The 140,635-nt window shown below is 33.1% G+C and overlaps 16 protein-coding genes and 2 long non-coding RNA genes across 25 annotated transcripts in view; 7 read left to right on the forward strand and 11 right to left on the reverse strand.

Moving 5' to 3' along the window:
* The window catches only part of LOC129894110 (probable protein phosphatase 2C 8), a 7,228-nt gene extending 2,982 nt beyond the window's left edge, over positions 1-4,246 (reverse strand). For 3 of the 4 annotated variants that reach the window (XR_008767618.1, XM_055969635.1, XM_055969636.1), the window contains exons 1-6: positions 3,548-4,246; positions 2,688-2,796; positions 2,490-2,526; positions 2,312-2,356; positions 756-808; positions 84-245 (exon numbers count right to left, since the gene is read on the reverse strand). Coding sequence is in view for 3 of the 4 variants with exons in the window: in XM_055969635.1 (XP_055825610.1) it covers positions 84-245; positions 756-808; positions 2,312-2,356; positions 2,490-2,526; positions 2,688-2,796; positions 3,548-4,008 (867 nt within the window). In the remaining variant the exon portion in view is untranslated. The remainder of the gene's footprint in view (positions 1-83; positions 246-755; positions 809-2,311; positions 2,357-2,489; positions 2,527-2,687; positions 2,797-3,547) is intronic. The other variant, XM_055969634.1, reaches the window with a different exon arrangement.
* A 655-nt stretch (positions 4,247-4,901) lies between these two features.
* LOC129896851 (uncharacterized) lies at positions 4,902-12,502 on the forward strand. Of its 2 annotated transcripts, none has more exons than XR_008768060.1 (3): positions 4,902-5,047; positions 11,686-11,756; positions 12,216-12,502. It is a non-coding gene; the product is annotated as an uncharacterized LOC129896851 (long non-coding RNA). The 2 variants fall into 2 exon arrangements; XR_008768061.1 differs by lacking the exon at positions 4,902-5,047 and adding an exon at positions 10,144-11,564.
* Positions 12,407-14,826, reverse strand: LOC129896850 (uncharacterized). The gene is made up of 3 exons (XR_008768059.1): positions 14,239-14,826; positions 13,960-14,041; positions 12,407-12,481 (listed from the first exon to the last, which is right to left on the reverse strand). It is a non-coding gene; the product is annotated as an uncharacterized LOC129896850 (long non-coding RNA).
* A 13,585-nt stretch (positions 14,827-28,411) lies between these two features.
* Positions 28,412-31,268, forward strand: LOC129895573 (uncharacterized). Its single transcript, XM_055971297.1, has 2 exons — positions 28,412-29,631; positions 30,199-31,268. Exons 1-2 carry the CDS (start codon positions 28,412-28,414, stop codon positions 31,034-31,036), a joined length of 2,058 nt encoding a protein of 685 aa, XP_055827272.1. The 3' UTR covers positions 31,037-31,268.
* A 1,797-nt stretch (positions 31,269-33,065) lies between these two features.
* On the forward strand, positions 33,066-36,625 carry LOC129896502 (uncharacterized). Its single transcript, XM_055972420.1, has 5 exons — positions 33,066-33,368; positions 33,439-34,296; positions 34,488-34,596; positions 35,120-35,255; positions 36,434-36,625. The coding sequence occupies exons 1-5, from the start codon at positions 33,256-33,258 to the stop codon at positions 36,550-36,552; spliced, it is 1,335 nt and encodes a 444-aa protein (XP_055828395.1). The 5' UTR covers positions 33,066-33,255; the 3' UTR covers positions 36,553-36,625.
* Positions 36,626-37,085: 460 nt separating this feature from the next.
* On the forward strand, positions 37,086-42,551 carry LOC129893763 (uncharacterized). Of its 2 annotated transcripts, none has more exons than XR_008767587.1 (11): positions 37,086-37,499; positions 37,599-37,676; positions 38,701-38,815; positions 38,922-38,969; positions 39,098-39,321; positions 39,463-39,565; positions 40,011-40,111; positions 40,223-40,397; positions 41,681-41,846; positions 41,964-42,064; positions 42,152-42,551. XR_008767587.1 is itself a non-coding variant. In XM_055969145.1 (11 exons), the coding sequence occupies exons 1-11, from the start codon at positions 37,251-37,253 to the stop codon at positions 42,209-42,211; spliced, it is 1,425 nt and encodes a 474-aa protein (XP_055825120.1). In that variant the 5' UTR covers positions 37,086-37,250; the 3' UTR covers positions 42,212-42,551. The 2 variants fall into 2 exon arrangements, 1 of the variants encoding a protein (XP_055825120.1); XM_055969145.1 differs by having other exon boundaries at positions 41,681-41,851.
* A 1,365-nt stretch (positions 42,552-43,916) lies between these two features.
* On the reverse strand, positions 43,917-47,376 carry LOC129893764 (E3 ubiquitin-protein ligase MBR1). Its single transcript, XM_055969146.1, has 5 exons — positions 46,527-47,376; positions 45,659-45,814; positions 44,684-44,779; positions 44,449-44,601; positions 43,917-44,350 (listed from the first exon to the last, which is right to left on the reverse strand). Exons 1-5 carry the CDS (start codon positions 47,139-47,141, stop codon positions 44,216-44,218), a joined length of 1,155 nt encoding a protein of 384 aa, XP_055825121.1. The 5' UTR covers positions 47,142-47,376; the 3' UTR covers positions 43,917-44,215.
* A 6,393-nt stretch (positions 47,377-53,769) lies between these two features.
* LOC129896199 (uncharacterized) lies at positions 53,770-59,522 on the forward strand. 2 transcript variants are annotated; one of them, XM_055972053.1, is made up of 10 exons: positions 53,770-53,869; positions 53,962-54,031; positions 55,179-55,246; positions 55,694-55,755; positions 55,989-56,070; positions 56,245-56,478; positions 58,283-58,411; positions 58,487-58,548; positions 58,624-58,740; positions 59,236-59,522. In XM_055972053.1, exons 1-10 carry the CDS (start codon positions 53,831-53,833, stop codon positions 59,285-59,287), a joined length of 915 nt encoding a protein of 304 aa, XP_055828028.1. In that variant the 5' UTR covers positions 53,770-53,830; the 3' UTR covers positions 59,288-59,522. The 2 variants fall into 2 exon arrangements, with proteins under 2 accessions (XP_055828028.1, XP_055828029.1); XM_055972054.1 differs by having other exon boundaries at positions 59,242-59,522.
* A 424-nt stretch (positions 59,523-59,946) lies between these two features.
* Positions 59,947-66,146, reverse strand: LOC129894267 (golgin candidate 2). The gene is made up of 10 exons (XM_055969876.1): positions 65,906-66,146; positions 64,581-65,732; positions 63,091-63,201; positions 62,872-62,931; positions 62,153-62,210; positions 61,636-61,679; positions 61,431-61,523; positions 61,002-61,127; positions 60,647-60,694; positions 59,947-60,551 (listed from the first exon to the last, which is right to left on the reverse strand). Exons 1-10 carry the CDS (start codon positions 65,957-65,959, stop codon positions 60,189-60,191), a joined length of 2,109 nt encoding a protein of 702 aa, XP_055825851.1. The 5' UTR covers positions 65,960-66,146; the 3' UTR covers positions 59,947-60,188.
* A 2,130-nt stretch (positions 66,147-68,276) lies between these two features.
* LOC129893914 (secreted RxLR effector protein 161-like) lies at positions 68,277-68,909 on the reverse strand. Its single transcript, XM_055969349.1, has one exon. The coding sequence runs from the start codon at positions 68,907-68,909 to the stop codon at positions 68,277-68,279; it is 633 nt and encodes a 210-aa protein (XP_055825324.1).
* A 4,452-nt stretch (positions 68,910-73,361) lies between these two features.
* On the reverse strand, positions 73,362-75,793 carry LOC129896516 (ras-related protein RABA6a-like). The gene is made up of 2 exons (XM_055972442.1): positions 75,383-75,793; positions 73,362-73,891 (listed from the first exon to the last, which is right to left on the reverse strand). The coding sequence occupies exons 1-2, from the start codon at positions 75,604-75,606 to the stop codon at positions 73,435-73,437; spliced, it is 681 nt and encodes a 226-aa protein (XP_055828417.1). The 5' UTR covers positions 75,607-75,793; the 3' UTR covers positions 73,362-73,434.
* Positions 75,794-84,594: 8,801 nt separating this feature from the next.
* On the reverse strand, positions 84,595-85,417 carry LOC129896235 (calcium-binding allergen Ole e 8-like). Its single transcript, XM_055972091.1, has one exon. It carries the CDS (start codon positions 85,336-85,338, stop codon positions 84,835-84,837), a length of 504 nt encoding a protein of 167 aa, XP_055828066.1. The 5' UTR covers positions 85,339-85,417; the 3' UTR covers positions 84,595-84,834.
* Positions 85,418-88,514: 3,097 nt separating this feature from the next.
* Positions 88,515-93,729, reverse strand: LOC129894030 (uncharacterized). The gene is made up of 9 exons (XM_055969522.1): positions 93,525-93,729; positions 92,876-92,924; positions 92,591-92,679; positions 92,404-92,460; positions 92,247-92,309; positions 91,998-92,063; positions 90,446-90,532; positions 89,562-89,655; positions 88,515-89,214 (listed from the first exon to the last, which is right to left on the reverse strand). The coding sequence occupies exons 1-9, from the start codon at positions 93,627-93,629 to the stop codon at positions 88,733-88,735; spliced, it is 1,092 nt and encodes a 363-aa protein (XP_055825497.1). The 5' UTR covers positions 93,630-93,729; the 3' UTR covers positions 88,515-88,732.
* On the reverse strand, positions 93,635-97,829 carry LOC129894029 (pentatricopeptide repeat-containing protein At3g18020). 2 transcript variants are annotated; one of them, XM_055969521.1, is made up of 4 exons: positions 94,810-97,829; positions 94,447-94,542; positions 93,988-94,028; positions 93,635-93,668 (listed from the first exon to the last, which is right to left on the reverse strand). In XM_055969521.1, the coding sequence occupies exon 1, from the start codon at positions 97,537-97,539 to the stop codon at positions 95,440-95,442; it is 2,100 nt and encodes a 699-aa protein (XP_055825496.1). In that variant the 5' UTR covers positions 97,540-97,829; the 3' UTR covers positions 93,635-93,668; positions 93,988-94,028; positions 94,447-94,542; positions 94,810-95,439. The 2 variants fall into 2 exon arrangements, with proteins under 2 accessions (XP_055825496.1, XP_055825495.1); XM_055969520.1 differs by having other exon boundaries at positions 94,447-94,554; positions 94,665-97,829.
* A 2,048-nt stretch (positions 97,830-99,877) lies between these two features.
* Positions 99,878-101,477, reverse strand: LOC129894701 (thaumatin-like protein). Its single transcript, XM_055970360.1, has 3 exons — positions 101,240-101,477; positions 100,783-101,154; positions 99,878-100,400 (listed from the first exon to the last, which is right to left on the reverse strand). The coding sequence occupies exons 1-3, from the start codon at positions 101,307-101,309 to the stop codon at positions 100,099-100,101; spliced, it is 744 nt and encodes a 247-aa protein (XP_055826335.1). The 5' UTR covers positions 101,310-101,477; the 3' UTR covers positions 99,878-100,098.
* Positions 101,478-116,285: 14,808 nt separating this feature from the next.
* Positions 116,286-119,633, forward strand: LOC129895524 (WUSCHEL-related homeobox 1). The gene is made up of 4 exons (XM_055971246.1): positions 116,286-117,185; positions 117,387-117,725; positions 118,290-118,366; positions 118,913-119,633. The coding sequence occupies exons 1-4, from the start codon at positions 117,002-117,004 to the stop codon at positions 119,483-119,485; spliced, it is 1,173 nt and encodes a 390-aa protein (XP_055827221.1). The 5' UTR covers positions 116,286-117,001; the 3' UTR covers positions 119,486-119,633.
* Positions 119,634-126,907: 7,274 nt separating this feature from the next.
* Positions 126,908-129,442, forward strand: LOC129895280 (tubulin beta chain-like). The gene is made up of 3 exons (XM_055970970.1): positions 126,908-127,354; positions 127,908-128,177; positions 128,529-129,442. The coding sequence occupies exons 1-3, from the start codon at positions 126,961-126,963 to the stop codon at positions 129,194-129,196; spliced, it is 1,332 nt and encodes a 443-aa protein (XP_055826945.1). The 5' UTR covers positions 126,908-126,960; the 3' UTR covers positions 129,197-129,442.
* A 402-nt stretch (positions 129,443-129,844) lies between these two features.
* LOC129895281 (phosphomethylethanolamine N-methyltransferase-like) lies at positions 129,845-135,915 on the reverse strand. Its single transcript, XM_055970971.1, has 12 exons — positions 135,514-135,915; positions 135,311-135,426; positions 134,232-134,369; positions 134,008-134,145; positions 132,821-132,964; positions 132,145-132,255; positions 131,911-132,052; positions 131,115-131,395; positions 130,565-130,726; positions 130,414-130,467; positions 130,252-130,326; positions 129,845-130,146 (listed from the first exon to the last, which is right to left on the reverse strand). Exons 1-12 carry the CDS (start codon positions 135,527-135,529, stop codon positions 130,048-130,050), a joined length of 1,476 nt encoding a protein of 491 aa, XP_055826946.1. The 5' UTR covers positions 135,530-135,915; the 3' UTR covers positions 129,845-130,047.
* Positions 135,916-140,635: the final 4,720 nt, after the last annotated feature.

Raw genomic sequence — 140,635 nt, forward strand, 5'->3', positions numbered from 1 at the left:
AAAACGAGATTGATAATCCAGCACCACTACAAAAATGAGAAATTGTTTAAGCATTCAAAAGGCATTCATTGCTTAATGCTTACTTTTTGGATGCGTGCACGTTCTTGAGGATATATAGCCTTGTGTTCCCTGGTCAAGACTATTGCCTTTATGGGAGTTGATCCATCAGAAGTGTTGTTTGAACCATCAGTAGGAGATGACCGAGCTAAAATTGCTTTTGCATCTCCAATATTAGCAACAAACACCTAATCGGACATTGTACAAAGTTCATTAAATATTCAATGCAAATCCCTGGGAGTCAATATGAAACTGATAAGAAAGAAAATACATATTTGTGAGGCACTGCAGCTTATTTGGAGAGTAAGTTTTACACGAAGACAACTTAGATTAAAGGAAGTACTTTACCAAGATACTAATGGTACTTGGTTTAATGCTCAACATCCAAATGACTCTTTTGGGACTACACACTATGTCACAAAAGCTTAAGCACCAAGATTTGAAGTATCTTGAGATAAGTTTTCCCAGAAAGGGTTAGATATACACTTCTACATGTCTGTGTGTGAGAGAAAGAGTAAGCATACCAATCTAATATTGATGGACTCACACTTAAACTATGAGTGTTCCTCAAGCTGTATATGCTTCAGATGCCAAAACCATCATTCCAACAAGTTCAACGGTGTGGAAAGAGAATCATGGTAGAGCTCAAAAATCAATCACTAATTTGAGTACATACAAAATTATAAGATCAAACTTACTTTGGAGCCTAATACCCAGACACATACTGCAGTCGCTCCATCTTGCCAACAACCTGTCAATGCATCTAAAAACTGTAAGTAGGTTATCAACTTTTAAAAGAAACTAAGAAAATGGAAAGCTGTAGATCCTTGGCAAATACAAACACAGATTGAACATTGGAATATGAATCAAAGAAGTGATAACACTTTACAAGTCAGAGTTAAATACCAGAGAAGTGACAACATTTTACAATTCAGAGTAAAATACCAGATATGTGATATCAGAAAGAGCCTTTAACGCATTCAAACATGAAAGATACAAATAGGTGAATGCTTTCAAGAAATGAAGAAACGTACAGACTGGGCAGAAAAGCAAAATACATAAGAAGAGGTTAAACAAGGAGATAAAGAATGTCTTCCGGAGAAACAAAACCCTGAAAAGAAGTCAAGATTATTTAGCTCAGTATTCCAAAAGTGAAATCGAAAACCAGAAAGTCACCGTTGCTTCTTTTACGGCTTTACTTAGCTAGTAGCATCCTTATGTAAACCAAAAGTACTAAGCAGTAAAACCTTGTCAATCCACAATACAACCAGGTTGCCAATGAAATGTCTTGAACCATTGGCTTATAATTTTAGTATTGCATACAAAGCCTAGGCCCAACCCTTCCCCGGACCCTGCGCATAGCGGGAGCTTAGTACACCGAGCTGACTATTAAATTTTTTTTAAAAAAGTACAGAGTCTGGGTAGTGGCAATTCAAACAAATGATCAACTTTCACTAGCATTTCTGAAGGAAAATGAACCAATATCATTTTCTAATTATCTGATTGACCATCTAGCCAATCATTCTTTACCCTCCTAAACACAAGAAAACATGATAAATATGTAAATATTGTAATATATACTAATGCTTCATTTAAAAGTAATGGATTTAGATGTGAATGACACAGCAAATACAATGGATTGGAAAAATGAACAGTTTTTGCTGCTACTGAATTGATGCTAGTGTAGACCTCGAGGTTTCTAGTGCCACTAGCTAGACAGGCTAGCTGGAACAGAACAAAAACATCAAAAATGAAAGTAGCCACATCACTCAATTGAACCTTCCAGAAAGAGGTGAGATTGCCTCAAATCCAGCAATAACCCCAAATCCAATATATCACTGGTAGAAACAGTAATAACCCCAAATACGGCACTGATCGCAATGAATTCCAATCAACCAAATTTTCTCAAGGCAAAAGTCTTGTTTTTCAAAATCTTAATCACCAACATCATTACCACCAGGCCATCATGAGGAATATCAGAAACAGTTCAGGCCATCACCAACACCAAATACCACTGCCATGAAAACATATTGCCGCTTTTCCTTCTCAATGAAAATAAATGATACAGGGATCAAGCAGAATATCTTCGGAATATGAAATTTACAAATACCAAATACAAATCTTGAATGGGAGAACAAAAATCACAATTACATTCAATCATCTTGCTGTCAAATTAGATAAAAAGGACTTCCTGATGAAACTTTTAAGGAAACCAGGAATACAGAAAAAAGGTTTGAACTGAGAAAAAGGATACCTTTGGTGCTTTCCTGAAGAAGAGACTCGTCAGTTCTCCTAAATCCTGATAGATATGAAAAATGGAAAAGAGAATACATTAATCCACCATGAGTAATATCATAGTTGGATCAATTGAAACAGGCTAAGTAGCAAGAATATCAAGTTTTCATATCTTGCAAGGAAGCCCAGTACCATACCTTCGACTATGGAGTTTTTGGCTGCTTTAACATCCAACTGCAAATTCATTCAAAGAATGACAATGATTACATAGTACAGAGAACAGAAACAAAATAGAAAGTAAGCACTACTAGTAACAGAAACTATGCAACAAATGATGATTGACCAATGGTCACAACAAATATTAGACCAACACTAACAAGACTAAGCAAACACACCAACTCACGTGATAAGCCTGCAGATAGAACATTGGCATGCACATGCTTCCGGGCATACTCAGCAGCTAATCGACCTCCATGCCCATCATATATTGCAAAATGAGCACATCTATAAAGGAAATAACATGGTTAGGAAAATTTCAAAAATCCTAGCAGAGTATTAAATCAGATTTCAAAAAGTACATCATTTTCAAATTCATGTCAAATTTGTTTATTTCTCTTTTATATTTTTCATTAAACAATACATGACGCAACTTCAGCTTATTGAGGGCATGACCTTCGATAGAAGGTTATTAAGAATACAACTTAGGGTAGAAGGTTAGTAGGTAGTGTCATTTATCCTTCCATCCTAGTAGGCGTAATATTACTCTTATAGTTTTTTATTCTTCGATTTCTGTACTACTTATAGTTTCTTATACTTCTATTGTCATATTATTTTATTGCAGCTACTGTTCTTTTTCGAAATGATTTGCCATGGCTTCTTCATTTCCATTATTCCTTTCTCCGAACTGCTTTTCCTTGAGCTGGAGGTCTATCGGAAACAACCTCTGGTAAGGTCTGCATACACACTACCTCTCCTCCGACTCCACGTATGGGATTACACAGGATTGTTGTAGTTGTTGTCGTTGTTCTAAGCTAAAGCTATCAGTCCTATTAGATCTTCTAAAGAACAGGTAGAGAAAATAGCAAAATAGAAGGCCAAAACGAAAAGACTACTGCTTTCGTAAGACAACTCTTTCATCTCCCTCAACAAAATCAATTAACCAGCTCTGCAGAGTGACAAACAAACCCTATCTACATTAAGCTAATCGATATGTAAAATACAAAAATTTATTTGGAGACTAGGGTTAGTGAAAAACCTCAATTTCCCGGGAAATTCGAGGCCGGCATCAGGAAGAACAACGGAAGCGTCCTCCATGGTGTGCCTGGAACCCTTATCCTCAGCTGCATCAGCTTCTATTTCAAAATACAATTCAGTTCCATTTTTCGGGACAGTGATTTCAGCCTTTGGCTCCTCTTGAGTGTCGCTACTTCTCAACTTCTTGGTTACGAAATCGGAGCTATCAGAATGGGCTTCGCGCTTGTTATTTGCGGTGGTGTTGACACTCTCTTTATCAAGTGATATCGAATCGGAACTTTCAGCCATTTTCGAGATGAACAACGGCCGGAATCCAGTAAATCGGTAGCTCAACAGAGACTGAAACCTATAATGGTGTATGATAAAGTTTGAGGCAAAAACGGATAGTGCGACTGAAAGCAAGGACGATTCCAGAAAGAGGCAATTACATGAAACTTTGGTAGAATTTTTAACCAAATTCATCCCTCTTGTTTCAGCTCAACTTTCACTATACCCTTATACTATTCCACTTAACCGAAAATATCCTTTAATTTCCTAAAGTTAACCAAAAACGTCCTTCGTTAACATCGCTTCAATTACTACAATTTTCTCTCTCTCTAATATATATATATATATATATATATATTTAATCTTTTACCTGTTTTAGTTTTCCTATCATCAACCAGTCAAAACTCCTAATTTATTATTCCTACAATTAACTTTGGATTGATTTGAATCCCTTTTTCTGTGATGAGTAGAAAATAATACAGAATTTGGAAAATATATAGACAAATTCAACAAATGTGCAGATTTTGATGTGTAGAAATTGAAAAATGTGTGCAAAATAAAAGATGTGTCTATTTTTTTCCAATAAACACCTTCATCATGTTACCTCATAATTTGTTTCAAATGCAATGTCGGTGCATCATTTACAACTCAATTTGAAAAAATTAAATTCCAAAAAAAATTATATAAGAAAGATATAAAAAAATTTACTAGATTATGAGCTAGCACATTTCATATTCGAGAAACATATAAATATTAATATTTAAAAAAAAACTCATCAATTTTTTATATATCCTCATAAGTAATAGCTAATTCGCAAGATAGCTTTATCTTCATTTATAAATATTTGTACTTGTTTAATCTTTCAATTTTGTATACATGGCGCATGAAATATATTAGTTCACATGAAATAACATAATGCTGTTTTTTTTCCCGGGAAAAAAAAAGAAAGAAGAAAAAGTGAGCAAGTGGTTGGATAAAGCTCCACGTGTGAGTGGATATTGAGACGCGTTGGCCATGCGTTTCACTGAAATCCCTATAAACTCTGGTGTTGTCCACACAAATAGTACAAAAAACATTCCAACCTTCAAATCAATCTCTCACTTTGGGTTCCTTCTTAATTCAGCCTCCCCCATTGATGACGAATATAATTGCAAGTGACAAAAGAAGCAGAGCAAATATCCTTGTGCTAAATTATTGAGCCTCTTTAATTTCCAGATTCAATCCTTCTTTTCAGGTCAGAAAAATATTAATATTCCTTCCATTATATTCGTTGGATATATGCCGATTCTTAGTTATTCTTTTTAGTTTAAAATGGTAAAACCTTTTTCTTTTCCTTTTTTTTAAGTATAAAATATATAATGGCCTTCTCTGAATTAGCAACCACAAGATATTTATAGTCAAAAGAGTTGGGTCAAAATATACGGCATTTTTTCAATGACAGCTGCAAAAATCACTATCAAAGTTGTCGGATACCACCTACCTTTTGACACAACTGGAGACTGGAGTAGCTACGCGTTAGGAGGCTACTGTTTAACTAGTTTTGGACTAAGTGCTTGTTCAGCGGAAAGCTTACACCTTCTTATAACTCGTCAAAAAAAAATAAGTTTGAAGTAACTCCAACTTATTTTTTTTAATTTTATAAGTTATTTTCAATTTATAAATGCTTTTAGATAAGTAAGCTAAATAAATTTAATTATTTTTTGAGCGTATTTTAAGCATAAAATGATTTTACGTTGGTAGCCAATTCAAATGCGTTCTAAGAGCCTGTTTGGATTTTAATGATAAAAATAAATCAAGCTCTAAAATTGTAGGGGTCGTTTAACAGGTATATAACAATAGTGCTAATATGGTGTATTAATAATCTTGACACTACTAATATTGATATTAATTATACTGATATTTGTAGTGTTGAGAATAGTGTTTAGTTTGCTATATTAAAAATAATATGCATTTGTATAATTTCTAAAAAAAGATTTATAAAAATACCTTCCGTAAGTACAGGAAAGGATGTGGATTTTTTTTTCAGGGATTATTATATGCCTTTAACCATATTAATGTATGCAGTAAAACTTCTTGCATTTGCATTGATAATACTATAGTTTCTCATGTATTATTTAATCATTGAATAATACCAAAATAGATACTATAACATTAGTATATAGAAAAAGTGGATCAAATAAAGTATTAACAATACACAACATTAATGCATATGTTACTTTTTTTAATGCATTCTACCAAATGCTTTTTTTTTTCTAATGCATTCTAGCATTTTTTTCTAATGCATTCTACCAAACGACAAACGACATGCTAACTTTACTTAAAAGATAAGTTTTTGTTAAGAGTCAAGTCCATGTCACTTATTCTACGTTTTGGACCTTTAAGTTTGCACAGATTTGTATGTCACATAGAACTTTAAATGTGCCCATCATAAATTTGTGTTATGTCTTATAAGTGTCCTCTCACATTTTGATGTGTAATTTATTTCAAATATCATGTGTACCTCATTCTCATCTCAATATCTTGTCCGGCTCAAATTAAAGTGTGTTAGATCTACTTGACTTGCCCTCGTTAGATCTTGCCCGTCATTTTGGCCCCTCAGTTTTTTGAGCTATGTACGTGAGTTTGTGAACCAACTTTAAAGATGATTTCGAGTTAATGGTCGATAGAAGTAACAACATATTTTTAGTGGTTTGGTCAAATGACCCCTTTCTTTGTCATGTCATTAATTATTCTGCTTTCTTTTTAAGCTCAAATGTTAAAGAATCTTCCCCACTAAGAAGATGGTTGTTTATGCTAAATTTAGTAACATTAATGACCCCATCATCGTCCAATCAATACATACCCAGTTGTATATTCCTCCTTATCTCACAGTACACTGTTTTTTTCTCCAAACTTTCAGTGGAAAAATCTTTATTCAGTCAGACTAGTCGAAAGATACCTGTAACTGATATATATGACACTAATAGAGAGAAAATTATTTTGCGTAGTATAAGTCAAAAATCTTATAGGTCTTTGGTGTGTGAACAAGTTATACTAGCATTATAATACAAGGATTATAACACGGAATTAAATAATGACAAGATATTTATAGTTATAGGTAGATATTTGGTTTATCGGACTAAAAATGAATATACTATATAAATCACGTGTTTGTTTTTTCACCGTACTAGATAATCTTAAGTACGCTTTAATTTTCTACATTGAATAAGAATGTATTTGTGTCTCATCGGTAGACATTTGGTTTATTTTCTCTGTGAAATGGAACAAATTTGTTCCTCATTAATAATATAGTTGGGGTCAAATATATGTGTCCTAAAATGAGCTAAGTTTGCCCTTTTTCAAAGGGTAAAGTCATCATCCGGTGATATCAGGTGTCCTTCGATTAAGGATTTATTTTTAAAAATGGAGAGCAAATTTGGACCTTTTGCATAGCGCAGGAGCACGTTTAAACCTTCCACATAGTTCAGGGCAAATTTAACTGCTCTCCCTAATTTTATTTTTATTTTTTTCTATTCCTCCTTTCTCTCTCCGCCACTACCTTTTCCATTAATCACCTTTTATTCCTCCTTGTCTCTCCCCACCAACATTATCACCTTCACCTTTACCGTCACTGCACTTCTTGTTTTCTTTCTCTCTCCCTACCACCTCCACCACAAGAAGGGGATGCACTAAACAAATTGAACATACAATGTAAAATACATTTCAATGGGGATATATAACCCTCTATAGGGATCAAAGGAGAAAGGAGAATCAAAAGGTGTTTGGCAATAGAAGGGTCAAATTTGCCTTTAAATTATTTGAAAATTCAAATGTTCCCGTTGCTTAAAAAAATTAATCCTTAATTCGGGACACGTGGTATCATTGGGTGCTTAAACTTTCACTCTTTGAAAAGAAAGACAAACTTCACCCTAATTATTAACATAGAACAAATATGTTTCATTTTGTATGGTTTAAAGGTGAACTTAACATTTTCCGCTTTTATTTAAACATTGCTTTTCTTAAAAGACTGAGAGAAGGATTTTGGAAAAAGGATAAACATGTCAAGAAGTTGGTTTATTCTGTGATCAGTAATTTCAAAATTGTTATTTCATATTGTAGTATAAACATTAGAATTATATTGAATTTAAATTCGTAAATTAATTTAGACTATATTAAATTCAAGAAATTAGTCCAAATGAAGTGGCAATTCAAGTCAAATAAATGATCCACTAAAATGTCAAAGTTATGTGGCAATCTAAGTCAAATTAAATGAGTCACTAAAATCACACCACGTGTCAAAGTTATATGACAATCCAAGTCAAATTAAATGAGCCATTAGAATCATGTCATATGCCAAAATTATGTGGCAATCCAAATCAAATTAAATAAGCCACTAAAATCATGCCACGTGTTGAAGTTATATGGCAATCTAAGTCAAATTAAATGAGTCACTAGAATAATGCCACGTGTATATGTGACATGTTCTGACCAATCAAATTAAAGCTCTTCACCAAAGAAATCTGATTGGTCAGTTTAAACCAACCAATCAAATCACACCCTCATACCACTCCCTACAACTATAAATAGGGGTCCTCATTATTCTCAGAGGGGAGGTTTAAAAAGAACAAGAAGCAAGAAGAGAGCTCGTGGATCAAAGGCCACAAATTTTCTATAACGCTACAAAGTTCAAGTAATCAAATTTAAGCTCAAGTTCAAGATCAAGAACGAAGGAAAATATCAAAAAGTTCAAGATCAAGTTACTTGTTTATATTTATTATTTCATCATAACCATACAAATGTTCGTAACGAATAATTCAAATCCAAATTTAAAGACGAAGATTCAAGATCAAGCTATTCAAGCCCTTGACTCTAAATCAAATTCAAGTTCAACATATTCCATATTATTTGAAGAATCAGAGGATTATCATAGAGACACTACATTTTGAAATCAAATATTAATCTTTGTTACTCCAATTTTTCGATCTTGATTATTTATTTTTCTCGGCTCGAAAATTTGTTGTTTACAACTATGATTGTGATTATTTTTTTAAAAAAAAACAATGTCAAAATTGCCCATACCAGAATGAAAAGTTCAACCAAACATGAAAAATAATTATACATTTTATCCTCAAATAATTTTTTCTTTCCTTATTACCAAAAGATCCCTTGTTTAATACCTAAATCTTGCTGCATAAAACATCTAGCTAGGTAGGAGATCTTCCCACGAATGTAGATACTTATAAAGTACAAATTTTAAATTTATGATTGTTATAAGTGAAAATCATTCCTAGTATGAGCAAAAATAACATTCATGGATTTTTTTCATGGCATTTCATAGTAATGTACTTCCCTATAATGACCTTAAGGGTCATTTTCAGAAATTGGCGCGAAATTACCATTTTACCTCTATTATTAGTAATTTCGAGTATTATTTGTTTAGTTTGTATGGTTCAATGTGTTAAAAGTCTTAATAGATAGTGAAATGGGCAAATTCTTGAGTTCTATAGAGTTAAGTTGTGAAAAAGTGATTTTCGGGACCAAACGAAGCTACAAGTCTCGGAATGGGATTCCATCAGTTCCATCAGCTCCGAAATGTAAAAATTAGTCTAAGAGAGTCGTCGGAAACAAATTTGGGGTTAATATGTGAAATTGAGGTCTTAAGTTGGAAAGTTAGTTTTAAAAGAGTTAAGTTTGACTTTGGTCAACAAATCGAGTTCAGAGACTTGGATTGAAGATTCCAATGATTTCGGGGGTGATTCTAACGCTAGAAATGACTTCGTTGTAGTTTTTAGAGGTTCTAAGGGTATTTTGGGTATTTCTAGTGTCGAAACTAGTTTATTTGCAACTTAACGAATTTCGGGTCAAGGAGATCTCGATTTCAAATTCCAATAGTTCCATTGAGTCCGGAACGCCGAATTTAGTAAGAGTGCATATATGGTTTGTGTGTACGGGGATTTCGAACAAATTTCGAGGGTTCGTTTGGGGAATTTTCTCAAGTATTGGACTGCTATCTGGTGCAGTCACACTTTCTTCTCTGCGTTCACGGAGTGTGTTCGCATTTGCGGAGCACGATCTTTCCCTTTTTCGTGTTCGCAGTGTGCAGCTTTTCCCTTTTATGCTTTCGCGGAGTTAAATGTCCCCGTTCGCGGAGAACATTTTAGACCTGAAACAGTACAGGTCGGAAAACCCTCTATTTTTCACCATTTTGAGTTCTTAAAGCTTGGGGAGGCGATTTGAGAAGGTTTTTTCGAGGAAAAGTATTGGGTAAGTGAATTTTTGACCTTAAATCTTCTACTCTCGTTAATTATTGGGTGATTTCAACTCTTAAATCTTTAGTGTCAAACCCCAAATTTCTCCTTTGTTCTCTAACCCGAATTTAAGAAAAATAGTGATTTTTAACTCGTTTTGAACTCTATTTTTGTGGGTTTTTCAACTATTAGTTTCTAATTACTATTAGAGCATGATTTTTTAGCCCTTCCCCGGACCCTGCGCATAGCGGGAGCTTAAGTGCACCGGGCTGCCCTTTTTTTTATTAGAGCATGATTTTGCAAGAAATTTTCAGATTCGATCCTTTTTGAAATTATCAATTTTTGGAACTGTTTTACCCCCATTTTCGAAACTCATCAATATGAGTGTCATTAGACTCCTTATGACACGTATATTTCATTCAACCCATCAATATGGGTGTCATTGGATTCCTTATGACACGTATATTTCATTCTTGATAGTGGGTTGTCATTTTGGGCATTGAATTCGAGAGTTGATCATCCGGTGGAGGTGTTCGAGTGCGGTTTTGGCTATCGAGGTAGGTTTGGCTATCCTTCTTGGGGCTGAGTCAGGATAATTAGTCAAATTCTATTTTGTAGACTTTGGGATGAGTTCGTAGTGTAGTTTGGGACTGATAATTGATATTGTGATGTTCGTGTGGGGCTTATATGTGTTGTGTAGCCTGTGTGGGGGCCTTATGTGATATTTTATTTGTGATTGAGACTGTGTAACCCATGACTTAACTGTGTTAGAGATGTGAAGATGTTATTTGACTTGTAATGCCCGCTTGAGGGGTTGAGTTGGGGGATTTGAGCATGCCTGAGTATTGAAATATTGTTGAGTAAGGGATGAACACTTAATTTGAGACATTTCCTTCCCATTACCCTCTATTGAGGGTGAATATCATGCTTAGGTTAAGTTTTGAGAACTTTGAACCTTGTTTTACATATTAAGTTGTAAATTACCTCCATGCCTTATATGATGTGAATGCATTCATCCTTATTCATATTATCATCGATCATTGGGAAGTTGAGATCTGTAAAAATTCTTTTGAGAAAGAAATGTAACACCTTTAAATCCTTATATCTAGAGTCCCTGACCGAGGCAGTTTTGCGACACGGTAGTGGATACATTGTGATCCCTTGACCACGAGTAGGTGGCGAGTGAAAGAGATATTAGTATCACGAGTCCTTCGCCACAAGCTGGGTGGTGAGGTAGTTGATATATTTGAGATTGTGACAAGGTATATGGTCTTCGAGACCCCTATTGGTCCTGCTTAGTAGCACAACTTAGCAGGTGTATACGACAGGTTGTGCAACGGCCTTGATCCCACCATATCATCATATTACTGCATCATCATAGTGCAGTGCATTGCATTGATACATGTGATAATTGTTCTATCTGTTTAATTATGATATTAAGCTGTAATTATGTGTTTACTTTATTCTTGTCGTTCTATATAATTTGGCGGAAGCGTAGCCGGAGTGGGACTTTTCTGCGTGCAGGTAGAAGCGTTCCTTAGTTTATTTCATAATTTTTGATTAATTTCTTATACTTAGTCAGTTAAACCTACCGAGTACATGTAGATTGTATTCACCCCTACTTTTGTGTCCCTTTTTGATGCAGATCCTAGTCAGGGTATCCCGCGTGTCGGTTGATCTTCTTCTCTCGCAGATATTTTATCATTCAGATTAGTGGTGAGGTTTTGGAATTCGGACCGCCATTGTTTCTAGCTTTTATTTACAGTCTTTACTATTATTCGAAGACTTATGATGTATATCAGACTCGATCATTGTACTAGATGTTTTTTACACTTATGTCACCAAGTTTTGGGATATTTCATTTGTGTCTAGCTTTTATTTATTTTGTGGCATGACTTCTCCTTTGGGAGTATCGTATGGTTTTACTTTAAGGCTTACACATCGGGATGAAATTTGGGATGTGTGCCATCATAACCTCGGTTTTGAGTCGTGACATTCCCATCCAATTTTTTATGAAGTACAACAATAATATACCTGTTGTAATCCCACAAATAAGTTAGGAAAAGATAGGATGTATGCAGACTTTACCCCTATCTTTGTGAGGTAGAGATTGTTTCCAATAGACATATCTTTTTATAAAGTATATACTTTAATTCAACTTGCTACATTTTGAAGGATTGACTCGATTGCGGACCATGATGAGTGAACCTGGGATCACTATTTCAACAGGAACAAAGTATTGCATTGACAACAGAAATTGAAGATTCTTCTTGATAAATGAAGGTACTTAATTAGTCCAATCATTCTTGGATGTTGATTCCTCCAGTTTCTCCAGAATACACAACGCACCATCTTATCTATATGATGTCTTGTTGAAGCCTAATCTAAGATAGTTGCTTTTAGTTCTTCCATATATTCCCAGTGGTCAAGTTTTGGTGGCCCTAAAATGTGATAAAACTATTGCTGACAAGTATTGGTTACTGAAATCTTGAAAAACACGTTGACAAGTTGGAACAACTTTTATAACAAATTCCAGTAGAATCGTTTTAGTTATAGATAAGATGAACCAAATAGAATCAGTTAGCAATAGAGAATATCCTAAATTCTAGTTCTAATATAAGACATATATACCAAAAGACCATATCTTTAATTCTTGCATTTCATGAGTAGGAACTATTTTCGTGAGTTACTGCAGTTTTCATTGTAGATTACATTTGAGTTAAATCTTTAAATCTCCATCTACCACTGATATGTGTGAGACTCGAGGTCTAAAAACTAGGTCATGAGGTAAGAATTGTCCAAAATCATATATAAACCAAATCCCCATCTACCACTGATATGAGTCAAGACTCAAGAGGCTAAACGTACATTTGAGTTAATTTAAATTCCCATCTACCACTGATATGTGTCGAGACTCGAGGTCTAACAACCAGGTTATGAGGTGAAAATTGTCCAAAATCATATATGTAGGCTCAGCCTTTCTGTATATTTTGGTGTAGGTATCCCCCTCTAAATGTAACTTTTTGTTGGAATAGACATGATCGGGGTCGAGCCTAACCCACACACTAAAGGCTCACAACCTTTAGTGATGGTTCTTCGGGGGGGGGGGGGGGGGGGAAGTTGAGACTTGAGGTATAAAAATCAGGTCATAAGGTAAGAATTGGCCAAAATCATGTGGACCAAAACTCCATCTACCACGGGTATGAGTTAAGAAAAGGTCTAAAAACCAAGTCATGAGGTAAGAATTGCCCAAAATTATACGGACAAAATCCCCATCCACCATGGATATGAGAAATTGTCCTCCTCCTCTTTTAAGATTAATCCCACTTGTAAACAAAATCCATTCTTATCTCTCATGTTTCTTCTTCACATAATTAAACACACTTATGCATTAAGCTTGAGTAATGATCAGCTGAAATCTGCTCATTAACTGAATAGACTTATCTGTTTTGCTCATAGAAACTCCAAGACAAATAAGATCAACCCCGGCCTTTCATCTAGTTAGATGAACAATCATAACTAGAGTTTTGGATATATATATATATATATATATATATATATATATATATATATTATTGGATATCCAATAAGTCTTGAGGCCTAGATCTCATGTGTGAATTGAATGTAATAAGCTTCTTTGAAAATCAAATTTATTTGATCGTTTTAAGTATGCAACATTATATTGACCTTTTTCACGTCCTATATGGCCAGTTGTTCCAAGAATTACCAGCTTTAATTATTTCAAGCATCTATAAGTAGGATGAAATAATTTTGAACTCCAATTTAGTGAATAAATTATGGATTCAGTTGCAATTTTGTGAATTTTTATACATAAATTTATGTTCTAACATAAAGTAGGAAGTTTAAATTATCCGGTGCCGCAATGGTAATACATGAGAAAGAGAGAGAGAGAGATTACATTAATTAAAGGCACAAAATTGGTAGGTTCATAAACATCCCCTTCCAAAGACTTCCCTTCAAACGATCAGTTTCAAAAATAGCTGCAAATTAGATGCACAAAATTAAGATAAGAACATAGATTAATAACACTAAATTAACATTAAAGTTAAGATCATAGAAATTCAGAACTCTTCAAAGCATGTGTAAAGCGACAATTTGGACCTGATTTGTGGAAGGGAAATTCAGAAAGCAGTAAATATTAATTGCTAGAAACAAATTAATCAAAGAGAATATATACATAAAATAACAGTACTAATATAAATCAGATCAGTGCAGAGATCTAATTATGGGTGAATGATGAGGTAGCTATACCCCCACGCCTCTCCTTTTATTGAAGTTATATAAGGATTTACAAGAAAACCTAAAATTGAACAAGATGATTTAGGAGGAGGAGGAAAATTAGTAGGTTCAGGGGATGACGGAAGCATAGAGAGCACAAATGAAATGAAATGCTTTGTTGTTGGACTTGAGATTTAGCAGCAGCATGTCATCATATGTGCTCTCTATCTTCTGTCAACTCCATTTTCCCCTCTTCCTCCTCACACTATTCAAATACCCACATATATACACTGTTAATTAATACTAACAGCAAAAAATCTGCTGCAGGAGGGAAAAAAAATGAATTTTGAGTGGGTGAGTGTTTAATGCACAGAAAGAAGGCAAGTGGTAGTATAGGGCAAGTTTTGGGTTGGGCTGGGGAGGTTACAAGTATTAATTAATTTGTGGAGGGGGCCTATTTATAGAAATAAAAATATGAGAAGACTGAATCAATTCAGGGTGGGTGGGTACCCCCGGCCACTACCTGTCACTATTTACTCTCTATCCCTACTGTTATAGATAGATGTTTTTCACTGTAAATGCACCGTCACTTAATAACCCTAAATTCTCTTTCTTTCTGGTTAACAATGCATATTCACTGTGCCAAGGGGAGGAATGAATTATTAGGTGGAGAATTGAGTTCTTCGATAAGGTAATAGTTCAGGCGAAGACTTCTATGCCAGCCGGGAATAACGACTCTGTTATGAAAGAAAGCGACAGACAAACTAATTTGGCAGGTATTCCCCGATTGGAGATCCATGACGGTATCTCCCCATGGCCTTTCGCCTCTGAAAACGTCCTTCCTTTTCAATGGCCGGCATCCATCCAATGCACATCCTATTAATAATATTTATCATCTAATTAGTAATAACAATACCTAATCAATTAACTGAGCTATTAAGCTCTTAACTAATACAGTACTAAAATTACTACTAAGATGTTAAAATTAAGCTCAACCTGTTCAAAATTGAACGGGTTATTGACATGTCCATTTATTAGGTCTAATTTATTTCAGTCCATTAAGAATTGGGTCGATATGCAGCCGAATCAACTCATTAGAAATCTTGTTAAAATATTTTTGAAAAGACATTTTTTTTTATTTGATATGTTATATATAATCATTATAAAAAAAAAATTATTACATATTAAAATATTATAAGAGAACAAATAAAGCAATTAAACCCTAGTGAGAACTGAGTGGTTTGATTACTTTGAGAATTTTGCAAATGTTGCCCTTTCACTCTGAAGCGGCGTTTTATCCCCAAACGGGCCAAACCCGCATTCAATCTCTTTTGAAGAGTTGGATTTATAGCCTATTTTGATTAAATTAAAATCTGTTTATTTTGACAAGTTTTTTTGGTCAGAAGGTTTTTTCGGAAAAGTACATTTGGATAGTTTTAGGCTGTGTTTGACGAACTATTTTTAAAATATGCCAATGTTAGAGCAGTAATTTATGTTTGTCTTAGATTTCAAATATTGCTTAGACAGAGAAGTCTTTTTTCCAATTCTATTAAACACACCACCTATCTAAAAGAAAAAAAAGTCGAAAGCTTTGGCCAAACAGACTAGTAATGAAATCATTCCATGTTCGTGTTTCTCTTCTAATTTGGTTAACTCGCAGCTTAAGCCCATACATAACATATACTGTATTGCTTTTTCTTTGTTCAACAGATTACACAAATCTGTTCGTTAAGCTACACAATTATATATAGAGCCCGTTTGGATTGGCTTTAAGTTGGTCAAAACCAACTTAAAGCCCTTTTTTAGCTTTTAGACGTGTTTGTCTAATGCTGACTTTAAGCCATAAAGTTCTTAAAGTCAGTCAAAAATGAAAAGTTAGGATTCCTAACTTTTTTTTTCCAAAGTGCTTAAAGTCATTTTCTTTGACCATGAAAATTACTTTTATATCCCTTATATTTTAACTAAATTCTCAAACTATCTTTTTTTATTCTTTTAACCCTAAAATTCACATCATAAGCACTTTTATCCAAACACTCAACTGCTTATTTATAAAAATAACTTTCAGCAATTCAAAGTTTTAAAAGCACTTCATACATAAAAGTTACTTTTTTTAAGCTCATCCAAACGGGCTCATAGTCCAAAAGTGTGCGTAACATACGAACTTTCTCTCTCATCATATAGCACGTCACTTTTCTCTCTATGATAAGATGTGAGATTTGCTTTAAGGTGCCATAAGTATCCCATTTTGAAAGATTGTTGGTCTATCAATCCTTCATCTTGACAAGTAGTTTTTGTCAATAGCATCTAATTGTATTTAATATTTGATTTGTAATTGAAATCATTTATAATTCAATCCTCGTGTAAATTAATATATCAATTAATGTATTGTTTAATACAGCCGACAACATAGAAAGACTAATTAACCCACGTATGACTAATACATTGATAAATTATCAAAAAGATAAAACTAACTACTTTATTTATTGTTCTTTACTTTTATTTTTTTCTTTCCAATATGAGATTTACCTAAATCCTAGTGTATCATATTTCATAGCCATCATAGCTAGAATCTTAAGGCGTCGATATTAACCGCTCCCCTTCTGTTAGGGGGTGACAAAACTATATTCAAGAAGCTATAATGTACTTGTAGAATCTTTGTGCTTCTTTTTTCTTTCAAGTCTAAAATTATATAACCTTATCTTGTTTAATTTGATTATATCCTTTAAAGAAAGGGTAATAAAGTAATCTATCCACTACAAATATGGAAATCTTGGCCACATAAATAGGAACTATAAATAGTTATCCTGGCCTCATTGCCTGTCCCTGATATGGTCCTGCTGTTCAGATGGATGAATATAGACACATTTGTGGAATAAATGTCTAAACTACCATCATAACGAATTGTCGAATATTTGCGCACTTTCTCTTTATTTATGTGATGAGGAATTATTTGCATTTTAATGGAGCTGGGACGGATTGCATTAATTTCGAATCCCTTAAATAAAAACTAGATGTTGGCTCAGCCGTTTAAGGGTAATTAAGTGCAACATTTTTATTTTTCGTACCTTCTTAGTAAGCGTTTGGCCTCAAGTAATTTTTGAATTTTTTTTTGAAAACATTAATATGATTAACCAACACAATTAAATAAAATTTATCTATAAAAACATTTGATCCGTAGAAAAGAATACTACGACGCCTTAGTGAAAATTGCTATCGAGGGGCCATGCAAGTTAGAGAAAACTTCTACCTGCACATGCCTTTCTCCATCCAACCGAAACTTTTTTGTCAGCCAAAAATAAAGGCGTAAATGAAGCAGTGTGACAAGTGATAAATACTTGTCAAAACCCCTCAGCTTAATACATTAATTATGTTTGATCCCACTGTGGGGCTATATATATCTTCTTGATGCAGAAAAATAATTACTAGGTATGGCCCAGGATATTTATAGCTTTTATTTTGTGCGGATCAAGAATATTGGAATATGACCAAAGATTGGTTATGCCTCTGTAGTCTGTATGTCTGGTCTTCTTTAGATATATTTATTGATTCACGATAAAATACCGTTGATCTTCTAGTAGATATTGAATGGCGGTCTGATATGGGTATAATGATATTATCCTTCGTCTTTATAAGGAAGTTCCACTATAGAAGCACAATGGATATATGGGAATCTGATTCAATTTTACTTTCCATATAACTAGGTAAGTCGTGTTGGGATACGGACTGCAACAACTAATAATATTTCTCCATCCATTTTACTTTATCAGGTGTTTTTACGTTCTTTTAAAAAATATTAACTAAAATGGTAATTTGATTAATTTTTTATTTATTTATCATTCTTTGATCTTTATTTAGCACTACTTTTTTTCCCACTACATTTTTTTATTTATTTATCATATATTTACTGTAAGGGTATAGGTTAAAATTAATACTGTTAATTAAATCTTTGTTTTCTATGGTGACAATATTGATTTTTTCTTTTCATATTACTTGACTCATTTTGATATGATATATCCCTTAAAAAAATTAATTAGAGATAATATTTTACTAAATCATGAATGTGGTTAATGGTGTTTTGAAATTCTAAATTTGACTATCAGCTACTATTATATGTAGTTATTCAATATGTTCGATCAAATTAAGACATACAAATCAAAACAGATAAAGTAACGTGTAGGCATATGATGTTAAATAGTACTTATGAATGACTAAACATATTAATCCTTACTTTTATACATCACATCACACGTACTAATCCTAATAAAAATGACAAAACATAATAGACTTAAAATTTTAGGAGAAACGTCACTCAAAAACTTATAGCAACAATGGAAAAAACATGGGCTGTTTGGTGCTTGTCATGTTTAATCATTAAGGGAACGATTGATCTTGGTTTTAGAAGAACTTATTAATATCCACATGAAAATTATACCTTGTATTTATCCGTATCAATTAAATTATGAGCTCATATATCCAATATTAAGTTCAATATCCTATTAAATCAGTCAATATGTTTTTAAAAAAATTAGAAAAAAAAAGAAAAAGAAAACACTTCAAAGCATATTGACTGATTTAAAGTTTGATATCCTATTAAATCAGTCCATATGTTTTAAGTCCAATATCCTATTAAATCAGTCAATTTTACTAGGTTAAGGAGTGGTGCCAATTATTATGAGTTAATATTTTAAAACGTCATTAACTTTTAAATTTATCTAGCAAAGTCATTAAGCTTTGTTTTGTATCAATAAAATTGCTCAATTTAGACTTTTATATCAATAAAATTACCTAACTAAATTTATCATTACAAAAATTTTGTCATTACCAAATAAATTATTATTTATGTCATGTATAAATTAATGGAGTTTAGTTGTTAATGCATTTAATTAAGCAACAAATAAGGGCTCCTGGGTTGGATATATATCATGGGCAAAATGTTGGTTTAGTGTGTAAATCCTATTTAATTAAGCAATGCATTAATAATTAAGGCTGCCACATCACATTTCTAGTAGAAGTTTTATAATTAAACTTCATTAATGTATACATGGCATAAAAAATAATTTATCTTGTTATGTCCAAAAAAAATTAATGATAATTTTTGTTAAAGTGATGTTATTGATACAAAGGTCTAAGTTGAGTAATTTTGCTAGATAAATTCTTAAAATTGAGTGATCTTTTTTGAGATATTAACTCTAATTATTATGCAGTTATTATTCTTGTATTTTTTACTTTCGTTCTAAGAGTGGTGAAATTGCTTCCTCGAGGAAGCATAGTTTATAATGTTTATATCACACAGTGTTTATAAGGCTTGAGTAGTGTTGTTGATTGAATATGATATATTTTGTTTTCTTTAGATTAGGAATTTTCTCAATAATGGTGTTTGGATGGTACATATATTTGGATGATTGTAATGGGAAATGAAAAAAAGTATTAGTAAGATAAATTTACATGAATATTTTATTAATATGTTCATTTTTGTAAGAAGAAGAAATTCAACTTATAAACTCAAAATTCAAAATAACTAAATTGATTAATTTAAAATCAAGCTTTAAAAATCAATTAATTCGAACGAACGAAAGATTGAATTTGGATATTGGTTAGTTGAGTTTAAGAATCAAAAACTCAAATCGAAGTTTTCATATTCAATCCAGAACGTCCACCCTTGTCATCAAATTAAGTTAAAGGGTTTTGAGTTTTAAAACAAATGTATTTAGGGATGTCCATTACCACAACAATAATATCTTGTTCAACTGCCTACTCTTTTTTTAAAAGAATTTTTTTTCCTACAATCATTCATTAGATTCTAAGAAACCAAAATAATTGGAATAATCTGTTTCAACAGCAATATTATGATCCACACAACTTCTACACGTAATGCCATTTCTGTGGAGGAAATATTTTGGTGTTTGATCCCCATTTGCCTTTTTGGGGCTAAACCATATAAATCTTTATTGACATGACATTATTCTAAATTTTAAATCGACACTATTACATTATCAATTTAATTTTTTCTCTAAGAAGTAACTTTAATATTTTTATTTTCTTTGTTTCATCATTATTAGTAGTGCATAGCCCCGATCGAAAACATCTCGAAATAAGGGCCATTTATGTAATATTAGAGCGAATGAAATAGTCTTTCTCAATTTAATACATAGCACAAAAAACTTCTCGAGACAAGATATCTTTTTTTGTTTCAATTTAGTTATCTCGTTTTGAATTAACAGGGGTTTTAAAAAATAAGAAGATTTTTAAATCTTGAGTTTAAATAAATAATGTAGAATGTACTATTATAACATCCTTTAATTAATTTGTATTCATAATATGTCAGATAAAAAGTTGAAATCAAGAAATTATCAACAAAAAAATATTTTTATTAAAATTGACTAAAAACAAAGTAAGATATATAAATTGATAAATATCTACCTTTTTTTTATTTCAGGAAGTTATTTATTTATTTATTTTGAGATTTTTTGTTTGCTTGTTTTGAATTAGTATAGCATGATTTTGAATTTTGACCAAGGACCCAATATTATAGGAATCAGCTACGTCTTCAAATGGAATTGATTAGTAACTTATCCAACCATATTATATTTGTGTCGTCCAATCATGAAAATTGACCAGTCTTATTATACTACTCTTTTTATTCGATTCCACATTTGCATCAAAACTACGCTTTCATCATTCATCTCACTTCACTTTTTAAATATCAACATATCCTTTAATTTTATGGTATGAAATATGTCGTGAAAAATTAAAATTAAAGGTCGAATTGAAAAAAAAAAGGAATAAGATAATTTTTTTCAAAACAGAATAAGAAACTCTAATTCTTTCTTTCTTCTTCTTTTTATTTTTTATTCATATAATTTGCTGTGATTCGATTTATAACACGTAAATGGTTTCTTGAGGGAACAATCCCCACTTTCTTTTTTAATGGAATCGCATGTTGGCTAATATTTTTTTATTTTATTATTATGTTGTAGAATGTTTGGTTTCTATTCTGAAATAGGGGTTGCCACATTTCAACTTACTCTCCACTTGTTTTACGAGAAAAAGTTGCTACTTGCTTCCGAGATACTCTCTCCGTTTCATATTAATTGAATTTGTGAGACAATGCACACATATTAAGAAAAATATTTAAAAATATAATTTGAACCATACTTTTTACTATTGCCCTTTGTAAAATCATAAATATAACTTTTCAAGTAGTGTGATTTATTTCCTAGAAAATATAAAACCTCAATAAATGAAAAGGCAAATATGGAAAAAATTTCAAACATTCATTTTGAACTTTGAACAATTCAATTATTTTGAACAACGAATAATCTCTTAAAACTCAATTAATATAGAATAGAGGGAGTAACTGACCTAACAATAATAACACTTGCATGTCATTAACTCTCACACCAACAATAATGAAGTTCTTGCCTGGATTTTCCTATTTTGAGGTGATCTAGTTTTTGCCTAAAAAAGTAATAGTCTTTAATTAATTTTAGTCTTTATTGTTCATTTAATGAAAATTTGAAGGTCAAAATACCTTTACCTCTGATCTAATTTTTTCGGCCTAAATTTAAAGAATTTTTGCTTCGTCCGACATAAATTTTGTGAGATTTAAGTTATCTGGCAAAATTATGCAGTCTACATAAGTTGAGAAAACTTTCATCACGATTGGCATTAGCTCTATAGGAATAACTTATGCTTATTGCCACATAACTTATGGGTTTTAATTTGAAACTGAAACGTTGTCTCGCTTGATATAAGTTATATAGAAATTAAGTTATTTTTTTAATTAAATAAATTTGTGGGTTTTAAATTGAATTTTTTTCTTGATTGATATAAGTTGTGTAGAAATTAACCTACAGAAGTTATGTATTTTAAAACGTAACTTGTTGTATATCATGATATGAAAATGTAAATTTATGTGAAATAATTATTTTTTTGTTATTTGGGTGTCAAGTATTTTCAACGATTTATGTTCTTTTTGTTATTTCGGTGTCAAGTATTTTTGGCGACTTTTTTTTACTTATAATTTGAATAATAAAAATTAAAGACAATCAAAGACAAAAATGAAAAACCATCTAAGGTAGGAACATTTATGTGAATGATCCCTACAATAATCCATCAAATTCCCCTACAATAATCACAAAATAAATCCTAGGAAACTAGGTCCCAAAACCATATTCTGATCCAAAAATGAAAAACCATCTGGAGCATCGCTTGATTTGATTGGGCAATGGTGAGATATATGAGAAGTTGATTTTAAAACGATTAAACTTATAAAATTTTGATGTGACTTAATTGATAGTGGTCTCAAAAATAGCTATATGTGCACTTTACCCCAAAACCCAATACATTGGTAAGAGGTGCTTATATCACTTTGGGTTTTAGTTTCAAAGCAAATATCATAAAGCTTTTGTGAATTGCATATTTAATTTCACACTATTGTTTTATTCTTTCTAAACTTGTTAGTCTTCAGATCCGATTTCCTTTTCTTTTGTCTAGAAAACTAAATTTACTCCTTCGCCACTCAACTATTCGTTTTTCTTCATTTCATTATTAAAAAAACTTTCAAGTAAGTTTCTAATTATTGTTTTTGGTTAATTAATGTGCATTTAAATCATAGGAACTGACCATCGTTGATATGCTCATATTAATGACGTTTTGTTGTTGTGATTAAAAAAAGTACTAAATATGCCACTAGAAAAATTAGAAGTTGTTAAAGTTATAATTCTGTGTGCATTATAATTGTGCGTACTTGTAAAAAATTCAAACGTGACAACATGATGAAAGCATGATATGATGGCAATACTACAGTTGTTATTGATCTATAAGAAAATTCAAAAGAAACTTGAACTTAGGTATAATTGCTCATAAATCGAGATAATTAAATTTTACTAAAATAATTTTATTAGTTTCTGATATATCATAAAATGAAATTGTGATTTTTTTTTAGGGAAGTATTTGAAAGAAAGTTATTTGTAGATTGTCTCTCACATGTGTATTTTTTTTATTTTTTTTGGGTGAATATGATATGAATTATTATTTTTGACGGTAGCATTTATGCTCCCAAAGATTGATGAGATGTCATGGGCCGGGCCGGATAAATGAGTTAAACATACGGGCCGCTTTATTTGGAAACAAGTGGAGATTGCGTGGCTTGGGCTTCTTGCATGTGATGTTGTAAGTGGATCAACAAGGCCCATAGAAACTACTGCTACTATTACGGCAACCACCAAAAAAAAGCGCAAAATAAAAGGGAAATTTTACCTAAATCCCACAGTGATTCTTCTCAATTACACTCTATTTCTACAATTTTAAAAATTATCCAAAATCTTTTCTTTTTGGTGGAATCCGGATACATTACGTATGTTTTGATATATCACATAAAGTGATGTATCCGATCGATTCATCAAGTAAAGTGATGTATTTGACGCCCTGATACATCATGTAAATAATGTATCTGACCGATACATCGCGTAAAGTGATAAATTTTTTATCTTGATACATCACGTAAAGTGATATATCTGACCGATACATCACGTACAGTGATGTATCCGATCGATACATCGCGTATAGTGATATATCCGATCGATACATCGTGTACAGTGATATATCAGAGAATAGGAAAGAGTAGGAATTTTTGTAATTTTTTCAAATGGTAAGGAATTTTAGAGAATATGATAAAATAAGTTGTGTATTTATGTAATTTTTTCAAAAAAAAAGAGAGAGATTCATATGGGATGAGAGGGATAGTCCACAACTTTGGATAAATTTATGGAAATCTTATAGAAATCTCACTAATTACAAGTTAATTACTTAAATACACTTCTTTTTTTTTTTTTTGGATAAAATCCAAATGCCTAACATGAAGATTAGATATGATAAGGCCAACTTTTTTGTTAGCTAATTTGCCTAGAAAACTCTGAGAATGCTTAGCAAGTGAAGCTTAGTTTTTTTTTTTTTTTTTTTTTTTTTTTTTTGTTCTACTTTTGCTGGATTGTTTTTGTTAAGCAACCACTGATGTATATAGGGGGTTAAGGTCTAGTCCCCCCACCCCACAATCTTTTGTGTTTATCATACTTATATTATCAAATTTTGGTATATGTATCTCGAAATACATGAGGTCAAAATTAGGTGTAATTTGTTCTAAATATATTGTATCCAAGTGGATTCACATGTATCCGGATACATAATGAGTCTCGCTCACCTCCCTCTCATCTCGCTCGCTACTCTCATAAGTATTTGGTATCCTAGATACATATGAATCACACTATATATATATACAGATTCGTGTGTCTAGTGTGATTTGCATGTATCTGGGATACATGACTAGCTCGCCCCTCTACCTATTTTAGTGTATCTAATAGCAAAAAAACATATATTTAGGTGTATCTTCCTCAATATAAGATACAAAACTCTTAATTAATGGTAAGACACGTAACTATTTAAAAATATAGATAGAATTAGTATGAATGTATGTCTAATAAAGTAATTCCCTCTAAATTTATAGAGATATTCATCCAAATCTAATAGTAAAATGATAAATAGAAAAATAATATTTTAGTGCTATTCGTTCATCCAATTCAGCTATCAAATATTTATCATACATGGCATAAGTTTAAGATTTCCTTTTCATTCAAGCAAGAATCCTCATTTTCTATTTATGCGTCAATCATTCTCTCAATCACATATGAGCACTACAAGTAGTAATATACGCATGAGCACATGTACAAAGGGCATTAGAAATTAATATTACATGAACTTTCGCTTTTCTAAAAATAAAATAAAATAAAATACTTAAATAGTTTACGGTTTCTTTAATCGATGCCCACTTTATCTTCTTGTATATTATTGATTGCCCACAATTTAAATTCTAGTATTTCAAAGTGAGAACCAACTTCAATCTTACAACTCTTTATATTCAATATTTTCTTTAACTTAGCTTGAGAGAGATGAGTTGTTTTTGAGTGGGTTTTCCTTCTATCCTCTAGGCGCAAGGAGTTTATTTCTTTTGTTTTTATAAATACTTTGAGTTATTTATGAAAATGCATCCACTCATCAAAGTGGATAATTTATTTTTTTAAAAAAACCATCTAAAGAGTACATATATAGCTTCAATTTGGAGATGTGTAGAAAAAACTCGAAAATAGAATTGAAAGTTATTTGTTAGGAATATGCGCAATAATACTCGTGTTAGAGATAAAAAGTAAAGCTACTTTTCTCTAAGCAAGGATTTGCACATTGCTCGAGTAATACTTTAGTTAATGCCAAAATTGTTTAAGTTATATATATGATTGTGTAACAGTTACTAAAAGAATTAGATTTTTTTTTGAATCTTAATTCACAAAAAATTCAATGTGACTATTCGGACATTGAATGAGAAATAAAAAAAATCCAAAAAAAATACTACTGTCTACTTACCTTGATTGCTGTCACCTTTGTTGAAATAAAGCCTCTCCTTTTTGAGTTGAGTTAAGAGTTTCAAAAAATGAAGAAAGAATGCCTCAATCTCAAACAAATTTGAGTCATTGAGATCAGCTACATGAATAATGGATTATATCGCTCCATTTGTCTCGATTGTGCTCCAGCAAATAGGAAAAAGAGGGGGAAAATGAGGAAATTTGTGAGGAAAAATATTGGAGTTAATTCTAAGCTAATAGGTGAACTGTATGTCCTAATTATTTGTCTGAAACTACTCCATCCTTCCCAAATTATTTTTCGCATTTTTTTTGGAGTCAAACTACATAAATTTTGACCAACATTTAGATGTATTTTGTCATCATATTGACATTAGAAAAAAAATTAACTTATAGTGCTTCTTATATAATATTTGAATATCTAAGTTTTATTAAATTAATATTAATCAATTTAACTGAAAAAATTAGTGAAATTGACTTTCGATAAATTATTACTTCTTGCGACAATAACTTTTTTTTTTTGGGGGGGGGGGGGGGGGATCCTTGTTGATTATTGCTGAACTTAGGAACAATAGTTTTAGCTTTAGGTAACGTAGACGTGACATAGTTCACTACGCTTTGATTGATCAAGTCGACATGCACATGAATTTGACGTTTATAAAAATACTTTTGACCTAAGTTCAATAGGTAATACTTTTTTTGGGGTGTGTAATATTTAAGTTAATTCTTTTAATATTCATCAAGTATCCGATATTAAATGGGACATTGGTTCATTATTGGGGAAGATTCATGCACATACACCATGCTTTTACCAAGTATCGATCCATCAAGTATCAAGTTTGAAATGCTCTTATCAACATCGTCAAATCGTACTCTAAAGTCCAACCATTCTATAATCATCACTCTTTAATCTTTTCCATATTTTGGAGTGTTTGATATTACGAACTCAATTAAATTTAAATTTTAAAATGTATATCTAATTCTATTTATATTTTTCGAGCATATATAAAGTAATATTTGATCTCAAAATATTATAGTTTAACCTACGAGTTCATGATTGAATCCACCACTATTCAAACTTCATAAAACTCAATCATGAAAAATGTGATAAAAGTTATTTATGCATCATAATTTAGCCTCTAAGAAACCAAGACAATTTATTTATTTATTTTTTAAAAAGAAAAACTATTTATGGTGGTTTTTTGGATCTCCATGCCAAATGCCATTGGGTTTCCACACGGAGAGTACAAACTTCGCAAATCTTAAGGAAACATAAAGCTAAAGTTCTTATGGAAACTTGGATTGCTTTTAATATCCGCCACTAACCTCACTACTTCTCATGCATGTATTGCGCCACCCAAAAATAAAAAGAGATTATCTATGGTGAGTAAGATGGTTTAAAATATGAAAAAACAAAACAAACAAGGCCGGATGAACTCTTTACACCTATGCTCAGCAATCAGCATATAAGTATTTAATGGCGAATTCAGAATATAATTTATGAATTCAAATTAATCCATTAGCTTTTATTTAAAAATTGTTGTAATAATTCATAAACTTCAAATTACAAGTTGGTCTATATAAAATATCCTTCTATCTATAAAAAAAGATCTCGAATTTAAATATTTAAATTCAAAGAATAATATCATCTTTAATAGACAATATTTTACCTTTTATAGGAAATTTTCTCAATATAAATAAATCTAAATTGATCGTGCCCAAAATAGTTACTGGAAATGAGCCATGGATTGTAGTTTTTTTTTTTTTCTCTAAAAAGGAAATGGAAACCCAAACTTTAATCCGCGGTAACATCTCATGTGGCAAATAGCCTGAATGTTGTCCGACCACACGTGGATTCCCCCAAGTCTTAGCTCACCTTTGGTTTCTTCGATAAAATTCCCCATGTGATCCTGCAACTCTCTCCATAAACAGCCCCCCCCCCCCCCCCCACGGTTACTACAGAGAATTCATATCTGCCAAATATATATATATATATATATTATTAAATATGCTTTTGGTCATGAAGAGAATAATGGGGCTTGCTGTAATTATTTAATTTTTAGAGTGAATTCAAATATTAAATTCTTGAATCTTTTGAAATTGTATTTATATGCATTAAATGTTTACTAAGTAACAATTTGTTATACTTTAAAAATTCAATTTCATTTTTTTTTGTTGGAAAGTAAGTTTCTTACTTATTTGTTAGAATTCCAACCCGAATATTCATCATGAAAAACACGTGTTTTTCTAGTAACATAAATCAAGAACATAAATGAGTTTAGTTTTGATATCATATGAAAAATATAGACTTAAATCCCAACTCATTTTCACAAGGTAGTTCACGAGTTGAGGATTATACGAGGCTAATATGACAACAGTTCATTCTTTCAACCATTGTGGTAAACTTCGATACTCTCTTTGGAAAAATTATAGTGTCAAATATTGTATTACTATACTACATATCATGGACAACAAATAAAGTTCCATAGATAAATGGATCTCTCCATTCACTTCTTGATCACTTATTAGCTGTTGCCAGTAGGTTTTTGAACTCTGTTTACCTCTGTCTGTTTATATGCTAGCTGTAACCTTTGATGATATATATATAATAATACTACAAGTCTACAACTATTTTAAATTACTACTAGTGTTATACACTATTCTCCCAAAAATAAGCCTTCAGCAGTAGAGTTCTCATTAGTCCATTTTCATCTGAAATCAATGGATCCTCCACCTATTCCATCCCATATCACTGCCACTCCAATAGTTACCATTGCCCAACAAAACTATTCAGATTCTGCCAGCTCCTCCCCGCGCTCCCGGCAAAATGATACATGGGATCAGGAGTCTTTGGCTCAGGTCCCCGGTGCCAAACTCCGTCTCATATGCAGCTATGGGGGTCACATTATTCCCCGTCCTCATGATAAGTCCCTCTGCTATGTTGGTGGTGACACCCGCATTGTGGTTGCTGACCGTCAGTCCTCCCTCTCTGATCTTCAATCTCGCCTTTCCCATATTCTCCTCAACGGGCGCGGGTTTTCCCTAAAGTATCAGCTCCCTAATGAAGAACTTGATTCCCTTGTATCTGTCACAACTGATGAAGACTTGGATAACATGATTGAAGAATATGATCGTGCAATGTCAGCTTCCCCTTTGAAACCATCTCGTCTTCGTTTGTTCCTTTTTCTTGCCAAACCTGAAACTGCAGCCTCTATGGGTTGCCTCCTTGCTGATTCTAAATCCGAAACGTGGTTTGTTGATGCTCTTAACAATGCTAGCTTGCTTTCTAGAGGACTTTCTGATTCAGCTGCGGAGGGTAATTTTCTGGAGCTTGAAAGGATTCCCAAAAGTGATTCTGGTGTAAACCTGGATCAGGCTCAGAATGAGTCCTTGGCTACAAATAATCAGGAAATGGCAAAGAATGTAATCCAAGAAGTGCAATCCACTATGCCTGATTCACCAATGGTTGAAACGACCTCATCATTTGAATCCAGTGTTTCATCCCCATCTATGCCAAATTTGCCTCAAATTAAAGTTAGAGCTGAAGATGGTCAAATGAATGCAGGATTCCACGGTCAGATGCTCGTGTTAGACGAGCAGTTTTCACAGATGAATGTAGGTTCAAATGCACAAAATCTGGATGATGGTTACCTTCATTTGGCTGCACAAGCTGCAACGCCACCTCTTCCTACTGTAATTGGTGGTGCAGCCATTATGTCATCAGTTACAATGGTGAACACTGCACCGGCTACAGGGGAACATCATGGCCGGGTTATCTCTGATGATGAGAAATCAGATCATGGTGCTCCCTCTGGACGCCGAAAGCCTCCATTGCCTTTACAGCCTATTCAGCGGAAAGTTGGAGATGGTTATAGCTTGCCATCACCTGATTCAAAGCACGCTGGAGGTTACAACTTGCAATCACCTGATTCTGTAGCAAGGTATGATTCACTTCTGTGTTAGTTTCGTTGAAAACTAACATCATATCACTATGTCCAAGATCAATCAAAAATAGCATGACATCTAAGAAAAGATCACAACAATAATGTAACCCCCCTCTTCTATTTTCTTTTCAAAAGTGAAACCTCAGTAATTCCTTTTCTCCGTGCTAATGCATCAGTCATCATTATTTTTTTTTGAGCCAATGGTCTTTCAGAAACAACCTTTCTGCCTGACAAGGTCCCAGACCCCACTTATGGGACTATACTGGGTATGTTGTTATTGTTAATGTATCAATCATCACACAACTCTTCAATATTTTAAACTCAAGATTCCATTGTAGGGACCTATGCTCTTATTCAGAATTTCGGCAGCTAAAATCATAGCTTTAGATATATTATTTAGATCTAAACAACAAAAGAACTAGTAATAAACCACAGAGATAACATGACTTGAAGGTAATTGTTGCTCTTCAGTCTTCACTTTAAGCATGCTTTATCGTGCTTGGGATTAAAAACATCGAGAAGTTTTTACTTTCATCAACTAAAATACTTTTGGATGTTTTCCAGTGATAGCAGCATCGCGTCAGGTACATCCTTCTCTAAACACACGGTTTACCAAGATGCACCTCCAGCAACAGGTCGCGAAACCAGAGTGCATCCTGCTGTTATGGACTATAACTCTCAAATCCAGACGCAGCAAGTTCAAGATTCCGTAGTTATGCAAGTCCCACAGCAAAATCAGCAGCAGCAGCAGCAGTTCGTTCCTGCCAATGCGCATTACATCCAACATACTGCAACAGGCCCAGTGGCAATCCCGTCTTACTATCAAATGTACTCACCCTTAACCCAGCAACCACTTCATCAACAAATGGATCAGCAGTATCAAATGTATTATGTGCCAGTACCTCAGACTCAGCAGTATAATTTGACAGTGCAATCTAATATAGCTGATGCTAGTGCTGTTGCTTCAAGCCCGCAGCTAACAACGGCAAATCCAATCACAGTTTCATCCTCAGTAGCTTTTAAAGAAGCTCTCCCACCTATTTATCCAGCAAGGACAATCCAGTCCTCTAAGCCTGAAATGCCTGCCAATGTTTACAGAACAGCTACCCCAGCAAACCAAACAGTAGTTCAAGTTCCTTCAAGTCAATATCATCAACAGTATTATGGCCTCTCCCAGGTTCCTCCTCCATCACAGCAAATGGCTGCTGTTCCTAATGGTGCTGCTAATTACGGCAATGACTATTCTCATCCTATGCATGACCAGGTCTTCTATGCCCAACAAACAGCTCCAACACTTCCTTCTCAGTACCAAACTATGACCCCTAACACTGCAGTTTTACTATCACAGGCTACAGCACAGTTAGCTGCGGAGAATACCACAACTCAAAACAGAACTTCATAGCCTTTGCAAATAAAACAAAGCTGTTCAAAGATTTGATATCTAGTGTAATTTTTTTTACAGTTCGGAGTACATTATGGCAAAGAATAAGGGTATCATGGTATTCTTCATCCTACAACATGCTGCTGCTTTGATAGGGCTTAGAATATATTTGCATGTGGTGTCATAAGGCGAAATGAAAAACAATGTTGTAATTGCTTTCGATGTAGTTATTGCTCCCCATTTGGTCATATATTTTCTTAATAAACTGGTATTGGATAATAAAAAAACTATAGACTAATCCTTTGGTCAACAACGTTCATTTAATTTAAGCTTCTCTGGATTATGTCAAAAAGGAGAAGAACTGGTTTCCTCAGGTAACACGTTCTTGATATCTGCATCATTCAAGCTCAATAATATGTTGAAGCCTACTGCAGTTGTTTGATAGTGCCTTCTATTCAGAAATGTTTCATTTATGACTAAGAAAACTATGAAGCTCAGTCCAATGGAATGACACAATGAACTTTAGCTCAACCAAGTCAGAATTCAACACTTCCTGAACTTATAGAGAAACAAGAATTGCTATAGGCACTTCAATACAAAATTCAAGTGCAGTGTTACAAACAACACATAAGAAAAAAGGAATAGGATGATCTCTATAGCTAGTAACACAAATCATAAATCATTAACATGGCAAAGACCAGAGAAACAGTTAATTCAAAAACATGCTGAGTTGCCTATCGCTTTCCACTAAAACTAATCATTCTTTCATGATTCAGTTATAGCTACATGAATCAAATGAGCCAAACAAAATCTTTAACCAGGTCATCATCTTTTTTCCCTATACATTCAGCTATGTTTATGTCTCAACTTAACAGATAAGTAATTATGATTAACTCAATTAGCTAGCAGATCTAACATACTGCAGCACCAACACTGACAAGTAAGTCAACAGAATCATGTTCTCTGAATGTGGAGTTCCCATTGGATGTTCAATCAATAAAATGGTTTTGACTTCTAATTGGTAATCAGATTGAGAATTGTATTATAGGTGTGCAACTTACAAATGCAGCTAGCTGGCTTATTTTATCTCATACTACTATAGACTATAGTTGCTATTTCATTGTAACATGGCCTGTCTGACACCCCTTCCTTGAAAAAGGGAAAAACCCTCTGATTTTTTCACTTATATAAGAGCAGATATTGTCAGAAATGAAACTCATATGAATAATAATTAAAATGGGATTATAATTATGATAGTATCTACTAATTGCTTACTGTTTTCATGCTGCATACTGCTTTGCAAGCATGTAGTTTTCTACTTAAAACCCACATGCCGTCAAAACAAAGAGCATGTGCAAATTCATTTACCAGTTATAAAGACATATAAAATAAAATGATTTACAACAGATGAGTGTTTATAGTATCATAAACAAATGGCGACGAAATTTTGTATCAGTCAAGACTTTTTTCAAAGTCCAGTATGACTAAAGGAAAATTTGCTGTATGTAAAAACTAAAATGGAACAGAACTCAATGACCATAAAAACCATTAGATATTCTAAGAAGGCAGCTACAATGTCACAATGCCACTGTTAAAAGAAATTTCCAGGTGGTCATTGGCAAATACCCACGTAGTTGAGTTATTTCCACAATATTTTTGAATCAAGATCTTTTTTTTTGGGTCTTAAATTTAAGCCCTTAACTTATGACATATATATATGGTATGTAATATGTAACATATAGTACATTTGGCTTATATTACAGTAACTTTACGTAGTTTATTATTTGTTTCATTATCATGTACCAACTGGAAGATAAGTAAGTTAAAAATAAGATTTACACTCACCTCTGTGCCTCATTCATATTGTCTGCCTTCCAGACTTGAGTCCTCGTTGAGCGATAAATACTAAGACAGATCCATGAAAGAACAATGGAGATTGCGCACCTATTAAATCAAATGACAAAGAAGTTAGATAAAATTAAAGAACATAATGTTACAATCAGAAGACTCATTCAGATTTATAATTGAAAGAGACTTGCCTGGGACCTTTAGCACAGTAGGTTGGGAGTTGTGAAAACATTAATTATTGGACATAAAGCATGAACTCAAGATTATATTCATCTACCAACCTAATTTAAAATATTACTGTATAGGGAAAATCTAGTAAAGCTCGAATCTTTGAGCAGACAAATGTGTCCCCTGAATCTTGATTCTGCTTTCTTCATATTTCTTTGTTAATCATGTCAATTGCCATTAATTCACACTCTTCTCCGAGCTGCCGGTACTATAAAACAACCCAATTCTCTGTTCCCAAATCCTTACCTTTGGCTCTTTCCGTTCAACTTCAATCTAGGCAAGGCTCTATTTCTCTTATGTATAAACTATCACTTTTGTTTGTATCTAATGTGTATAAATTCTTTCAGGAATTTCAAGATCAGTAGCTGTCTCTCTCTCAACAAACCCAACAACCGAAGTACCAATGCATCCGGAGAAGCAGCAGCTGGAACTGACACCCTTCGAATCATATTGGCCGCAGGGGGCACCGGTGGCCATATTTATCCGGCGATTGCCATTGCTGATGACCTCAAAGTCCTTGACCCTAATGCCCAAATTCTCTTTATTGGACTTCAAACTGGAATGGAGAGCACTGCAGTACCAACAGCAGGATACTCTTTTGAACCGATTCCTGCTGCACCATTAGGCCGACCCTTTCTCTCTCTCTACAACTTATTCGTCCTCCCTTATGTTCTCGTCAAATCCCTAATTAAAAGTTCCCAAATACTTAAAGAATTCAAACCCCATATAGTGATTGGAACTGGCGGGTTTGTTTCATTTCCAATTTGCTTAGCTGCAAGTCTCAGAGGCATTAAACTCGCAATTCAAGAACAGAATTCAGTACCCGGAATAGCTAATCGGGTGCTTTCCTTGTTTGCCTACAATGTGTTTGTTGCATTTAATTCTAGTGTTGATTGTTTTTGGCAAAAGAGCAAATGTGTGGTGTGTGGAAATCCAGTGAGATTGTCTTTGAGGCAATATGCGTCTAAGGCCGTGGGAAGACGCCATTTCTTTTCAAATGCAGTGGTAGGGAAGGGGGATGGTAAGGTGGTATTGATTCTTGGAGGCTCATTGGGTGCTAATGCACTTAATGTTGCCATCTTGCATTTGTATTCAGAGATGTTAAACGAATGGAAAGACTTGTTTTTGATATGGCAAACTGGGGTCTTAGCATATGATGAGATGGAGAGCCTCGTGAAATTCCATCCCCGATTATACATTACCCCGTGAGTGTTGTTTCTTATTTAACAGTTTGATGTCTTTTTTCATTAAGATGAAGATGTTGTATATCCTGATTTAGACTAGACAATTGTGTATTACTGTATGGCAAATTTTGAGTTTCAGGCTTCTATGTTTTTGTTAAGAAAGAGATATCCTTTTCTCCGTTTTAAACTGATTTGATCTTAACTTGGTGAAGGTTCTTGCACTCCATGGATTTAGCGTATGCAGCTGCAGACCTGGTTGTATCTAGAGCTGGAGCAATGATCTGCACTGAGATCTTAACTACTGGGAAACCTAGTATTCTGGTAAGTAAACACATTCTATAGAGTACTAAGATTGCTTACAAATGACCTAGTTGATGAAAGATCACTAAGTATTGCTAAAGAAAATATTGGAGAATTGGAATGAACTAAATGAAACTTATAAATGTACAAGCAATTAAAAAACTGATAAAGGACAGTATGGAAAACGTAGATAATGTTCTTGTCTACTATGTACAACTTCAATTCTATTTGTAGACATTTAATTTGACTAGCTTTGGGCCTGCTCATCATGGCCTAGTATTATGGAAGTAGCTGTTAACTTTATCAGCTGATATTCCTTTCCCTTAGGATTTGCATCAGCTAACTGAATTGATTCATGTTTAGTTGATCATAATGGAAATGTAGCTTCTTTTTTCTACTGATTATCGGAAAGAAATCCATGTTTACCTATATGTAGATCCACCTATTTTTCCTCCTTGCTTTTATAACTTCAGGTTCCTTGAAATTTTAGTATATTAATCTTGGCAAAACACTTCTTTATAGCTTTTCCTTTAAATTCTTGCAGATACCTTCGCCGAATGTGGCTGAAGGACATCAATTTCACAATGCTTGTCTAATGGCTGATTTGGCTGGTTCAAGGATTATAACTGAAGATGAACTTGACTCTCTTACTCTTAAAAGTTCTATTGAAGAAATTTTAGGTATGGTGTCTGTCTTGTATGTGAAGAATTATTCTAATTATTGCAGTTAGTCAAAAAACAATCTAGACTCATTTTGCTTTCATGGTTTTGTTTCCTTTCTTTTTGTCATCATCTTAATATCAATGGTTTTGATTCTGAACGTGAAACTCTGCTATGTCCATGACGTGACTAATAATATGTAAAAGTAGAGGGGCTGGAGTTAGAGTATGGCATCAAGGCTATAAATGTACCTGGTGTTAGTAATTTGTTTGTCTGCAGCTAAGATCATATTCATTGAGCTTAGTACAAGAGATATGACAATTTTAGTCTTGTAACCTGAAATATCTCTAAAGCTATCCTCACATATAAGAAATCTGCTGAAAGAGAATGCAGTTACATTTACCAGGCTGCAATAAGTATGACGTTCTCCTAATGTCCTCTCAGATCAGTAATCACAGAAATTTTGGCACACTTAAGACCTTAGAGAGACAGAGGGAGGTTCAGGTTACCATTATTCAAGATGCGTAGTTGTGTGACTTTAGACTCATTGACATATATGTCAATTTTTAAGCTTTTATATGTGCCTGTCTTTAGTATCCCCATATAAACAAGAATTCACAGAAAGGTATAACCAATAGACATTAGAGCTAGGATGCCCTAGTCTCATAAGTGTCACTAGAAACAAGTAAGTGATCACACGCATTGCTTAATTCCTTTAAGTTGCTGAAGATAAGGTAAGGTGTATGTGCTCTTTTCACAAGTCATATTGAGTTTATCATCCCCTTATGGAATTAGTAGTACATAGTTTGTTTGTTTGTTTTTAATGGCCAACGTATGTTTTAGATAGAATGGCACATAGGAGGTGTTATACCAAACACCAAAATTTCAAAAAGGAACCAGGAGTCTTGCTGTAGATGTGTTCTACTCGTTCTAGTTGTATTTTCTTCAAATGGATAACATTTTTACCAGTCTTGTCATGGCCTAGTTTAACGGCTTTCTCCTTCTTAATTTTTTTGTGTCTAGAGTGGAGTTGCCTATCAGTTTTGCACTTAAGCATCCTCTTCTTTGGACCCTTTTGGTTGCTCTAGATGCATGTTTAAATTATTTCCTGAATCATGTTATTGTTCTGGTCAGTTCTGCTAACTATGTAAGAATTACTGAATCGATCCTCCTGATGCAACCTTTCTCGTGTATTGCAGATGATGAGAGATTGATGACGGAGATGTCTGAAAGAGCTCTCAAGACTGCGAAGCCAAATGCATCTGTTGAAATTGCTAAACACCTTCTTTCTCTTGTAAACTCGTCGATGAAATTCTGAATCATGCTTGCATTTATACCTTGAAAGATTAAAATCTTAGTTGCGAACTTCATTTTGGGGTATTCATTAATTACTCCCCCTCCTTGCTTATCAAACAACTACACCCTTAAAAGAAAAATCTCAATTTTGTGTACAAGTCAAAGTGAGATATTTACTTAACTGAATGGACACAATTTTGCATCTTTGTCCTCCACTTAAATATCCAAGTAATGACATTTTAATTGGACAGAATTTCTTGCACTAGTGAGAAGATTTTTGTGTTAGAATTCAAATATTTGTGTACGCATAAGGCAGTTCTCCCTTTCACGCATCATCCTTCCCAAAAAAATATGTTGTTACGTAATCTTCTCAATTGGTTCATAACAACGATAGCTATGTCTTTAGTCCCAAATAAATTAAGATTTATGTAGACAACTAATCATATTTTTTTTCATTTAAATTTATCTTAAATTAGCATTATTCAAAATGAAAGTATTACTAATTTCTATATTTTCTACTGAAAAAACTCCAACCGGACACGTAACATAAGTTGCATGCATATGAGATACGTGGCGTTGAAAACTGAAAGCAACAATATATAAATGAAAGGAAACTTTGGTATTCGGAAATTCAAAGCTTACGCATTAATGATTATACTGTTTAAATCAAATCAATGCATCTCACGCTAGTCGCTACAACAATTAAATTCAGTAATTAAAATGATTGCGTTTCCTCAATCGGATCTCCGTTGGGCGATTCATTCGGCGGCTGCCCTTCTTTCTTTCTCCGCCGCCAGTGCCGTTGGTAATCCGCCGCAGCTGCTGAGACGACTCTGCATCAGTGCTAGCGCCGGTGGTGGTAGAACGACCCCTAAGCCCTCTGTTTGTACGGCGGATGAGCTTCATTACGTTCCCCTTCCCAACAATGAATGGAAACTCGCCCTGTGGCGCTACTTGCCTTCTTCGCAGGTTCTCTACATTGGAATCAAACTCTGTATCTCTCTCTCTCTGTATATAGAAATCCAGAAAAGAAACTATGCATATATAATTATGAAAATGTGTGTGCAGCGGAGCCGCAGGAATCATCCTCTGTTATTATTGTCTGGAGTGGGCACTAATGCCATTGGCTATGATCTTGCTCCTGGTGTATGTCTCTGCTTTTTCCTCCTCCCCACCCATCTAACTATGTGCCTCTTGTTGATTGAGCAACTACTTATAATTTTATCCAAAATTTTGTACAATATTGGTTTTTAGTCTTCTTAAATCTTATGGTAATATGCATTAGCATAAATTCTTATGTATTAGTCCTTGGTTCTTAACAGCCAATAGACGATTGGAGGCCTGATGTTTCGTGAATTTGCCAAGTTTGTTTGTTAATTATTGGGCAGGCAAATGTTGTGGTCCAGAGAATGTTGTAGACTCATCTAAATTGTTTTAGCTCTTGTGGTGCATTTCAAGCTTTGAACTCGTTCAAATTCTCGTCTTCAACCAACTTCCAGCCGTGTTTCTTCCACAAGCACCATGCAATACATGGAGAAGTTGGTCTAAGTTCTAACACATATAAACCTTTTTGATTGGGAAAGTAAAGCATAAATGGAAATTAGGATTTAGAGCAATCGTAGAATGCTACCTTGCTTTGCTCCTGTAATTTTGGCTTTAACCTATCCACTTAAAATATGCTAACTTCCACCTCTTGTAGTCTTGGTATCTCTAAGACATTCTTATAACATCATTTTCTCACCTGGTGTCTTAAATTAGTGCAGAAGACCTTGAAGGTGGCACCACTGTTCTTTCACCTTGAATAATGGGATGGATGTTCCAGGATTAACATCTACTTATTTAAATGTCTAATAGCCGTGTGAAATCTTATGGAGATAGTTTCTCACACTTGATTATTGTATATGTACACAATATTGTACACTTTGTGCATGTCTTATTGCAAAATGCATTAAACTTGAGGGTGCAATGGTTTGTTTCCGTTGGCTTTCTTAGATTGATCTTGTGGCTTTCATCGATCTGTATTTCAAGATATAAGCATAAAATATATGTGTGAACAGATTTGTTCATTGAAGAACTTTATTCTGATTTTCCTCTGGTCTGTCTTTTGACTGTTAGATAGGCATCAGTTTTGTGGTTTAACTTTCAATCAAGAATTTTGGTTACTCTGCAGTCATCTTTTGCACGATATATGTCTGGGCAAGGATTTGATACTTGGATTCTTGAAGTTCGAGGAGCAGGCTTGAGTGCAAAAAATAGTCTAAAGGAACTAAAGGATCCTCACCAAGGTACTACAGATTCAAACGGTTCAACTGTGACTCATGAGGCAAATAATGGTTATCAATGAACATACTATCCAATCTGATGACTTGCAAATTTTGACAAATTTGTCAGGAAAATTTGAGGGTATATCTGAAGAGCTGCTTAGCTCAACTGATGAAGGTCAGAAACAATGGATAACTTATCGCTTAGCATACAAAATCAATCAGGAAAGAAATGATGAAACTGTAAAACTCTTTTTAAAAGGAAACTGCATAGTCATCACATTCATATTTGGATAAAAAATTCAGGTTTACGAGATGCAGCACAAGTTTCTTCCATCACTAGCCAACTAAGGGACTTTGGTGACAGACTTGGAGAAATTGTTGATGAAAGTCAACAGCCAATCACTCAGTTTACTGGTTTGCAAAACCGCTTTTCTATTACACTAGAAGATTTCTGGAAACAGCTTCATTTGATTGGGAAGTATAACTGGGACTTCGATCATTACTTGGAAGAAGATGTGCCTACAGCGGTGAGGTGACATCTTGCGGCATAGTATTTGAACAGATTGTTCTTTATCTCCTCGTGTATCATATTGTAGGAGCTTTCCTAAGATTATCGTATTTATGCACTCGATGTGCATTAGTTAGCGCTTCTGTTTTTGCTTATGTAGATGAACTACATAAGGAACCAAAGCAGACCAAAGGATGGAAAGTTGCTTGCTATTGGCCATTCCATGGGAGGTATCTTGCTGTATGCAATGCTTTCACAAGACGGTATGACGCCTTCTCATCTACCAAGACTTCTGTACTTCCTAGTCTTACTAATGGGAGAAAATGGTTGCCAAATTTAGTCAAATAACCTTCGGATTAATTTCATTGCAGTTGTTTCTACAGCAAAGAGTTATTCCTAGTAGTACATTTATTGTTAGAACAAAAAAACTCCTCTAGAGTCAATTTGACTAAATCTTAGGGTTAAAGTTGGAGTAGATTAATTCATCTTCAAATTCAGATATTTAAAAACTAAACAAAAAGTTTTGTAAGTTGCACTTCTCCTCATATCTAAATGGTGATATTAGGTCAAAGCTCACTTCGTTTGCTTCTTGAGAAGTGAAAAGTGCCACACGTTTTGGGAAATGGGAAAGAGGGACTACATCTGTATCTTCATGTAGAAAATACACATACATGTTTGTAAATGTGTATGGATAATTGGATATTCCAGGTTACAGAGGAAAGTGCACTGAGCTGGCTTCAGTCATCACTTTGGGTTCATCACTGGACTACACTACTTCACGGTCATCCCTGAAAAGGCTTATACCCTTAGTAAGTGAAATGAAACACTTCACATGCTGCACTTTATGGTTTCATAAAGACCACACTATGTTTATCTCTGATGTGATGAGAAGAGGATTTTAACTGTTAGTGGTTGCGCAGGTAGATCCTGCAAAAGCTGTAAATCTTCCAGTTGTTCCACTCGGAGCATTACTCGCAGCCATCTATCCTCTTGCATCCTTTCCTCCGTATCTCTTATCATGGTTAAATCCTCAGATATCTGCACAAAATATGATGCATCCGGAAATGTTTGAGAGGCTTGTCTTGAAAAACTTTTGTAAGTATGAGCTGGTTTTCTTCGTCAAAGATCATAATCATCACCAAAAAGAGATGCAAATCATGATTGATTTGTAGGGTGTGTTCGATATGATGAAAAATATATTCTTAGAAAATGTTTTCTAGGAAATTAGTGGGTTTCTTACTAATTTTCTTGTGTTTTGGTACACAAGCAAAAAATATTATCTTAAAAGTATTTATATATAATCTAGACAAATACTATGGGAGGTGAAGGTGGAGGGTAGGGTGTGGGGTTGTGGGGATGGGGACAACAGGGGGTGGGGATGAAGATGAGGTATATTGGAAGGTGAGAGGGCACTATCAATGTGGAATGTCACTTGTGTAACTTGTTTTTCATATTTTATCATTTTCCTCAAATTCAAGGAACTTATTTTCCGAGAGAGAACATTTTCCAAAATGTTTGACCAAACATGAGAAATTTCCTTAATGTTTTTGCAGTTACTTTATTGCTTCTTGCTTTTATGGTTAGTTGCATCCTAATAGTAAACGTATTGAAGAGAATTGATATAATTGGCTCCACCTTAGGTGAATTGTTGACTTGATGGAAGGGGATAACAAGTGCATGGAATCCTTAATAAGATTGGTATCATCAGATGGCATTACACAAGAACAGCAATATGCAATAGGCAGTCAAGTGTTTGCACACAGTTCAAGCTAATATAGGAGAATTTGCCTGTGATAGGTGTCATTATACTAGAAATCTTGTTTAATTTTCTTGGATATCCACGGTTGTTGATTATCATGGACTGCTATGTGATTGCACATTTGGATCTAACTTTGTACTTATCCAGTATTGGGTCTCATATTTTCTATCTGAGGTTGTTACCACATTTGAACTCAGATAGTTTATAATGTTCTTTTTTTTGTTACTCTGTATTGTACTTCATTCAAACTTTTTAACAACCTTAATCTTGGAAACACTCACATTTATTGTGGGAAAAATGACTTTGTAGTTTTTATTTCTGAAATCATAGTTTCTCAACCCAACTCTGTCAAGTAGATCCCTGTCCAAGCAGTATTTGATGAATAAATTGTGTGTGTGTGTCATATTGTGTTGCATAAACTGTCTTTGAGATCATTAGACCATTGCTAACGTGATACTTTGCACGCCTAACTTCTCTCTTAAACCTTCAATAGATTAAAATTTGCATCCTCTAAACTGCCCAACACTCCCCACTAAAAAAGAAAATAAGAAAAGAGACTGTTAAGAGTACTTTTGCTGCTATTATTCATGGGAGTACCACATCGTCACATTTTATGCAGGCACTATTCCTGCTAAACTTCTCTCGCAGCTATCAACAGCCTTCGAAAAGGGCGGCCTACGGAATAGAAGTGGAACTTTCTTTTACAAAGACCATCTTCACAAAAGCAATGTGCCTGTTTTAGCTCTTGCAGGAGACAGAGACCTTATTTGTCCTCCTGAAGCTGTGTATGGTAGAATATAAATTTGTGATTTGTTATCATGCTTACTCACATATTTACATTTTCCCAATCATTTCTTTAGTTAGCTGACTGCTAACTTTTTACTGTCATGTTAACGTACTAGAAACTGTCAAGCTAATTCCTGAGAACTTGGCTACTTATAAAGTTTTTGGTGAACCTCGAGGTCCACACTATGCCCATTATGATTTAGTCGGTGGACGAATGGTATGTGATATTGAAATAGTCATTGCAAAGAAATTGCCACACCACTAGTGTAAGTTATATTATAAATATGATGCAATGTAAATGCAGGCATACTATCAAGTATATCCACGTATAATTGAATTTCTCAGTCGACATGATATCTCTTGATGATCTCCAGAGTGTAGCATCCTCTGCATCCAGTTCCAGGTGAAGGTGTAACAGATTACTTGACCACCTCTACCACAGTGCAAGTATCATGTGACAGTGGGAGAAGCTGAACTGTTAATCCTACACCCGATGCGTGGGATCATAAGATGGATGTGAAAGGCCAGGAGACCATGCAAGCCATCTTAATAGGAAGTATACGTTCATTGAGATGAACCATTGTGGGCAAGGGCGGAGGAGCTACAACATTAGGTACAGATTCGGACAAATTCAATAGCTTTTGTATAGACCTTGTATTTATATTAGAAAATTCATTAAATGTGTATAAATATTTAATCGTGAACCCTTTGTCATTAAATGGTGGGTAAGAAATGTGTAATTGTGAAGCATCAGGAGTGCATTTCACTCGTAAAGCATCTGTATTTGAGGATTTTTTTTATTTTGGTGGTATAGGCATGGAGGAGTTTGCCTGTATTTGTTTTAATTTTTTTCTCATTTGATTTGACATCGTTCCTACTTGTATTCCTCAATATTGATCAGAGAATGAAGGAATCAATGTCCATTTATTTTGGTGAAACTGATTGGCTGGTAGTGACCCACTTTTAAAGCTATTGTCACTTAAAATGATAAGAAGGTCCACTCTTTATTAAATGAAATGTTCACATATGATGGTGTCAAGTTTTCTAGTGATTTGACCAAAATACCCGCCTCTGTAAAGATACATATACCATGTGCAACACTTGTCAATTTGAACTTCACATCTATCCTATAGTAGGGCCAGTACTGTACGAGAAAAAGAAGAAGAAAATAGAAAGATTAAGTAAAGAGGAAGAAAGGTTGGGGGAGACTAGATGAAGTTTTGGCCTTTTATGGATGTGGATTAGTGGACCTTCCGTCTTTCTTTTTGTTCCAATACATTATTTCCTTAGTTCACTTTTATTTATCATGTTTTGCTTTTTAATAGTCAAATTATATGGACTTTAAAAAGTATTTTTTCCATTATATTAATATGAGAAGAATTGTTTCTCTTTACTTATGTATTGCCTTTTTATGTGTCATTTGAGCCAAGGTCTTTCGGAAATAACTTTTCTACCTTCTTGAGGTAGGGATAAGGTTTACTTGTTATATACCTTCTTCAGACCTCACTTGTAGAATTACACCAACTCATTGAGTATGTCGTTGTAATATGAGAAGAATTGTAATTTATACTATTTTCTATATAGTTTTTAAATATTTAAATTTAAAATATAAATTCAACTAATTCAATTTAACTTCAAAAATTAATTAAATTGATTTTCGTAGACAATTAAATGGTAATAGAAGGACTATTTTTAAACGGCAAAATTTTATGAATAAAATTATTTGTGCTCTTGTAACAAAAAAACATTAAAAAGAAAACGAGATCAATGTAATGAATGAATCATCACACTAGAGAAGAGGTATTAAATTTGTTAACCCAGTCAAAATCTATATAGAAATAATTGACCTAAATATGAAGCTTTCAACCGTGAGCACAATGGGATCAAGTACCCTGTGCTTATATCAAATTATACTAATTTATCATGATTAATTCTTAAATTAAATCTTGTGATGTTGAACTAAAAATGTACGTAGTACACCAAAATGTCCTTCGAATCATATCACCCAATAATTTCCCCTCTAGCAATAAATTTGGGAATTGGGGTGCAGATAGGAACCAAACAGACGAACAAAAAAAAAATTATATTATGAAGCGCCAAATCAACCTTGACATAGAATAGGGAAACTTATAAATTTTGTACCATTCAATCACTGTACTCAAACCAGAAGCCTAATACTTTTGTGTACCACTCGTTTCAATCCATCCACATTGGATTGCCACTCAAACAACAGAACCATCACTTTCAGTAATCAAATAAGTAGAGGATAGAAACACCCTGTAAAGAATTTTCTTGCTTGTAATGATGACAGAAGAAGCTATACAAAATGACCAACAGGTTCATAAGGGGTGAAATTGTTTGTTGATGTCTAGCTATTAGACATAGCTGCAGATTTACAAACTGGGCAACTATTTTTTTGACTCAGCCACTGCTTTATGCAACGAATGTGATAGAAGTGTCCACAATCCAGCTTCCCCATCTCATCCTCAACCTCGTATTCCTCCTGTATTCCGAAAAGGACAAAGTGTAAACTGGTAGAACACCAAAAAAAGTTTTCAAGAAGTAACAAAAATGATGTCTAACGAATTATTAGAAATAAACCTGACAGATGGTGCATTGCCTTTCCAATTCTGTGCGGATAAGAGATAAATTACTCAAAAAGAAGGGCTTGGTTCTTCTAACACATCGAGCTATCTCGTCTTCTCTCAATCCTGTGTTGACATATCCAATTCTGTCACCAAGTTCCAGCAATTCCTGTTTGTTTAAAGGGTGGTCGTTAGTTATGAGATTATGGAATGGAAACAACGATGGCTGGATTGACAAGGGAATGACTTGCCTCATAGGACATGTTATCCACATCAAGTCTCCAGTTCCGGTATCGATCAAGACCATCTATTCTTCCTCCCATAAGACTATTTTGAAGCATCACAATCTGCAATCACACCCCACAAAGATCATGTATATTATATCCTTAAGATTGGTTCCCGTAGTTCCATGGAAGCCGCACACAATTCAGGAAATAACAGTGACAAAATATGGCAAACAATTAACAGATTTTCAAAATCCTAAGCAAATAGTGTCCCACAAAAACTCATGAAACTAGTTAGACAGAAATCAAATTAAGTAATTTGATGCTTTCTAGAAGAACAAAGGCTTATTGATTCTAGACTCTTAAAATTATGCCAACATCAAACTTTGACAGCCTTGAGTCAATGATGCTCAAGAGTATCAACTAAGTCATGTGATTTAAGGCGCTCGAGCATTTCCTTGGGCTAAGCATGACGTCTCATTTAATTTTATTTGGCACTCAAAACTAAGTGCTACGATCACAAGAAACTGCTGCATCTTCCTAGCTAACCAACATAAACAAGTCAATAAACAATATGCTGGGCATCTTCCTAGCTAACCAACATAAATAAGTCAATAAATGATATGCTGGGCCATCTTCCTAGCTAACCATACATATTTGAAACACTAAAGCAAAAAATGATAAGCAGGATGTATCAGCATGTAATACTGCCCAGGTTGCTGTTTTCCAGTAATAAACTGGACAAAAAGTTGTGCGAAAACCCATCTCCCTAACACTGTTTCCTTCTAAAGAAAATCACAACTATAAAATAAGAACATATTCTGAAGAACATTGACATGAAAGGTAATGGGTATCATGGGCTAGATGTTCACGAGCACCGAAAAACATACTTTTACTTGGACAGTCACATAGGAACGACAACTTCATAATTTACATGATAAACGACATTGAAGCAGCAAGAGATAACTAATCTACTTGGCAGTAAAGTATGTATATACTCACCTCAGCAAGCCCTTCTGAATAACCATGGCGAGAATGTCGATGATGCCTAGATGCAAACAACTCTATCTGGGAGCGTGGTAAACCAAGGCTGCTTTCTATATCCAGAAAAGGGTTGTCTTCTGGGCTCACCATTCTTCGTATAGGACATGCAGATCGCTGTAGAGAAAGGAAAGGAAACAACTGTTAGATGTGATAGAATTAACTCACATGTCAACCTTGTAATCAACTTTATCAAGAATAAATGTAAACCATGTATGTTCACCTACAGATCTATTTGAAATGAAGCAAACATGGACAAGAGCGAGATAAACAAGCAGAACCAACAATGAGAGATGGAGTGGAAGGATCACCAAGCAAGACTTTTTTTATTTGTAGAATGACCAAGACTGACTTACCAAATAACTTTGCAAATCAACAAGTTCAATTCTTTGATGGAAAGATGTAGTACGCAAGATTAGACACATTAGCAAATGACATGTCTAAAGGACATAAGCTACGGCAAAGCGAGGAGGGATGACATCCTAATCCATTGAGGGCAGCTTCTCTCCCTTTTGTCATCAACTATCGACTAAGATAAACATGCTAATGAATTATTTAGAGAACAATATTACTACTGAAACCTAACTTCAGGCTGAGAAATGGCTTGATCCTGAAATTGAACCTGGTGAAAAAGATGCTTCACCAAAAACCCAAGGGCAGATCCAAAGCTTAAATCTCAATAGGTAATTGTGACGTATGAAATCAAGATCAACAAGTAAATTCGAATAGTTAGCTAAATGACATAGAATTGGGTACAAGCAACAAACTTGGCATAGCAATTCTAATGCTAAATCAATCTAATTTAAGAAAAACAAAAAGTAAATAGTACCTCTCTGGGCGTAACCTTGTCACTTTCAATTCTTCCCCTTCCAGACACGGGTCTTCTTGAAACAACGCAATCAACAGAAGCAGCATCAGTAGTTAATCCAATTCCAGGACCACACCAAACATCAGGAACAGCCACACAGCTCGATGACAACGATAACGGTGCTGATGAAGACGACGATGCTGGGTTATTCTGGACGGCGTTATTGCAGCCAACGGCTACTCCTCCACCAACGTTACCAGACGAATTGAGGGATTTGTTCTTGTTGCTGTTCTGCTTTTTCTTCTTGACCCTTTTGGAATCCCAGTCAGCCGAAGTCCTAATCACAGCAGGAACCGACACTTGCGGAGACGCCGTACAACCCAGTCCCCTAAACGTGGCAAAGTTCTTCTTTTTAGTGGAAAAAACTGTAGAGGCACTGGGGGTATTTGAGTTTTCATGGGTGGGACTTGTAGGAGAAAATGGTGCTAAAAGTAGAGAGGAAATGGTGGGTTTAGTGGAGCGAGTAGAAGAAGAAATTGGATCCATATCTTGGGATTCTTGTTGGTTTTGAGTTCTGGGTTTTCTGTATCTAATTTGGTCTGAAACTGTTGAGCTTTCTGAAAATACCACAGACATGGTTGCTGTGCACAGTAAAAGATGAAGAAGACAACAATGAAGAAATTCAAGATTTTGGTTTGTAAAGAAATTAGATTTTGTAGAGAGAGAGAGAGAGAGAGAGAGAGAGGAGTATTAAAGAGAAGATATTGAAGATAAAAGGGATGAAATTGAGAGGGAGAGAATAAGGGGGGATTGTCAGAGACAGAGAAGAAACATTTTTAAGAAGAAGGAGAGAAACACAAGAATGATGAAGTGAGAGGTGAGGAAAAACCGAAAAAAGAATATACTCTACTCCACTCCCCTTACTACTTTTAAAATAAAAAATATGGAAAAAAGAAAATAAAAGAAAAAAATCACCCAACAAAATGGCTTAATGTTAATTGCATGTGAAATTTTATTTTTAAAATAATGCTGCAATTTATGATTTAAAATGAGTGCAAAAAAAAAAAAACTTCAATTGTTTTTTTTTTCATATTTAGATTCAATTCAACTTCTTTTTTCAACTTCTTAACCTTATCTAATCTCTTTTATGCTTTTATTGAGCCGAGGGTCTTTCGGAAACAGCCGTCCTATTTTAATAGAAGTAAGATCTACGTACACTTTACCCTCCCCAAATTCCACATTGTGAGATTTCACCGTTATTGTTGTTGTATTCAATTCAACTTCTTCGTCTTTTAATAATTATGGATTCTTAGAAATTTAGATCCGACAGAGTAGGATTTGAGATTGGTAAAGTATATGCAAATTATACTCTTATCTTAGAGGTAAGAGTAGTAGAACTAGATGATTTTTTTTTTTATAGATTCTTGACTCAATAAAAAACAACATATAGTAATAGAAAATATAAAATTAAATTATCGAAAAAAAATAAATTTGAATAGATCGAGTTATTTATGAATTGAATTTAGTATATCTCCATAGACTAATAAACCATTAATGCTCAATTAATTAAAATTTTACATATATCATCTCATAATTCTATTAAATGAATAGGTATTTTGAACCCCGAAAACTATGTTAAAAGGAATTAGGATCAAATTAAGCTATTTTCAATATTTTAAGGACATTATTTTGACACTTTGTCCTATAAAATATCATTCTAAGAAAAGAAACACTTTAAAAATATGTTTTTACACTGAAATAAACCATTAATGCTCAATTAATTAAAATTTTACATATATCATCTCATAATTCTATATTAAATGAATAGGTATTTTGAACCCCGAAAACTATGTTAAAAGGAATTAGGATCAAATTAAGTTATTTTCAATATTTTAAAGCCATTATTTTGACACTTTATCCTATATAATATGGAAGTAGATAACTTAATTCATTGCTAAGATTCTATCTTATCTGATACTTTGCTAATCTTTACTTTAATACAAAAAGAATTGCAAGGACAATTAATTTGTATTAATAGCACAAGCATGAAATGCTACTGTGCTAGATGCCAATTCACTTTTTTTTTTTCATTTGTTGTTTTTTTGAGGAAAAAGGTGAACCAGAAAATAAAATGGGGTTTAGTGGGGAGGAATTTTAGCATAGAAAGCATAATATTCCTAATTTCCTATTATCCACCTTTTTAGTCTCTTTTGCCTTTCTTAGAAGTACAGCATAGTAGAATTAGGGAAAACTTCAGTAACTTTTAAACCACATAAATATTACAATATGCAATTTAAATAGGATTAGGAACGACAATATATATGGAACAAGGTGGAGTGACCCCTATAGTAGACAAGACTAGGAAGCGAGATTGAGGTGATTTGGACATGTGAAAAGCAAAAGCACAAATGCTCCAATGAGGAGATGCGAGAGGTTGTCATTGATAGATCTACGGAGAGGTAAAAATTTTGGAGAGGTAATTATATAGAAAATGACACATTTTCAGCTCATCGAGGATATGATTCTATAGATAGAGAACATATATGAAGGTCAAGAATTAGGGTAAAAAGTTAGTAGATACGTAGTTGAGCAATATCTCTATCCTTTGGAGGAGAGCGTGGTTCTAGTTTAGAGCTCCTTATCATCTCCATCTTCGCTCCTTAGCGATATTATTATTATTATTGTTCTATCGCTATCTTATTCTTCAATGTTACTACTATTATCTTTTCTTTTACTGGGCTATATTCACCCTGCTATCAATGCTTTCTTTCGTTAGTTATATTCGTCACATCTTTTTACTTTTATATTTTTTTAAGACATTTTGTAAATCATTTTTCTTGAATCAAGGATTTATCAAAAACAACATTTCAACTCCGCAAAATCTGCGTATATACTCCAACATTGGGTTGTTGTGAATGCGTTATTGGTTAAGTTTGGTGCAAATGATTAGCATCATTTTGGGTTTGGTGGAGAATGCATCAATTTGTCTTCTATGTTAGCTGTGTGGCTGACTAATTAGCAGAGTTGCAATGAAAATGTTGAGCCCTCAAAATTTCCTTTTGCCTTTACTTTATTTTTATTGATAAAGTGAAATGAAAGGCTTTTCCCAAACAATTAGTGCCAACCAAAAGCAGAAAATCAAAAGAAAAAGGAACAACTTGTTTTTGCCATCTTAATTACTAGTGCGCTTTAGTCCGAAAGGAACATTTAACAAATGTAGAATTTGAATTAAATCCTAATCAAGGTTTTCATACACATTTATTTTGGCACTACCTGTTATCTGATTATTCTAATTTTGTTCAAGATTAAGCTATTTTGCTTCAATTATCCCAATTTAGATATACTTACCCTATTTTTCTAAAACTAGGCAAAAATATTTAGCTGCAACATACTTCTAACATATTGTACTGATCTAATTTGTGTGCTTAATGGTGAATCAAGTGAAAATTAAAATATCATATTCATGAGAATAGGTGTGGCACTTTAGAATAATTAGACTTGTTTCCAAACGATAGGTAACCAATCTTACACGTCAAAATTTGTAATTGCCAACTGTGAGGTGGAACCAACATTTCTCTTCTAATGCGATGTTAATATGCCTATAAAGGGCAGCCGGTACACTAAAGTTTTCGCTATGCATAGAGTTCGGGGAATGGTCTGACCATAAAGGTCTGTTGTATGCAGTCTTACCTTGCATTTCTGTCACAAAGGTCTAGATACTAAATACTTGGTGAAACCACGAGGCATCAATCAAGTCCAAACACACCTTACATTGTTTATACATATCTATTCTAGTTCATCTAGCACTTTTTTTTATTAACATATTTATCATCCTAAGTTTTAAAAGTTCTTTCATCACATGACACATTTAAATTTTCAGATTACAAACTTAAATAAAATTTTGCTGATTTATTATACTATTTACTCGCTCTGTCTCATTTTAGTTGTCATAATGAGGTTTTACACAATTTTTAAGAAAACATTAATTAATAGTGTTATTTGACTAATATAACTCTTATTAATTCTTTAATCTTTATCTATCTATGTGTCTCTTAAGTCTAGAATAATTAATGTTAAAGGGTAAAATTAAAAAAATATAATTAATTCTCTTTTGATTATTTAAATTAACAACTATTTTAAAATAATTATTTTTAATATACAAAACAATTAATATTGAACGGAGAATGAGAAAATCAACAATTGGCTGTATAGCAGCATAATATCTATTCCCAGGCTTCAAGTTTACACTTGCTCAAGTGGGAAAACAGATTTACTTCCTATAAATCATGAGCATGTGATAACAAAAAAGTGTACTCTATTTCTTTGACCTAAAAATATATCTTCAATGTAAAGCATGAAAAATCTTGAGGAGAATGGTCGCGGACGATTTAAGATTTAAAATTTATAAATTGTTATAATAAAAATAATTAATCAAATAATAAGTATTTTTTATTTCTAAAATAATAGATTTTAATTAGTTATGAAAACTTCTATAAATGGATTTTTTTAAAAAAATTAAAGTAATTAATATTTAATAATTTTTTTAATATATATACAAAATTTAATTAAAAATTATTTAAAAAATTTGTGTTTGTAATACTGCTGTATGGCGCACAAACGTGCCGTTGACATCTTACTTTTTTGCTTCCTCCGACAACAGAACAGACTGTACAAAGTAGACTTGTTTTCTATATACTCTACGGGTATATATATTTTTTACAGCTATTTTAGCCACGAGAGTTTTGCCCAAAAATAAAAATAAAAATTGGTTATAAATTTAAGTTAAAGAAAATATAGAGAGCGCCAAATAGTGTTTGAAAAGTTTAGAAAATTGAGGAGTAAAGTTAGGAGTTGAAAGTGAAAGCATATTGATTAGTGCGACTGTATAAAGAGAAAGAAGTTCATTGCTTCTTTTCTTATTGGTACAATATGTTCTGATATCACTACATTTGCCTTTTTGACTTTCTTGCTTTTATTCTAAGGTAATAAATTTCATAAATGATATAATTTGAATGGGTAAGAATATAAGAAAATAATGAAAAAAGAAATTGTTATTCTAGACATGTTATAGTATCTGTGTCGTCGCCCGCTACTAGAAATCTTTTGAAATTTATGATTTTATATATATTATAATATATTTTTAAGGTAAAGTGGTTGAATGTAGTTGATGTATGAATTAATCATATGATTAAATGATAAAAGTATATATCCACTCCACACACACATGTTAGCCATCTATTTCTTTGGTGTGAATGAAGTTTAAATATTGTAAGAGTCCGTTTAGATTGATTTATTTTAATTAATTTATTAGTTGAAAACTGCTTATAAGTTTAAAAAAAATAAGTAGGTACACTCCAATTTATTTTTTTTGACTTATAGACGGTTTTCAACTTATAAATTGCTTAAAATAAGTCTATCCAAACAAACTCAATTATTTATTAAGGCTTATTTTAAGCACAAAAATAACTTTAAGTGGCTAGTCAAAACACTCAAAAAAAAACTGAAAATAACTTATAAGTCAATCCAAACAGGCTCTAAGTCATGTTGATTCTGGAAGCTCTTGATGAGTGTTGGATTTGTGCTTATTGGTCTTGGATAATGAATTTATTGAAAAGAGAAATAAAGTATTTTTTTCAACTGAAAGCATTTTAATTAATTTGAATCGCCCGTTTAAATAGGTAGAGGGAAGAGGTTTTGAGATGACTGAAGCCTTTGGGCTTTATAGTTTTGAATGTAATGGGCTATTTGTTGTATTTCCGGGTTAGGCCCACATAAATGATGGACTAGCTTTGTCATGGATATATATATATAGGAAACTTACATAAATATACAATATTAAGAAAATATTTATCATTTATAGCAATAAAAAAATAATTCCACTGAACACTTATAATACATTTATAATACAGTTTTAATACATATTGCAGAGAATTATTTATAAAACATATATAATACAAGTTTTATAAAGGGATAATACATTTATCACATACTTTAATAGACTTATAATACATTATGTCAGTTTCTTACTACACAAACAGAATATATATTTTAAAACACTTATAATATATTTATATTGTATGCATAATTCACTTTTAATACAAGTGTATATTTATCATAATATTGTTATGTATTGCTATAAATTGTAATAAATAAAAAATATCGCTAAAATCAGTAATTAATTTTTAAAAAGCACTCAATTAAGTAATTTTTCCTATATATATAGAGAGAGGAAATATTATAAAAAGCTTGGTAGTTCATTTTCACTTCGATTTTTTTTTATAACTTACACAAATCATATAGCGTAAAGGGATAGTTATCATTTTTCTTTACTTTTTTCAATTTACAGAAATTTCTTAAAAACATGATAATTCGGATACATTAATTCAATAATTCGGATATATTAATTAGGGTTTTATGTATCAGCGGGTAACATTTAAAGCATGATACATTGAACATAGAAATAATTTATGAATCAAAATTAATGTATCCGGATTACTGAATTAATATATTCCGATTACTAAATTAATGTATTCGGATGGAAAGAATGGATTTTTGATTTTTTTTGAAATGGATGGGAGTAATGAAAAATATGATAAATAAAATAGTGTAATTAAGTATTTTATTTTTTATTTACCTAATTATTGAATTAATGTATCTGAATAAATTATCATGTTTTTAAGGGATTTTCGTAAATTAAAAAAGGAAGGCAACTAGCCCTTTACAAGTAAGTTATGCAATAAATAATAGAGTCCGTTTGGATGAGCTTTAAGTTTGTCAAAATCAACTTAAAGCCTTTTTTAGCTTTTGGACGTGTTTGCCTAACGCTAACTTTAAGCCATAAAGTTCTTAAAGTCAGTCAAAAATTAAAAGTTAGGATTCCTAACTTTTTTTTTCTAAGTTCTTAAAATCATTTTCTTTGACCATGGAAATTATTTTTATATCCCTTATATTTTAACTAAATTTCCAAACTACCCTTTTTATTCTTTTAACCCTAAAATTCACATTATTTTCCTCATTTAAGCACTTTTATCCAAACACTTAGCTGCTTATTTATAAAAATAACTTTCAGCACTTCAAAGTTCTAAAATTAATTTATACATAAAAGTTACTTTTTTTAAGTTCACGCTCGTAAAGATCTACATTTAGCTACTTAGTTATGAAACTAATTTAGGGACGTAGGATTGGACAACATAAGAAATCTTAACCGCACAAATATTACAAAGCCCAGCCCAAGTGGCGACGGTCTAATATGCCATGACTTCATTGAACGACACCACATAGACAGAAATACGTTGTGGAGCTTGGAAAGACGAAGGGGGACAGTTATGGATTCCCATTTCTTGGGCCTCACTGCCATTGTTACAGTAACCACTTTTTTTTTTTGGTTATATTCCCTCATGGAGCTTCTCTGCTGCTTTGGATTATGATCGGCTGTTTTTTCTTTTCCTTTTTGCAGTTGGGTTATCAGTTTACATTTTTCATTATCACAGCACTCCTCAGGTTTGATAAAGTTACCGACTTTGCGGGTAATATTATTAATATTATCTTCATCACCATAGTTTCTTGAATTTTCCTTTTCTAAGTTCTTGAACTTTAACCTTATCCACAAAAAAAAAAAAGAGGAGGATTTTTTATTTTTTTTTGGAAATTTAGCAAGAGGTTTAGCCAGACTTTATTGTTTGTTAAAAATGTGGTTTCATTCTTGTACAACTTTGTGTTATTGGCTTGCTTTGTTGCTTCTTGTTTTCTCCTTTGTTTTGGTTGAGGGGAGGTAAGTCATAGGTGCTCTTTTAACAGTGAATCACAATGTTATTAATTTGACACTCTTTATCATACTTGACATTTGATGGTCTATAAACCGTCCCTACCTAGCGATCGGCACACGTTTGAGCTTGATGAAGCACCCAATCCACGTACCGAGAATGGGAAACTGGAGCTCTTTTACCATTGGTGGATGAAGAATCGCTAACATAATAATTTCTGGTTGACCATGTTCCCTGAAATCCATTGTCATAGAGGATGTGCTATACAATCTCTTGTTTATAGTAATCTTTGTTCAATTACTGGAACAGTGTGGCACAATCTTTATCTGGTATTCTTTCTTGTAACTATCAATATCAATCAATTCTTTTAGGCTGTGCTTTGAAGATACTACTATAACTTTACACTAACATGCAATTTCTTGTTTGTTCTCGTCATTGTTTTACCTTTTTATAAGCATGTTCTTGCTTAATGTGACATTCAGTGCTGCTTTGTGGTACAAATATCTAGGTTTTATAGTTTTAAGTTAGTTTATGTAGCAACATTAGCTTGCTAGTGCGTATTTACCAATGATTGGACTAATTCAGACTAGATATTCCTATTATCTAGGCCATGTTTGGCTATACACTTCACAAGCTGCATCCTTAAGCTGTGGGATATTCATTTTTGGCCTTAGATTCATGAAAATGTTATCCTATTTGGGGATAGATTGTATATACCTATGCTAAGAGAATGATGTTCCCTGTTTACTTTACATGTCTTAACTATCCATTCATTGTCACCATGGCAGTATTTGCCGTGGAGCAGCTTTGTTATGAATACCAATCTCTTTGACATAAATTTATTTCTTACTTATATTGTGCCAATTTTGGGGGGGATAATACTAGTTTTCTGTCGATTTTTTCGATACAGGAAGTACGAACTTCATTGTACTTGCTATTTTGACCTTGGTGCTAAAGGGTTCATGGTACTTTCGACAGGTAAGATTTTGGGTCAATCTCTGATTTGGCAATCATTCAGAAGTTTGGTCATCTTTGTTAAAATTACTTTAGAAAGTTTTTGTTAATCCCAACAAGGGCTTTTCTAGTAGTCACTTTTCCTCCGGTACCCTCCTGCCCGAACTCTTCCCCCCTCTCCAATGCCCATGTACATTTCTTCAGTTTCTTGGAGCTTTGCTGTACAACCACTTCCGTTGTTTTAAACGGGACCCATGCATTCATTGTACATTGAAATCAGACAATAGTATCTTTAGAATTTAGGGTATTGTACTAGAAAATTTAACTTTTTGAGCTGTTTTGAAAAAAAAATCTCGCACCTTGTGGAGTCATTTAATGGTTATTAATCTGCATTTTCTCGAAAATGTAATTGAAAGTGCTCAGGAAATTGTTGGATATCATTTTATTCTGTTTGATTGTTCTGTCTTTCAGGTGGTTTTGTCTCTATTTGTAGTGATATGGGGCCTTCGATTGGGACTATTCTTATTAATGAGGTAAGACCAGCACTAATTATACTATTAAACTTGTGCATATTCTTTTCTTATTTTGCTTATTGTCATCCTTTTGCAAAGATCCGATTGAAAATGAATGAAGTTTCATCCTTTGCAAAGATATAAAAAGTTATCTATTGGTACTAATTACAAGACTCATTCCCCCAAATGATAAATTATATTGGTTTGCAATGGTTGACTTAAATTAGCTTTATCTTTACCCTTATTCTTTTCAGGATACTACAGTGGGGGGAGGACAGACGTTTTGATGACAAACGTGACAATCTTGGAAAACTGGCAATATTTTGGATACTTCAGGTTTTGTTTCGTTTTATCCAATCATCTCGTAAATTGTCTTCTTTATATTGGTTTTATGCTCTCAGCAGAAATAGATGCCTTTTCACTTTTGTGAATGACAACTTATTCCTTTTTCAGGCAACAGAAGAATGAGATACTCTTTCTTTGTGAATGACGACTTAATTTTAATTGCAGGCAATCTGGGTATGGACTGTTAGTTTACCAGTGACAGTTGTTAATGCAAGTGATAAGCATCCTTCTGTTCAGGCTCAAGACACCATTGGTTGTATTATGTGGATTATTGGGATTTTGGTTGAGATTACAGCTGACCAACAAAAGTTGGCGTTCAAAAACTCCCCTGAAAACAGAGGAAAGTGGTGCAGTGTTGGCCTTTGGAAATATTCACGTCATCCAAACTATTTTGGTGAGGTTAGTCCTTTAAATTGTCTCTTCTTTTGTGTTGTAGTTTGTAGAAGTTATTGTGAGTTTTGATGCCGTAAGGTTCAACCTGATGGAGCTACTGATGAGTTTCTTGTTTCACGAGAACAAATATGGCATGCCTGCGCAAACAATGTTGTGACCCGTAGGAGGTTTTAACTTAGTTATCTTCTTGCAAGATACTCTATCCAGACTAAAAAGATGGTTACAACTTCTTGTTTTTGTCCATCCCTAAGCCTAAAGTGTCAATTTTCCTTCTATTGGATCCTTTTCTCCTTCTCTATTCATTATTTTAAAGATTTTGGATGACTTCAAAAGTTATATGGGACACACTCCTGCAAAGATAAAATCTCTAACTCGTATGAAGTAGGTTTTTGCTCTATATATGATTCACCTCTCTTTACACAGTACTCTAATTTTAGCTTTTCTCTTAATAACTCATCCCAACCAAAGTAGAACTATACAATTGGTCTATGAGAGTAATACTATGAGTTCACGTAAAAAAATGTGTCCTTTTGTGGAAGTCATAGGGTACATGTTACATACACTTAATTATCTATGTAGTTTTGTTTTATGAATAGCATTTAAAGATTTTGGCTTTACAATATGATGCCAGTTCAGGGATATGCAGTGCAGATACCCTAACATATGTGAACAGCTAGATACTGCACTTAGAATCTTGTGACTTGTAATGACATATAGAGCTTATTTAATGTATCAATGGTGATGCTGTCGATTGTAATTCATCTGGGAGTATTTTTTCACCCTAGGCACATTATTCCTCTCACAACAAAACCCACCTTGGGGGAGTCAAGTATGCAAGCCTAGTATAAGAAATACCCAACATCATTGAACTTTGTCCCCTTAACCTGTAAGAGAAAGAAAAAGTAGTATTTTTGATAGATAAGTTGATCAAGCTGACTTGATTGGATGGCATACTTTTAGTACAATAAAGAATTTCCTCGTGCTAGGCCTATGTTGTGACCAATACTGTATGATATGTTGAGTGTCTGTTTGGACTTGGAACCAGTATATGGTGGAGAGATAAAGGGCAAAGGGGGGAGATAAAGATGCAAAGTAAAAAGAGGAAATAAATCAGATTAGGTGGACAGAAAGAGTGTCAACTCAGAAAGATGCACCGGAAGTGGTCCGGGAGCATCTTGATGAAGTTGAATTTCTTCATCCTGATATCTAAGCGCACAAATTCCTAGTTTTTTGCTCTATTGTGAAGCTTTCCTCTACTTTTGATCGATTGAGGAAAGTACATTGTAGGTGTCGTGGAAGATGAGCACGTTCTTATGCATTATTCACCCTTCTGGCATGGGAACATCATTTCCCATCTCTGGGACATGAACCATGACTAAACACTCTCTAAATTTGATGCTAGCGCATCACTTTCTTTGGGTTACATATGGAAGTCTTACATTGTTTGTCACAAGAATACACTGACCACTTTTCATTTTGGGTCTTGTTCAGTGACTCATATCCACTGTTGCTATAGGTTGCTGGTCTATATCTTTGATAGCTTGTATATCTATTAGGCAATTGCATGCTTCACTCTGCTGCATTCTAATATGCAGAAAAGTAAAAAAGAAAATATTTTTTGGTTGATCATGAGATGGCCAAGGCAGAAAAAGTTGACTTCTCAATTTAGGGCTATGAACGTAAAGACCACATATTACTGAAAACCGCGTCAAGTTGCAATCTTACAATCTTCTTTTTTGGTTTCACTTTTTCACATTTTTCCAGTTTCATCTTTAAATAGACTAGCTAAACATTTTATACTGCTCTTCAGATTTTACTTTGGTGGGGAGTTTTCCTGGCTTCCACACCGGTGCTAGAGGGTGCTGAATGGCTAGTTGTGTTTGGACCAGTATTTGTTACCTTGCTGCTCCTTTTTGTTAGTGGCATACCCTTGCTTGAGGTACAATCGTTCCTCTGTATTACTACATATTCCCCTAAACACGAACTTATACTGTTACGTGCTCTGATTAAACAGGCATCAGGAGACAAGAAGTTTGGAAATGTTGCTGCATACAGATCATATAAGAGAAAAACTAGGTTGGTTTATAGTTTTCATTTTTATTCCTCTGGTTTAAGTGTAAAATGGTAAAATTGATATGATAATTGTTTCAGCCCTCTTATTCTGCTGCCTCCTGGAGTGTATGGGAGTCTTCCTCAATGGTTCAAAACCATGTTCCTTTTTGAGTTTCCTTTGTACAGTCGCAATCTTCCTCAAGAAGAGCTAAGCTGGTAAAACTTAAATCTTTGCTCAAAGTTCGTCCTTCACAATTTTTTTTTTCCAATTATGTTTAGTACATATGTTACCTATAGGTTGTTCTTTTCTTCAGTTTAGCAAAAGCACCCTCTCTGAACTTCGAGAAGGGTCAAATTAATTCACTCTTTTAACATTTTGTTGATACGTATATGTATGTCTATTATATCTACTTTCTTGCTGCTACTCAAATCTCAAGATTTAACCTCAACTGGAGTTAACTTACAAGTATGACCGAAGAAGCTACCATTGGTTTCTCTTGGGGCCACAAGCACATTTGCCTGTGTGACTCAAATCTCATATTTTAACCTTAACTGGAGTTAACTTACAACTACGACCCAGGAAGCTACAATTGGTTTTACTTCGGACCATAAGCACATTTGCCTGTATGATTTTCTTTGTTATTTGCAAGACTCAACTTTACCTAGAAGACATTGTTATGGAATTGATAAGAAATTTCTGTTGTTTGCAAGGAATAGACGAAGCCAGCAAGGAAGCAGTAGAACAGACCCGAAGATGAGTTGACAGCTTAATTTTTGGGATTCCATACTTGTCCAAGTAGTTTGCCAGCTGCTCGCTGCACAGCTTGCTTTGCTTAATAATTCTCACTTCTTATTTTGGCTGCTCAAAATCCTATTTAACATCTCCCTTACTATGTTCAAACAGTGTAATCTTTTTAATAAACTCCATCTATTTGGTTGTTTTGGATAGTGTATTCAAACTTCTTTTGCTTTGTTCCCAAATTGTATCTTGAATCAAATCATGCATTCACATATATTGAGTAAGCTTCTAGCTTCTGTCTTTGCAACTCGAAAGCTTTCACCAAGAATTAAACAAGAATCTTGTTTGATTTGCCTGCCTCCTTACAACCTTCCCTCTGTCTTGCTTTTACCTTTGTAGTGGAGTGTTTTAAGTATATTTTACACATGCAACGACCTAAAGTATGCCATTGACAGAAATTTATGTTAACAGTGAACAAAATGGATGCAAAACATGTCTTGAATATAAACCTTTATATGTAATTTCACTTAAGCTTGTGTCTTATGGATAAATTGTTTGATTTGGTTTAAACATAGGATACAAGTATTTTCCATCAAAATTTGCAGCTTGACGGAGTCATATATAAGGAGAGAAACGGATAAATGTGGAGGTCTTAATAAATGCGTAGAATTTGTAACCATAACTAGATCAATGAAATTCCTATTTGCCATGAAATGCATATCAACCTTTAAAACTTATACATTCCTTGACCTAGATATACAAGAAGGATCATTCATAGATGTCATAACCATCCGAGGTTTGTTTAACAAATGGTGCATTTCTATACATGTGTGTTTTTGGTTGAGGGGAATGGAGATACTGAAAGGACCTCAAAACAAAAAATGATGGATCCAATGAACATGATGATACACATCAATAAATAATATCATATGCCTCCCGTTTTGTTGATATTCTCCAAGGAAATAACGGCACCAGTTGTATCCTCAGAGACGGGAGCATGAGATATTAAAATGTATATGACCCAAAGATGAAGGAAGACGAGGTAAACCAGAGAAAATATTTTTGCGTTTGAGTTCCTTCTAAGAAACACCATTCCGGTGCAGAAGATGGAGTCCAACTGCCGAATCAGAGATCCTAAATGTTGCTGGCCTGATCGCATTTTTTCTTCAAACAAAGGCCTCAACTTTGAGTTGGAGATCCACAATCCAGACTCTAAATCACCCATTGATGAGGTACTGGGAAAATCAGTTAACATAGACTTGTTTTCTTCTAACGACCTTGAAACCGCCTAAATATGATATGAAAAATTGGATTGAAGCACTCTGTGAACAACCTGCTATTCGAATTGTAATGGAAATATCTTATTCAAGGATAGAAATGTACCTCAATTTTAAATGTCATTGTGGCCTTATCAGAAGACAGCGCCTCAACCTAAAATACAAGCAAAGTTCAGAAACCCTGTCTATTGTCCATTTACAACTATCTGCCGAAAACCGGATAAATGACTCCCTATTGGAAGTGAGAATGCTTGTTATCATTTACAGAATTTTACGGTGGATTCGACGATCCATTGATATGAACGTTTCCATTTCGGCATATTGAACATAGACAGATTCATTAGTTTTGTTTACCAGCAAATATAAGGCATATTAGACAGCTCGAACAGCTAGAAAATTGAGAGCAAGAAAACTTCCCTATAAAATTCCATGTTGAGTCACAGTTAATTAAGAGGAAGAACCTGAGCTTGTTTTTGAATCAGATGATCCGTAAATTGACCGAGCCTCCGCCGGAGCTCAATTTCCACTGTAGTTGGGTTTTCCAGTTCATGCTGTGTTGTGGCAATACTTCTTTCTAGTGTCTTTGCCTAGAGATCCAGCGGTCACATCGATCGAACAAGATGAGTTTAACAGATAATAAAGTAAGCAAAGCACTATAGCTAGCTGATTTTTCCTAGGCTATTCACAAGACATATTTTCGGGGCTGAAACCCAAATAGTACTGTTGTTTCAACAATTAAATATGCTAGCAGAAGTGCATGAAATAAAGAAGGAATACATGATCCACTCAGATCTGATGTTTCTAAAGAATATTGTACTATTGGGTTTCTATATTAATACAAAAAGGTCCAGCAAAGAAGTAAATTTTGACAGTGTCAAAAGCCGGGTTACCTTTTCTTGCAACAATCCCACTTTATCTGTTAAGAAAGAGTGCTCTGCTTCAAGCATCTCCCTCTCCACTTCAATCCCTTTTGAAGCCACTAACTACAAGTAATTTTCATCAAAAAGAAAAAAGTTGGAAGATAGGGAAAGGAAAACTCATCTTAGAGAAAGTAATCTGCTTAAAGACAAAAAACATAAATCAGACATTACTTACTTTTTCACCACTTCCCTGTATCCTAGATATCTTCCTTCTTAATTCTGCAAGACAAGAAGATTGTTAAAAAGCTCCAGTGATCTCTTTCTTGTGAAGAAAACTATCTTCACAAAACAAAAATCATTTTTACAAAACATTTTGTCAATTTCAATCTTTTGTGTTCTCATTTTTTTACACCAATGGATCTATACAATAAATAGATGAACTGATCTACAGAAGCTGACTAGAAAACTGGCCTCCTGTCCTGTGAATCATTAAATCAACCAGCCACCTATATTGCAATGCAATTTATACTATGTTGATGTCTCAAGCAGGGAATGCCACATAATGACGTAATGTACCTTGCAGACTTTGACAACACAAGTTATCTGAAATTTCATATTATCACACATAACCAAAGATGTGTTTAGTTTAGTGGATTCGCCATACAGGTATTGGTAACAGCTTTTTCTGATTAGTGTGAAGAAAAAAGTGTGACAAGATAACTTCTGACTCGGTCAAGATACCAAATGCAGACCTTCATGAGCCGCTTCTTTTAACTCAATTTGTTGGCGTAGTTCAGCAACCTGACTAACCTGAAGCATTAACATTAAACACTAATTAAGAACATGCTTTTATTAACATTTTTTTCGAAAGTTTTGATTCCTAAGCATATTCAATCAGAAACAGTAATCTCTGAAGTTGAAAAAGTAATTGATTCACATTAAAAACCAAATTAGTAAAACTTTCTTTAAGCTGTTATGTTCTTTTAGAAAGAAAAGATAGGGGAGTACAATATTAAGGTACGAATACCATATGAGGTCTTGGTTCACTTGCTCAAAGCAACATATTGTCTTTCTATGTGAGGCAAGAACCCACTTTATTGTTTCTTCATTTATGTATATGAGCAACAACCTTTTGTTTGGTGTGTGTGTGTGTGTGTGTGTTGTGGGGAGGTGGGACAAAATGTATTGGCAACAACCTGAAGTGGCGCCTCCCACCTCCCCCCTCCCTCCCAAAAGGAAACAAGAAAGAGAACATAGATACTCTACAGGACCAAGGTGGAGATCTGCAAACGAATCAGCTATGAATAAGGAGTTATAAATATTCTTCATTTATGAAACCGCATCGCAGGGCAAATGCAATTAACACCCAGAAAGTGCAACAGAAAATGTGCTGTAACTGTTTTCTAGTTGTAGAAGCAGAGTACAATAGGATTTCAAATTCTGCTGAAACAACGGTTAAAATTTCATATACCTCTACTTCAAGATTCCACTGAACAGAAGCGAGAGACCTTGCAAGTTCAGCATTTACAGTCTGCAAGAAATAGCTACTGCATTAAATCTGCACTTTCAAATATGTATGATTCTCTGACGAATGCTTTAACCATGACAGTTACCCAAGCCCTATCCAGCTTGCCCAACAACTGAACGTAAAATATGTACAAGCAGAATGATTAGGCAGATTTCAAAGTACCTCAAGCTTTGCCAATCGGCCAAGAGTTTCCATTCTAGTACTATTATGTTTCTGTTTCTCCAACTCAACAGCTTCCATTGTTTCCATCATTTTCGTCTGTAACTCAGAAGCCTATAACAAAGTAGTAGTCATAAGAATGGTAGTTGGTCATAACTTTGAAATGCCTTTTAATTCTTCTCCTTCTTTTTTGTTGACTTCGCGGTGAAAAATTTAGGTGGACGTACTAGGGAGAAGTACTACCAAGGCTGAGAAACGTCAGCTTTTCTAAGGACATTACAAAAGGAAACTGATTTATGAATGGAAAGTGCAAATTAGTGATTAAAGAAGCAGTATTCCCATTCCCTGATCTTCCCCAAAAGATTTTGTTCGGTAAGTATCAAAACCAGATACAGTTTAATTTGGAGTGAAGTTGTTCTATTGCAAGGCGAATGTTTAACAACGTACACCAAGGTGTTTGCAGATTCTAGTTTATGCAGTCCACAAAACAAGAAAACAACAACAACAACAACAACAACGAACCCAGTGTGATCCCACCATGTGGGGTCTGGGGAGGGTAGAGTGTACGCAGACCTAACCCCCACCTTAAAAGGTAGGGCGGCTGTTTCCGAAAGACCCTCGGCTTAAGAGAGAGGAACAAGGGAGGAGAAACAAGGAAAATGAAGGAGAATCCCCTCCATCTCTTTCTTTCTTTTTCATTTTAAAGAGTGGAGTCCTTTGAGAAAACTGAGAATGCAGGAGAACCAAAATGTAATCCAATGCAGAAGAAATAAAGCAAGAGCAACTCTTGGAAAACCTTTACAAGCTAAGACGACATGGAATTAGCAAAACATGCATTATTTTTTTATTGTTCTTCTTTTCCAGCTTCTATGTTAACAAACATAACCAGAAAGTTGGCGAAACAAGTTCTCAGGAGACTAGGGAAAAGGTATGATCAGATCAACACACAATATAAAATGACTTAATCAGAACATCAATCTTGTATAAATTTTTTTTAAAAAAAAAAGTAAAATTGGAAACTAGGAAATAGTCAAGAATACAACCAAGCGTCTAAGTCTAACGAGGTAACATGCCTATGGGGTTTGATTGAAATTGTTCAGATTTTACTTCAATACCAGAGACCTTAGTATCCCTCCCAGAAGAAATTAAAAGAAACCTACCAAAAATTGACAAATTTCCAGTCAAAATTATGTAACTAGAATCATAGAGGTTGACGCTTCTTCTGAAAGAATTTCACGTGCCAAATACGCATTTGAACTCCAAAACAACAAACCTATTACTGCCATTACTTATAAAAAGATTGATTATTTCCACCAAATCCATACGATCTTGCGTCATGAACTGCTCAGTCATGTGGTTGGGGAAGGTCAAATCCTTCCCTAAGGAAGCAAGCCAATTTTTATGATATAAAATTATAATTTCCACCACAACTTAAAACCAGGAAAGTAAACTACTCTAAATAACAACAGTAAACAGAAAGATCAAGTATTTACCTCTTGAACTTGTTGTTTGGCCCGCTCTTCAAGTATTTTTTCTAAACTCTGTTTCTCCCCTTCCAATTTAGCAACCTTATTCTCACGTTCTTTAATAGCTTCCATTGCTTTTGCAGCTGCTTTTTCAGCCAGGATCTGTTGCCTTCTTCTCCTCCTTTCTTCTCTTTCACGTTCACTTTCCGAGTCTGATGAAGATGTTGAATCCGTCTCAGAATCAGACTCTGCATTACTAGGTGAAGAAGAGCTCATCTTCAGAGAAGTGGAACTACGAGAGTCCACTTTTGGTCTGTCAACCATAGCCTTCGCAGGCCTTTTCCTCTGATTGTCATCCAGCTTATTCTTTATGTCCACCTCCTTATTAAGAGTGGAAAACCCCGGAACAATGCCAAGGCTCTTATCTCCAGAACGACTATCCACCGGAGACTTCTCTACACCCTTAACAACCTCCAAACCTTCATTCTTTACTTCATTTTGTTCATCCTTATTTCCATGCAAGGACTTTACATTTTCATGTTTTCGATGACGGTCCCCCCTACCCAAACTTTCCCTATCAATATTAAGTTCAACATTTGAAGTTACCGGCACTGTATTGTCCACATTGCTAGCTCTTCTGTCTAACCTTCTACCGTCTGCCTCATTCTCTGAATGAATATTTGATCCTTTAACACTCTTAACAACCTTTTGAGGTTTCTGGCTCCTTTTCCCATCCATAGCTGGCAAATTTGCCCCAGATCCCAAACTTCTTTGCTTTCTACCATCATTCCGACCACTACGGGCACTTCCAACTCCAGTACTACTAGTAGTCCCCCCAGCAATGGCATTCGGACTCGGTGCACTCAGCAATTCAGTCCAATCATTATCAGTCAGAGCATTGGTACTGGACTTAGGGCTCGAATCCATTGGCGTCACCGCTTCCTTATGTATCTTATTACTACTATTGCTTCCAAAGTTATTGTTCTTCTCCAGGCTAATAGAAGTTGAATTACGATCACTTTTGGATTTTTGGATTAAATAATTTGTTTCGAGGCTTTTCTTCTTGAATTGGTCCTTAAGTGGCTTGTTTTCATTCGTTCTGGCTATGTTTTCGCGATCTATTTCATCAGATCGCTGCTTCTCACTCTTACGGAGTGAATCAGCTGCTTGTTGATCTATCTGAACCACTCGAATAAATATTAGGGGGAAAATCAATTAGATAACTACTAGGAGTACTAATTACTAAATTATACTCGGAAAATCAACCAAAAATTATTAAATTTAATTTCACTAAATTCTTAAGAAAAGATATAAGCAATTCACTTGAGATAAAGGATGGAAAAAAGATGAACCTGATGAAGGAGATTTTCGGCGACTTTGAGCTTGGAAGAGATCCAGTGAGCCATGGCCGTCGATTAATATATTGCCTTGTCGGTATAGATCAGAACTGAAGCATTGTTAGCGAAATGCTGCTGCGAATTTGATTTCAGTGAAGAACGAACTGAGAGAGAAAGGCCGAGTCGGAGAAAAAAAATGCGTCCAGCGGTCCGGGCCGTTCTTCATGAATAGAACTCTCCCTGGTCCGAATTCAGGGGCAGAATTTTACTACAAAGAGAACTTTAAGATTTAGAATGACAACTCAGGGAATTATATTTTATGGATTTATTATTTAGGGAACACATGATGTTAAGGTGTCATTTCACCTCAAATAAATTTTGGGAAAAACTTAAAAAACATTTAGAAATTAATGTTTGGCCATATAATTTGTCATTACTTGACAAATATTTCAAGTTCCCAAATTCTAAAAAAAGAAGCTAGAACTTGAAAACTTGGAAAATTTTAAAAATTCAAAAATTACCCCAAGTTTTTATATTTTATAAAAATATTCATTATTTATTACCTTCCCCGAATTCTGCGCATAGCGGGAGCTTTAATGCACCGGAATGCCTTATATGTTCATTATTTATTAATTTCAACTAATATTTATCTACCAACTTACTCTATTAACATGGTCAACCAACACCATTAAATAACATTTCTATCTATTAATAAATAACCAGACTATTCTTTTATATAATTTATTTTTAATGCGATTAATGTATTGATTTTGTCCATATTGTTATTTTGTTGTTGTTGGTTATTATCAATTATGTTATAAATTTTTTTTAACAGATTATGTTCATTATAAAATGATAATACAAATTTATAGGTATTTTTAATAATTTTTAAAACTTACCGGTGCAAAATAATATTTTTTTGAAATAATCAAATGTTCTTAGGAAAATTTATGGTCAAACGCGTGATGAAACTTTATCAAAATTTCATTCAAAAATAATTTGACAGGAATATTTGGAAATTTGGGCCAAACGCTAGCTAGTTGCCCTCTCTACTAAAATTTCTCACTTTTTCCCTCGTAAGAAATTTCAGTCATTTTTTGTTCCAATTTCAGAATTTGGAAATTGAACTTTAAAATAGTTTTAATTTTAATTAATCATTCAATCCATCTATTACAATTAATTATCCTACTTTTTTTTTTACTTTAAATCATACTAATTTTATGTTTACTTTCCTAAAATAATAGATCTTTCCTTTCATTTTCCATTAAAAATGTATACTATTAGCATATATTTTATCGAAAATGTACTTGTAACTTATTTGTTCAATTCTTAATAGTCATGTCAAAATCAAAAGAGACACTTGAATTAGATGTATCACATTCGATAAAGAAAATTATTTTTTGAACTTTGGAATTTTGATGGGTTTTGTAAATTTTAAGCTTGTTTAAAATTCTTGACCTTTTGTTTGGTGTGTTATCGATCATATGGTTTAATAATAAAATATTTGGAATTTGTTAGAAAAGTTATAGCTTTCGTCTAGTTTTGTTTTTTAACTTTGATAAATAGAAGTCTATGGTCCAATTCATAAAAAGACATAACTATTTTAGAGATTAAAGAGAACTAATTAACTTTAAGTCTTCACATGACACATTATTCAACCAATCAAACATCATAATATCTATCTATCACGTCACTTATGTTCTTCTTAATTAAATTTTGAAATATTGTATATAAAGCCCATTTGAATCTCCAAGAATTGAAATCAAATAAGTATATTTTCTTTTCCTCTTAATTATATAAACATATCTTATCTAGTTTGACATATCAAAGACGCAATTGTGTGTACAATCTATCCACTTGCTACGATAGAGTTAGGGGATGAAGAAGTAAATTCAAATATATATATGATCAAATTTTTAATGTATATATAACAGACTTATTCTTGTTTTTTTTTAAAAAAACACTATTGAGTTATTTCATAATGAGACGAAAGAAGAAGCTGATAACTTTGATGATGGAGTCTTGTTAGACGACTATATGAGTCAAGACGAGTTAGACGAGAAGAACTAATGGAAGTTGAAGAAGCGAGAAGCTGCAGGTGCAGCAGAAGAAAGAAAACAGAGAAAGTTGCAGAGAAGAAGAGGAGAAGTGAGAAGATTACATTGTTATCCAAAATGATCACATTATGCATATGCACTCACTCTTCATGTGGTGTGAGTGAGTTGTATTTATAGAGTTAGATTAGTTAGTTACAAGTCACTATCAACCTACAACTAACCTCTAACAACCTTCAACTAACTTCAACTAACTTCTAACAAACTATTAACCATATCTAACAAACTATTAACCATGGTAGCTTGCATATGGTTAACACTCCCCCTCAAGCTCATGGTTTGAACAAGTTCATGACTCCAAGTTCCTTCACCAGCAGTTGATGTTGGCCCTTGCCAAGACTCTTGGTGAGCAAGTCGGCTAGTTGATCTTTGGTATGTGTGAATTCTGTTTTCAGCATACCTTGGTTGATCTTTTCTCTTACAAAATGGCAATCAATGTCTATGTGTTTGATTCTTTCATGGAAGATAGGATTGGCAGCAATTTGAATAGCTGCTTTGCTGTCACACACCATGGTTATAGGAAACTCAATGTGTATGCCAAGTTCTTCAAACAGCACTACAAGCCATGTAACTTCAGCAGCACAGTGAGCCATGCTTCTAAACTCAGCTTCAGCTGAGCTTCTGGATACAGTCTCCTGTTTCTTAGATTTCCAAGATATCAGTGCTCCACCAAGCTTGACCAAGTAGCCAGTTACAGATCTTCTTGTTTCCAGGCAGCTTCCCCAATCTGAGTCACAGTAGGCTAGAAGCTTGTTGGTGTCTTCCGCAGGCATTAGTAGTCCAAGACCAGGGGCTTCTTTTATGTACCTAACCACTCTCAATGCAGCTTCCATGTGAGACTCTTTGGGGCAGTGCATGAACTGACTCAGAACCTGAACTGAGAAGGCTAAATCAGGTCTAGTCATGGTCAGATCTAGAAGTCTTCCTACCAGTCTTTGGTACCTGCTGGGATCCTGAAGTTTGTGATCTTCATGTCCCTCATTACCTATACCTCCAACACACTCATCATATTATGCAGATGTAAGCTTCTGATTCTGTTCCAAGGGAGTTGCTGCAGGTTTAGCTCCCCCTAGACCACACTCAGCTATTAATTCAAGAGCATATTTCCTTTGAGACATGTGGATCCCTTTGCTTGATCTGGCACATTCAATCCCTAGGAAGAATTTAAGCTCTCCTAGATCCTTCATTTTGAACTCTTTCTGTAGGTCTTTTCTGGTGTCTCTGATGATGTCCTGGTTACTACCAATGATCAAAAGATCATCTACATATACCAGCACAATAAGTATATCATGTTTATCATGTCTAGTGAAGAGTGAGTAATCATAGTGACTTTGATGGAATCCCAGCCGAAGTAAAGACTGTGTTAGCTTAAAGTTCCACTGCCTTGGTGCTTGTTTGAGGCCATATAGAGACTTGTGAAGTTTGCAGACTTTAGTGTTCTCCCCCTGTCTAGCAAACCTAGGAGGAATGGTCATGTAGACATCCTCTAACAAATCACCATTAAGGAAGGCATTGTGAACATCCATCTGATGGATGAGCCAACCCTTTGAAGCAGCAAGTGCAATAATGGATCTCACAGTAACCATTTTAGCCACAAGGCTGAAAGTTTCCCCATAATCAAGCCCCTCTTGTTGGCTATACCCCTTAGCAACTAGCCTGGCCTTATGCCTCTCCACTTCACCTGTAGATTTGTATTTTACTTTGTAGATCCATCTACAACCAATAGGCTTCTTACCAGGAGGGAGATCCACCAGACTCCAAGTGTTGTTGTCCATTAAGGCATCTATTTCCTGCTGTATGGCATGGATCCACTGAGGGTCAAGAGCAGCTTCATGATAAGAAGAGGGCTCTGAGATAGCTGAGAATGTCTTGATGCAGGAGCTGTAAGATGAAGACACATGTTTGTAGCTAACAAAGTCAGAAACTGGAAATAGAAAAGAGTGGCTTTTGGACTTAGTAACAAAATCCTGAAGCCAGATAGGAGGTTTGGTTGATCTGGAGGACCTTCTGGGAGGAGCTGCTGTGGGAGATGGAAGTGGAGAATGGATTTCAGGAGTAATTGGTAGCTGAGAGTCTTGAGGAGGATCATCAGGTGACTGGCTAGTAGGTGGAAGATCATTATCAGGTTGTACTAGAGTTAATACAGGAAAAATGGGATTGGATGAGGTTTGAAAGTCTTTAAAAGGGAACATGTCTTCTTTGAACACAACATGCATGTTCACAAAGAAGGACTTAGTATGTAGATCATACAGAATATAGCCCTTTTGAGACAAGGAGTATCCCATAAGTACAGCAGGTATAGCTCTAGGAGAGAACTTATCAGTAATGGCTGGACAAGTAGCATAACATAGGCAACCAAAAATTTTGATATGAGAGAGGGATGGAGGATGTTGATACAGTATCTCAAAGGGAGACTTATAAGATAACAGTTTAGATGGAAGTCTATTAAGGATATAGACAGCTGTGGTAACACATTCTCCCCAAAATTGCAAGGGTACTGATGCCTGGAACCTCAAAGCTCTTGCCATGTTTAAGATAGTTCTGTGTTTCCTTTCTACTACACCATTTTGCTGAGGAGTGTAAACACATGTGGTTTGATGACAGATTCCCAGAGTTGACAGCATGGACTGAAAGGCTGTGCTCATGAATTCAGTCCCATTATCAGTTCTAAGTACTTTAACACAAGTTGAAAACTGATTATGGATTTGAGCAAAAATATGTCTCATCACAACTATAGTATCAGATTTAGCTGTGAGAAGAAATAGCCAAGTGAATCTGGAGTAGTCATCTACTACAGTAACAAAGTATTTCATTCCATTATAAGTAGGTACTCTATAAGGTCCCCAAATATCACAATGCACCAAGTCAAAGAGTGCCTTTGAAGTGTGAATGCTTACAGGAAAAGGAACTTTTGTTTGTTTTGCTAATGGACACACTGTACAAGGTGAGCTGTTAGAGATATCTACTCCTGAGAGACTAGGGGACCTTCTTATTACATCAATAGGAGCATGTCCTAACCTGCTATGCCACAGTGTACTTGACTCAGAACTACTACCATATACAGCACTAGTAGTAGAAGACACTTGAGCTGTAGAGGTACTGCATCTCCTCTGAGTAGAATCAGTATGGTGAAAGCCTTCCTTGAGGATGTAGAGTCCTTCATCTTCTCTACCAATCCCCTTGACCTGTCCACTGTAGAGATCCTGAAAGACACAAAAATTAGAAAAGAAGGCTGCCATGCATTGAAGCTCCTTAGTTAGTTGTGACACAGATAAGAGGTTGCATTTGAACTCAGGAACAAAGAGAACATTGTCAATAACTTGATCTCCAAAGACTTTTGTGCTGCCAACATGAGACACTAATGCAACATTTCCTGTTGGTAGTAGTACATGCCTTCTTTTAGGCTTAGACACTGAGGTATAATTTTCTAGTGATGACAACTGAGACGTCATATGGTTAGTGGCTCCTGTGTCAACTATCCACTCCTTATTTACATATTTGGACACTAGAGTTGACAAAACTCTACCTGTTGTGGCTGCTTTGGCTGAATGCTCTCCACCAGTATCACTGCCTTTAGTTAGTAGCTGCATTATTTGCTGATATTGTTCTTTTGTGAAGAAAGCTGCAGGTGGCTTGTATGCTGCACTAGGCTCTTCATTGTGTGATAAGCCTGCACTTTGAGCAACTGTAACTTGATTAGCAAAGGAACTAGAGCTAGGTGTAGAACTACCAATTTCTTCTTGGATCTCCAGCCAACTGGATATCCTTTGACTTTGAAGCATTGCTCTTTAGTGTGACCTCTGTAGCCACACACCTCACAGGTAATAACAGGTTTTTGTAGTTTCTGAGAATTAAACTGAGCTTCATAGTGACTTCTAATTGGATTACCACCACCTCCACCAGATTGATGACCAGAGTTCCCATTACCAAAACTATGACCACTCCCTTTTTGGCTAAACAATGCAGTACTTTCCATCAGTTTAGGCAGGGGTGATTCATAGTTAGTGTGTGCTATGTTCCTTTGACTTTCATGATCCATGACAAGGGAGAAGGCTTTGTTAAGAGTTGGAGTTGGAGACTGCATCAAAATTTGTCCTCTAACTGCAGAGTAGGTTTCATTTAGTCCCATTAGGAACTCTAGTAACCTTTGATACTCATAGTGATCTTGAAACTTCTTAGACTCAGGGCACGAACAACCTGGACAAGGCATAATTGAATCATATTCATTCCACAAACTTTTGAGTTTTGTATAGTAATCTGAAATTGACATGGTTCCCTGACTTAGACCATGAATTTCTTTATGGAGTTGATACACATGAGCTCCATTTATCTTGTCAAATCTTTCCTTTAGATCACACCAGACTTTGTGTGCATCTCCTCCATACACCACAGTTCCCAGCAATCCTGGTCGAACTGCATTCATAATCCAAGAGAGGATTACAGCATTACACTTCTCCCAAGCATCAGACAACTCAGGTCCAAACTTAGACTTAGGATATCTACCATCAATGAATCCAAGTTTACTCTTGCCTATTAATCCAATTCTCATTGATGTACTCCAGATCGCGTAATTCTCTGAACCAACTAGTTGAAGAGAAATTAATGAGCTACCTGGAGTATCATTTTGATGCAAGAAGAGAGGATGATTGTGATCAATGTTTGGTATTACCAGCTCAGATGCTGCTGTGTTTGAGTTGAAATTCTCAGCACCTCATCTTCCAGTTGCAGCTTCACCAGCTTCATCTAGATTCACCATTGAACTTTCTTCGAAAATTGAGAATGCTGAAATGCTGAAAATTTACTGCGACTCAAACTCCTTTCAAGACGAGCACCTGCACTTCTCGGTTTCCAGTTCTAGAAACTTACCAAATGCTCTGATACCATAATAACTTTGATGATGGAGTCTTGTTAGACGACTATATGAGTCAAGACGAGTTAGACGAGAAGAACTAATGGAAGTTGAAGAAGCGAGAAGCTGCAGGTGCAGCAGAAGAAAGAAAACAGAGAAAGTTGCAGAGAAGAATAGGAGAAGTGAGAAGATTACATTGCTATCCAAAATGATCACATTATGCATATGCACTCACTCTTCATGTGGTGTGAGTGAGTTGTATTTATAGAGTTAGATTAGTTAGTTACAAGTCACTATCAACCTACAACTAACCTCTAACAACCTTCAACTTCAACTAACTTCTAACAAACTATTAACCATATCTAACAAACTATTAACCATGGTAGCTTGCATATGGTTAACAGAAGCTTAAAAATCTGATGCTTAAATCTAATGAGTCACTGTCAAACATAAAATATCTTCTATAATATAAAACATTACTTTCATGGAGGATGCTGCGTGCCAAAAGTAATTAAAGTATGACCCTTTTTTTTTCTCCAACTTTATAATATGTCAAAAGAAATTACAATCAATTAGTAAACTCAGTATAAACAACAATTAACATTTTGTTTGGTGGCCGTTACTTCGTTATCCATCAGGTTGATAATTTCTAATTTTTTCCCTTCATGAAGTGACCTTGGTGTAGTTGCTTCATTCATCTTAGCTTCTAAGCTCTTTTGGCTTACAATTTCATGAATTTTGTTGATCATTTGAAGGAATGCTTCTTCCACATTCAAATTTTCCATTGCTGATGTTTCCAAAAAAGATAATCCTTCTAATTGTGCAAGGCTTTGTCCATCTTCAATATTCACTTCTCTTGCAGAATTGGACAAATCAGATTTGTTACCAACAAGAACAATTACCATGTCTGAATCTCCATATTCCCTAAGTTCGTGCAGCCATGTTCTTAAATTTTCAAATGTTGTCCTTCTTGTTATGTCGTAGACAAGTAAAGCACCAAGAGCTCCGCGATAATATGAACTTGTTATGGCTCTAAACCTGCATGAAACAAATACTCAAAAACACTATGTAATAGGATTCAGTCATAAATACACACTGTATATTTTATAATCAAACACTCACATTCATATAAAATCAAACACTTAACCCTTTGTATGATTTAAAAAAAAAACTACACCAAGGAACATTCATCTAGCTAAGTAAATAAAACATCCTTCTACGTGTTAAATTTACCCTAAAAAGAAATTAACATCCATTTACAAGTTTTGATTCGATTAGAATTGGATATTTGTCAAATATCCACTTATTAAACATTGAAATTTGAGATCACATTAAACATTTTTTAATACTTCTAATAGGCTATTCTAGATATACTCCACCATGAACTTAAAATATTTATAAAAAATTAATAAAGTATTGACGACGTCCCATTGCTTTTCGTGATAATGCGACTTGCCAATTAAATGAAGATTGGATATACATATATATTGAAATTCAGTGACGTAGCTTCGTAGTAAAAAATTATACGTAATATATAAAATAATAATTATTTTTTATTAATATATTAAATTTTAAATATTTTTAATAATTTTTTTGAATTTACCATTATTGAAATTTGAAACAATTATTTGAATTGGTGTAACGAATAGCGAATATAATATTGTTCTTTTCTCCGACAAAAGAAAAAACAAAGTCACATTAATTTTAAATATATATTTTTGTCAAATTTATCGTTCATGTCAAATGAGCTGGTGTCAATACTTTTAGACTTTTTTGTTTTTAGATGCGTGTAGATAAGGTTCATAGGTTAATTGGGCCGGTTTGGACTGATGTTGAAATATCATTTATGATTTAGCCCTTCAATTACAACTCTTGCAAGTTCCACCTGTTTTTTCTCAATTTCCATTTTGTAGGTATTTTAAGGTACTCTCACAACAAGACCAAACTTTTCCTCCATAAATATATTGTTAATACGCAGGAAAAAAAGGTTTCGAGATATTATTGCAGCTAACTATATATAGTTCAGACTTTCCATAATAGAATCGTTTGAACATTATTTTTTGGTTGCTAAACATATAATTAGTGGCGTCAAAAATTTCATTAAAGATGTTTAAGATTTATTATATATGTATAAAAATAATTTTTGATAGGTCACCCTTTATTACATATGGCTACGGCGCTATGCCACTACATATAATATAACATATATAACATGAAAAATCAATTCCAATAAAATTTAATTATTATAATAAAATATTATTATAGATTATGATTGTTATAAAGGATTTTTATTGTATGTCGGACTTGAAATTGGCCAAAAAGATAAATAAAAGTTTTAAAGGGAGAATCCTAACACTTGCCCAAAACTTACACTAATTCAATAGCTATGATCATAATAGGAACACACATAAAAAGTCCAAAAATTGTGTTAAGACTTTGTTTAGGAATGAAAGATCGATTGTTGAAGAGAGAAAGATTAACAATAAAAAATATATATATTAATTATACATAAAAATAAAAGTTGGGTACCTTTCTTGTCCAGCAGTGTCCCAAATTTGAGCTTTGATTAGTTTATCACCAACTCTAATATTTCTATAAGCAAACTCCACACCTATGGTTGGCTTAGAATCCAGCTGAAATTGATCTCTTGCAAATCTTGATAAAAGATTTGATTTTCCCACAGCAGAGTCTCCAACAAGAACTGCCTTGAATAAATAATCACACTCTTCATCAAATGAATCTCCCATACTCATAATAAGAATTAATCAAGTATAGGAACACTAATATATATAAAATACAAAAGATCAACAAGAAAGAAAGAGGAAAGAAGAGGAGAATTGGAGAAGAAGAAGAAGGAAATTAATGAGTTCATGTCATAATCACACACACATAAATGTGAAACCAAAGCCATGAGGACTCCTTTGGAAATGGCTAGGGGAAAGAAAAAAAGGGCAATGAGTGTATACCATGTGGATAATGACATTATTGAGGTTCTTTGTTTAATAATTATGTTCTTCTAAGTCTATTAATTGTTTTTTATTAATGCAATTATTATTTTGTCAAACAAAGCTATTGAAAAGCCCCATTAATTTTTAGCTTAATTTCTATATATTGAGGTTGCATATATTCCATCTTTTTCAGATTTTTTTATTATTATTATTTTGTATTTTTGTTTTCACATTATCAAATCACTTACTATAATAAATTAAAATATAGTAAATTGTGTAAAAGCTTTTTACTCTATTAATAAAGTAATAAATTAAATTAAGCTGCGTAAAAGGTTTTTACTCTATCAATCAAGTATAATATATTAAAGTTGAAACCTTATAGTCATTAGGTGACATCCACTTAATTTGTAGTGCTAACCAGAATGTTGACAACTAAATTTAATTTACCAGTAACCAAATAAATTGATCCATATGTACTACTGCCTCTTATTTTTTCTTATTTTTTAATTTGTGAATAATTGCTTGCTCCCATGCTTCATGATTGGGGGTTCCTCACCCAACTGTCAAATTAGCAATGGGCCAGGTGGGGGGTGGGAGTGGGGCTAAAAATTATGTGATTATCCTACATAGTTAAGAGGCATCTTAAGAATAAAGTAATAAAATGAACAATCATTCCTAATCCTTTTCTTTTTAGGAAAAAGAAAAAAGGATTTTAACCTAACTGTTGGTAATGAAATTGAATACTCCGACATTCAACCATAATACCAATGTGTTTGGTATCAAATCAAGTCAATAGAGGAAAGGATTATCTAAATTCTAAGAAACAAAAGAGAATAATAATGTATATGTTACAAGTAGAATCGTACAATCTAGCCACTATAACTGATATAGATTTTTTTTAGTAGGGAAGCAATAAAATATTCACTCATGTAATTTTTTATTTAATGAAAAAGTTCAAAAATTATATTCGAGGTGGACAAAAAGAATAGTCACTGTATTCATGTGACCAACATAATAATTTTCTAAACTTTGTTTCTACCTAATAATTTACCTATTTTTGACCACTGAGGACTGATTGGAGAAATGCCAGCAACGAAATTATTGAAAAGTTTTAAGTCACAGATGAGGGTCATGCACTAACTAGAGCAAGTCAAGGGTCATTTTTTTGCCCTGTATTTTTAGAAAAGAATTATATTTGTCTTTTGTTTTATTTTTTTGAGAAATTTGCTTCTAATATCAAATTTTAGACATATATTTATTCTTGAACTGTTAAGTGTTGTGTTCTAACACATTTTATCATCTTAGGTGGTGTGGTGTCTATGTGGCACGCCTATGTATATGTGTGTATTTATTCCACCTAAAATTTCCTCCTAACTAAATTATTAAATCCACCCATTACATAAAACTCAACTCCTAATGCTATTTCACTGTCACTTTCTCCAGAGAAAGAAAGCTGCTCAACTATGTCTTTGATCAACAGAGAAGCTTCGCACAAAGAATCGCTTAATCACGTCTTTTGGGCTTTTATAATGATATAAAAATGATTATACATATAAAGAGAAAGAAAATTCATACAGTGCTGTCAAAACAAAGATTTGTGTGTTTGTTTACAACTCTTCTCATCTCAACATCACAGCTCTGTTAGCCACAATAAATCAGAAACCCCCCCAAAAAGTACTACTAATTTTTTCATTAAAAAATGACCCAAAAATAATGAAAAATGAAGAAGCATCAAATGCTCTTCATCTTGAACTTTTGAGTTTAATAGTGTTCAAAGGATCGTGGTTTTCTCTAGAAAAGTGACAATGAAAGTATTAGGAGTAGGATTTTATGGGTTTAATTGGTTTAATGGGTGAGTATAATAGTGTTTTAAAAGATGGGGCCGTAAAGTGAGGTGTTTTATGCAGTATGGGGCGAAGTGTAAGCCTTGAGACACGGGGCGTAAGTCCCATGGATCTACGGGGCGTACCTCTTATATAAATTCAATTTTATAATTTTATTACTTAGAAAATAAGGAAAAGTAAAAATTTTAATGATTTTACAAATAAATTTTAATAAATAACCAATAATATAGGAAAAAAATATCATAATTATTATTTGATAAAGGTATTCGTAATTAATAATATAGAAAAAAGTATTATAATTTCCATTATGATAATAGCCAAAATAATTTTTATGATAAAATTAACATTTATCTTCACATTTACTAGTTATTCTCACCCTCAATTAATATTTGCATTAATTATTATTTATATATTTTAAAGAAGAAGAAAGATAAAAAGTGTAAGTGTAATGACAAAAAATTGATAAAATTGTCTCAAGGAATATTGCGCTATGAAAAATCTATTCTATCAATTTCACACATGATTATTTAAAAATTATTTATAGCAATGTCATGTTCTATATGAGTAAATTTATACATTTTAGAATAAATCACTAAAACCTTAAAAACATGATAATATGAAATATAAATATCACTACACCAATAATAAAAAATATGATTTAAAGCAGAGATGGATTAAAAACCAAAAAATGAAATTAATGCCCGAGACTTACGTTTTTACGCCCAAGACTTACGTTTTTATGTCCGAGGCTTACGTCCCAAATTCTAAGACTTACTCCCTAGGGGTCTACGCCTTCAATTTGCGCCCCAGAGCGTTTTTGATAGGCCCCGCCCCGGGGCTCGCTCCAAAAATGTTTTTTAAAACACTGAGTATAATAATTAAACTATGAGAAAATTTTAAGTGGAATATATATATATATATCCATGTAGACGCCACGTAGAATGATAAAACTGAGAGACATGACACTTAACAGTTTAAGATTAAATATGTGCTTAAAATTGGATGTTAAGGGACAAATATATTAAAAAAAAATATGACGAATGACAAATATAATCATTTTCTTAAAGTACAATAGTAAATATGACCCTTTTCTTAGAGTAGAGAGGTCATGCACAAAGTGGAGCAAGCCTGAAAGCTACATATAGAAATATGGAAATATAATAGATTTTTGTTGAGAAAATTTTCAAAACAGCAATTTAGTATTTAATAGGACTTTCTAGTTACATTTTAATATTTATTGAAAATTGTAATAATTTGACTTGTTATTTTAACACTTTTTGTATTTTATTTTTTTTACTTAATAGAATACAAGTAATTAAAAACAGATTGGAGAAAATTATGAAAAATTATCTTTCAACTATGGTAAATATTAATTACGTTACTTATTAGAAGATCTAAATATGTGAATTCAATTATCAGTTTTCTCTCTTCCTCCATCATCCTCCACTAATGATCTTTAATGCTTGTGTAAATGCAATTTGTTTGTTAAAATTTGTGGCTACAAAAAGGAGATTGATCCGAAAAACACATCAAGCATGCTTATAGAAAATGAATATAACTTGAGAAAATGATACATAAAACAAAAAGATGGTCTGGTGATAAAAAATTGGACCATAGTTCAGAAAAGATACAAAAATGAAATGAAATACAAAGTGGGTTGAATGAAATACGGATCTACTAGGCTATAAAATATTCAGAAAGGATACAAAAAATGCAATGAAATACAAATCATATACAATGAAATACAGATCTACTTGTTTATAAATATTCAGTAAGGATACAAAAAAGTATTGAAATACAAATCAAGTATAATGGAATACAGATCTACTTATCTATAAATATTCAGAAAGAATACAAAAATGCAATGAAATACAATTTGCATGAAAAATATACAATACTAAATGATAAATACAAAATAAATGATAAATAAAAGATATCATTTTCATTTAAACTATAAATATAATTTAAGGATACAATTACTATTAACAAAAATACAGATTTAAAAGATATCAAATTACTATAACTAATTAAATGACATACATTGAGATTGAATATATTTTAATATTGTAGATAAAATTCCATATATAAGTGGCATACATCTGAATTGAATACACACTAATATGAATATAACTATAATAAGCCTATATATTGGAATGAATATTATTTGTTAAAAGATACAATAATCTTAAAATTTACGGATATAATGATAATATTAATGAATACAAATATTATTAAGAAAATACTAAATATAAAAATAGATTTAGTAAGATTCAAATAATGAGAAATGATAGATAATACAAGTCAATAAAAATCTACCATTAAGAAGTGGGTCACTTTACAATTAATTTTTGAAAAATTTGAAAAAAATAGAGAAGAAGGAAATGAGATAAGTAGGAGTTGAATTTTTTTTTATAGAGAAAATAGAAAATGGGGGAAAGAAACGTGATCATTAAGAAGTGGATCACTTTACAATTAATTTTTTTTTATTTCTCTAAAAACAAGTTGAGAAAAATTAGAAACTAAATTTGGATACTATTAATTTTCTATAGAACTATAATATAAATATTATTGATAATTTTTTTAAACTGTAGTCATTTTCAATAAATAAGTTGAGAATTTTGACTAATTCACTAATTTTTCCTTTTTTGTTTAAAAGTAAAGCCCATCTGTAATATGTAGGTATTGGATGATTGATTAGGATGGATTTGGGCTGATAATATAGCCCATTAAAGGTGTAGACTAAATCCAGCCCACTCGGCCCATCCCCGAGAAGTAGAATTACTCTGAGGAGTGGCAAACGAGCGGGTCTCCAGAAATTGACCGTTTTCCAGAAATTCAAGTTGCAGAGAGTCAAAAAAAGTATCAGCTTCCAGAACTCCTTTAATTTAACCATCCCCTGGAGCCGCCGCCTTCAATATTCTTCATCTTTTCAGATGATTAAAGAAAAAATTATTTGAATGTCCAAATTTGAAAGGTGTTATCTAATTTGAGATAAAAAGATTTACTATTTAGGTGTCAAAATGATGCGGTAATCCGTCTTATCCCTCCCTCCACATACATATACATTGTTTTAACCTCAACGACTGCATTCGGTCAGCACATTTCTTTCTATTTTTCCTATTGTTTTTAAAAGAGATACCTACAAATTTAATGTGATTTATTACTTTAATTCCTTAATTATTGACAAATTCAAAAGTACCTTTTTACTTGATTAAGTGATATAAAATCATCCTTCTTATGCCACGTGTCATTTATCCAAGTACATAAGTAAAATTTTCTGCTGATATGACATACATATAGATATACACAATTAAAAATATTTTAAATAATTAAATGCTAAGAATTTAGCAATTAAAAAAAAAAATCCCTTTTTTAAAAAAAAACACCTTTTTTTACTACCCCACCCCATTACTTCTATTCAGTACCCCAACCCCACCACCTCACTATCCACCCATCCCCAAATATTTTTTGGGGGGTGGGGAGGGAGGGGCGGAGATGGGTTAAGAAAAAAAAAAGAAATTTTAGAGGGAGGAGGGGTGATTCAGGGTAGACACTAGACAGTGGTGTGGGATAAATAATTTTTTTTTAAAAAAAAATTATTAAAAAAATATTTTTCGTGGGGAAAGGGGGGCGGTGAGGGATGGGTTGGTGGTGGGGTTGGGGTAACTGGGTAGGGGATGGGGTGGGATAAGAAAAAAAATGAGAAGTTCTTCTTCACTTTTTTATTGCTAAATTTTAACATTTAATTATTTTTTTACTATATATATCTACATGTAAGTCACATCAGCAATTTGTTTTACATATACTTATGAGTGGATAACACGAGTATGAGGGGATGTTTTTAATTTACTTAATCAAATAGAAAGGTGTTTATAATATTAGACAATAATTGAAAGATTAAAATAATAATTCACGTTAAATCTAAGAGTATTTTCAAATACTTATCTCTTTTTAAAATTAATTTATACATCAATTTTTTGAAACTAAAAAATTGATGGCAAATGTACTCACCTAATTAAGATAATCTAACCGGACAGAGATCATTATTCATGTTCTTTTACTTTGCCCAGTCTACTTCTTGTTTAGTCATCTCCTTGACAATGGACACCTCAAGTGTGTTCCTAATAATAGCGCTTAGGGGTGGATAAGAGGAATTAATTTCGGAATAATTTTTAAAAGGTTTTAATTTCTTGTTTAGTTGTAAAGAATAAATAACTTATTTTAGGATTAACAATTAGTAGTGAGATAAGTTATTCCTTTCTGGGGATGAAATACTAATTCTAGAATAACTTATCTTAGGATAAAGATATAAAATAACAAAAATATTTGCTTGAATTTTTTTTATACACCACTTTTACATTCATGTATATTTATATAATTTTTAAATACATTGATAATAATATTCATAGACTTAATTAATTATTGTTTTTATGATAATATTATTTTCTATTAAAAATTATATTTTATAATACAATTTCTATTTATGAATATATTATAAGTTGAATTTATTTGTCTAATTCTTATGTTTATTTATATTTTGATTTCTCTTAAAATGTTCACTCCACTGTTAAATTACATATTTTTAATTAAATAGTTTATTACTAACTTAAAAATTATATTTTATATATCAATTAAAATGTAGATAACTTTAATTACAAAATTTCTTTTACTTTAATAAACTTATAATGAAAGTTTTCTTTTTAAGCTAAACAAGATGAAAGTTTTATTTTTATGCTAAATAAAAGGAAAGTTTTATTTTTAAGTTAAATAAGATAGAAATTTTATTTAAAGCTAAATAAGATGAACATTTTTTTTAAAGTTAAATAAGATGAAAATTTTATTTTTAGGAATGAATAACTAAAGCTTGCAAATAAAATATAAAAAAAATAGTTAAATAAGATGGAGGGTATTTTGGTAAACAAACAACTTATTCTTAGAAATTATGCAATGAATATAACTTTGAATATGACCAACCAAACAAGTAATAAAAACTAATCTCAGTATAACTAATCTCATAATAACTTATCCCAGCATGACTTTTATCCAAATCAAACGACCCTTTACTGATATGTAACTCGTTGGGCTTTCACCTTCTATATTTTCCTCTAATATATCTTTTCATGGACCATAGGTAATTGTAGAGGTGTCAAAATGAGCCCAAATAAAGATAATTCTTTCAATCCGCCTAAATTTTTATGGATTGGGCTTAAGATAATTTGTATTGGGTTCAATCTCAACCCATTCAAGCGGGTAATCCATTTTAAAAGAATCTTCAATTGTGCCCAACTTAATCTCCAATTTCAATCCGTTTTGAGACTTTTTATTTGCATTGGTGTAATGTATATTCTTATATTAAAGGTATGAATTATTATCTATTTTATATCTTTTAGGATTAATCTATCCATTTCTAAATTTTTATTTTTATTTTCTTGAGTTGAAATTCAAATTATGGTTATAAAAGATAAATAATAACATGTTAAAATTATTGTGATTGAGCGGATCAAATTGGACGGGTCATGACCCAACCTGAATTATAGCCCAATTGAGCTCAACACATTTGAGCCCAAAGTAAATTTGGACGGGTCATGACCCAATCCGATTTTTATTTAACTCATTTTAATATTCTCAATTTCAACTCAATCCGTCCATTTGACACCCCTAGATAATTGTTAATCTGAGCATAAACTCACAAAATTCCAGAATATGAAAGCACTAACGCTCTGACGGAGGGTGAGACAAATAGAAGGATCGACAAACTTTTCAAGAAGAGAGGCATGTTACACTTAATGAATCTCACATGGGAATTGGGAGAGGAAAATGAAAGAGATTTATAAGTCATAACATAATATCATATAATACCCGTGCTTTCGGACTTTAATGATGGCATAGCGAGACAAATTTATGAGATTTGTTAGGTTAAAATGAACAATACGTGTCATGAGCTTAAGCCATAACAAATATGGGTACTAGAGCTGGGGACACTTCCTATTCCACATCAAAATTGAGAGGAAAATGAAGAATTTGATAATATATATCACATATGTACATGATGCGCACATTTTTAAGCACGAGCTAACCTTGGTAAACTCTATTGCAAATGAAATTGGACAATATGTAATCACATAGGTAGACTGGTAGTATATTAATGGTAAAAACAGAATTTCAAATATACAGGTCTTAAAAGTTGAAATAAAGTCTACTTCCGCCGCTATTGAAAGCGAAACAGCGCGCTAATGAAATAGGTACTGCCCAATATTTTTCCTCCAGTGTAAACGAGTAAAAGGACACTTCCCCAATATCTGGAAAGTGGCAAATAATTGCCGCATCGGGTCGCAACTTTGAATTATCAATAGTACTATAAAATCATTAAATTACTAGTAGAACAACTTCATAAAGAAATGCTAGTAATTTTATTACATAAAAATTGAGTAATAATTTGGATTCTAAAGCACATGAAACATGGATGTATTTTTTTTGTGTGTAATAGCAATTTCCCTTCATTTCTTCTCCTATCATTGGGATAGTTTAAACTTGCATACAGGGAGAGGTAGATCAAAAAAAGAACGAAAAAAAGTGATTAGATATAATATGACTTAATCGAGTGTTATTGGACTTTTCTATGGGATAGCCAAGTGGTCAATCCCTTCCTCATCTTCTCTTTATTTAGCCAAGTGGTCAATCCCTTCCTCATCTTCTCTTTATTTAGTATTATCTAGTCTTGGCATATATTATTTTCTTCTTCAATTCTCACTTACTTATTGGTTCATTTGATCTATTTATTTTGCTATTTTATTATCATTATTTTCCTTTAATTTATTGAAAATAAATTTTCTACGTCCAAGGCAGGACTTGTACATTCTACCCTCGTCCAGTACTAAGAGCTATTTCTCCTGGATAAAAAAAATGGCAAAGCTTATTTTACTCTTCACAGGAAACGAAGAAACAGATGTCAGAGACAAAAAACTAAAATTTCATCAACATCAGATAAACTGAATTCAGAATCGACATTTACTGTTAACGGCGTCAACCTAACAAATTCATCTTAAAGTTTTTTCTTACGGTTTCTCCGACTATCATCAGTTAGAGGTAGAAACTGTACCCTATCAAGGGACGCACTATAATCCCGTGTGCCTCACCTTATATCAGCCGCTAAAAGGAGAGTAAACAAAAACTAACAATAAGAAAAAACCTAGAGAGCCTGCTTGCTATTATTAGTCATCATCTTCTTAAACTCTTCAAAGTTAACGTAACCGTCGCCGTCGGAATCAACGGACTCGATCATTTTGGTACAGTCCTGAACGGAGCAACTTTCGCCCAAACGAGTCAGGATCTGGTGAAGCTCAACGGCGGAGATCAATCCGTTACTGTCCTGATCGTATAGATCAAAGGCTTCACGAAGCTCCTTAACGCCACCGTCACCGACGCTGTTAACGTCTCCCTTGCAGAACTCAGCAAATTCCTGGAGGCTAATGAAACCGTCTCTATCGGCATCAATTTCATCCATCATACGAGTGACCTCTTCAGGAGATGTACCAGATCCAAGAGCATTGATGACGCTAGAGAGCTCTTCGCGGGAGATCATGCCGTCTCCGTTAGTGTCGAACCGTTGGAACACTTTCTGGACTTCGTCCATATCCTGAAGGTAAAGGGAAGGCTTTGAAACGGAGTTGTTGACATTGTAGGTAGCAGCCATTGGCGTTGATTGAAACGAAATAGTAGTAGTAGGAAAAAGAGGAAGACTTGTATAATGGTGGTTATAATGGCGGAAAATATATCTATATATAGGAAGGAAAGAATTTGGCCGCCGTGTGGGGGAATGAATTTAAAACTTTTTGCGTGTTTTTTTTAAAGAATATGATTCTTCCTTTTTTATATTTCGAGATACGTACTAATTCCAAATAATTTAATTTTTAAATTTATTTAATGATTTCTTAAAAATATTACCATGGTAAGTTAAAATATTAAACATTTTTTGTATATTCAATCATCATTTATATATACTTCATTTAATTTTACATAAAACTTTTTTCCTTATCTAGCTTCGCTCAACATGAAACTCAAATATGAACATTGTCATACAAGTCTCTTAACCTCTGGCAAATTGAGCTAACCCTTGATATTTGTAGCCTATCAAACACTACAACATATGAATTGAATTGAGGATAATATATTAACATAAATTTGAATTATATGCTAATATCATATTACTAACTATTTTTCATCCGGGAGGGACAAAATTACTCAATACATATATTTTTAATACACAAATTAACCCAACCACAACGATTATTACACTAAAAAATAAAGATATGGGAATATTCTTCCCCCTTTTTATCTAGAACTTTATAGTCTGCTTTACTTTTTTTCTGTTTTTTCAAGATTTGATTAGTTAGCCAGAAATAGATATTTAATAATGAGAAAGACATTTTTAGGGAATTACTTGGAAATTTCAAGAGGATAGGGGAAAGGAGGAGCACAAGTGGAAGCCGATGACGTTAGGCGTGTGCAAGACGTGTTGGGCCCTAATCTCAAAATCCACCTTATCATCTAGTTGATTTTTATTTTTTTCATATATATTAAAAAATTATAAATAAAAAATAATTTTACTTATTAACCTCTTAAAAACTTCTTAAGACTTTATAAATAAATTTTACACTTTTAAAAATAATTAATTATAAAAATAATATAAAAGATATTAATACGAAATAATTATTTTTTAAAAAATATTCAATTAATATGAAACAAAGAAAATACTATTCACTATACCGTTTAATATTAGAACTCGGCAACTACTTCATTCATAAACACCTGTTCCTTGACAATCCCATTCTAATTCAACTATTCATCAACACTTGGAATCTCTCATTCCTAAAGTTCACGCAACACGAAGTACTAAATATTTTTTGATTAATATAGCAAAATGCAGTTATGAAAATTATATAATATAAATGTGAAATTTAATTTGAGCTTAGTTGATATTGTGCCTCTAATTTTGGATGATTACAATTAAATACTTAAACTTATATAAAATTAAACAAGTAAATATACACATTCTACATTGCATAATATGAATTCTACATGATATAATATAAATCAAATTAAGTGTATCTCATACGAATTATCACGAAGAATAAATATGCCTACTTCTACTTTATATAATGTTCTTAAAAAAATTGATTGTTATAATAAAATATTATTATAAATGATAATTGTATAAAGAGGTCTTACTGTATAGTGTATACCGTTGAATCATTATTTGTTTCGAATGTTGCCGCTTGATTTGTGTATTAAAAGCAACCCATTATTCGAAATTCCAACTTCAAAATTTTACTCGTCCACCTAAGCCATTAGCACATATGCCACAGATGTTGTTTCTACTTCAATCTTTGTTTTTTCTTATTAAGGAAGGAGCGGATTCTATTTAATATTTTCACAATTTTAAACAGAGTCAGCTGTACCCAAGAGGAGGAAAAAAATAGTGACCGAATATGCCAAATTGGAAAATCACTGTTAAGAAACAAATAAAACCTAATTTAATATTCACAATTTGCTGTATCATCAAAGTTCAATATTTGGCAAGGAAACCTTACCAATAACGTAATTAATGGCTTTTACTACAAACTATCCTTTTTTTGAGAACCTAAAAAATTGAGTGAACTTTGGTGAAAACTTTGCTGCAAACATTGGTAACTTCTAAACACAAAAGTGAAAAGTAAGTTAAAAATGTGTAAGCTAAACACATCAGTTCTTTACGCTAGCAATGTAATTTAACTTAGTTGTAATAAATTACTTACCATATAGTATAGGTCATCTATTTAATGGAGTTCGTTGCAATTACCCTTTTACGTTATGGGTAATAAATTTACATTATCATAAATTCGTTTTTGAGTTTTATTACTGTTCATTCAATTGTCAAGTAAAAGAGCAAGGAAAACAAGCATATTTTTGGCTCTAACCGTGATGTTTAATATCATCAAGAGGGCGTCATTGGATACCTGACACGAAAAATATTGACCTTCAAGCAGGACCGTCTCAACAAGTTCGGGAGCCTAAAGCGAAACTTTATAGAGAGATCTTTTTCTTTTAGTTGTCATATGTAAATTGAATAACTATAACATACTCAATATAATCCTACAAGTGAAGGCTCGAGAAGGTAGGATGTACGTAGACCTTATGAAATGAGAATGTTAATAATGAAAATATATATAATATAAAGTTAGAATAATAGAATCTGACTCAAAATTTAAAAAGTTTATATAATGACACTAGTATGAATCCGTTGCAGTGCTTAAAATTTAAAAAATACATCAAAAAATAAATTTGATTTCTTTATAAATACAAAACAATAGATTTTGCATAATGCAAAAGGTTTGACCCTTTGATAAACATTAGAATATTCAATAATGAGATAATAAAAATTGGCAGGGAAATAAAAAAGTTAAATGTAAAAATTATAATGTGGGTTTGTGATAATCACCAAAATATAAATAAGTTAACAAAATAGCTAGCCAGGTAAAAAAAAAAAAGATTGCTACACTTTCTCAATTATTACAACAACTTCTACATTAAATAAAGTAAACAACTACTATATATATTCTTTAGGAAAAATTGGAGGCCCTAAAACATTTAAAGCCCCAAGCGGTTGCTTTAGTGGCCTTATGGTTGAGACACCCTACCTTCAAGTAATCAACAGAAGCATGAAGAGGCTGCTGCACAAGGGGGCACAATAAACTCTTTTAACTGTCCTTGTATAATTTTGAAATGGTTTTATTAAAACTTCTTCAAATGCAGGAATAATGTATCTCTGACCCTTGTTCAGATGATGGTCTATCTAATTTTGTAATGTGTTTTGGATTGTTACGATCAGACTGCTCAGAGATTGCATATGGTATTGTCACTAAAATCAACAATCATCTTCCTCCGTCTCCGATAATAAAGGTAAAAGGCAAAAGTTATTTCCAAATCGAACAATCCTCGTCTGAAATACCATCGACACGTTCTTACACTGTAAACACTATTTTAAAAATATGTCATATCCCAGAAAGGAAAGACATTCAAGATGCTACAAAATTTGGCGTCTTCAATTTTCAACCTGGGGCAGGAGGTGGAGGGGGTGGCTGCATCGACATATGGGGCATAGCATGGTGACCACCATTAAAGTGTTGAGGTGGTGGTGGCGGACGCCAAACATTACCACCCATTGCAACTGGTGGTGGAAGGGGCCTATTTTGGGGTGGAGCCAACTGTGGGGGCGGCGGAGGTGGCATTCCTCTGAATTGCATTTGCTGCTGCGGAATGCCACCTGCAGCTGGTTGCATGGGCTGTCCCTGCCAAGCTTGTGGTGGAGGCATCTGCATTGGTGGGTAGACATTAGGCTGCATAGGTGGTGGCCGAATTGCTGGAACAGGAGCTGGAGGCATAGGACCATTTGCAAAAGGCCGTGGGGGAACGGGAGCACCAACCGCACCATTGGCTTGTGGAACACCGGGAAGCGTTGGGGGTCCACTTGCAAACATGGTGTGAGGCCGGTTTTTCTGGGTACCTGGATTACTCGAAGCTAAAACCCTCTCTGCATATCATCCACAACAAATCAGAATTGCCCCAAAGTGCATTGGAAAAGCAATGATTACATAATTCAAAAAGATAATAAATATCATGAGATTCAAATTGCGGAGAAAATGCGCACAATTAGCAACTTGTACATTTTAATAAATCACCTCACTCATATTCACACTTTGAAGTAATCCAAATACTAGCTCAGCCTTCTACAAACTTATGGTCCAAATAACTACAGAATAAATTCAACTTGTATATTCACAAGAAGCAAAACAGAGTTCAACAATCTTTGATCGAAGACAAGTATCCACATCCTAGCATTCTCAATTTCATTTTCCTTAAACACAAATTCATTCTTACCAGCAGGGGTTCCATGGCGCTCCCCCTTTGTATCTTTCTTGTAGGCATAGGACACCGTAATTTGGCGATTGCAAAGATATTGACCATTCATAGCCTGCAGAAATGCCAAGTTGGAAGTCAAGTCCAGATGCATCAGCTAGAAAGCATCTGCCATGGACAGAGGATTTGAAACCTCAAAAGCAACAAAACATTAAAAATCCAGTGTTCTCCAAACAAGTAAACTAGTAATGTCAGATGAAGATGCAAAATTTGCACTGAAGTAAACCATATCTTTACTAATAGCAGGGTCTTTATATTTAACAGGATTTCAGGAACCTGGTTTCGTAGTCCCAAGTAGATTAAATTACCAATTAGGCACTGAAACAATACAGTTCTAAATCATCATATTGGTCACTTAAACGCGCCTGAGACAAGATATTCAATGCTTGGAAGATGTGTCCTGCTCACAATGTATTTGTTTGTACGTGAGATTTGATTGCTATCAGCCTATCACAGCAACCGGAGGGTGATCCCAATCCTTAAAAAATGTAAGGAATCTAGGAAATCCATCAACTGCTCACATTCATATACAGCCACTTGACCTGTTTTTCAGAAATTAAATGAAAGCTCCAACAATGTACAAACCAAAGTGGAAAGTACTCCATTTTCAACACATTACAACCTCCATAGCATGCAAATAAGCTTATCCTCTAAAGTCTGATCAGAAATGTATCCTAATTTATAATCCAGACATTAAAAGAAGACAGGAGTGCACACATAGCACAGGCTGTAAGTCAAACAATAGCTAACACTTAGATTTGAACTTTTTTGGACTTTTAAGTCGCAACATATCTTGTATATGTACAATTTATGGTTGGTAAGCAAAGAGGTAAAAGGAGAGTTACCTCAATTGCTGCATCAGAGGCATCAAATGAATCGTAACTAATGAAACCAAAACCCCGGGAATTCCCTGTCTCGGGGTCTCTCATTATCTGGAAGAAAAGATACTACATCAGAATATAACAAAGGCCACCAATAAATGGCAAGTAAACTATGTGGTCCTAGTAAAATGTAAACATTGTTACTTTTAAAAAAAACCAATACATGCATAGTTTGTCATTCAAGCTGGTCTAGCATGTTGACATGACTTGCTGTCTATGTAACATGTGTTCACTTTCAACGACATATTTCCAGTATCCATACAGATTCGAGTGCAGAGTTGCTTTGCCTGCCGGCAAAGATGGAGTAGTACATATCAGGTCAGATATGCCGTTATGGGAAGAAGATACAACCAATTGACCAATCAACTACACCTCAGTCCTAAATTAGTTGGAGTTGTCTGAATGAATTGTCACACACAAAAAGATAAAAGAATTGTGGTGGTGGGAGAGGAGAAAATGAGCTGCCAGCCATGCGGGAGGAGGATGAACTTTTTCCTGATTTTGCCCAGTGATGTGATCCTAGATGCAACAACAATAAATTGAACCACAATCAAACAAGCACGATAAGATAACAAGGATATGATTAAGAAATAGAAATGAGGGGGAATAGATTTTAGAAGTAAAAAAGGGGTAGTCTCACAATTAAAATGCATTAATCATTAGATTTAATCCCATCAAATTTAATGGGAATATTGAATAGGCTGCTATTTAATTAACGGTAAGCAAATAATATTATTATGTAAAAATTTATTCTTTAAAATTAAATAAAAACAATAACTCTACGTATGAATAAAATAAGTCGCTCATTTAATCACGTCTATATATTTATATATTATCATATATCAAACATGTACATATATATAATAGATATAAAAATTGAAATACGAAATTATTATACTGAAATTATAGTCGGAATTAATGATAACCAAAAGAAATAACAGTGATAAATAATAACTTTATAAATTATGAATATCAAAAGATGGTAAGGCAAGGCAGTGTAAAAGTCAAAGTGAACCACCTACAGTTTTTTTATGCTCCGCTAGTGCTACGTGTTCCCAGCCGAGTAACTCGAAAGAAATATATTAATTACTAAATTAACCAAAAATGGCTCAATATTCAACTAAATTAGAGTGCACTGGCCGTTAGGAATAACTCTATGCTAAGGCAAGGCAGACGATCATTAATAGCATTGCAAACATGAAAGAACCAATTTTTTTGCGCCTCTTACAATCACCACCCACTACACACCCAAAAAAAGGACAAGAGAGAACCTTTAGAATTCAACTTTTAAAGGGGTAGATGTTTGTTTGGAGGATGTACAAGAACAGTACTCACTAGCAGATTGTTAGGAGTTAAAAACATAATCTGAATCATGGATACAAAATAGGCGAGAATTAATCAACACAGATTGAGACGTTCTTTTTCTTTACCAAGTAGGAAGTCCAGAAAGCATCTTTAAAAGCAGCAAAATGAAGAATCATGAATCATATGAAAGAAGAAGAAAAATGACGTTAACCTTTGGATTTGAGACAACAACTCCAAAAGCACTAAAAGTGTCGTAAAGAAGCTTCTCATCTACATCCTGCATATAAAACAAAAACGGGCTTATAAGTTAACAAAAGTGCTAGCATGAGCAAGGTGATATAATATGCAGATGATGTTATACACCTAAATAAAAGCTGCTATCCAATGTCAATATCCAGTTGAATTTGATTTGAGAATAACGCGAGTTTGTAAGATACTATCAAGGATATGAATTGCTTACAGGATCAAGGTTCCCAACAAACAAGTTGGCACCAACATCAACGCTCTTTTTATCTTGTGATGCCTGTACCAGGATAAATTATTAGATTAAATAAAATGTGAGATCTGTGGAAGAATTCATTATAACAAGGGAAGATGCATCAATGGCATAGCATTACCTTATTTACACGTATTGGTTTCCCATAAAGTTTTATCATATTCAGTACCTTTATTGCCTGCATTGGTAGTGCTTTAGATAGAGAAAGCAACAAATACCAAAAACAAATCCATGGGGACAAACATATAATAGATAACGACTTCAGCAAGTAAAAATAGTGTGACAAGAAAAACAACCAATAAACTTACATAGTCGGCATCTTCTTCACTTCGGAATTCCACAAAACCGTATCCCTGATGAGCATTAGTAACTCTGTCCTTGGGGACATAAACATTGACTGCAACACATTGATTTATATAGCAAACAATGAGATATAAAAGAATCTAAATTTCCAAAAAAAAAATAATTAAAAAAGCCTAAGAGGATGCTGATGAAAATTTAAAAACAACGAGGATGTTAAATAACTTTATCAAGAATCTCCACTGATTTATTTCCTTTTAAAGGGGCCAGCTATTCAGTTAAAATAGACATACCTACTGGACCTGCTTGAACAAACAGCTCCCATAACAACTCTTCAGTAATCTACCAATCAACCATAGAAAAACATTTTCTAAATCAGAATCCAGAAAAAAAATCTCAATTTTCTGAGTTATTTCTACCCTGAAAGCAACAAAGAAATAGAAAAAAAAACAATCAGTGAGGAGCTTGTAACTGGAAAAAAAAAAGATTTTAAGGCTGCTAATATCCAAAATCTTCAATAAAATTGAGACACATGCACATCGACACACCGGAGTCAAGATATTAGCCCTCACGAAACAGCAGAGCAGACATGCAGTTGCATATATACTAGCGGACTTATTAGGAATACCATACATGTGACAAGGAATTCACAAACACTCAGCAGAAAAAGGCAGAAAAAGTCATACAAAGATTCAGGGGGGACAAATTTCAATGCTATAGATGCCACATAAAGTCTATCCAATTACTCTCACTATTTTCTCTTACATTGACACCATTAGTTTGGCATTAACAGTTACACAAATATTTGATTTTGAGAAGGAAGGTATTCACACGCAGGTTTATGATATTGGAAACTTAACAGAAGCGTGAACAAAGATATAAAAGGAAAATCGAAGAGAGTGTAGGAGGAAAAACCCTAGGATTAGAAAGAAGGAGAGATACCTGAGGGTCGAGATTGCCGACATAGGAGGTGGCGTCTTGGTTGCGCTCCGCCGAGTGTTGGCCGAGAAGATTCGCTCCGACTCCCGGAGCTATTCGGGTCGTCATACTCGGGTCTCTCTCACTGCTTCGCTTAGCAACTTGCTTCTACATACTAGGAGAATCAGCAGACCAAGAAAGAAAGAAAGACGGGGAGAAAATGACAAAAATGACCCTTATATTTGGTTGTAGGTTCAAATTAAGGAATTTCGCTGTCCTGTTTAATTTAACAATAGAGTTTGTTAAATATTTAATGGAGACTAAAAGTGCTCACTTTGAGCAAACCTAAAGGATCAAAACTGTTCAGTTGATGCTTAAAGGGGCTACTTTGAATCTATTATCAAAGATAAGGGGCCATTTTTGTCATTTTCCCCAACATTCTATGTAACCAAAAAACTACTAAACAATCCTCAAAAATAAAGATTACTTGTAGAACTGTGTTGAGCTTCCCATGACACAAAACAAGAGCTGTAAAAGCAAAATGCCATAGAATCAATTACATTCTGTTAATGCAGTTATTTCACATCCTTGAGTGTGATCTGAATGTCCTATTGTGTAACAAAACAAACCAAACTGTGGTATGTTCCTAATTTATCATGTTAGACGCCATGCGCCTATCTCAACCATGTAATTGACTGCCACAGTGAGAATTTATAGTCTGTATAGCATCTCTAGTTAAGTTCCATTCAGAAACAAGCCTTGAAGATGGTTCAATGAACCACATCTGTATGCAACCATACATGAGATCTTTCCAAAGAACATAACATTAATGGAAGTTGTATGAATAAAGGAATAACTTAACCATTTGACAGAATAAGAATGAAAAACAGAATCTGAAAGTAAGCCTCTCAGGTGCAAATTAAGAACTAAGACTACAGCTAATTACAATAGTTCTTCAGTCGAAAAGTTTGTAAAGCAGCTGTAGCAGTTAATTTCTTCTCCTTTTGTAATTCTCCAGCAGGTTATTCCTTCACTTGCTGACCTGAAAATAAAGCTATACTGCAAAATTTTAAAGAGGGGAGCCCTCGGGATGATAAACTATCTTGATGTTAAAGAAGAAACTCAAAATTAAGGGGGGAAACTCCAGAATCTCCACCAAGTTACCTGCTATTATAAAACAGCACTTACTCAGCGATGCATCATATAGCTACTTGTTCATGTTCAGCACCTCAAAAGAGCTAGTTATGGCTTTATATAAAAAGGAGAAGCATTAATGAAAAGAATGAACGATCTTAGTTTCAATACATACCTCTCTATTTAGCTATGGAAAGTGCCAGAAGCTTCAAGGTAGCTGGGTGCCTAGATCAACTTGTAGCATAAGTTCTTCAGCTTATAAAGTCAAAAGTATTGTCATGACAAATTTGCAGATTCGATGTGAGAAGAATAATAGCTATCTATTCAATTGAATATCCATACATAAAATATTGAAGGCAGGATGATGCATTCAGCAAGGCAGTAACAAACTAAAAACTAAAAGAAGTATTAACTCTCAGATAACGAAAAATCAAATTTTGCTTGACCATTACAGAAATAGTACATTCAGATAGAAGGGAATAAATCTCATTATTGAGTTAAATGAGATGAATGTCTAAATTAAAAAAATTAATTAAAAAAAATCATGGAGGCTATGAGTAATAAATAAAAGAGATATTACACAAGAAAGTACATTCCATCTAATATGATGAACCCCCTTCCAAAAACTTCCCTAACTTGTTCATAGTTATGTTGCATCCTATCATCATGAAAACATACATACTCCAGAGACGGCATTTAACAGGGTTTATTCTATGACAACTGAGAGAACTGCTGCCCTCACGCTTCTTAACTTAACCACTTCACTCTTTATTTAAAACCAAAATTTTTCAACGACCGACTTATCTTACACCCCCACTTGATTACATGTCAAATCCTCGCAGAACTGTTTTTCCACATTGCCATGCAATTTATCCAGAATTCTCCATGTTACAGAATCAGGTTCTAGTCCATTCTTTCTCATTTCACCAAGAATCTGATACGCTTCTCTCTTCCAGCCCAATGCGCAAGCACCATTAATGACAATGTTGTAATTGACGACACAAAGAGTAACCCCACAATCTACTAATTCATATAAGAAATCACAAGCATCATGCAATTTACCAGAGAGACAAAGCCCCTTGAGAATGGATGCATATACGTAGCTGTCATGAACTCCTGAGGGCCAAACAACATCGTTCCAGAATCTTTTGGCTTCATCAACTTTGTTGGATTCAAACAACCCATCAATAATAATAGTATATGTCATGCAATCAGCAGCGATGCCACCACTTACCATGCTATGGAAGACCTCCATAGCTTCATCTATCCGATGTAACTTGAATAACCCCTGGATAACTGCATTATATGTTACAACGTTGGGCTTTAAACCTTTTTCAGGCATAACTCTATGCAATAACATAAGAGCTTCTTCAACCTTTTTGGCTTTTAAAAACCCACTAATAACAGTTGTGAACGTCACACCATCAGGGGCACAAAACTTCCCCATCATCATATCTTTGAAAACCTTTTGAGCCTCTTCAATTCTTCCCATTTTGCAGAAGCCATTAATAACAGTATTCAGGGTGATCACATCTGGTTGACATTGAGTTTGAAGCATGGTGACAAGGACATTTAAAAGCTCAGTTGGGTTGTCAACAAGACAAATAGCTCTGAGATATATATTATAAATTCTTGTTCTGTCAACACCTTTCCTATTGAACATCACATTGAGGACTTCCTTGGCCTTAACAAGATCATTTACATAACACAAACCTTCTACCAATAACTTGTAAGTGAATTCTGACGGCAAGTAGCCAAATTGAATCCCTTCCTCCAACAACTGATATGCCCTGAAACAATCACCTTCTTTGACTAGACCATGCACAATTGTATTATATGAAACTAAGCTTGGATCGAAACCTCGTTTTCTCATCATATAAACTATCCTAGCAGCCCCATTATACCTCCCAAATTTACAAAGAGAATCTATCATTTGTGCATATACAAAACTTTGAATCACACTTTCACCCTGAGGCATATCTTCAGCAATATTAAACACTTCATGGAAGAACCCTTCTCTACACAAGCAATTGATCACGTTGCAGAATGCTGCATTGTTTACGTGCTTATCCTCTTCATTGAGCATCACGCCCCAAAGCTTCCGAATCAGTTGTTTTCCATGGTCAATGTCCCGCTTTTGAAGAATCCCGCGAATCAAAGCGCTATAAGTGAGAGCATTAGGTATCACTCCGCACTCAGACATTTCATCAAACAGCTTCTCAGCTTCCCGAACCTCGCCAACCCCGCAATACCCGTGGATCAAAGTAGTATACGAAACAATATTAGGTGAATGCCCTCTCTTTCTCATATCAACAAACAGCTGATGGGCATCTCTATTTCTTTCGAAAGTACAGAGCTGATGGATTATACGGTTGTAATTCATTAACGAAGGTACAAACTGGGGCTTTTGCCAGAATAAAGCGGAAATAACACGCACAGTTTCTTGCGGAGTAGCTGCGTGAAGCAAGCGAGCAATAAGAACATTGCAGGTTCGCTCATCAGGGACGGTTGACTGGGAAGAAACAGCGAGAAGGAATCGCTGGTGGGCTTCGGAAAATCGATGGGAATCACAGAGAGCGTGAACAATGCTGCTGAGATTGAGAGAGTCAGGATGATATCCCTGAAGTCGAAGTTCGTCGAGGAGTCGAAGAGCTTCGTCTACATTACCTTCAATTGAACAAAGCTTGTGAATTCGTCTGGTCCAGTAAGCTCTGTCGATCAAACTCCGATCAATACCAAATTCTTGCCCTTCAAAGATTTGTTGTTGTTGTTGATTGTTTAAATAGAACTCATTAATTTGACATACAGAAGGTGAAAAAAAGGTGGAGAAGATTGAAAGAGATGAAGGGCATCCTTTAGCATAGTTGTGTAGAGGTATCGGAAATGGAAATTTGCAACAACGCATTTTGGGAAATTCGAGGTTCGTAGCTGGCTCATGATTATGTCTCTACGACGTTGTCAATTTGAAAAAGAGGAAAGAAATGAGCCAACTGCTCAATCAATCGATACATCTGTTAATGGTGGGATGGAAGAAAAACTAAAAAACTGGATTTTCAGCAGTTGTTCAAATGATCTTAAGAAATAGAGGGGGAGGTGCAAAAATAGCCACTTTCTAAACTTTTATAAGTTTAGCCATTTTAAATAATTTCACACATGCGCGTCTAAAGCTTAGCTTGTCAAAATTTAACTTTAAAAATTTTCACAGCAAACAAAAGTTTTGATATATGCAATTGAGGCTAAGAACCTGTTAAGCTGTTTTAGATAAGCAAAAATCAAACGGGCACTAACCGTTTGACATTTCTAAGAAATTGTATAATTATTGGCAAAGTAAAAAAGTTCAAGCATCTCCTATCTCTCAAATATCTAGACCAGCTTCTTCAAATTTGCATTCATAAGGCGAAGGTAATGTTGAAAACCCTTTAACTGGCTAGTGGCTACAAATATAAAGTGCTGTGCAAATAGAGTTACTTCAGATATAGATGAACCTTGTTGGTCCAATGTTCCTAGTCTAGCTCGCTCTTTTGGGCCAGCGGGTTTAGTATTACTTGTGTGTGCATCCATTTGAAATGAGTCGACAGCATATTATAGCAAAACATTAGAATGAATTATGAAAGAGATTTTAGTGTCAGCAATAGGAAGGGCAAAGTTTTAAAATTTATGAATAACAAATTTTTTCTACTAAAGGCACACAAGGATTCACCTTTAATTCGGACCGACAATCCATCACCTTTCAAGGCACAATACTGGCTGATTTAGGCCGATGACCCCGTGTAATTGTATAAATATAGTCCTTAAAAAATTGTCTTTTCTGACCCTCATATGTATTGTTCAATTTTATAAATTTTAGATCGTGATCTAAAAAATCTGTAAGTTGCAAAAGAAATAAAAGGAGGTCAATTTACTAAATAAATGTCCCAAATGAGAATTACCAGCGAAACTTTTTGGACAATACAAGCTTAATCGTTATGCAATTCACAAGGATATAGACTTTTTTTTCTTCCTGCAAATGTAAGCGGACATCATATCCTTGAGCAAGGTGACAAACTGATAATACAATTGACCGAGAAAACTGAAGAAAAAAAAAATCAACAAAACGATTCTATCATTGGTGTAACACTTTTAGCAAAACTACACGAGGATTCGAATCTTGGGAGTAAAGTCATTTTGGATTAAAAACGGTTTATCCCTCAAAGTGAAACTTTTAGAGTGAATTTAAATTAGTCGATTTCCAAAATTGATATCGATCATTGCATAAGAAATGAAAAAAAAAAAAAAAGCAAAGCAAAGCGACGCCACGCAGTTAGAATGATTTTTTAAGATAAAAATAGACTCGAATTGAATCTGTGCATAATGGGAGTCCAATGAAATTCAATTTTCGAATTAGAAATAGATAGAAAAGCGTTTGACTAATAAAGTAGAAAAAGAAAAAGTAGTTTAAAAAATGAAATAAAGAGCGAAAGCAGAGACATGAAGGTTTTTTTGTTTTTTTTTTGATGAAATACACAATTATAAACGTTTTCTGTCTTTTACACTCCTTTGCCCAACATGACACGTTACAAAGATTCCTTCGCAAAATACAACTTACTTTTCCACTATTCATCAATAGAAATAGCACTTCAAAATGGAATTCATTAAACGTAGTAATTACTTAAATTTTTATACAGGTTAGAATGAAATTAAAGAGAGCAAACATGATTAATGACTGACTTTCCATAAGGAAACAAATATACTTACTCAAGTTGCTTGATTTTCAAGTTTAATTAGTGTTGTGAATTTTATACTGACTTTACACTATGATCGATTCCAACAATTACTCGAATTTTATTTTCTATATCGCCAAATCAAAACAACTATGGAAAAATCCATTTGATTAAAACTCTGAGGGAGGAGTTACCTCAAATTTGTGCCGACAAAAAGTAGCAAATGCCCCCATAAAATAGTCAAGGAAAAAAAATCTAGACCACCATTCTACAGCTACCTATCATCTTCATTTGATATTTTATAGCGGAAACCAAGAGTCAAACCTGATTAAAGAGAGAGCTCCGATACTTAAAACTTAAAAGTTAGAACTGTCGATGCTCCAAATATAACAACATCGCCAATATATTCTTGTGATACGTAAATCTTATTGCTATTTTTGTGGACTAGAAAGATGGTTCCTAATAGAAACTCAGCTCAAGAATTGTGCATTCTCCAAATATCAACCCGAAATTAAAGCTCAAAAAAAAATTGCACCAATGATATCACAACTTAAACAAAACTAAATCTGATTACTGCTGCCAATAAAATAAAGAGTCCATCACTGAAAATAATAACTAGTGATGATGTTAATACAATATACTTGAGTCTAGAAGTAAATAAGATAGACGTAGCTAGAAAAGACTAAAATCACGACTACTATATATTTGATTTGATTTGATACTACTAATAATAGTAACAGAGAGTGAAAAGAAACAGGACAAGACTAATGGTGAGGACAGAAGGTGAGAACATAGCTGCTACCAGTGCAAGTGGCAATACTAGTGGGATCATCGTAAGCATATGAGTAAGCTCTGGGACAAGCAGTCTTGAATATCCTTGAGTAAGCAGTTGGCTTGCAAGTTTGTGGGTTCCCAAAAGTTCCAGTGCAACAATACCTTGGTGAATTGAAAGCTGAGCATGCACTTTTGCAAGCCACCACTTGACTCTTATCATGAGATCTCACTTGTAGACCTGCTGGACACATTGTGTTCAAGTCACTCACACACCCAGCATAGCTGCATTTCCCTGTCAAAACAGAAAGTAAAAAAAAGTTACTTAATAAGACGAAATTCTCGAAGATCATAGAATCGCAGATCTAAAACTACCAACTTATTTGCCCTCAAAATTGAGGGTAGTGCAATGGATATCGGAAAATGGGGATTAGAATGTGAAAAATCAAACTCTCACTAACCAGGTGAAACCGGAAAATTTAGGTAGTCAACAAACTCAGCTACTGAGATTGCCCGATCTAAAACTATCAACCTAATACTCGAGAAAGGAAAAACAAGAAGAAGATATAATTTCGTAATCACAGAAGTAACCCTACTATGAAACTGAGAAGAGGGAAGCATAAAAGTACTATTCAGGGACAAATAAGTCCTTCAACATTTTTAGGCATAAATCTCACCTTTCCCTCGAACTGGAGTTACAGAGATGGCGAGATTGTAACCATCTACGAGACTCACATCGTAGAAATCCTGCTCATTCCCCAGAGTAATCTCAGCGAGAGTAGCCGGAGGGGTCCCACCAATTCCATTACAAAAGAGCGCACCGCCACAGTCCCCAGTTGCACAGCGTCCACGGCCAGTAGCATCAAAAGCGCAGCCATGACGGCCCCAAACTCGACCGGACCACCCAGCCGGCATACTAAGTCTGTATGCCTTGTTCGGCATAAGCTTAAACCCTCCACGAGCCAGAACCGGCTTACCTGCACTTGGCTGGATCCCTGGCCACACCGGGTGGCTACATTTGTTGTACAATGTCATTGTTGTAGCTGAGACTGAACCAAAAAAAGAACTGACATTAGTAAAAAAAATAAAAATAAAGCACACAACTAGCTATTTGTACAACATTTTGGTGTGTACCTGAAATGTGGGAGGCAAAGATGGTGAAAAAGGCCAAAACTAGAAAGGGTGTGAGAAATCGATCTGCCATGGCTAAAATTATGGAGAAAGCTGGCTGCGGCAAAGCGCTAGTAAGAGAAGTGTACCTGTTAGGAATGGTAAATAGAAATGGGGGGCTTTTTATAGAAAAATCAATAAGAAAGAAACAGAGGAAAATGGGGAGACACTAAAATGTAGGGTTACTTTGGATACTTAGGTGGTGAACGGTAATTAAGTGAACCTGTTTGTGAATAAAATGAGAAGTTGCTAGCTGTAAAAGTTAAAAAATGGAAAAAGATCAAAGGAGTTTGTACCTCAAGAGTTATATTATATAATAACTCAAATTATGTAATAATGTTATATTTTGATAATTTTCTTTCAAAATCAAACTCTCCCTCAATTTTGAATAATAATCAAACTCTCTCATTTATCTCATACATTATTTATTTTACCCTTGTTATATCACATCTATTTAATATCTCTTTATATTATAGATATTTTACTTTTTAACATAGATATTTATAACTTTTTCTTTGAGTTCTTTAACATTATAAGTAGAATAATATTTTTAAGAATTTATCACAAAAATTTATATTATTGTTATTTCAATATAATATACATTAAGTGTGTGTATATGTATGTATACATATATTTTTTCTTTTTTCCACTATTTTATTCCATGCATTTCATATTACTTGATTCTCCTTGATATATATGACACTCCTTAAATAATAATTAGAGGTATATTTTCCTAAACTAATTATTAATAATATTTTAAAACCTTAAATTTAACTATTACTATTTTATGCGGTTATTTAATACTAAAGGTAGAAATAAAAAGATATTAAAAAATTCTTAAATTTTATAAATTGGACAAGTAAATTAAAACAACTATTTTTAGAATGAGAATCAAGTAATATAAATGGCTGTGAATATTCTCTTCTATATAAAAATTAATAAGTTTTGATTGACATTGATGGAGTATTACATAAATTATAATCTAAAATAATTTAAAATCTAAATAATACAATCCTTAAAAATTTGTCCTTAATTAAATTAATTATTTGTATTTCCTACGTTGAAATATATTTGTATAGTTATTATTCTCTGCTATTTTCACTTGTATAAATAAATATTGAAGTTTTGATTATTATTAATAAAATTAATTTTCTCATTATGCGAATTTACTTCATTATAGAACATCATTAATTTATATACTTAATTAGTATTTTTTCACTTTTTTGTCCAAAAATGATGTTTATGCTTTTATGAAAATTTTGTTACATTAAATAAAGAATAAAAATATCAAGATTTCTAAAAAAAGTAAAAAAAAAAATTAATAATGAAAAGGTATAATAGGTATTTTGAAAATTTAATTAGAATAAAGGGAGGAGTTTGATTATTGTTCAAAGTTGAGGGGGGAGTTGTATTTTAAAAGCAAAGTTGGAGGGTGAAGATGACTTTTACCTTTGCAAAACATATGCTTAGATTGAGGTTCAAACTTTCAAGATCGAAAACTAGTTGCTAAATCAATGCATCAAGAGTTGTTCATTGTTTAAGTATTATCATTTTGTTCGATATATTACTCGACATTTCTTTGCTCAACATGAATTTACCCTTGTGTAGATATCTCGTATCAATTACATATAAACTAATTTCGATTAATTTAGATTTACATCACTTATTGAACATTAAAGATTTGTTCAATATCATGTGCTCTTTTACTTCTCCAAATTCTTGCCTGATTATTCCGAAATCCTGGGTAGAGAGGAGACCCAACATGGGGGAGATTAGTGATAGAGATGTAATAGATACTTGCATTTAGGATATGTTTGGAAAGCCACCTGATAATTAAAATTGATGTAATTATTAGGTGCTAATTATTAATTTAATAATTACGATGACCTATTTATTTGCCTCAATGTAATTATACTGTAATTATAATTGTATTGTTTGATTGCACAAATGTAATTACTATTAAATTTAAAAAATAAAAGTTAATTGTCTAAACTTAAAAATTATATTAGACAAATAAAGACCTTTATAAATGATAATAAATTAAATATTAATTAATAAACATATGCTCTTAACTAATATTCTAAAAAATAATTTATTTATATTTTTTAAATTAGTATATTTTAATTAATTAATCAAAAAAAACTAAAAGTATAAGATTTTTATGAACATCATCAAAATGTATGTTTGACAAAAATGTTAATATCATAAATATATTGTCATAATATTATTAAAATATTTGACTAAAAAATAATCTATCAAGTTTAACCAAAAAATAAACGGTTTGCAATATCAAATATCAAGTCAATACTACTAAAACAAATGACATTGAAAATACGACATAAATTCTAAATTCAAAAAAAAATTAACATAATACTTTATATCAAATTTTAACATAACGTACATAAATATGATTTTAAAAATTAGAATACTAACAAAATTATGTAAATAATAAATAAATAAATAATATAAAAAATTGCATGGAACCACACGATAAAGTAAAGGTTAAGAATGAGAAGGAAATGAAATATAAATAATGAAAAAATAAAAATATATTTTTAGAAACTATTAGAATAATAAAATATTTTAAAAAAATATATATAAATAAACCAAACATTTTAAAAAGTTTCATGTAATTACATGATGTAATTACAATAATTTCTTACCCTCTTTTGAGAATTGAAGAGTGTAATTACACTCATTCAATTACACCAATTCCTTTTTTACCAAATAATTACTTGATCTACTAAATATATCAAAGAATATAATTACATTTAATTACACCAAATCTCAATTATTTGTAAGTGGGTTCCATGTGCTATGTACATTTTAAGTAAAAGCACATAACAATTGCTTAAGATGGAAACTTGACATAATAATTGTACTCGATGAAGGAATAAAACAATGTAATTATTAGAGTACTCCCTTCGTTTTCTTATTATTAGGCTTATTTGTATTTATATGTCGCCATTTCATATTTTAAGTTTTTTAAAAAAATAGTAAATTTATAATTATATATTTATTTAGTATTCTCTTACGGTTAATTTTCAATAGATGAACATCACTTAATTTATTTTAATTAATGAAATTGCAATGAACATGAATTAATTATTTAATTTTTCTATATTGGTCATTTCCATATTTTCAAGGCTAATAACTCTAAAGAGGTAAAATAAAATGAATAGTGTTAGTATTGATGTATTAATTTTTGTGAAATGACAAGCATTACGAAATATCTATTTTTAGTATGAACGATATATAAACAGGAACGGAGGAAGTATTAAGTTAATCTTATTACTCCTTCCGTCTAATTTTATGTGACACTATTTCCTTACTATAATTAAGAACAATCTAACCTTTAAATTCACATTTTACACTTAATGAAATGATTACAAACACACAAATATTTAATAATTGTTTTAAACCATATTTTTCAAACGTCTTTTTTTATTCTTAAAAAACATGTTAAATCAAATGATGTCACGTAGAAAGAGTAATTATATTTTAAAACTTTAAATCTAACTATGATTAATATAGTTATTTAATACACCCACCAGTATAATGATGTAGCAAAAAAATGATTTAAAAATTATATTATGTATATAGAAAATTATATAAAGTATATAGATAGAAAAAAAAATTATATGTATATTTTAAATCATGAAACTTCAATTAAATTAATGATTTTATCACAATTCTAGTTCATATCAAGTGAATTATTAAAAAAATACATATATAAAATATTTTTTTCTGTCAAACTCCACTATTGATTTGACACATGAGTTAAAAAATAGTAAATGATAAAAGTAATTTTACCAAACCATATTTATTAATACAAGTCATTTAGATATTTAAAAAATAATTAATATTTAATAAAAAAGATAAAATCGATATATTATGATAAATTATTTAATAATTTATAAATTTGACAAATATTATTAGAAATCCCTAAATAATACTCCTCCGTTTAAAAAAGAATGACCTCCTTTTTTTTAATCTGTTTCAAAAAGAGTTACTCTTTTTATTTTTTGATAAAATTTTAATTTCAATTTTTCACCTATTATGTTTAAGATCACTAAATTAAAAAATATTTTAATATATTTAACATAATTTTAATTTAAAACTATAAAATATTTTTTTTATTTTTATTCTCTTAAATTTAATATGAAATTAAATTAATATAATGGATAAGTAAATGGGAGGTAATATAAATGAAGAGCAAGTGAGTGGGGGGGGGGGGGATGGGAAAACAAAAATTGCGCAGGAATCGATGGAAGGGTCAGAGTTGTCCGTACCCTTAGAAAAAGTTCACACGTCTCAAGAAATCATACTCTGATACTCTACATCTACTGTTACTTTCATGACTTTGCCACTTATTTCAACAAAAAATCACACTTTCTTTTCCTATACATATACGCTACTCTTTTCGTTATTATTTATATTTATTCATTTTAAATTTTACTTACATTAAAAAAAATATTTTATTCTTAGTTAATATTTTCAATCTATTCAAATTATAATATACTTTGTTGGAATCTAATTCGGTGATATTGTGACGTAAAAATAAAAAGTAAAAAGAATAATTTTCATAATATTAAAAAATATATTATGTTATAAAACAAACTAATTTAATAAATTAATAAGAAAGATAGATTGTAAAAGAAAGAGAGAGTTGAGAGAATATAACTTTGTACATTAAATTGCACAACACTAATGTCTATTTATAGCCGGTGCAATGGAGGAAATAGTGAGTAAATTAGTGGATTAGGTAATAGACATGGACAGCTACATATTGTGTTATAACACTCTCCCTTAGATATCCACGTATAATGTGCTTCATTAAAAACTTTATAAGAAACAATATATATAGTTATCCTGAACCCCCATAGATCTTGTGCCTCGTTAAAATCATACTAGAAAAAAGTCTAGTAAAGAAAAAGAGTACACACATCTAGTAAAACACCTTGAGTGCTGCCTCATTAAAAACCTTATCAGGAAAATCTGGTGGGAAAAAATCTTGATAAAGGGAAAAAGAGTACATCGCAGATTTTACTCCCCATGATAAAAACTTCATTTGATATTTTGGAGACGACGTATTCCAATCTTATATCTTAGCTTCTCAAAAGTTGATATTGGTAATGCTTTTATGAATAAATCTGCAAGATGATCACTCGAACGAACTTGTTGTACATCAATATCACCATTCTTTTGGAGATCATGTGTAAAAAATAATTTTGGTGAAATATATTTCGTTCTGTCTCCTTTTATGAAGCCACATTTCAATTGGGGGATACACGCAACATTGTCTTCGAATATAACTGTGGGTATTTTGACATCATTTTTCAGGTCGCATCTTTCTTTGATGAACTGTATCATTGATATCAGTCACACACATTCTCTACTTACTTTATGATTTGCTATTATTTCAGCATGATTTGAAGAAATAACAATAATAGGCTCCTTTGTAGACCATCATAGTATAGAAGTTACTCCGAATGTAAATAGATAGCATGTTTGAGATCGAGCTTTATGTGGGTCTGATAAATAATCTGCATCTGCATAACCAATAAGGTCTGCACAACCTTTGTTATCATAAAACAAACCCACACCAATAACACTGAGATATGGTACTTCAGGACCAAAAAGTTCTCCATTCACTTCTGTAGGTCAAAATGGATCTTTACCCACTTCAAGTGATCGAACAATCATTGGAGTACTTAATGAATGTGCTTTGTCCATGTAAAATCGTTTTAAAATTTTCTCAGTATAGGCAGATTTATGGATAAAGACCACTCCTGCTAAATGTTCAATTTGCAGATCCAGACAAAGTTTTGTCTTTTCAAGATCTTTCATATCAAATTCTTTCTTTAGATATTCAATCGCCTTTTGGACCTCTTCAGGGGTCCAATGAAATTTATGTCATCAACATAAATGGCAAGTACTCTGATTCTGTTTTCTTAAACACATAGGCAAATGACATTATTTATATAACCTTCATTTATCAAGTACTCACTAAGGCGATTATACCACATACGCCCTGATTGTTTCAAACCACATATGATATTTGCAATTTGATTGAATACATTTTCAGAGACTTAGTACATGCTTCAGGCAATTTTAATCCTTTTGTGATTTTCATATAAATTTCATTATCAAGTAATCTATAAAGGTAAGTTGTAACAACATCAATCAGATGTATTTTAAAATTTTTATGTACAGCTAAACTAATAAGATATCGAAAAGTTATTACATCCATAACAAGTGAATATGTTTCTTTATAGTTGACCGTAGGCTTTGAGAGAATCATTATGCAACAAGGCGTGCCTTATATTTTACAATATCATTTCTCTTATTTTGTTTTCACACAAAAATCATTTATAGCCAACTACCTTTAGGAATTTGAACTATGGATCCAAAAATCTCACGTTTAACAAGTGAGTCTAATTATGATTGAATTGTCTTTTGTCGTTTTGCCTAATCACATCTACGTTGACATTTTTCGACGAATTTAGGCTCAAGACTTTCACTCTCTTGCATGAGGTTAAGTGCAACATTATATACACAAATATTATCCATCGTGATTTTTGATCTATTTAAATTTATCTCATCCCCTGTAGAACTTATTGAAAGTTCTTTATTCACTTGAGTCTCGAGTTCACTAATTTCTTCAGAATTATCAGGATTACTCAAATTTTGATCTTCTTTAGGAGGTTCTTTTATAGTATCATCTTTATTATTCCTCACGCTTCTCTTTCTAGGATTTTCATCCTTTGAACCCAATGGTCTACCACGCTTTAGGCGTGTTTGGGATTTAGAAGCTATGATACTAGTAGATGGTCCTTTTGAGACATTAATCTGGATAGGCACATTCACTTAGATATGTTACTTAGTTGTCCGTTTCAAATGAGTAAATGCATCTAATATTTGATTTGCTATTTTTTTTTAAGTAGATGATCTTCTGGACCTCCTGCTCACATGTGCAGGTACGTGGATCAAAATGAAATAGTGATAAAACTTTCCACACAATTTTTCTTTCGGGTTTCTTTTTCTCTCCCACTAATTGCGAAAAAAATATTTTATCAAACCGATAATTTACAAATTGAGTAATAAATAAGTCTTCTATCAATGTTTCAAGATAGCGAATTATGGATGGTGTGTCAAACCCAACATATATGCCCAATCTTCGTTGAGGGCCCATCTTTGTACGTTGTGGTGGTGCTATAGACACGTATACTGCACAACCAAAAATTCGTAGATAGGCTATATTTAGCTCATGACCAAATACTAATTGCGACGAAGAGTATTTATTATAATTTATCGATTTGAGTCGTACACGTGCTGTTGCATATAAGATAACATTACCCCAAACAGTAATCAACAATTTTGTTTTAATTAGTAGAAGTCTTTCTATCAATTGTAGGCGCTTAATAAATGACTTTGCAGGGCTATTTTGAGTATGAACATGTGCTTAATTCTCTAGCGTTATCAAGCTGAATAACTTTAATTGGATAATCTGAGAATTGCGCCCTTAATCTTATTATTTGTGCTAATAACTTCGCAAACGCCAGGTTGCGAGATGATAGAGGAATATATGAGACCATCTTGATGATGCATCTATTAAGATCATAAATTATCTAAACAATTCACTAGGTGGATGAATAGGTCCAGAGATATCCCTATGTATATGCTCTAAAAAGCCAAATTCGATGCCAATCCTAGAGTTGATGGTCTGGTAATTAATTTGCCTTGATAACAAGTAGTACATGAAAATTCATCATTCGTTAGAATCTTCAGGTTCTTTAATGGATCTCCAATTGAATTTTCAAGAATTTATCTCATCATTATTGATCTAAGATGACCTATTCGATCATACCACATCACAAATGTATATAGATTAGTAAACTTCTAATTTACGGTCAAATATGCTTCAATTGTATTAATTTCTGCATAATATAGGTCAAACGAAAAAGTTAGTAATTTTTCCAAAATATATTTCTGGCCTAAAATACCCTTGGTTATACTAAGATATTCAATATTTATTTCATTTAGTGTCTAAGCATTATATCCATTTCTGCGGATATCTTTAAAACTTAACAAGTTTCTTGGGATTTTAAAAGAGAACAATGCATCTTTTATAATAATCTTTATCCCTTTAGGCAGACATATAGTAGCTCTTTCGGGTCCTTTAATCATTTTTGAATTACCAAAAATTATAGTAACATTTGCTTTTCTTCTAAGCAAGTAGGAAAAATATTTTTCGTCTTTAAAAATGACATTAATCGTTTCACTATCAATTACACAAATATTCTCGTGATTGATCATTGATCCAAAGAAAATTTGAGGCATATCCATATTTTTCTTAAAAACAAAATAAGGTAAACATTATAATTAAAATATGACTCATTATACAAATTTTATTTATTTATATGAATTAGAAAAAATATAAACATATTATTTAGTATAGACAAATGAAAAAAAAATTATTTAAATATTATCAGGCTTATCAATATTCATATTTCCTTCTGAGAAATTGAAGAAATCAGCTATATTCAGATGCATAAGCTCAATATTGTCTTCAGAGATAAAATTTATCTCTCCATTATTTTATGCTCTCTTCAAGGATGCGTGATATAACTGAACTAAACGTTTTGATGATCGGCAGGTTCGTGACCAGTGTCCTATACCGCCACATCTATGACATATACTTTCTAAATTTTTCTTTCGTATAGTTTCTTGCTTTTCACTCTTCTTTTTATATTGTTGATCATTTTGTTGGTGTCAGCTGAACATCATGATTATAATTTCTTCTTCGACCAAGATCATGATCACGACTACGACTGGGAACACAACCTTTTTTTCTCGTTGGTTATATTTTGCTTGATTCAATTCAAGGAGTGGCAAGGAACCAACAACTAACTATCATCATTTTTCATTAACAATTCGTTGTGGCGTTCAACAATAAAAAGGTGAGAAAGTAATTGAGAATATTTTTTAAAATCTTTTTCGCGATATTGCTGCTGCAGGAGCATATTCGCGGGTGAAAATGTAGAGTATGTTTTTTCAAGTTTGTCTTTTTCAGTTATTTCTTCTCTATATAAATTTAACTGTGCTATAATTCTAAATAAGGCAGAATTATATGCAGTTGTATTTTAAAAATCCATTAATCTCAAATTGAGCCAATCTTGACGTGTTTGTGAAAGGATGACCAAGTTCAGATGGTCATATCTTTTTTTTTAGATTCTTCCACAGTTTAAGGGGGTGTTTTAATGTGAGGTACTGTAATTTTAACCCTCATCAAGATGGTGGCGGAGAAATATCATGTATTTGACAGGGTCTTGACTAGATGTTATATTGTCATCTTTGATGGTGTCTGTCAGGCCCATCAATTCTAGGTGTATTTCGGCATCTAGTGTCAATGATGAGTTACCTTTTTCTAGATATATATCAAAAGCAATAAATTCAAATTTAGAGATATTTAATATTTTAAAAAAATAAAATTTTTACCCTTTCGTTATCTTTTTTAAATAACTCAAAGTGATGGAGGCTTGTGCTGATAACGTGTTATAAAACAAATTAACTTAGTAAATTAATAAAAAAGAGAGGCAGTAAAAGAAACAGAGAATTGAGAAAATATAAATGTGTATTCAATTGCATACTATTAATGTCTATTTATAGCCAGTACAAAAGACGAAAAAGTAATTAAATTAGTGAATTAGGCAATAGACATGGCTAACCCAGATTGTGTTATAAAATCATTTTTAACTAAAGAAATCATGAGATGTGTGCACCTTTCCACATTACGAAGCTCTAAATGACGGTGTGAATGGACCACTTGATATGTCGTGCGCTGCAATATAAAACAATTGCATGTATTCGGTGGCGATGGCCTTATTTTTCTTATTTATCTATTCTGAACTTCCCAGAGATTCTTTATAGGAATTGTTGTCTTATTGTTGTATCAAAGATCTACTCACTTATTTAAATAATTAATTATTAATTATGTCCCAAAACAAATATTATCATAAGACTAGTGTTAATTAAAATATGTTTGACATAGATGTCTGTCCTCAGATCCACTATAATTTATAGGGAAAAAGAAGAAGCTGCACTGCCCGATATTAGTCCATTGCTGATTTAGCTGGGTTTTACGATTAAAAAAAAAAAAAGAAGAAAAAAACTCTGCAAGTTAATTAAATGAGGCAGTGGTATTTTATTTTGAACAAGGAGTATATTTTTGGACTATTTAAAATATACTCCTGGTTCATATTAGTATGTATTATTAGAATGTATTCAATATTTGAAATTTTATCTACATTATTAGAATGTATTTAATTTTAATGTATGTCATTTAATTAGTTATAGTAATTTGATGTCTTTTAAATTTGTATTTTTGTTAAGAGTAATTGTATTCTTTAATTATATTTATAGTTTAAACGGAAATGATATCCTTTATCTCTCATTTATTTTGTATTTATCATTTAGTATTATATTTTTTTCATGCAAATTGTATTTCATTGAATTTTTGTATCCTTTCTGAATATTTATAAGCAAGTAGATCTGTATTCTATTATACATGATTTGTATTTTATTACATTTTTGCATCCTTTCTGAATCTTTATAGACAAGTAGATCTATATTCCATTCAACCTGATTTGTATCCTTTCTAAATATTTATAGGCTAGTAGATCTGTATTTCATTCAACCTGCTTTGTATTTCATTTCATTTTTGTAACTTTTCTGGACTATGGCCCAATTTTTTATCATCAGACCATCTTTTTGTTTTATGTATCATTTCTCATGTTATATTCATTTTCTCCAATCTGCTTTTAATTACTTGTATTTTATTAAGTAAAAAACAAAAAAAAATACAAAAAGTGTCTAAATAACAAATCAAATTATTGTCATTTTCAATAAATATTAAAATATAGCTAGAAAGTCTTATTAAAAACTAAAATATTAAATTTCCTCTTATTAAAATCTGCTTGGGCCTATAAGGCTAAAGGAGAGATTTTGTGCAAATAGTCATTTAAGACCATCCTGTTTAATTTTTGGGCATACAACACAAATCCCGCTGTTTTTCTCACGTTTAAGAAATATATGCAAAAGTAACTCCCACACTACACACATGAGTGATTGAAAAGTAGCACTTTCACAATTCATAAAATTAATTCTACCGTCATTTTTGCTCACAAATCGTGCCGAATTGGCTATGCATGCGGTACATGAGTACTTCAGTACAATATTCATTCAACCAATTTTACATTGTTCACGAAACTCGCCTATTCGATAGACTTATTTGTGTTGTTCAATTGTTAACAAGTTTTGCCGGAGCAGCTGATATGGGTGAGTTGGGGCTTCTTCAGACTGGGCCGCACTTCTGATTAAAGCGAGAGTCCATTACTCTGAGGTGGCCCAAAAAGTTGCCAGCCTATGATCCTTATGGATTCATTCCCTCATTGTACATGTAATTCCATTTCAAGAGTTTTGTCAGTTTTAATTATCTAATTTAGTTTGTTAGATAATTGTGTATTTGAATTATGCGCTCTGAGGCATATCTAATGAAAGATTTTTCTACATTTTATTTTTTAGCTCAAACTGATTAAAGATTGAGGGATACTCACCAAATTTTTGATGGTGAAATTATGTATGTTATTGCTACATATTTCCAACGTGCTAAAATTAAATCATTATAAAAAAAAGTAGGAAGATAGTTTTTTTTTTTAAAAACAAATTATAATGAGAAGTAAGATAAATAACTTAAAACGGAAACAATATTTATTTTGGGTTGTTGTATGTTGAAATAATTGTTGCACCTCCGGACCTTGATTTTCCCTGTCCGGCCTTAAGTGATTGTCGGTTTCTTTTTCCGTATTCATTTAAGAGATAAAATTGATAATGCAATTTTTGGAAGTTGAATTTAGGTATAGTTTTGTATGTATATATACCCAGTGGCCAGTCCATAGGGATAGGGGGGATTTAATTATATGGATGATACTAAAATGACACATGTGAGGCTTTAATTAATTTTATAGATGATACTAATTTATTGATTCACGCAATATTAAATTTAATCCATAAATAATTCGATGCATTCATATTTATTTGTTTGAAATTATTGATGTTGAATTTCTCAGCATCTATCACTGTTTAAGGATGAAGAAGCTAAACTAGATCTAAAATCGATTGAAGATTGTTTGCACCAGGTGTCTTGAAACTAAATATTGCAACTTCAAACTAAACATGAATTTTGTCTTTCGAATTCATTCAGCGTAAAACATGAAACATCGAAGGAACTAGCTATGTTCATATGGTTTCTAATTGTTTTAGGTTAACCGTATTAGTCCAAGGAGGAACATTTTTAACCTGGAATCTATTTTAAGGGCGATCGCAATCCAAATAATGAAAATAGCATAAATTTTCAAAGTTTTTCGGTCAATAGATTAGAATGGCATCGGCAAACAGTAGCTTCCATCACCATCAAATTTTTTACTGGGACCATAAATATATATTTATAAGGCCAGTCGCAGCAGGGCGAGCCTGGAATAGACTTCATACATTGTCTCCAAGAACCCCTGCTTTGTCTTTGTTAAACCATTTTTTTTATTTATTTACTCCGTGTTCGATACCTACATTGATTTCAATTACATTTGGATTTGAGCCAAAAAAATTCAAATTGAGGTAAATCGCTTTTTAATAAAGCGCGACTTCATACCTATCAGAAATCAAATCTAAGATCTTTGATACCTTTCCACCACAAACTGTGTTGGTTTGTTATGCCAACTTGTTTGTGAATCAACTATCCAATCTCTTTCCTCTTTTACACTTCTCTTTTGTTGTGTCTAGTCCAAGGACAATCTAACCGTTTCTGAACCGCTTTTTTAAACAAATAAAATAAGAATAAATAAATATAAATCTCAAGTAGCCTATGGGAGAATGAAAAATTGGTTTGTACTTTGGGAAAGGGAAAGCAAAAAGAAAAAAGAAAAAAGAAAAAAGAAAAAAAGTGAGTAGTAGTAGCTAGAGACATGTATATGCAAAGCCTAGGACTGCACAAGCTATGTTAGTATACATGAAATATCCAGAGCTATAGAGGTTGACCCTTTTTGGGCATGCAAAAAATCAGTGGTTATTTTAATAAATTACAAATTCTGCAAACAGTTTGCTCGATACTGATTTCTCATGACGACACAGAATACATACTGCTCACAGGCTTGGCAGAATATTTAAGAAAAAAAGGAAAGATTTTTGAAATTAGTGGTCAAAAATAATTTTTAGTTATTTGTGTTGATCAAAACCATTTTATTAAGATTAAAATGTGAATTTTAAAGTTAAAATGTAAAATTACATTCTTTTTGAGACAATCTAAAAAGGAAAGGTGCCACGTAAAATGGAACAGAGGAAGTAATAAAATACCAATATAAATTATTTTTATTTATAAAAATATTAGTATATTATATATGGATCGTCTGATGGATAGGATATGCTCATATCATTTCATAATAATGGCCATGCAGGTGGATACAGGGTGGGAGTGGGGAAGGAGAAATTTGGAATGAAGTGGGCTACCTATTATTATTATTATTAGTACTAGAAGAGAAATGCATGAAATGGAATTGCAATTGGGACATAAGCATACACGGCACAATTAAGGACACAGTTTCAATTACAAGATTCTGTTTTGGGGACAGTCATTTTCCTTGCAAGTTAACATGTTAACCTATCACTCTATTAATTCCTCTTTATTACCGTCTATTTTCACATTAGATTTAGTTGAAACAAGCCTGAGTATTTTAAATGGTTCATTGAGATTAAAAGTGATAATACTTATTCAGATAATGAGTATTTAAGAACATATGTAAAACTTTGAGAAAAAAATATCAAATAGAACATTTTAATTATCATGTGTTCAAATATTTAATTAAAAATATAATATAATTTGAGAGTCTAAATCTGACAAATTTAAAGAACTATGGATATATTCCATCTTTTTGTTCTTTATCTTAATTCTCAATTATTTTCTTTGTTCTATTTATGTGAGACTTTATTTTTTTAGTTTGTCCCCGAAAGAATATCACATTTTTATAGTTAGAAATAATTTAACTTAAAAATTTCTTTTTACCCTTAATAAAAAGATTTGTAATCACACAAATATCTAAAAAGAAAACAATTAGACATAAGATTCAAGGATTTTTTTTTCTTAAATTTTATGTCAAGTATAATATAGTAACACATAAATTGGGACAAAGAGAGAAATAATATATATCCTCACATGATGATTTGGATGTTTTGATGAGTAAGGTTGTTATTGGTTATTAGTTTGTAAATATGCTAAACCGTTATAGAACCATTAATATATCAGTTTATTGGTTTCTAGACATGCTAAACTGTTATAGAACCACTAATATATCGATTTATCGTTTTGCAAATATGCTAAATCATTATAGAACCATTAAAATATTGTGTTATCGGGTTAACCGTTAAGATTTCACACAATAAAATTATGGAAAATCACTTAAAAACAAGATAACAAATCATATGAAATAAGTTGACGGATTGCAGCTTGCTTAGAAGAAAATAGTGACACTTTGTAGAATAATCGAAAGTTTGAAACAGATAGAAATGAAAGTATGAAACTAACACTAAGTCAAGGACCTTATATATTGAAACCTAATGGTATAATTAATTTAATTTACTATCGAATTATCGATTAACCACATTTAAAAAAAATATCAAATCATTAAAAACCGATAACTCGATATAAAAAAATAAATAATCAAAACCCTAAATCAATAACCCATTACCGTTAAGTCAATAAGCTTTTTTGGGGTTAGAATTATTGGTTTAAATAATCTTCGTATGTAGAAGTTCAAGTAGATTATTATTCTAAAGAAACATGTTTATACCAAATTTAAGTTGAGAAAAAGTGTTGATAAATGTTTTGAGTGTGGGGGTAAAAATATATAGAGAGGGAGGCAGTTCGGATTGAGAATAAGTGTGAAAGGGAGAGGACAAAGTGTGAACAATAAATGAGAGCTAGCTGATGAGGAGCTTATCATAACCCTCATCATCGTCACGTCGTTTTTCATTCACATCCTTCGATAATAACCTCTTCTTCTCCCAGAATTCCACGCCTTCTTCTACAATTCCCTTTCTTTCTTTCTTTCTTTCTTTCTCTAAATTCTTAATTCCATCAGCCCACTTTTCTTTTCCCTTTCCCTTCCATCCATTTTGCTTTTTTTCTCAATTCTCTTTCCTCTCTGTCTAATTTGTCTCCTCTACCACGCCTAGAGAATTGAGATATTATCATATACACTATACTCTACACGATCGATCCTATTAAGCTATTTGTAAAATAAATTCATTAAGCCTATACTCAACCACGCCTTATGTTTTGCTCATGACTTTTGTTTCAATTTAAACCGACACCATTTCTTCTTCTTTTTTCTCTGTCCTAATTCCCTCTCTCTCTCTCTCTCTCTCTCTTTCTTTCTGTCTCTATTGTTCCATCTCTTTCTCCTGAATCTTGCCAAATTCCTTGTGTTCAGCTCCCTTAAAAGTCACCCCATTTCATTCTCTACTATTCCCCCTTCTCTTTTACTTTTTTTTTTAAAAGCATTACAAGCCCATTTTCTTACTTTTAACCTTGAATGAACAACTAATAGCCTTGATCTAACTAAAAAAAAAATCATCTCAATTTCTTCATTTCCCAGTAAAGACAAAAAGAAAGAAATGTGGATGATGGGTTACAACGATGGAGGAGATTTTAACATGCCGGATTCATTCAATGGAAGAAAGCTCCGTCCACTTATGCCAAGAGTACCTCATGCTCCTATTGCTACTGCTACTAATCCAACTAATTGTTTAAGAAACATTCATGGAGAAAATTTTATTGCACTTAATCATCATCAACTTGGTAAGTTTATTCTCCATTTATTTTTATCTTCTTTGTATATACAGATGTCTTTCCACTTTTCTCTTTTTTGCCTTTCCTTTCCTTTATTGCATGCGTGACACTGATACTTCGTACATCGAAAACTCATTTTATCAACAGATCTAATGATTACCCATACATTTTAATCTATTGGTCTGCAATTTTTTTTTGGTTTGGACGTAGCTATGAGTGAGCCAAATAAGAGAGATTTCAATACGCAACAATTAGTTGTGAGCTCGCGATGGAATCCAACTCCAGAACAACTGCAAACGCTGGAGGAGTTGTATCGACGTGGCACGAGAACTCCGTCAGCTGAACAGATTCAGCACATCACTGCACAACTTCGACGCTATGGGAAAATTGAAGGAAAGAATGTTTTCTACTGGTTTCAAAATCATAAGGCTAGGGAACGCCAAAAAAGACGCCGTCAACTTGAATCCGCTGCTAATGCTGCTGGTGCTGGTGGTGATGATCAGTCTCATAGTAATTGTAACGCTGAAAATACCGAAAGAAAAGAATCAGGTGTACATCTATCCCGCCTTTTATGTTTAGAAGATTCAACAATTTACATATACTCATCGAAAGATTTCTACTGGTCGTACTATTTTTCGTTCGAAGGGGATTCAGTGAAACTCCTACAGTAATCATGGCTCCATCAGCGACTCATAAATTTTATTTAGATTATATTTGTGTGTTTGTGATAATCTTTATCACATAAAATGAGACGGAGGGAATATTATTATTTTAACTTTTATTTTAGAGGAATATATTCATCAGAATTTTAGTGTTACAGAGAAGCACATGAGCATGCAAGTTAACAAAATATGACATGCGATGAGAATGATACATGAAAGAGAGAAATTTGTTTGATAGCGTGTGATGATACACTAAATATTCTCTTTCTTCTTATAATTTTTTTTTCTTCCCATGCCCACTCAGTATTTTTTGTTGTTATTCAAAGATATTGTAAAGTTGCATTCTGTGTTTGGATATGAGATATGCTTTTTCTTCTATTCCTATTGTTGCTTATTAGAAATGAAAAAGTTTCTTTACTCTTGTTTTGTTTTTGTGTTTTGTCTTCGCCAGGGGCAAATAGGACAGTTTTTGAAATTGAACACACCAAGCACTGGCCATCCCCAACAAACTGCAGTACTCTTGCAGAGGTCCTTCCTCCCTCCTTCCCCTATTTTTTCACTTTTCTCTTTCCTTGGACTCTTCCATTCTCTTTTTCATAACCAAAAAAGCAAATTAAAATTCCCTAAACATGTCATTATGTTCTTATGATTTGAAAAAAATAAAATAATCCAAACATTATTTCTTGGAAATTATAAAAGTGGTTTAAAAGCTGTGATTCTTCCTTTTTGTTGTAGCTGTGTTACAGCTAGAAGAAATAGGGTTTTGGGATTTTGTGCTTTAGATTTCATTTTAAAAAGTGATGGATATGGGTACCCATGATCCGATCCTCTGTAGTCATATCACGAAAAGACGTTTGCATAACCAATTCAGTGAAATTTGACTTTCCATTTAGGCTTAGGTATATGCTCTATCAAATCAACAAAGTGTAATCATATTGTATATTGTGTCACGCCTAGCTATCATGAACAATGGTCAAACTAGGGTTGTTACTTTTCACTAGAAAATTTGCATGGAATAGTTGTAACAAGGAAGTTGATAATCTTTTTGAAATATTGCAATAAATATTGATGCAGAAAACTGCAGCAACAACAAAGGCAGCAGCAGCAGCAGGGGTGGCAGAATCATGTAGAGCAGCAGCAGCAGAAAGATGGATACCATTCGATGAGGGAGAACAACGAAGGAGCCTATTAGCAGAAAGGAATGCCACGTGGCAGATGATGCATTTGTCTTGTTCACCACCCACCACCACCAACAACAACAATAACACCAATGTTGCAACAATTTGTAGTAATACTATTACTACTGCAACTTGTACTCCAATAATAAGGAGCTGTCCATCAACGCCAAGAACATTTGACCATCAGACAAAACAATTTTTCAAAGCCAAAGATCATCTTAACATCTTTATAGCACCCTTCAGATCAGCAGGTGATCAAAAACACGAAAATATCATCAGAGACGACGAAGAAGAAAGCCATGATCATGAATCTCAGACCCTTGAATTGTTTCCACTCCGCAGCAGTAGTGACAACAACGACGAAAATATTTTTTCAGATAAGGACGAAATAGGGGCCTCTGCGAACTTGAATAACAGTTTTAGCGGTAGTCATTATCAGTTTTTTGAGTTCCTTCCACTCAAGAACTGAGGGATGGCTAGACACGAGGAATTAGATGTTGACTATTTATGTAACTTGAAATTAATGATGGGATTTCCCTCCCTATTATTAGCTATAGCAATGATTTTGTTCAATGCGATGTAACCTTTATGAAAATCAAAGATTGCCTTAAAATGCATTTGGACCATGATGTCTACATCCATCAAACGTTTTTACTTTTTTTGTGGTATGTTCAAATCCTAATTTCACATGGTATCAGAGTCAGAATTATTGGGTTCGATGTGGGCCCCCTGGACGTTGCAGTGTCTATATACTTCCGGTTTATGATTATGCACGATCCAGTTAGGACAATGTTTGGTTTTGAAGGGAGGGTGATAAAGATCCCACATTAGATCGGAACAAGATCCTGAAACCCCTATTGCTTAGCTTGTTCAGCCAGAAATGTCAATTTTCCCTAAGTATTAATTTTACTTTTATAAATTTAAAATCTCTCTATTGAATGAGGCTGACAATGACATGAGGGCACAAAGATGTTGAAAGTTGAAATATGGAATAGAGATTAGGATGTTGAAGTCATGATTCGGACATTAATAGTAACGATTTAACAGTCCTCCCTACTACTGATCAGTTTGAACTTTGACATATATATATGTGGACTCTACATCTACTGATTAATTATAAAGAAACAGTTTATTTATGCTCCAGTTTATTAAGAAATGGGTATGTGAACGAGTTTTTTCTTATCTTAACTTTGGGGTGGGGCCAGGGAAACCAAAAATTAAACAGAAGATTCAAGTCAATTTAACACATTTAAAAATAATTAACTAGACAAGTACTATCGATGATCATAAATATGTGGGAGTACCAAAGTTATCTAGTTAGTGTGAAGATACTAAATGAGATGTTGGTTGATATATAATATATTATTGTCACACGATATTTATAGAAGGAATATACATTATTTATAGTCTCCTTATATGATTTTGATGACCCTCATCGCACATACGATAACTTTTTTGTCTCTTATATGATCTTTCACAATTTTCACAGTGTGGATTAACTTTTAAAGTCAAGTTAAATAGAAATTCAATTTTCTTAATAAAAATTTCCACGTACCTTTTTTGAGGTAGCACATGGAATTAGTGCCATAGTTTCCAATAAATAGGTGCAGTTGCTATCTACACAAAGTTAGAAATAGCAGGTAATTAAGAAGAAGTTGACACGTACATGCAGAATCACAATTCGTGTCTAAGAAGAAATCAGAAGGGCAATTACAGACATTGACAAAAGAATTACACAATCAGAATGAGAAGGATAACTTTAGAATTAAACTCAAACTGATTAACTAACAATGAAGAGAAAGAAAAAGGCAAAATTTAAAGCCTGTAAGGTTTGTTCCAGCTGCTAGCTAGGGTTTTTGTTTTCGCGGTCCTAGTTTTTTTTTTTTGTTTCCATGCGGTGTCAGGTATCCGTATTAAAGTCTAACTAATCTAAATTTGCGTCACGTAGGACTTTTCGGTGGAAGCGCTCTGCTAAAGTTTTTTCAAACTATGACTCGAATTCAAAATATCTAATTAACATAGAAACAATCTCATTTACCGCACTGTGGTGGTCCTACTATTTTGGTCGTACAATTTTGATTTTTTTTTCATCTTTGGCAGCAGTGGGTTAGTACCTTTTTGTTGTCTAAGACAATTCGTGAATCTCCTTGGAAATTAAAGGAGACAAGACTGCGGGTTTTTATTACCTACACTGAATTATTGCTTCCTTTTTTTTTTTATTTTCATATTTGGTAAAATAATTTTTTTGACTTTTTCTACGTACTTGGACCATACATTATTAGGATCAATCAGGCATGATGGTATGGTTTTCTGAGTGTGTTTGTAGCTTATCAACTCTTTGTACTATCACAATATACCATGCTTTCATATATGCATATACTATGCATATGTCTTTTTTTTTTTTTTTTTAATTATTTGAGTTGATCAGCATCATCAGTATATATAGTACTGGTTTCCTAATTATTTTTTTTCCTTTCCTTTTTTGCTTTTGTAGGTTGGTGGGATATGGCAGTACTGGTAATCTATTTTTATCTCTTGTGTATTGTACTTGTTATTGTTAATTTTGATGAGAGTCTTAATTTTGTTAATCGGGTCTCACACGTGCATTTTCTTGCTTGTAGATCATAGTAACAAAGATGCAAGATAATAAAAGCGAGGCCTAAATGAGGAGAATACACTGTGCTTACTACTACCTCGTGGAGGTGGAAAGACTATTTCCCCGAAAGACTTTCGATTCCAGTGCATTAATTCCAAATTAAAGAAGAAAAAATTGTGGAGAAAGCATAACGGTTAATAAGTAAAGCAATATAAGGTCTAAAGGAGAGAAATAATAACAACAGCAAAATAGTGTGATAATCAAAATATTATAAACAACATATGGCAAGAATTGCAAGGACAATGCACCAATGCAATTTTGCACCCAGTTAATTAACTTGAGATGAAACTCATAACCATGATACATTATTCACGTTGCTCAGCATTTATCTTCAATGAGTTCATGTTTGAGGATAAACCATGAGAAGCAAAGGATCTGCGGAATAAGTTTTAAAATGTCTAATTTAAGGAAAATTAACAAAACAGAAAGAATACATGCTTTAATTACTTTCAAAATTTTAAATTATTTTCAAATTTATTTAATGAGATAAATCTAAACTGACTGTCAATCCTTGTGTGACTTTTATTTCAGTGCTATACTCAGCCCCCGCAAGACGAATATTAAAAGGATAAAATAAAATACCGTCAAATGATCAAATACAATTTTATGATGTGATTAATTAATAAATAAATAATGTTTTGAGTTTCCACGTCATAATTTAGTTGTAATTTAAATATATATGTCCTTTAATTTGACTTAGCTAGCATTTATGTCTCAATTTTAGGTGTTTAAATAGATTGGGATGCAATTTTTAAAATCTTCAAGAAATTAGATAAATTCTACTGCCAAACATTTTTTTTTAATTTCTTTGATTAAAAAATACTTTTCAAAATTTATGACAAAACAATAGCTTATTTTAAGGATGTAAAATGTATGTAGGAACCGAAATAAGGTTTCAAAGATGCTATAATACGGATCACTTTTGTAAACTTGTAGAGATTTGATTCTTTTTTTTGAGAGACTGTCCTAATTACTTCTCTGATCACTTTTTTACACTTGTTTTTTTGCACTAAATAAATTGTAGGATACTTTGATTCATCATATCTCATCTTCATGCTAATCATATTTCCGGCAAAGGAAACAAATCTTGCCTATATGGAAGCTGTTACAAAAGATATAATTAACACTGCCAAAATAAAAGAAGTGTTGCAGAGAGAATCTTGTCCATGCCAAATTGTACTTTTTGCCTCCTTGTTACTCTTAACTTTTTACCTTGACTTGGATAAAAAGTGGTCTATCTTTTCTTCAAAAAGTGACTTACAAAACATTTTTGTCCACAAATCATATTACTATATAGTTTCTCAATTATTATCCACTTACATAATATTTTGTATTCTATCGTATTGTAAACTTCTTTTGCTTTGTTTGAATATATTTGGGTTAATCCTAAGCTTCTTTTATTAATAATTAATTAATTTCTTTAGCCACGCGGATTGCTCCTTTTCCTAGGTCAAGCATTACTTGCTACAACCCTAAATCTCATGTTCACTTTAGCACAACAACTACAAATGTCTTTAAATAATTCTTCTCAATAAGCACCTAAGTTATAAAAGGCCAAAATCCTGAATTTGAGTTTTAAGAATTTTTAATTTGAGATAGTAACCTAATGGTCTAATTAATAACCTGATCTTTGTTTTTGGTACATATTTTGGTAAATTTCATAACATGTATTAGGGTTTGAATCAAAGCTACCTATTAGATTCTATCGAACACGTAACTTAAAAGCTATACCTGCCCCTGGTTGAGTCTACTTGACAAGTTTTCTAATTATTTAACTTATATTATTGATAATGTAGAGAATTTTTTGACTATAAAATTATCTAAAAGATAAATACAGTTAATCGATCATAAGAAATGTGATTCATTGTCTCAAAAGCACAGAAAATTCTTTACATTAACAATGCAATTATTTTTGGTTTTCATGTGAGTGTCTAGTGCCCATATTCAAGCCCCACTAACCCTTTTTAGTTACACGATCAATATAATAAAAAACAAAAAAAATTCCAGGAGCATTGGAGCCCAGTTCGATTCAATTCGGATAGGTCATTGCAGGATCAATCCCGAAGGATCCATTCGGTAGTGACACTCTCAATAGTTGATAGATTTTTTTTGATACTCGGGACTCGAATTTGAAGCTTTTGGTTAAGGAGTACTACAAATCATGTTGCTATATAAAACTATTTAAATTCAATTATTACTCCACTTGATATAAGTATATACATGAGTGAATTAAATTAAAATGAGATTATGGAATTGAAGTAAAAAGTAGTAATAATAAATGGAGGAAAGATACAAAACTGTGAAGGAGAGCGACGTAACAAAGGGGGCAACTGGCAAAGGCATAAATAAGGCAGGCAAAGGGATGCAGAAGTTTCTCTATTGTTGTTTAAATAAGTGATCACGTCTTGTCTTTCTTTCTCTCTCTACTGAATTATATATATTTATCTATCATGAGATCATCATGTGAGTACTCATTCTGTCTCTCTCTCTATATATACATATATATATATATATATATATATATATATATATATATATATATATATAAACCCAAAACCCTAGTTAATATATAGCTGTAAGAATGTTAAATGAAAGAATGCCACACCACATAATATGAAAATGATAGACCACTGACCACTCTGTACACCTCATTCCTACTGGTCCATTCAACACCCCCTACCCCACCTCCACCCCACCCCTTTTACTCTTTTTATGTTTTCACAAGGTAATTGTATAATTCCGTATACATCATTCTCTTCAGATTTTATTTATAAAATTACATTTAATATGTTATTTTTATATTATTACGCTTCTTATTTTATTTAGATGTACGTATATTTAAAAAAAATTGTATGCAGTGTTGATATATTAAAAAATAAACACACTATATGCAATACAATTCTTTACCAAAATATATGAAGTCGTCTTGACACGTACATTGGTTTAGTTGAATGCTAGAAAAGGTATAGGATTCGATTCAACTCGATCCATTTTGATTTTGTTTTCTTCAAAAAGGCTCATTGAATCTCTCGAGCAAATATTTGCAAAACAAAATCCGTGTTGGATTTATTGGAGACTCATTTGAGAAGAAGCTCGAGGATTTTGTAATGAGGAAGAATTAAAAAAGATTGAAAGGATTTTGTGTTTTTTTAGACAAAAATAGAAATTGAAATAAAAATAGAATCTCACATGCTCCAAATCCAACGGATCAAGAAGTCTTTTTTGTCATTTATTCTTTTATATGTGTGTAATTTTAGCACAACACTAGTTTATATACACCGCTCCTTTCACATTATATTGAGTATTTTTTTAATTGGACAAATTAAAAGTAAAATTTGTTTGGAGCATACGAGGACAAAAGCATAGTATAGACATAATTAATTACAAGTTCGGACCACTTTATATTTAACACTCCTAAGAGTGTAATAACTATTAACTATTAGAGAAAAGAACATTTGTATCGCGAAAAGAGAAATTATTTACAAGCGGCTATCCCTTTACTTTCATATCCCTCTGTTTTTAACTGTTAATTTGCGATACCATCAAAATATAAATATAAGCTGATGGTATCAAAGAAGAAGAAGAGTGCTCCAGTGAAAACACTACTCGGTTACTCCTTGATAACATTAGAGTATATATATAACAGACAGTGTTTCAGTGAAAATATTTCTTTATTACTGCTTGATATCATTAAAGTATATATATATTATCAGAGTATATATATATATATACTCGGATGATATCAAGAATGAAAAAGCAGTGGTTCAATGAATAAAACAAAGGGGTAGTTGGGTAAATAGATTGGGCCGTGGGTCCAATCAGGATAAATAGTTTGGATTGAGTCCAATTTAGGTAAATACTTTACCTAATGGGTCCAATTTGTGTCATTTTCCCTAACTATATCAAGCATTATTTTGGGCTACCTTACAGCTTAATGGACTCTCCTGCAAGGGCGGCCCAGTCCAACATGCGGAAGGCCCCCAAATTCAACCATATCATGCAGCTAGAGGCAGATTGCACTGTTCTTTAATTTGGACCTGAATACCTAAGGCCCAGGTCAATTGTCCCTTCAATGAGATCGAGGCCGTAGGTCAGTTAAATGGATAGCCCAGTCCAAAAGGAAGAATCTTTTGTTAGCATCTAGTAGCATGGCGGAATCAGAATTTTTCACTAACGTAGATCAAAATATGAAAAGATAAACCCCACGAATAAGTTAAAGGGGGTTCAACATCTAATATTTATATATATATATATATATATATATATATATATATAATTATTTTAACTAGGTATAAACATTGTAATATTTCATGTCTCCCCAGTAGCAACAACATCATGGAAAATTCATGATTAAAAAATAGTCAATTGTATCAATTTCTTTAAACATTCAATTTATAAAAATTGCTCTGGTGCTGCAATATTACCGTCCTGGATCAACTTGTTCATTCGTTGAGAAATAATTTATTCATTATTTAAAACAGTTCCTAGAATAGAGTTAAAGAGTCGGTCTCAATAAATAATAAAAGAATGAAGCGGTATACCCACTTACCTATATTATTAAAGCACCAAAAATAAACTAAACGCTTCATTTTTGGAACTCATGAGGAAGTTAATTAAATTTAACACTACGCAAGTCGCAATGGTGTAATAAGATGGAATCCTTAATTAAAGATTTTAAATTTCAGCTCGGTAGGGAACACATATAGTGCTTTGCCTTCTTAGTGATCCCGGTGTCTATTGTAATTTATGTAACATACTTTTCTTTTTAATCCGTCTCAAAAAATGACACATTTCCTTATTTGTTATATGTTTAATGACACTATGAAAATTTTATCCATATTAAGTTCCACTAATTTGACAAAAAATCACAAAAATATATTTTTCTATTTAAAAATTCACTTGTTTTAAGAGTTGTTTTAAAACATTGTAAAATTTTAGTCAAACTATATTACATAAATTCAAACGTAGAGACTAGCAGATTTCTAATACCAAATGATTTTAATTTTTTTTTAAAAGGACGGCAGATCTCAAGAGAAAGCAGCACAAATGGCAAACTTTGGTCATGAGAGGCCACCCACAAAATATAAATTGCAAGTATATTTTAAGAGGACGGACACTTCTTAACCGTTGGATCAGACCAATTAAAACTTAATCGTCACCCTTCATTACTTGTATACTTGCCATATATAAGATCCTCGGTATTAATTCAAGCCCATTTAGCAGTTACTAAAAAGTTGTAAATTAAAACTGCTCCTAACCCCCCCAAAAATAAAAAAAAAACTTGAAAAATGCGTGAGATTCTTCATATTCAAGCAGGACAATGTGGAAATCAAATTGGATCAAAATTCTGGGAAGTTGTATGTGACGAACACGGAATTGATCCAACTGGAAAATACTGTGGGGATTCTGAATTGCAACTTGAAAGAGTTAATGTTTATTACAATGAAACTGGAAATGGACGTTACGTGCCACGGGCAGTGCTCATGGACCTTGAACCTGGTACAATGGACAGCATCAAATCAGGTCCTTTTGGACAGATTTTTCGCCCTGATAACTATGTTTTCGGACAATCTGGTGCTGGAAACAATTGGGCTAAAGGACATTATACTGAGGGTGCTGAACTTATTGACTCTGTTCTTGATGTTGTCCGAAAAGAAGCTGAAAATTCCGATTGCTTACAAGGTTAATAATAATCGAAGTATCTTTAAATTTATGATCCGTTATACTTTGAGATCGTTCATATCCTTACTGTTAATTAGTGTAGTTGTATTTGCCTTCACTCTAACGCATCTCCACTTCATAGTATAGCGAGAGTAATTTTAAATCATAGTCAAAAGTAGAAGGGTTGATTTCAACCTTTTTCGAAATTATTTTGTTTAGGCCATATTTCAGCCCTGTCTTTTAAAAATAGTCACAGTCATGGAGTTTCACATTTCAAAGTCGAAAATTTATTTCACATGTGGAATTTGAAACTCGGTGACAGTAGTTATTTTTTTATTTACGGGAGTTGGAAAGTGGCTATTTTTTAATTTTGACTCGTGGATCCACATAGCCCACACTAGTGCTCCATTATAGTAAAAGGGTAAATACGAAGCGATTTGTTAACTAGGATATGAATGCCCTGAAGTAGAATGGAAAGTATAATCAAAATGTTTTGTATAGTAGACGAGTAAATTTGAACATTTTATCCAAGAAAAATGACAACATTTCTCTTATGTTATTTTTGTGAATACAGGATTTCAGGTGTGTCACTCACTTGGAGGAGGGACAGGATCAGGAATGGGAACATTGTTGATATCAAAGATCAGAGAAGAATATCCAGACAGAATGATGCTTACCTTCTCTGTTTTCCCATCTCCAAAGGTCTCAGACACAGTGGTAGAGCCTTACAATGCTACACTTTCTGTCCATCAACTGGTTGAAAATGCTGATGAGTGTATGGTTCTTGATAATGAAGCTCTCTATGACATCTGCTTCAGGACTCTCAAACTCTCCACACCAAGTTGTAAGAACAAACAAAACAACCTAATTCTTTTATCAGCATGATTAATCTCCGGTCATTGAACTTAAAGTCAACTATTTTTTGGCACAATTAAAATTACTGAACTTTACGTCAAAGTCTAACCATAAAGTTCAGTTAAATGTTAAAAAAAATAAAATGATTTAGTCCAGCCCTTCCCTGGCCCTCCACGTATAGTGGGAACTTTGTGCACCGGACTTTTTTTTTTTTTTTTACTATTATAACGCATAAAGTTTAGTTATTTTAACGTGACACGAAAATTATTTAGTGACTTAGTGGAAAAAGTTCAACGATTTGATTCAAAGTCTAATTTATCTGTTTTGTTGATGTGATCAGTTGGAGACCTGAATCATCTCATTTCAGCAACAATGAGTGGTGTGACTTGTTGCCTGCGATTCCCTGGACAGCTGAATTCTGATCTTCGAAAACTAGCTGTGAACTTAATCCCTTTCCCAAGACTTCACTTTTTCATGGTTGGATTTGCGCCTCTAACATCAAGAGGATCTCAGCAATATCGAGCACTTACTGTCCCTGAACTGACACAACAAATGTGGGATTCCAAGAACATGATGTGTGCTGCTGATCCGCGACATGGTCGGTATCTCACAGCCTCAGCACTTTTTAGAGGCAAAATGAGCACAAAAGAAGTGGATGAGCAAATGATGAATGTGCAGAACAAGAACTCTTCGTATTTTGTGGAATGGATTCCGAACAATGTTAAATCCAGTGTTTGTGACATACCACCTAAAGGGCTTTCGATGTCTTCAACGTTTATTGGGAATTCAACTTCAATTCAAGAAATGTTTAGGAGAGTGAGTGAGCAGTTCACTGCTATGTTTAGGAGAAAGGCATTTTTGCATTGGTACACAGGAGAAGGGATGGATGAAATGGAATTTACTGAAGCAGAGAGTAACATGAATGATCTTGTGGCAGAGTATCAGCAGTATCAAGATGCCACAGCTGAAGAAAACAGTGATTATGAAGATGAAACTGGAGAAGAGTAAAGGTGTTCGACCAATTTACTATTACGTATGTTACGTGCTGCAATGAACCTGAAACTCCATTAGATTTATATTTCTCTGCAATATTTGTACTGTGTTTATGCATTTTTCTGATACTGTGAACCACTTATCTGTTTACTACTTGCTCATTTACAAGGACTCAACAGCAAGAACACAACAGGTTGTATTCTTGTCTGGACTTTGTACTAAAAGGATTCTGCTCTAGTAAGTAGAATCTAATTGCAAATTTACCTGCTATATGTTGAAGATACTTCTTAAATGTGACATGAATCTCACTCGCAGATGTTGATTCAAAATTAATAGTGAGTAAGCAACTTTCTGCAAAAAAATTCTTTAATATGAAATTGAATCATGTCACATGAATTTTTTCCATCTTTTTTTTTAAAGGATGTTAATGGAAGGGGAGCTTGCAACACTATTGAAAGCTTTAAACTAACAATGAAAGTGAGATACTAATTATTAATTGAATGATCACCCGATAAATGAACTCAAGCTATAATATTCCATAAATTGCATCTGAAAAGCTAGGTTCAAAGAAAGGCACGCATACAGAAAACCAACAATTCCTAACTCGCACTACACTAGTTAAACATGGAGTAACGGAACAAATGCGCAACACATCACGAAATATGGAACTCATAAAGGATGTGACATGCATCAAAATCTGAGGGAGAATGACAGCAAATGAAGAACAAATTCGTCCAAGATGAGGGAAGCAGTATACTAGCAATAATTTTTTATCCCTAAATCGCTGGTAAAAGAAAGTATTTATTACATAGGACTGGAAGAAATGTTCATGTTCTAGGAATGGATCCACCACGCGTTTGGATAAATCATTTCTTCTTGGCAATGAACAAGCCCCACCTCTGCTCACCAGATGAACTCCTGATTAGCTTGGCCTTCCAACCTCCAACTATTTCATTGTAGTCTTGCTGTAATATTTTAAAATAAGAAAAGAAGGAAATCAATCCACAAAAGATGAAAAAAATTAAAACAAAACAAAAAGAGGCAAAGTGTATCAAATAATGAAGACTCACTTCAGAGAACTCATGGATAAAGGACTCTCTTTCCTTCTCGACGGTATCTAATTCCTTTTGCAGAACCTCAATGAACTGCAATGCAAGTGCAGAAATTAGGTTTGTATCAGTATATTGTTAGCCTTGCAGATAAGTTTAAGACAAGATCTGTAAAACACATACCTGTTCAGTACGATCCTCAGCCACAACTTCATGAAAACCTGCATCTCTGAGCATCTATATGGTCGGAACAAATAAAATTCAAAGAAGTTGTCAAACAATAAACGCGAGTCAAAAAAGAGGAGGGGGCCTATTACATGAAATGAGTATATACCTGCCCATATGCTTCAACATCATGTAAATCATACCCCCTTTGCTTAATATAACCTGCAAATTCTTCTGATGTTGGTCCGGCTCTTTTGCAGTAATCACTTATAAGGACTTTGCCTCCTGGTCTCAGCCACTTGTAGAAAGATCTGAACAGTGCAGGTTTGTCCTGACATCACACCATTGAAACAGCAAATAAGTAAACCATGAAACAATGCACTACAAAGAAATTGACTTCAACAGTGAAAGGTTAAAGACAAGCGAGGGATAATTTGGACGGGGTAAGGCCCCCATCACTAGAGATAAAAAACAAAATGAGCAAAATAAATTGATTTCAGAGGAGTTGTAAGATGACCAAGAAGAGGAGATGACACGACGGTGTTCCTAAGTTGGCTGCAGAAGAATACATACAGAAAGGATAACTTTCACCACAGAAATTGCAATTAAATACGTGGTATAGCAATTGAAGAAAGAACCAAGAGAAATGAAAAAGAAGTAGAATAAAGAAGATAGTTAGTTGATAAAGATTTGGAATCTCCGCATAGGAGGTAAATTACCTGGATGTGAAGGATAGTATCCCGACTGTATATGACATCAAATGTACCATCAGGGTATGTTTTCTTGGTGCAATCAGCAACCTCAAATTCAACAGCACACTTGAGACCAATAGCACGCTCAAGAGCAAAAGATATCATGTTGATAGACAGATCAATGCCAACAACGTGAACATCATACTTTTCAGCTATGTAGAAGTTACCTCCTCCAATGCCACAGCCAACATCAAGAATTTTTTGGCCAGGCTGAAGATCCAACATGGCTACAAATTCTTTTGTAGTTTCTGCTCAGGAACAAGTACTGATCAGAAACTAAATAATTGGAAAGGAACAAAATAAGACTGCATAAAGTGAGAAGAGACCCTTGCAAGCAGATAACTCCACAGTACCAAGTGCACAACAGTTTGCATAAATCCTCACCACAATTACAGTGAAACAAAAGAAACTTAGTAAGCATAACCATGAAGGTCTAAGGACCATTTTTTTTTAATAAGGTAAGGATTTATGATCTGATGACATTATTGGAGAACCAATAAATTGCAAGGGGTGACATTCATGGAACCTCTAGACACTTCGAGGATGATTGGATTCTCCGATTTAATATAAATCGCGAAGGCATCTATGGAAACAATTTTTTGTCTGGTGCCAAACGCATGGTTGGTTTATAGACATATTTGATCTCCAGTATGATGAATTGAAATAAGTTGTATTATCTCCCTATGTTGGTCCCAAGATTGTAAAACTCGTATTAACAATTGCTCCACAGTAAACAAGACGACATGCAAAGTGAGAGTCATACCAAGTCCTCCTGTGCTCACAAAACCGTGTCCAAAGACTCGTTCATAGCGTAGTATGCCACTACACTTGTACTGAACAGTATCCAAGAAACGCTGAAACTCCCTGTCATCCTTAGAAGCAACCTTCTGCCACATCCAGCAAATCTGCAAGGTGCAAGCATCAACAAAAAAATTGATTGGATAGTCAAGTTAATATTTAACAAACTAGAGGTTTGACGAGGTAGGCATAATTCTACCTGATTTTGATTCTTTTTGTTCCTCACATAAGCTCCGATGCATTTGCAACCAGCAAGTGAAAGTTCAAACGAATTTCCATCACCAGCATTTGCAATACATTCTCTGAAAACCTGTGTTTGACAGATATTTTTCAGCTTTGACTATGCTTTCATAGTAACAATTACAAATGGGGACGAGAAATGTCCAGTGACAACTAATTGATGCATCAACTCAAGTTATTTTCAGAGTGACAACTGATAAATGCATTGCTTCAAACTATTTTATACTTCCATTGTGTAAAGTAAAGATTTTCGGTAAAATTATCTAATAAAACAGTGGTATAGAGTGCACGATAAAGTTTCAAAGCACTTTAATTTTTTGGTACGGTAGAGTTTCAGAGCACTTTATGACAGAGCGGCGATCACTTTAGAAGAACATAATAAAATTGCAGAGAAAAGAAAATGACTTGTCTGGGGTTTACCAAAGAGAACCACTTAGGCAAAGAAAAAAGGACAGGAATATACACACAGAAGTATGAAAAAAAATTGCTACGTGAAGACAAATAGTTGGTAAGCGCAGTTACATACTTCAGCACTATGTTGAATTGAATTCCAAGGATATATTAAATTTTCTTTAAAAATGCAGTTCTCATAACATAATGTGGGACAAGAAAACAGTTGAAAGCAAAGTTAAGACCTTTGTATAAAAGCTAGGGTCTCGATAGTGGGTTGGGTTGTTCTTTCGCTTGTGGTCTCCTGATTGATGGAAGCATGACTCTCTGAAAAATATGCAACCACCGACTTTCAACCATTTAAGCATTCTCTCAGCAAGATCCTGAACCTGCAGCAAGGGTAGAAACAATTTCAAATGTTAAAGTCGTAAAAAGTACAACAATTCAATTCAAACAAAGGTAAGGTGAGTGCTATAGTAGCCTGTTTGGATTGACTTATTTTTAAGCAGCTTATAAGTTGAAAACTGCTTATAAGTTAAAAAAAAATAGGTGCAGGCCAACTTTTTTTTTTTGTTTTCAACTTACAAACTGCTTAAAATAAGTTAATCCAAATAAACCCAACTATTTATTGAGGCTTATTTTAAGCACAAAATGACTTTAAGTTGGTCAGTCAAACACTCAATAAAAGCTGACAACAGCTATAAGCAGCTTATAAGCCAATCCAAACGGCCTCTGCTACACAAACATTTTGTCAGCAAGCTATACATAGTGAGGGAGTTTTCTAACTATCATTATACCAGTAAATAACCCACATACTGGACGCTGATATCTACTGGTAAGTAAATCATATGAAGAACGCTGGTTGAAAAACAAAAGTAAAAGTTGATATTTAGTACTCAGCATATAATTCAAAATACGGTTGTCGAAGAGGTGCTCAAATTATAGTTTGCCATATAGGGCTGAATACAACACTTTCAACCTAAAACCATTGTGGAAATAAAGGTTAAATATGTACTGCATTAAGTTTTTATTTTCAGCAATTCCTGCTGTAAACCATGTTCTTGCAAAGAAAATGCTCCATTTTGTTGAGGATATTAGCATGTCACTAAGAGAGAAATTAAATTAGTTTAAAGATGTGTAACTAACATAGTTTAACTATATGCCTCTATATTTCAAGCTTTGCCTAACCGTAATCTCTCTACACCACCATTAAAATAGATATTTTTAAAGGAAAATGCTTTAAAGTTTAAATACTCAAAAGTAACCAACCAACATGATGAATATTAGCGAATATAGTAACTGTCTCATAGCCAGTCTTGCATACATCTATATCCAAATTTGACACAATCAACTGGCGATCCATTCTTTGTATAGATGCAACCACAGTGATTTTTATATGTGGAAGATGAGGCAAATAAAAGAGAGAATTTACCTCTTCATCAGAAAGATACATCAGTAGCCAGTTAGAAAATATCAAGTCCACCGATTCCGGTGAAAAATTCAAATCCGGAGAAGTCACATCAGCACACATGAACTTGACATTCTTATGGGACCCATTTATGCTTTCATTCTGCAAGGAAGCACATTAAAAGATAAGGATATACACAAACATAATCTATTAGTTTATCATTACCGAAGGATAAAACAGCCGAAAACCTTCTTAATTGCGCCTTCAATAAAGTCCAATGCTATAAGCTGCCCGGCTTTCTTGGCTAATTCACCAGTGAAACGGCCAATACCAGCACCCAGTTCCAACACTGTTTTCCCTTCATACGGCGGAAGCAGAGAGAGCACCTATATGACCATCCAAAAGTTTCAAATTTTGGGGAGATAGGTAAATTGTCACACATGTAATCATGCCAGCTCACAAAACAAACCAATAAGAACGTATGGAGCTGGAACAAAATTAAGCACTAAAAAAGTGCTAATTTCCTCTCAAAGCAGGAAACAGATTCAATGAACTCAAAGGAGGTTGGACCTCCAAGGAAGAAGAGGTTGTAATGCATCAGTCTAAATTATGAGCAAAACCCCCATACACTAGAATTGACCCTGTTTGTGTGACAAAGCTTTAACCACCCCAAATATCACCCCTAGTTACTGAATTTCACATCCAATTAAGTTACATACCTAATGCTGGATCAGCAATACAGCTTCACATTAGCATTCGACAAAGACAATATATACATAGAAAAATGCCTGGGGAATGCCCAGAAAATTACGGCTTGAAGATAACTACAGGGAAATTCATAGGAAATATTTCAATTATTTAGCCCATGTGTCAGTTCCAGCTCCATCAGTCAGTAGAGACCGATGACACTACTAAGCGTGATTATTCTATATGGTCATTAATCCGACAAAAGAACTGCTGTTTTTTCCCCATCACTGTCTGAATCTTATTGAAGTGGGATGGAACCTTTTTAAATCTGAACCAGATGTATGCAGATTTTAAATCCGCAAGTAAACGAGTATTTGGTTATCAAACAGTAATTCCATATTAACGGATATGTTGTAGGAACTAGATACCAAAAACACTTTCGAAACAAAATTAAGCACTATAGGACCTCTTTTGCTTTTGGCAAAAGAAAAGGTGTACCAATATGGGATATCACTGAAAATGACTTGCAGAAGAGTAATTCTTAATCAACACCATCTTCTAACTACTTTATTTATCCAAGCAAGATAAAGCTAATATGGACATGAATAGATCATGTAATGAATCATAAAGTTATACATACCTCAGGTCTCTCTTCTTTGTCGAGATCCGCTGCTTTAGAGTCGAGCATCATGGCTTCTACAGTGAGTTCCGCCGTGTGTTCAATCCAATAACTCTTTTGAACCTCACGCTCTTGTCCTACACAGAAACACACACCACAATTCGCAATCAAAACCGTCCAATTCAAACAAAGTACGTAAGAGATGACTGACAGTCTTAACATACCTGAAGCAGCAGCCATGATTGATTGATGATAGAGGAATCTGATGTGATGATTTGAAATGGTTGAAGAATACAATGTGGATTGGGGATTAGTCTATGGAAGAGAAAAAAAATGCTAGAAACCCTCAATGGCAAGACGAGATCTAGAGAAGCTCCTGGATCTACGGTTATTGTTTCTACCTTTCTGCTGCATCAATCAGCTAGACGTAAAATGTCTCTTCTTTTTTTTTTGTGAATTGCAATGGAAACGAAATGGCATTGAAAATGGGAAAACAGGCGGCTACGTATGTGTGGGATTATTACAGAAAGAGAGAGAATCGGTGGCTGGTGAAGCCGTGAAGGCGAAGGTGGATATATTATATAATCACAAACACACTGTCAAGTCTCAATTTTTTATTTTAGTTTTTTTTTCATATCAGACAAACTCAAAATCTTTTGGATGGGAAGTTTCATCAGTATATCAAAATTCATATTGGTAATTAGAAATTTTATTATGTATGTTCAAAAATTAATAGGTACACGTAAAAATAATTTATAAGCTATATATTTTGTATAATTTTCTATATACTAGTTAATTGAATGTGTTTTGTACGTGTATATTGTGTTAAATAATAATAAATATATATTTACATAATAAATTATTGTATATACGTTATATTATTAAGTACAAAACTTTTTAAAAATAAACTAATTTTTTTAAGATAAAAAATGTAATTAAGGAGGAACAAGGAACAAAATTAAATGTAGTGAATAAATTTTTGTCATTGATATCAAAAATTAAAATTGTGTTGATATATAATAACACACTCTAAACAATAAAATAAAGGAAAATCGAACTACAATATATACACACACGTTGATAGTTGCAAAATATAGGATGTTTTTCTTTCAATTTTTAGAGAATCCTATTCGGTTATTCAATTACTGTTTGATATCATTAAAATATAGATATTACAAGAGTATATATATATATATATATATATATATATATATATATATATATATATATTTCAATGGTATCAAGGTTGAATAAGCAGTGATTCAGTAAATAGAACAAGGAGGCATGGGGTAAATAATTAGGATAGTGGATCTAACTCGGATAAATAATTTGGATTGAGTCGAATTTAAGTAAATATTTTGGTTACTAGGTCTAATTTGTGTAACTTTCCCAACAATGGGCCTAAAAGTTGGACTTTGTAAAGGAGACTAAAGAAGAAAGAGTAGCCCAACAAGCTAGTGCTAGTATGATAGTATCTATCTGTAAGGACTGGAGCGGACAAAAGTAGCCCGACAACCGTTAATCAGGCCCAAAATCAGCATTTTCTGGGACATTAGGCCGTTACAGGCCCCAAATCCATTTTTGAAGCCCAAGGCTAATTTTCTTGGGGGAAAATTATCCATTTACACATGTTATATTACCATATTTACTAATACTCCCAACTAGTTGGAAAAATATCAAAAATTCCTATTTTTTTAACTCTCTCTCTATTTCAATGATACATCACTTTTACCTTATATCAGTTACCTAAATTTACGCCTATTCTTTAGCCTCCTTGATGACAGTTTCTTGTTTTCAATTTCAGTCCATCTATTACTCAATTTCAAGAATCCAAGTAAGGTATATTCAAGTTTTTCCTTTAATGGTGTCTCACTTCATTCTCACCTTCTTCGATTTCCTCTGTTTTCTTCTGTAATTTTTTTTCTCACATTGTTCACTGATTCACATGGAATCCGCTCCATCTTTTAGTGTTGGTCTCACTCAGTTGAATAAAAATCAAGAAAATCTTGATTCACCGAATGAGGTTAGATCCAAACATCGTAACGATCCATCAGTGATGGATAAGCTCCGTGAGAAATTGAAATCAAAATCTCAAGTTCAACATTCACCCAAAGAAGCCAACAAGAAGATTGAAGGAGTTTCAACATACCCTTTTTTTAATGTGTTTTTTTACTGCTTCTGATACATGTTATTTATATATCAGATTCTCAAGTATCAAGCTTACATGAGAATCTGATACATCCTGTTTATATAATTTTTTTAAATGTCATTTTTCTAAAGTTTTACTGATTCCTTATACATCTATTCTATGTATCAGATTCTTATCTTTTTTTATCGGATTCTCATGTATCAAACGTTAATGCTCCTGATACATCTTGTTTATGTATCAAGATATAATGCTTCTGATACATCATGTTTAAATATAAAATTAAGTTGTATTTAATTAGTTTTCATGTCAATGCAGGGAATGAAGTACGTCATCAAGAAGATCCCCTCACACTCCTTAGGATTCGGCACTGTATATACGACTAATTTTATTGATGATTTCAAATCATAAATAAGTGATGAAGCTATACAATTATTTCGACAAACCATACCTGGTCACTATCTAGCTATGCCACAGTGTAATTTTCAAGGGCAAATCATCAAATGCCTCTTACTTCTTGAGGTCGAGCAAAAAAACAGAGAGGAATTGCACAGTATGGGTGCATGTCTGTAATGTCTGAAAGGCCAAGGATGGTTATGTTAGCGACAACGATGATCCAAAAAAACCTAAGAGAGATTTCATACATCCTGGTCAAGGAGAACCGATGGACGTCGAGTAGTTTTTTTTTAATTTTATAGTAATAGAATGTACAATTATATTTTTGCACCAATAGTAAATATTTTTTTTGGCTATTCAACAATTTAGCAGACTTTTAAGTTTTTCTAATATTTATGTATCATATTTTGATTTATCAAACTTGAATGCTTCCGATACATCTACTTCATGTATCACATTGTAATATATCAAGATTTAATGATTCTGATACATCTACATTTTTGTATCAAAATCTCATGCATCAATATTTACAGCTTCTAATACATATTGTTTATGTATCAAATTGTAATGTATCAAGATTTAATAATTCTGATACATCTATATTTATGTATCAGAATCTCATGCATCAATCTTTACAGCTTCTGATACATATTGTTAATGTATCAGATTGTAATGTATCAAGATTTAATGATTCTGATACATCTACATTTATGTATCATAATTTATGCATCAATCTTTACAGCTTCTGATACATATTGTTAATGTATCAGATTGTAATGTATCAAGATTTAATGATTCTGATACATCTACATTTATGTATCATAATTTATGCATCAATCTTTACAACTTCTGATACATCTACAACCTATATCAATACAACATGTTATGTATCAACCATAATCCAGTTGACAAACTAATACAACAACCTTTAAAGTATCAACCTTAATACGTCGAATGTTTATGTATCTGCTATTCATATGTATCAGATTCGAAATTACTATCAATACCAAGTAACTTACAATGAACATAATTACCAACCATCCATATATCAATTATTGATATTCAATTACTATTCTGGTTAATTGATATATGTATCAAATACAACCCGTAATGTAAAAAAAACTATGTAAATGTAAGTACATGATCCAAATAAAATGTATCCTGGCATAACAAAATATTATTTCTCTTTGAGAATGAAATTACAAGTCTTTCTGTTATGGCCTTCATGGCCACAACGACTACAAGAATTTGTGCTCGTTCTTATCTTCTCACTAGAGTACTTTTTTCTTTCTTTCTTTGGTCTTCCTTGCATCCTTTTGTATCTTGGTGGCAAGACGAATTCTTCCAAAATTTCTTTCAGAATAGAATAATCTTTCTTATCTGGCATTGGAACCATTGGAAATTCATAAGTAATTGCCAACACCTCTGGCTTGTAGTAATCAGAACAGTATGGGTGCATATCTGTAATGTTCTTGCTCTTCAACACTGCAATTGCGTGTGGACATAGTATCTCGTCTAATTGAAACCTGCCACAATTGCATGTTTTTCTTTCAAGACACACAATGTATCTTATACCTGACTCATAAACAGAATAAAGATATTCTGATGAAGCAATAATCTGCATTAAATAATTATCACAGATATGTATCAGCAATGATATATCAAATACAGAAATGATGTATCAGGTAATACTGATAACAGAAAATTCAAAACTGATGTATCCTATAGCTATGTATCAAGCAACTATGTATCAAGTAGATAACTTTTCCAATTTAACTGTGATCTCTTTTATTTAGTTAACTAGCCTTTTTTTGGTGTGTGGTGAGATAACTGCTGCGATCCTCTATTGTGCAGACAAATTACTTTAAAAAAATAACTGGTGTGTACCTTCATTCTCGAACACTTCATTGTGTTTGATACTAGGATATCTTCGAATTTCCTATCCAAAGTATGTTTTGTATAAGCTGTTATTTCCCTATTTTTGCAGTTCCAAGCACCAAATAACATTCTCGTTTGCTACAAAAAGTCAATTATAGGCAACTCTCATGCTTCAACAAGACATCCATTGATATGCTCTGTTTTTGAGTTTTCTTTCATAGTCAAGATCTGTTTCTTTTTTTAAAGAATTATTTGCCTTAATTAGCATGGTAATTGATTGAAACAATCAATCATAACTTGAATTACGTTACTTCCCATAATTAACCCAACAACATTAATTGTTTTACACCCAAAAACTAATGTATCAGCTCAGCAAGTAATGTATCAGAAATTTGAAAAAAAGGGAAATCGCGTAATTTCATAAAAATAAGGGATACATTGTAATTGAGCATTTTCAGTATGTGATTTAGGTAAAGTTTACTTTTTTTTAGGGAAAACTACACAAAATGGACTCTTTAAAAAATTACTTACCACTCGATACCCCTTCCCTAAATAATTCCTATATATACTTCTTCGGCCAAACTAATTACCCCAGTAACCCCTTTAATTATTTTAAAATTCATCGCGCTGACGTAATGCTGACATGGTATCAACATATCGACAGAGTATCACAAAAAATATATATACTAATTAGTTTAATAAATAAAATTGTGATTTTAATAATTTTCTCTTAATTATTTTATTTTTATTTCTTAAAAAAAAACAATCCTATATGATACTGATAATGTATCAATATATTGTTATGGTATCATTGAGAATTTTAAAAGTATCTCATAAAGAATTTTCAATATCCTTATAATATATGGATATACTTTGGTAGTATTATTAATGTAATATCGAATGACTTAGGTATCCACAACTTCTAA

Source organism: Solanum dulcamara, chromosome 7 (assembly GCF_947179165.1).
Source record: "Solanum dulcamara chromosome 7, daSolDulc1.2, whole genome shotgun sequence".
Lineage (NCBI taxonomy): Eukaryota > Viridiplantae > Streptophyta > Magnoliopsida > Solanales > Solanaceae > Solanum > Solanum dulcamara.

Coding starts and splice junctions, on each gene's coding strand:
- LOC129894029 (XM_055969521.1), bottom strand. CDS start 97,539: ATGCGTTGTTGCAAATTTCCATTTCCGATACCTCTACACAACTATGCT.
- LOC129895573 (XM_055971297.1), top strand. CDS start 28,412: ATGGATCCTCCACCTATTCCATCCCATATCACTGCCACTCCAATAGTT. Junction 29,632..30,198: donor TCACCTGATTCTGTAGCAAG/GTATGATTCACT, acceptor GATGTTTTCCAG/TGATAGCAGCATCGCGTCAG.
- LOC129896199 (XM_055972053.1), top strand. CDS start 53,831: ATGGATTCCCATTTCTTGGGCCTCACTGCCATTGTTACA. Junction 53,870..53,961: donor GCCTCACTGCCATTGTTACA/GTAACCACTTTT, acceptor TCCTTTTTGCAG/TTGGGTTATCAGTTTACATT. Junction 56,071..56,244: donor CAATATTTTGGATACTTCAG/GTTTTGTTTCGT, acceptor TTTTAATTGCAG/GCAATCTGGGTATGGACTGT.
- LOC129896235 (XM_055972091.1), bottom strand. CDS start 85,338: ATGGCTGCTACCTACAATGTCAACAACTCCGTTTCAAAGCCTTCCCTT.
- LOC129893764 (XM_055969146.1), bottom strand. CDS start 47,141: ATGTCTGTGGTATTTTCAGAAAGCTCAACAGTTTCAGACCAAATTAGA. Junction 44,602..44,683: donor TGGATAACATGTCCTATGAG/GCAAGTCATTCC, acceptor TTAAACAAACAG/GAATTGCTGGAACTTGGTGA. Junction 44,351..44,448: donor GGCAATGCACCATCTGTCAG/GTTTATTTCTAA, acceptor TTCGGAATACAG/GAGGAATACGAGGTTGAGGA.
- LOC129896516 (XM_055972442.1), bottom strand. CDS start 75,606: ATGAGTATGGGAGATTCATTTGATGAAGAGTGTGATTATTTATTCAAG. Junction 73,892..75,382: donor GACACTGCTGGACAAGAAAG/GTACCCAACTTT, acceptor TGTTTCATGCAG/GTTTAGAGCCATAACAAGTT.
- LOC129894267 (XM_055969876.1), bottom strand. CDS start 65,959: ATGGCTCACTGGATCTCTTCCAAGCTCAAAGTCGCCGAAAATCTCCTT. Junction 63,202..64,580: donor CCAAACAACAAGTTCAAGAG/GTAAATACTTGA, acceptor ACTTTGTTATAG/GCTTCTGAGTTACAGACGAA. Junction 60,695..61,001: donor TGATTCAAAAACAAGCTCAG/GTTCTTCCTCTT, acceptor CTTGTATTTTAG/GTTGAGGCGCTGTCTTCTGA.
- LOC129893914 (XM_055969349.1), bottom strand. CDS start 68,909: ATGACTAGACCTGATTTAGCCTTCTCAGTTCAGGTTCTGAGTCAGTTC.
- LOC129893763 (XM_055969145.1), top strand. CDS start 37,251: ATGATTGCGTTTCCTCAATCGGATCTCCGTTGGGCGATTCATTCGGCG. Junction 37,500..37,598: donor GCTACTTGCCTTCTTCGCAG/GTTCTCTACATT, acceptor ATGTGTGTGCAG/CGGAGCCGCAGGAATCATCC. Junction 39,566..40,010: donor TGCAATGCTTTCACAAGACG/GTATGACGCCTT, acceptor TGGATATTCCAG/GTTACAGAGGAAAGTGCACT.
- LOC129895524 (XM_055971246.1), top strand. CDS start 117,002: ATGTGGATGATGGGTTACAACGATGGAGGAGATTTTAACATGCCGGAT. Junction 117,186..117,386: donor ACTTAATCATCATCAACTTG/GTAAGTTTATTC, acceptor GTTTGGACGTAG/CTATGAGTGAGCCAAATAAG. Junction 117,726..118,289: donor TACCGAAAGAAAAGAATCAG/GTGTACATCTAT, acceptor TGTCTTCGCCAG/GGGCAAATAGGACAGTTTTT.
- LOC129894701 (XM_055970360.1), bottom strand. CDS start 101,309: ATGGCAGATCGATTTCTCACACCCTTTCTAGTTTTGGCCTTTTTCACC. Junction 101,155..101,239: donor CTTTGCCTCCCACATTTCAG/GTACACACCAAA, acceptor TTTTTGGTTCAG/TCTCAGCTACAACAATGACA. Junction 100,401..100,782: donor AACTCCAGTTCGAGGGAAAG/GTGAGATTTATG, acceptor CTGTTTTGACAG/GGAAATGCAGCTATGCTGGG.
- LOC129895280 (XM_055970970.1), top strand. CDS start 126,961: ATGCGTGAGATTCTTCATATTCAAGCAGGACAATGTGGAAATCAAATT. Junction 127,355..127,907: donor AAATTCCGATTGCTTACAAG/GTTAATAATAAT, acceptor TTGTGAATACAG/GATTTCAGGTGTGTCACTCA. Junction 128,178..128,528: donor CAAACTCTCCACACCAAGTT/GTAAGAACAAAC, acceptor TGATGTGATCAG/TTGGAGACCTGAATCATCTC.
- LOC129894030 (XM_055969522.1), bottom strand. CDS start 93,629: ATGACGACCCGAATAGCTCCGGGAGTCGGAGCGAATCTTCTCGGCCAA. Junction 92,925..93,524: donor TCGGCAATCTCGACCCTCAG/GTATCTCTCCTT, acceptor GTTGATTGGTAG/ATTACTGAAGAGTTGTTATG. Junction 90,533..91,997: donor TTGTTGTCTCAAATCCAAAG/GTTAACGTCATT, acceptor CTTTTCTTCCAG/ATAATGAGAGACCCCGAGAC.
- LOC129896502 (XM_055972420.1), top strand. CDS start 33,256: ATGTCAATTGCCATTAATTCACACTCTTCTCCGAGCTGCCGGTACTAT. Junction 34,297..34,487: donor CCCCGATTATACATTACCCC/GTGAGTGTTGTT, acceptor AACTTGGTGAAG/GTTCTTGCACTCCATGGATT. Junction 35,256..36,433: donor TTCTATTGAAGAAATTTTAG/GTATGGTGTCTG, acceptor CGTGTATTGCAG/ATGATGAGAGATTGATGACG.
- LOC129895281 (XM_055970971.1), bottom strand. Junction 134,146..134,231: donor TTGAAGGCGCAATTAAGAAG/GTTTTCGGCTGT, acceptor GCTTCCTTGCAG/AATGAAAGCATAAATGGGTC. Junction 132,053..132,144: donor ACAAAAAGAATCAAAATCAG/GTAGAATTATGC, acceptor TGCACCTTGCAG/ATTTGCTGGATGTGGCAGAA.